This window comes from Coturnix japonica, chromosome 13 (assembly GCF_001577835.2).
Source record: "Coturnix japonica isolate 7356 chromosome 13, Coturnix japonica 2.1, whole genome shotgun sequence".
NCBI classification, from domain to species: Eukaryota; Metazoa; Chordata; class Aves; order Galliformes; family Phasianidae; genus Coturnix; species Coturnix japonica.
The window spans coordinates 5,415,533-5,559,711 of NC_029528.1; the positions used below are offsets into that span (position 1 = coordinate 5,415,533).

General features: G+C 40.7%; 1 long non-coding RNA gene across 2 annotated transcripts; it reads left to right on the top strand.

Moving 5' to 3' along the window:
- The first annotated feature begins 10,332 nt into the window (after nt 1–10,332).
- Nucleotides 10,333–86,974, top strand: LOC107320092. Of its 2 annotated transcripts, none has more exons than XR_001558131.2 (3): nt 10,333–10,400; nt 85,021–85,181; nt 86,833–86,974. It is a non-coding gene; the product is annotated as an uncharacterized LOC107320092 (long non-coding RNA). The 2 variants fall into 2 exon arrangements; XR_001558132.2 differs by lacking the exon at nt 10,333–10,400 and adding an exon at nt 84,276–84,698.
- The last annotated feature ends 57,205 nt before the right edge of the window (nt 86,975–144,179 follow it).

Sequence of the window (144,179 nt, forward strand, 5' to 3'; positions counted from 1 at the left end):
CCACTTTCCTGATCAAGAAAAGAATTGAGAAAGAAAGGAGAAACTGGGGGAGGAAGCACCTCTTTTGATAAGGGACACTGATCTTCCAGACCTCAGGGGATGAGGCTGTGGATTGCAGGAGAGCAGACACAAGATGCCTCCCACCGAGTGCGGTGACCCATAGAAATGTTCTTTACTTTGGCCTCAGAATCCTATTGCTTGCCAATAGATGTGTTGACCCAGCCTCTTGGAAAATCTGTCTTCGTTTTCTTGGCTCAGTGAGCACAGCGATCCCAGGGGTGAAATCTGATGATAATTTACAGTTTTACATTGAATGTTGAGTTCGTTCCATCAGGTCTCACTCCTTTCTGATGCATTTCTTCTGGCTTTAACTGATATTCCAGAGAGGGCTTTTGTCCCTCATTTGTTTATGTCCCACGATGGTAAAAAGGTAAGGGCAAAGAAAACAATTTATTTTCAATATTCCTTTGCTTCCTCAAGGATTTTGTTTTCTCATATCACACCTCACTAAGACTCTGGTTTGTGAGTGAGTAATAGCTTGTTCTCTGTCCTCTCATCATCCACCCCCACGATTGCTCCTGCCTGCATCCCAGTGCCACACCATCCTCACATCCATGGGTGGGTGTGCTAGAGCTCCTATGGATCAGCAGTAATTGGAAAAAACAAAGCTTGGTTTTGTCTGGGTCAGTCCCTGCTTGGGGAGTGCACACTGCAGATGATGTAGAGGGATGAAAAAAGAACTCTTAAATCACAGAGCACCAGCTACAGTCACCAATATCACACAATGTTTTTGCAAATCATTTACTCTTCATCTTATTAACTGATATTCATTTTACTTGTTACCTCCATTTCTAACAAATACTGCAGTGTGTTGCTGCCCTGTGTGTAAACACACAGATGGTTTCCAAGGCTAGTATGTTCTAGGCTTCCAGTGGGGATCCCATGATGACACTTCCAATTAATAATATATTTTTGAGGAAAATAAGTTGCCCAACTGTGTGGAGCCAATTCTCTTGTAAAGCCCCCTCCTTGCTTCTGTCATTCTTTGCCTCTTAGCAACATATCTTTTGCCCTATAACAATTATAGTCTGTAAGACCTGCATCTGAGCTCCCATTCTTTTTCACCCTATCTCCACAGAATACTGGAAACCGAGAGGTGGGCCTGAGTTTTCTTCCTTCAAAGCCTTTCTTTTGCCTCTCCTGATTTCTCTCTTGCCACTTTTATTCTGTTACTACAGCAACCTTGTGTTTCTTGCTTTGGCAAAGCTGACATGTTAGCATGGGGACACACACAAGGCCTCTCTAATCAGCACTTATGTGGTCTAAAACATTTAGCTCATCTGCTCAGAAGACTTATTAAAATGTTCAACCCATCTGCTATGGGAGGCTCAAGTGAAACTGGAGCCAATATTTTCCCACTTGGTTTCCTGTCATGCAGCCTGACCAAAGTCTCTCATCTCAGCAACACACAGCATTGGTGTGTCGCTGCCATAAGGCTGAACCCTTGCTTGTATGTGGTCTTTGGACACCTTTAAAAGGATGTCAAATCAGTCTTCTGCAGTGACTGCTGGATAAAATGCTCTGCTGACATTTGCCTTTCAGAGTGCTAAATGCTAGAAAAATAATTTGAGTGCAACACTAGAAATTCAAGGGAACATCTTTCAGAATCTTTCATATTCAGATGCTTGAAGAGAGGCATTTGCAGCAACAAGTTTCCACAGAGCTGACCTGGCCAGGCCCCAGACCCCAGGACCTCAAAGGAACCATTTAATCTGGTTGACAAGATGGCACTTCCTCATTCTGCTGCTTATCACCTAATGGTCTGTAGATCTGTGTCACTTGCTTGGTTTCATTTTGGTCTACTTTGTTGCTCTTGTAGATCCCAGAGGAAACATCACCATTTCTTTAATTCCCTCTGCATTCTCTGATACCATTCAGCCTGCCGGTAACTGATCTGTTTTATGTTACCTAGGTTTGCATCTTTCCTTAGAGAGCTGGAGGCAGTGGTGATTTTGCAAGATGTGTAGCTCCATCATCTGCCTAATTGTAGCCATATCCATATCTGTGAAAAGCCAAATGTGTAGCTACAATAGTTCATTCACAAAAGCATTCTTCTCCAGCTTTCTATGAGAATTGGACTAATAATAAAATGTGAAGCTTTCTGTTATCTTCATTCAGCAGTTCTCCAGTCCTTCTTGGCCATGACCACAGAATATGTTACGAAGTAGAAGTCAGTTCCACACTTATTTGCCCTACAGCTTCTCTGCAGCACATATGCCCTTGAAACAGGAGCTGGGAGGTGGAGAGGCTGTATGGTGAAATTTGGCACATGGGAGATGGATGAGCACAATTTACAAAGGTAACTGCAGCATGAGGATGAACAGCAAACAAAAATACCTTCAGCGACCTGTCTGGGTAATCACTGGCAATTGACAGAGGCATCTCTGAAAGGTTTAATCACGCAAAGCTTTGCTTGCTCATCTCAGCTAATGTAGCTGATGGGTGTTTGTAGTCAAATCCCCTTTACGATGATCCTGTTTAGAAACTGAGTTTCATGGAGGGAAACCTGCTAAATAGTCAGTTTCCCCCCCACCCATTACTGGTGCCGTTTATTTCTGTAAGTAGCTCTGAGGATTATTGAGGTATTAAGGAAAGTGCTGTGACATTGAATTGTATTTCTTCTGCAAGAGGCTGTCAGTGCACAGTTGTCCTCTGTGGAGACTGTGACAAGGAATATGTGATTTTTATGAAGGATTTTTTTGTGTTTGTTTATGTGATGCTGTTTTACCTTAGTTTTATAACGAGTAAAGAAAAAAACTCTAGTGTCACTGTCTATGTCAGGGACATTAAAGGTGTTTTAAAGCACTACAAACACCTTTAAAATGCAGACCTCATAGTAGAGATAAAACTTCAACTTAGAGATGAGACGCTTTGATGCCTCAGATGTATTTGTTTATTTGTTTTAGAGGAGAGAAAAGAATGGTGTGTTTTACTGATACAGCTATTAACCATCAAGATTGCCCAAAGGCATCAGCAGGTTCATTTAAAATGTAAATGAGTCTTGCCAACATTCAGTCGTTCAGATTCTACAGGCTGCTATTATGTGAAATTGGATGGAGCCCTCACATGGCACAGCTGAACAGTTACATTGGCCTCCCTCTTCCTCCCATTTATGGCCAGTGTGAATGGCCACTCCTGTGGACCTGGGAGCTTCTCTCCGGATTAGAAGAGTTGCTTTATTATAGGAGACAGGGACAATTAACTGAGACCCTGTGCTGTTACCAAATCGTCTCCTTGGGAAATACCATTTAGCATGGCAAACAGAGAGTGTGCATTTATTCATGTCCTTCCTACACTCTTTTGGGAAGGACCATTCTCTTGAATTAACACTTGGAGACTAGTAGCTAAAAACAAGCATAAGCCACAAAATGCAGTTGGACTAAGGAAGACTTTTTCTTTTTAATTCTTAAGCACAGCATGTCGTGAGCTTAAATGGAGTTGAATTCACCAGTGAGAACCCTCCCCAGCAGCACCCTGGCAAAACACTTGGAATAACAGCTGAAGGAATACTTTTGCCTCAGAGTGATTTTGCATTAGGGGTGCATTAAAGATGTACATTATCACTTCTTAGAGTTCTCTGATGCTCTTGATCAATAAAGGAAGGCTTGGGAGACATGTAGCCCACTTAATGGGTGAGTTGTGCAGGAATGGATCATCCAGATTTCCCAGAGGAGGGTGGTGGAAAATGAACAGTTCTGCTGAGGAATGGATATCGGGGTGGTGCCACTGGGATTTATTTTGATGTGGAATAAAACACAGTATCATCACTGCTGCTTTGGAGATTTGTGATGGCAGGGCTACCAACAAATGAGCAAGGGATGTGTGAACAGCAGCAGCAGAACACTCAGAGTGGGAAAGTTTGTGGAAAGGAGACTAAAGGAAGCAGAAAGAATTGCTGAGGAGAGCTTGTTTCACAAACCAATATGTGAAAATGTATTTTTGTGAGTTGGAAACAGCAACTTGCTCTTCATGATGATGATGATGATGATTAGCCCCATGCAGTTTTGCAAATGTATCTAGACTGGAGAATGCTCAGAGTTTCACAGAGCTTAATTGTGCGTGACTGTGCACACACACAAGGGATCTGCAAGCTCAACTTGTAGATGTGCTTAGCAGAGAATCTTTAACTGCACAGTTGTAGCAAAAATGCTAAGTCACAGCCTGAGGCGGTGATTGGGCACCTGGAGGGAAGGCAGGGCCAGCCCAGGGGAGCTCAGGTGCATGCAATACACCTGAGTGGAAGGGCTGAAGTCAGGATCCACCTTTTTCCAGACCTCATTTAAGAGTTGGCAGTGGAGATAAGGATGTTTTGTTGGAGATCCCTGCTGACCTGAGGCCTTCCAAAGGTAGGACTTTTTTTTCTTCCTTTGCTTCTTTGTCTGTGGATGCTGCATTTGAGCATGTTCTTGTTTGTTGTAGCCTAGGATTGTGCTACCCCACTATTATTGCTGTACTTTCCATCATGTTATAGCATTACAACAGTGGTAACTTGTGTTGAAACATTTACGTTGCTCTGTTCAGGTGAAAAGAGGTTTCTTATCTAGCAACAACTTTTTGCACTGTGTATGTAGAACTAAATGAGCGGTAACAAAAATGAACCAGAACGCAAACAATAAGGAAATCTTAATTTCTGTTTCTTTATCAGTCCTTCAGTTGGTTCCATATATTATGGCGTGCATTCCAGCCATTTGATAGGATGTGTGTCTCTGTTAAACATAATCAATCAGTTGGGGAATGTATTTCTGTGTATCTAGAATGGAGCTATTAACCACGTATACTTAAATTAAAGGATACAAAGGACTAATAAGGGGAAATGGATTTAAGTTGAAATAGGGAAGATTTAGGTTGGATGTTAGGGGGAAGCTCTTTACTTGGAGAGTGGTGAGGTCCTGGAACAGGCTGCCCAGGGAGATTGTGGATGCCCCGTCCTTGGAGGTGTTCGAGGCCAGGTTGGATGGGGCCCTGTGCAACCTGATCTAGTAAATGTGGGAGTTTGGTGTCCTGCCAGGCAGGGGGGGTTGGAACTTCATGATCCTTGAGGTCCCTTCCAGCCCGGGTCATTCTGTGATTCTGTAATATAATTTTTTTCTTCCAATTTTGAACCTCTAAAAGGAGTTCACCATTCTCTTTTAAAAACAATGCCAGTTATCTTAATGAAGCTATTAACGTTACATAATATAGAGATTTGTATTTAAATTAAGAGGGGAAAAAAAGCCCTACTCTTGGGATACATTCAAAGCTTGACAACATAAGAAAGCGGAATAATGGGTAGGAAAAATTAATTTCACTTTTAATGAGAGATTTCAAGGGAGGGAGAGAAGGGCTTAAGTGGATCTAAGCTAGGTGTTTGCAAGCTCTGCTTCTTACAGTGTGGGAAGCTGGCTGGGATGAGGTCATCTTGACAACCAGTAGCACGCTGTGAATTGTTGCTGGAACTCCATCATCAACCATATAATGATTTATTGTTACTGAAGTCTTCCAGGCAAGGGTCAGAATAATCTATGCATACAATGCAGACACATTAGGTTTGTTTAAGGAATAAATAAATGTATGTGATGTTGGCAGTGTCTGAAACTAAGCTGATCTTATCTCACAACATCAGATTTGGAACTGAGAAACCATCCTTGGCAATGCTTTATGTCTCTGCTTTGCTGAATAGTGGAACAAAAAAGAAGAAAATTGGTAGGATTGAAGCTTATGGCAAAAGAATGGAGAGGATGCATTACACACTTGCAAGAAATGTGTCTGCCACAGCAGGGCAAAATATGCTGAATTGCACTTGAAATCCACGCAGAACTTCTGTTACTCCACGTTTCTATTATAAGCCCAGTTCTTGTTGAATTTCTTATCCTGAGTTTTGTACTGATCCTAGGTAGGCGTCTAGACAGTTCAGCTCTTCACGCTGATGGGCTTGTTGAAGCTGTCTTCCTATAGCTTGCTTTTCTGTAGTTAAGTTAGGGTGTGCAGAAAGGGCACCAAACAGCACCGAGCCTTGAGTCCCTTAGTCCTTCAAAGGTTATCAGCCTTGCCCTGGTGTGGAGATGTCAAATGAGGATTTTCTCCAAGTGGGGAAATGAAAGGGAAACTTCCAATGTAGAAATGGTGTCTTCCATATATTTCAGTATGGGCTGCTATGTTGATACAGAAGGATTTTACTTATTTCAAGAAGCAATTAAGCTATTGCTTGAGGTACCTTTCCCTGACTGTGGGCAAGTCCATCTTTTTCAGTGATGTTCGTGGCTGAAGTCTTCATGTATAATGCATTGTATGCATGCAGTTTCTAGAGGCAAGCTCTGCACACCCTGTTGCATAACCTCCCTCATTTCTGCGAGATTGCAGGGCATGCCTGGCAGCTTCCTATCTCCTGTCACTGCAGTTTCTGCCTCTCTGTCTCCCTACATGCCCTGAGAGGTGCCATGGGGAATGATCTGCACAGAACAGAGGGAAGAATCCAGGTGTTGCAGCCTTGCCTCCATGAAATAAAACCAACAGCGTGGATGGCCGCTGTATAGCAGGATATCTCTTAGAACACTCTTAGTGTGGCTGACATTTGATTTTTATTAACAAAACAGGGAAACTAGTGCAAAATTAACACAGGAGAAAGATTAGGTTACTGAGCAGAAGTGCCCTGGTGACAAGAGGTCTGGAAAACTGGGAACTGGGCTCTGTATGGATGGGAATGGATTATTCCTCTCCATGTCTGCTTTCTAGTTTATATTGCCAAGAATTTTAACAGCCTCTCTGTAGAGGATGTGCTGATATTTCTACGCTAGGAAAAGGCACTGAGATCTCGAGATGAGCAAGGCAGAGAGAGCACTAATGACATACAGAATCAAACTGCTTGTATTTCTCTGCGGTAAGTGGATTCCTTTAAAGCTTGAATTATCACCCCGTGTTTTATACTTGGAGAAAGTTCTGGGGCAGCAAGCACAGGAACACGCTGTAGATACACGGTTGGCTTTGCCATTGGCTTGGGGAATCACCAGATGGCGCTAATAGAAACCGTGCTCAAACGTTCCTTTTTTTAGGCAATTCAAGCTTGAAAAAGGTTTATTTGTGAAATTGTGACTCGGTTCCTTCCGTAAAAAGTATTTGCATCAGCCAGAACTTGTTCAGTGGTTGAATAGAATAATTCCTCTAATTCAGGGCTAGCGTTCAGAGTCTGCATGCACACCATGCAGAGGAAAAACAGAGTTGTGTAATGAATTGCTCGCAATAGCTTTTACTGTTCCTGTTAGCTTCGTTTCAGCTTTAATGAATATTTGTCTGGATTTGTTAGGCTGTGTGGAAAAATTCTGCAGTCCGTTCTTGATTCATATCAAAGCACAATTGTTATTAAAGTGAATAAAATGTTTGCCCGAGTGGGAACCATGAAACACACTGAAGATTTAGAGATCTGAATTTATCACGCTTCTTTGCTGCTCTACAAACAGATTGACTTCCCCTTGAAGCCCTTCCTGCAGAGAAGTTTGCTCATTTTGGAAGCTGGAGAAGTTCATTTTCAAGTAGGTTAAGCCAAAAGGTGCCAAAAATGCATTTTTTCCCCCAGTCTATTATTGTATCTTACACTGTAAGTGAGAAGTAGCTACACCAAGGAATTGATTTCTTGCAAAAGAAGCTGAAGCCATGGCTGGAAGATGATTTTTATAACAGATGCAGCCCTTCAGCAGGGATTCTCAGCTTCTTTCGCTGCTGGATAGAAGCAGGTCTCGAGTTCAATCCTTCTATTTAAATATTTCATTAAGGGCAGGCATGTTTCCCACTTGCCTCTTAGGGCTCTGGCTTTCAATTTCTAACTTATCGAAAATCCATCTTCTTTTTATTTTTAAAAGAGCTTTTCTATTGTTTTCCATTTCACCTATCAACTCCCAGAGACAATACTGTAAACCCCAATAACTGATCTGTAGGAGGTTATTTCAGAAATGAGCACTCAAGCCTCCATTATAACTCTCTGTGAAAAGGAAAAATTAAAACCTGTTCCAGATTGAAGTTCAGTTACAGCAGGGATCCTCTTCATCCCTAAGGTTTGAAAACATCCATACAGGGTGCTTTGTGGTATGAGACACCTACAGATACCTAATTTCCATTCAGCTGCTGTACTTTTGTGTATTGCCTCAGAGTCATGGCACTGTTTGAGTTAGAAGGGCCCATTAAAGGCTATCTGATCCAACCCCCACTCCGCGATGAACAGGGACACCCACAGCTCCATCAGTTGTATATATCGTATATACACACGGACAGAAACCTCAGCTCAGGAGGCCTCACCTGAACTCGGATTTTTATGTCCCACCTGGTAGTTCATGAGGAAAAAATATTTTGGTTCAAGACGAGGCCAAGTGTGGTGGTTTTTTTTTCCTATACAACCAAGTGAAAAGTTTTTTCATCTCTTCAAGTCACACTACATTGAAAGGGAAGCCAAAACAAAACACCGGCCAAAAAGAATACCCCAGCAATCTGCTGCATTGTGCTCCTCTTACTTATTTTTTCACAGGCTCTTTTAAAGGTCTAGATTTCATTTTGTTCTGGAATGGAGACAAATACTGAAATCTCATTCCCCACCCTCCACTCCCCCTTCAGCTCCTAAATGATTGTTTCACCTACCTCTATTTCCAACATACTCAGATAGTTTTTACAGAAAAAAGTCAAAGGAAACTATTTCCCTCCCACATGCACTCCCCTTTTTCCACGCTTAGTTGACGTTTTGCTCCAGGACTGAGGTAAGTTTCAGGTATGGACCAAAGGACATCTGTTACTACTACCTTGACCTCCCTCTCTTTAATTCATATCCGAAGAGAGCAGAAAAGTGCATTTCATGCTCTAGTCATTGCAATTCCATTTTGCCGGCAAAATACTACTGGGCCATCCTTTTTCCCAAGAGAGCTTTTCCTTTGGCATCTGTCATGCCTCATTACGCTGAGCAGAGCACCTTCTGCTAGATAAATAACAAGCAGAAGAAACTGCAACAAAATGGACAGTGTCACTGCAACGATGCTGTCTATTGGAAAAACAGTCATAAAAATGGCATGAGCATGTGTTTTTAATAATGGGTTTTGGTTTTAGCTAGCTCTGCTCATTGTTATTCATATTTGCTTGGGAATTTTAATGTTATTATCTGTTATCTGATTGTTTAAAAGGAAGTAATGATGGAGGAAACTCCAGATAATGACCAGTGTGTACAGTTGTACAGAGCCTAAAAACAGTCTTTGCTAGACAGTCGACCATATAAGACAGACCATACAGCTACAGGGACTTCTGCATCAATGTAATACAGTATTGAGAAAGCTCTACTCAGTAAAACATGGAGGTGTAACACTGCAGTCAGGCATGAGGACTTTGTTCCTTCCTCCTGGAAGAAAGGGATAAGCTCTTCCCATGGACGGGAAGAGTAAAGCACTATACAAGCTGGCATAGAAACTCAGAGGAAGGACAGGTTTATTTGGTTCCAATAAAATAAATAAATAAAGGTAAATTGAAAGCCACCTGGAAATCCAAATATGTCTGTATAAACCTGCAAGCTCTCAGTAACCTAGAAACTGGAAGTCATCCTTGCTCAGTTATGGTCATGTTTCTTTGCTCAACACATAGACATCCATGTGAATGTTAAAAGACAGGTGGCACAAAAATAACAATAAAACCTCACAGAATTATTTTTCTTTTTGTTATTTGATGTTTTTGCAACTTAGCATAGAACTAGTGAAATAAGTGCCTTTGTCAGCATGGTAAGAGTGATTAGCCAAGAAAGCTGGTACTCACAGAGTGCATGCAAGGCCCTGGGAGCTGCTGTTCACTCTGTGGTTTGATTGTCAGCATTTCCAGAGCTACAGGCTCTATTCCAGCACAGTTTTTCCGTGAGATGTGACTGAGTGCTGGGGTCAGCCATGTGCAGCAGCCTGTGTCCAGGCCATCTGCAGGAGTTCAGGAGGAACTCAGTAGAATGTTGTAGGTTAAAGCCCATTGAACAGGTCTTTTCATTAGTTTTTTTTTGGACAAAATTGGTTTTTTTTTTCTGAAAAAATACCTGGGCTCATTTATCTTGCCCCATGATGTACCCAGTAGATACCTGCTTTTACCCTTCCCCCTTCAATCCCTTTGGGTTCTCTACCCTTCTCTCTTAAAAACTGGTTGCCTGGGAATTTTCGAGTCTCTGGAATCTGACCTATCCCCTCCACCCCCAGTCAATAATCACATTAGTACATCTGTGTGACAGAAATAATAGCTTTTGTCTACCAAAGCTGCAGAGTCCTGTTGCCAGGCAACTCAGTCCTGAGGCAACAAAACAGAGAGGAACGGGTGTGTGGGAGGACCAAGCCTGAGTGCAAGAGCTGCTGCTTGTGCTGCTGGTAGCTATAATTGGGGGAAGCTTGGAATATACTGTTTTCACCAGAGATTTGGGATAACAGAGCTTGCCTGGCTCAGAAACTTTCAATTAGGTGGCTACAGGCAGTGGTTGGTTCATCTTGTTTTGTTCTGATATTACAGAAAGGCTTTGGGGATGCTGTAGATGACGGAAGTGCAGATTGGGGTGTTTTGTACCAGTAATGCTATGCCAGCTCCTGCAGAAAGACAAATGCAGTTGCTTTTTCCAGCTGCATGGCAGAGCATGGCTTTAGTGTGCTTTGGTGGTCCATGCTCCTCAGATGCCAGGTTCTGTTCATTCCTCGTTGTTGGCGACTGCAACAGCTTTGCTGTTCTGCCATTATTTGTGTGCCATTTTGGTACCATGCATGCCAGTCATTGTGTGGTTACACGTTCACCTGGTACCCCAACACTGTTTTGTCAAATATGACCTCATTCATCCAGAGGGAGAGTTGTCCTTAAAATGATAAAGGCTGCTGAAATAAATGGGATGTGAATTTCAATAGTCTTTTCCCAGTTAAAAGAGGGAAAGGCTGCAGCATGAAAAACCTTGGAGGGGATGTTCATTTGGATGAAAACGAACCCCGAGGGACATCAAGGAAGACCCAGAAATCCAAATTCATAGAAAAATGAAGTGAGAAATAGATTTCAAGGTCTAATCCAATGTATTCTATCACCATAAATGTTCTAGTTCACCTCTGGTCCAGTGACCTAAATGACCTGAAACTAATAGCAATCATGTTTCTAAATAAATGCCTTAGTAGGTTGTTTACTGCAACACAACAGCCAGGCACAAAGGAGTCCCTATGCTTTCACAGATATTCATCAAACAAGGGCTACGGGAAAGAAGTTGAGTGTTTCCTTGAATAAATTATTCAGTGGTTGTTATTCAACCTTCTTCACTTACATGTAAGTCGCTGTATCCAACTGGGTAAAGAACCATCTTCATAATGTCTTGTACTATAAAGTGTCTTTGATACTTTCCCAAAGACGTTTGTAGCATATGTAGGATGGCATAAGTATGTAACCCCACCTCAGAAAGCTTTTACTTCCATGTGAATGCTTTTCTCGCTGATGCTCTATGGTTGAATGGCTGAATGTACTGTGTTCTGGCTCCTGGATTTCTTACCAGCTATCCCCTGTGCTATGGCAGTATTTAAGGCTGTTTCCTGTTCTGTGTGCCATGTACCGATAGAGGGGTAACTGTGCTGGGCTCAGCTGTATCTGGAGAAACTAAACCTTGGATATTAAAAATGTATGAAGATTATAACATTAGATTTGTGTCTTGGACAGCAAAGTTACATCTGGCCATAAATCTGTGCCTGTTTTCCTTTTGGTTTTCCAGTAGATTTTGGTTTATGTTCTAATACATTGGCAAGAAATGAGGCCTTACTCTTTTAAGGATAGTGACGCTTCAAAGGGTTTAGGGCACAGGTGTCCAACCTTATGGCTTGCCTGGGCCTCATGGTGTGAAGAGGAGTTGTCTTGAGCAATTGGCTGGGATTTCAATCACTGTGTAACCACCCATATTCTGAGAAGGACAAGGAAAGATCTTTGCCAGTGGCTCTGTTTGGAACTCTAATCTGTAAAGGATACCAAGACACCAATAACTGTCCAGACTTAGTCAACCTCTTAGTGCTTGAAAAGGAGATAAAAAGCAAGTCAAAATTAGAGGTCAAGGAAACCTCTGGGCAGGGAATCTTCGAAACAGTACAGAATCTTTCAAAAATATTCAACAGAACAGCTCTGTTCCATATGAACCTCTATTTCCTTTCATATGTCTGGGGAAAAAAAATATACACACACAGATAGAAATGTGCACTCAGTTGAAATCACATGCCTCTAGGTCTCATTATAATAGTGCTGTAGTTATTTGTTAGCTTGAAAAGCTTCTCCACGGCAATGGGGGGGCTTTACTGCAGTATCTAATTTAATCTTTCAATGAATATGTTCCCTCGAATGCAGTGTATTTTGTTTGACAGTCCTTAAACGCTTGGATGAATCTAAACATTGAAGAACAGGAGTACACATTGTTTTTCTGCAGATTCATTTAGCAATTCAAGCTAACAGCCAGATTATTAATAATGAGCTAAATAAGATACTTTTCTAAGGGTCGATGGGCATTCAAAGTCTGAAAAAGAAAAATACAATATTTGCGACTCAGCTTCCCTCTGGGACAGCACTTTAAAATTACTTGGATCTCCCTCTAGGAAAGGCTATATATTTTGTGGTGGTTATACTTACATTGAACAAAGGGGAGAAAGGATCTGCAAGGGAGAAATGTGAAAGTGATGCTGCTAACTTTCTTTCTGTGTGTTTTGCAAAGGCACAGGGCTATTGTTATGCCTCAGTTTTGGCAGACAAAACAGCAAAGCTTCCCAACCTCTTGGCTGCATTCCTTTAAAAACAACAGCAACTGAGTGGTATCTTGCAGGTAGAACAATTGGTGGCTCAACCAGATGTACCTAAACTAGCTTCGTGGATTAGCTTTATAGATCTACTACCAGTGACAGCCAGGCTGTAGAAGCAAATCCCTCTTATTAAAAAAAAAAATAAATAAAAAAAAATATATATATATATATATATATATTTTTTTTTTTGGTCTTATAGCTCAACTTTTCCTATTGGCAGAAGTTGGTACCAATCTCTTTCCCCTCCCCGCAGGTCATAGGAGCTCTGCAATGAGTAGAAGCCTATAGCACTATGCCCCAGATGTCAAAGGGTCTTTTTTAATCTTTGCCTGCTAGTTCAGATATGGAAAAGTGACACTGGAAACTCCCACTGAAAATGCTGTGGGAGATGGGCAGCAAGTTTAGAATCTCCTGGTCTGGATGGGTAGAGGGAAGAGAGGTTTTCCCACACATGTCAATACGCGCAGACAGAACTCTCATTGCTTCTGTCTCTCCCACACTAATACTCTTTCACACCCACATTCATGTCAACAAGGGGAGGGATAGTTTGCATGCACAGTCTTCTTGAAAGAGCATCATCCTTTGTTAAATAGCAAGGCTTCTCTTACCCCCACATTTATTAGGTGGCCTTGTCAGGAGAGTTTGCACCTGTCCTCTCACGATCAACTGCTATTTATTTTTGCTGAAGACTTCTCCTTCTCAGTATGGGATAAGACAAGCAAAGGGTTTCATTCAGTATTGGCTAGGCAAAAATATACCTCTTTAAAACAAAGCTGCTAGCAAAGCAGAGAGAGAGAGAGAGCAAAACAGAGCAAGAGAAAGGGAAATAGTGTGCCTGTAGAGAAAGTAGCTTAAGAAGAAGTGTAGGAGGAATACTGATTCCAGACTTGCAGCAGCACTGTTTTTCATAAAGATAATAATAAAGAATAATAAGGTGTAATTAGGGCGCAAAATCACGCAAATTTGCTGAGTGCTTGTCTGCACTAGGAGGGAAAGAATCAAGAGGGAGGAACTGCTCTTCCATGGGTGAGCATGGGGATACTATTCCCCAAACTCACCTAAAGGATGCTGTCAGTTTGACATGGATATTGAAATTTTAGGACCTTTGGTTTGTTTGTTCTATTTATAAAGGTCCAGTTGGAGAAGGTTGGTGTATGTGCCAACCAGCTCAAAGATATGCCCAGTTGTGCGCTGTAAATCAAGGATGTGCAGTCTGTGCTGCTTCCAGAATCTCTGTGCTATGAAGTCATGGTGAAGCGTTTTCTTGTTCTCCGCCTTCATGCTAAAGATGGAGAGCCCTTCTGTCCTTCCATGGCTATGGGTTCTGCTCCTTGCTTTCTTCCAAAAGCACAAGCCCAATGCTGTAAGTGCCTTCAACAGCCAGTGGGTCACAAGAGCAAACTTCCGTGTTTATAGAGAAGGTTCATTTGCTCTTCTTAGGGGAAGGGAACTATTGCTGATTAACAGAGGTTAATACTGCACTGAGCTTCCCTGAGAATCATACAGTGCAGACCAGCTCTGATCTCATTCAGGTACTGAACAACCAATTGTCAGCAAATTGGATTTATTCCTCACTGTTTCCTATCCCCTGTTGAAAATTACTTTCACTTTAATTTTCTACACAGTTTTCTTAAATAAGGACATCAGTCTCCCTGAAAGAAAATCTTTGGTTCCAAGTTCACAGTTTTGTTTTGTAGCAGGTGAATATCCATAGTTCTGCTCAGAAGAGCGAGATCGTTTTCAGATTTCTTTAGGAATTTCTGCATCCAAAAAGGACATTTTTTTCCCTATATATCAAGAAACTGTCTAGCTGAAGATACCACCAGGTAATCCCTTCCCTTGGGATGTGGTTGGAAATCCCACTGAATTAGAAGTGATAGTGTTCTAGAGATTTCAGTAGTTCTGAGCTTTGCACTACAAAATCATTGCAAAGCCCATACAATTAAGAGTATCAGCTTCAGACAGTGTGCACACCAAAGCACACCATCTGAAGGTGTGAACCACTCCTCAGCATAATCCCTTTTCCTATCCTTGGACTGAAGGGTACTGGTGGCTGCTACACTTGGATGTGTGCCTCTCCACATGGGGAGCTCTGCATTGCTTAGAAGTGATAATCAGCACCCTGGGAGGTTCTGGCATTCCTGTATGTTGTCCCACTGTACATCAAAAGACATGATATAAATCAGGATTTTGCATCCAAATGCTGATATTTGCTACTTGTCCTGAAATCACCTCACTGACAGGCCAGTGTAAGTAAGGCAGTTTACAAGGTTCAGGATAAAAGCCACGTGGGTGATATGAGTCTAAGAGCTTTTCCTCATTCAGTGTCATTGAGACTAACCATCTCCCAAGAAGCTTATGCTGCCTTGGGGCTGGGATCTAGTTCACAAGGCAAAGCTTCACTATGAATACAGCTTTCACTGGGGAGGATGCTAATTTGTTCCAACGCCATTGTTATACACCCAAACTCTCTCTGGTGATTGTATCACCTTCAGGCACTCTCCCCAGAGGTTTCTTGCGAGTTACCATTTGATCAGGGGTCACATTTTAATACTTTCCCCATAGAATTGCTGCTGCATTTGTCTGCCTAATAGCAGTGATTCTCTTTGAACACGATTAAGCTATCCACAACATACTAATGACTGTTTAAGTAGTTAGCTGTAAGCACGCATTAACCCCTTGTGAACTAAATACGTGTTTGCAGCTGAGGAAGCAACATTTAAACTTTACTACTTTGCTTTAGTGGAAAACTATAACATTGCAAGGTAGCATTTATTCCTTTAGCAAGTTCAGAAAGATGGATAATGTGTTTCTGTACATTACTGGTTTTTGGTTATGGTGAAGGAACTGTGGTGGGATAGGTGCACTTGTGATAAAAGATGCTCTCTCTATTGCTTTGGGAGATACTGTGATGGAAGCTCGTATTTTCTATGGTATAAAAAGCTGAAAAGTTGCTAGAACTTCATCTGGTTATTAGTAACAATCTCACAGAAGTAAACAAATATTCTGTGATTACATTTATATAGAGAAGCAAATAAAAAACGATGGAATATTTGTTCTCAATGATTGTCTAACTTAGCTTGCATTTGTGTTTCCCGGAATCCATATAAAAGCACCAGGAGAGAAAGTAGTATGAAAAGTTTCTGATTTAAATAAACTGTTTAGCAATTACATCTTTCTTACCAGCCAGTTGTTGCCAAGGTTAAACTGTGGTCTATGTTTTGAGGCTGTTTCACACTTCATTGTATGCTCAGATCTTAAAATCTATAAATCAAAACATACACAGTTTTAAGTACATAACTTCATGTACTTAACAGCAGCTGCACTATTACTGACTGCTAAATGTGAGAGTCTCAGAAGTCCTTGTGAGCTTCAATCTCTTATGTGTGTGGGTATGTGCAGCAAAGTACCCTACCAAGGGGCATTTGCAGAAAACAGTCTTTCATTGTCACTTTACTGATGATGAAGGAAGGAAGAGAGGGATTAAGTGCTTTCCAGAGAGAGCAATTACTTTTCAGAACCAACACCGGACTCCCATTGTTTGATTCCTCTTCAGCAGCTCAGATCACTCTGCTCCAGTACTGACATGAATGAAACACCCATAAATGAGACCATGACAAAGCTGCAAAGTTCTCATGCTTTGAAGATCACCTGGAGGTGAATGCAATGGCCTCACTTTGGTATCCCCCTCTTTCTTGTCCATTCTGCAACTGCATAAGAATTAGAGAATTAATCATTTTTGAAGTTTAATCAAGAGCTGAAGTTGTAATCAACTGGCAACCAATGCAACACAAGTATGTTTGCCTGGCTGCCTGCCTCCCCTCTGAGCTTAATTAGCAATTATCTCTGCTGGGTGACCTCTTGATCCCATACAGTTTAGCTGAAGGATAAATATATCCAAGTGGTAATTTCACCTTTTGCCTCCATCATTTGGTATTATTTAATCTGTTTATTAGATTCCCAGTCTCTTTAGAGCTTGCAGGATGGAAAAATTTTTAGTTAAATCTGCAATTGGTATGATGAGGAGATATAATGGAGTTATCACTGAGATTATCATTGAGAAAGAGGTGATCTTTCCTTATTTTCCCCTTTCCCATTGTGTATAACAATCTTTTTCCTCTCAGACTGAAAAGTATTGGTTTTCTTTGTAGAAGACACCAATAGGAATCTGTGATGACTTCAGCAATCTAATTCATCACGTCTTTGCAAAGGCATATCTCAAGTTGTGAGATGTTGTGTTACCAGATGATCCCATTCACAGTGGAAGGCAGGGCGCATAGATGCAAAATGTGTTGTTTTAGTTTATCTAAGCACTGCATATTTATTTCATTCAAAATCTTGTTTTTCCATCTCTCTCTGAAGTACCTCTGTATGGGAAAAAGAGCCTATTAGAAGCTAAAAGTGTATGACTGAAAGATCAGCCTTAGTTTGAGATGAGTAAGCTAGAAACCTTACATAATACAACATCCCTGGGAGAAGATCTCTAGATGATTCCTTGGGGTATCTTTCTGTCATGAATGCGTGATGGATGTCCACACACAGTGCCACCTCAAGCCCAGCAGAAGTGCTGACACAGATGAGACACTTATGATGATTCAGTTCAGTTTTACATATTAAAAACTATATTGGGTGGAAAAACAGAGGTTCTCACTGGAACTGTCAACTTTAGTCCATCTCAGTTTGCATTCTTGAAATGTAACAAAAATAGAATAAAACAACAGGTAAGACTAATTTCAATGCTCTCAGTCTCAGTGAAGGTGAGGCCTTCTTTTGGTGGCTGTAGGTCCATTTGCTTCTAGGTGTTTGCATCAATTTAAGTAAACCTCTTCTGATGTACTTTAGAGGTCTCGGTACTCTACCCATAATAGGCTGTGTTTATGCAGGACCTGCCTCAGCAGCAAGTCCATGTGTAGGTCTTCTAAGATAATAGATACCTATGTGAGGTTGCTAAAGAACAGGTGAAGATGATTCCTCTTATTTATTTTTTTCCCTGTACACATATGACATCTTCGGAGAAAGATGTTCAAGTCTGTTAATTAGGAGTGACTGTTGGTGATTCTTCATTTGCTTCAGAAATTACTGAAGCTCTAATGAAGAGCTTGTGAGGGACTGTTGATTTTGCATGGTTTGGGGAACTGAACCATGGAAAATTACACAGGTCAGAGATGGGTATTTGCAAATATCTGCTATCTTTGACAGGATTGTTGTGCCAGGTTTAAAGAGGGTATCTGCTACTAATTGTGATTTAACAAGAGCAGATAAAATACCCCAGCACAGCACAAATTAATATCTAGGGCAACGTTTGTAATGAGGCAAGAAAGATAAATTCAGCATCATCAAGAAGGGCAGTATCTTCTGACTTTCTGGGACCTGGTTTTACTCTGTTCTGGTAGCACTGGAATTGGGGGAAAGGATGGAAGAACAAGACTACTGGAATTTTGCCACTGGATATTCTATGTGGTCATTACCTGGATAAGGATGGGGATGATATAAATATATGGAGATTGCTATGTAGCAATTTTATCCATTTAAAATTAAAATAAAAACAACTATTAAATGCAGAAGAAATCAAAAGATATTGGAGCAATTAAACATAAAAGAAAGATTAAAGTCTGTTTTGGTAAAATAAATAAGCCTTTGGCTCCGCTCTACGGTTATAAAATATATGGTGAAGACAAATCTCAATTTCAGTGTGCGTATGAATGTTCCTTGATCGTAGTTCAGAAAGAAATGCTGAGCAATTTGGTCTTTTATCATCCAATAGACTAGATGTTGCATTGATATTCAGTATTTGAGTTCTACTGACATAAGAGCTAGCTGGCTGATTCATTCTGTAAGCTAGGGGAGGAAAGCCTGACTCCAAATACCAATCCGCAATGGTTATCAACAGGAATAGAGAATGACTGGAAAAGTGTGTTTTCCTTGTAGAATAAGGGAAGTTTTTAATGGTTTGTGGATGCTTTGGAGCTCATGGAACAAGAAATGGGAAAAGTAAAACCAAGTAGAAAGTTCAGGTGTCTTTTAGCTGTTTTGGGGGCTGGTGAACCCATGTTCTTGGACCATCTGTTGCTGCTATTGCTTCTCACTCCTGATCATCTCTGTGTGGCCTTTCCTCACATTTAGAGGATGCAAGTTGCATTGTCAGCTATTCAGTGAGCTGCTCATTCTCTGGGGCTCCTGTCTGCACTATTTCACTCCAGCGCTATCTCAGGTGAAAGCAGATATTACTTCTCTCCTTTGAATTATGCCTTTGCAATGGTTATCTCAAAGTGAAAGCACTAATAATAACAGAACAAACTTCCTCACCATCTGTATCTCTAATGAAATGGCTTGTGTGTCCCTAGAGGCAGGAAGGATAGCTGGAACTTCCTCACAATTACTTTTCCAGTCTATTACATTGTCTAAACTTAGATTTCTCAAAAATATATAAATAAAAGAAAATCCAGAGAGAATAAATGAATACTGAGGCCTCTGCTCATTTCATCCAGCATCACAGTTTATCAGTCCCAGGAGATGTCCTCAGTAGTGTGGCTTTATGACCACGAGAGAAAATAATGGTGCACTGAGAAAACTTATAAATGCACAGCCCCATTGCACACAAAATGGACCCCCAAGTGATTTATCATTATCATTTGCAAAGTAAATAGGGACAGGAGAAAAAGAAGGAATGGTTCTGTTTAATTTGGTTTCTTGACACAGCAAGGAGAATCTACCATTGAGGGTAAAGAAAAAGAATGAAGGCAGAGGCAAGAGAAAAGAAACAACTTACTCTCCTCACAGATTATATATCACATCTGAGGGCTGCACTTGTTCTACTAACCAATTGAAAGAAAGTGTGTTTTCGATGTATAATGATGCAAACATATATCAAGCAGAAATTTAGATATCCCTGCCTGAATTCTCTTTAGCTTGCTGCCACAGCTTTGAAAAATGTCCCTGTGTTTGAGGCTCTGAAAGCAGACAGGATAGCACCCTGTTATACACAGTCCATTTCAAATGCTGCAGTTCATATCCATTATTTATGTAGCTGCCTTTTGGAATATAGATATGTACTTGTCCATTGTAAGTGAGATGTAGTTTCCAAGTTCTGATTCTCAGCTATTTTTAAGGAAAAGAAGGCAAAGGGACAAGGTACAGTCCTCCTCTATTCATTCAGTAGTGTATCCCCATATGTGAACAGGACACCTCTGCTCCCTTTTAATGAGTGGGCACAGGAAATAAGTTTTAATGTGGCTCAGATAAGATTCCTGCTGATCTCTTCTACCTCCGCTTTCTACTGTGCGCTTGGCTGGGTAGCTGACTCATTAAATAAGGAGCAGAAAGCAGCAATTTACTGTTCTGAGCTTGTCCCCACCTTCTGACAAACACCTGTGCAAGTTGCATCTTGCACCATCTCCCACAGATGGCTTCCAGGCCAGCTCCCTCATTTGCACAGCACCAGGTTGACAACTCTATCACATACTGAAATGAGATGATTGGAAAACCATATCTTTAGTTACTCTTTCCCATGGGTTCGAGAATCAAATTATACTTTTGAAGCTTTGAAATAAAATACTACATGCAACTTGCAAAGCAAATAATGCTGAAATAATCTGGCACTTTCTAATCAATCATTTCACTGTGGAGGGCTGTAGCTTAGCCTAAAAATGTTGACAAGGGGTATGGCATGAATAAATACATACAGAGAAACAGTTAATTTATTCTGGTTTTCCATTCTCCTCACCATTTTTTTTCGCTTTTTATAGTCTACACAAATCAATTTAAGAGGAGCTTGGGGAATTGGGAAGGGTCATAGCCCATCTGACTTTCATAGTATTCATTGAATGGGTTGGATCTTGAGTTATAGCTCTGTTCATTGGGAGGGATGAAGAAGCTTTTTCCATTCTGGTTGACTAAAGGAGCTCTCAGTTTTTTTCTACAGACCTCAGCTCTGCCCCAATAGTATACACAGTAAACAGAATACTCTTATCCCATCTTTGGTCAGCAATAAGTGCTTAAGGGAAGGTACGTGTTCAGAGTTAGGTAGGGAGAGAAGAGCTGATACAACCCTGGAGCCTTGCATGGCAAATGGGAACAAGCCTTGCTTGTTTGAGCAGCCTGAATTTTTTGTCTCAGCATTTCCCATTTGGTCTCCTGAGAGAAATCTCAGCAGGTGACTCACCAGTCATCAGCACTGCACTCATCCCATCAGCCTGGCTGGAACCAGTGCTAAATTCAAATGCCTGTATGTTCAGCTGAATCTCATGGAGTCTGCTGAAGGACAAGCAATGCAGAGATCTGTGAAGTACACTATGAATCCAGAAGGATGAGGTTTAAACACCACATCTTTTTTCAATTGCAGCCTCAGGAGATGTGGTCTTCCTCCAAAGTGATCGAAGTGGGGGAAAAAAAGAGCATGGGAATAGATTTCTGTCCTAGAACTGTTGCTACCTATAGATTTAGAACTAGTTGCTACCCATACCCTGAAGTTTTGGTATAGTCTCCTTTCTCTTCCATAAGAGAGAAACCTAAGAGGGAAGTGTAGGGACTTATTAAAAGGAGAGTTCTGTCTCTGCTTAGTACTAAAAATGATGCAGTTTTGAATGATGAATCCCTTTAAGTGTAATCAAGTATATGGTAAGAAATCAGCATCTTGGAATGCCATGCAACATTGCAGTTCAGCAAATGTATTTTCAGGCTTTTCTTTTCCTACAGCATTAATATTGAGAATGTGAAGATGAGGATAGAACCTTCTTAGGACTCAGTGAGTGAATCCTTAGTTTGTGGTGGTCGGAGAGCTGATCCAAATCCAGAGAAGGCACTGGGGAGGGGAGAAAGGAAATACTGTCAAGAGATTGTTGGAATGGTGACACTAATCCTGCTAATCTGTCTGGAGAGTCACACAGTCTATTTATGGTCTGGGCTTCTTGGCAGCTTCAGAGACAAGTGAGAACTACTTGTAAAAGCGTTTCTCTTTTCTAGCAGTCCCAGACACTATCTCAGAAAGGAACAAGTAGCACATAGCTCTTTACAAGTTCTGGGTTTAAAATCCCATGCCTTACTAAGTCATGAACGAAGGCTGTAACCAACATTGTTTGGTTCAGAATCCAAGAGCTGCTTCACCCGGGCTTCCTGGTTTGGGAGGTAGAAGGTGAGAAAATAGTTTCACTCTCCATGAGAATTCATGTAGGGATGTTTCTGTGATCTGGCAGAGCAGAACTACAGCAGAGCATTGCTGTGCCTAACAAGGGAGTAGTAATGATAGTTATACCTGCACAGGGGCTGAGGGATCCTGGGGATTTTCTGCCCATGGAAATACACCAGATGTGGATGAAAAAGGCCCTGAGTTGCCCTTTCCCCCCCCCTCTCTTTCTTTTCTTTTCTTCTGGCCCCAAAAGACCTAGCAGCTTTGATGTGTGGTACAACCTTGAATTTGGCCCTGCTTTGAGTGAGGGCTTGACCCAAAGACCTGTAGACACCCTGTGTCAGCTTAATTGTTCTGTGATCCTATGAATCCAGGCAAGGTCAGCAGGAAAGCTACCTTCTATTCCTGTGCTTCTTTTTTCCCTCTCTGGCATTAGCTGATCTATTTTGCTACACAGAGGATGTTTCTCACTGTCCATCTCTGTGATGAGCGTCTGACACCTTGACCAGACTTAAGGTACTGCAGCAGCACTTACATTCCTATGAAAGCCAAAGGAATTCCTCAGTTCATGCACAGATCTGAACTGATCTCTTCAAAATGATTCTATGATGAAAATAATGAAACCCAATGCTTTAAGCATGCACTCATTTTTTTTCCCCTTCTTTTGTTGTAAGAACAATATCCAGTAATCTGCTCTCATGCAAAAGGATAAGGAATTGTCTATGAGAACAGTGTGGTGGTACCTACAGGAGCATGTTAGATATGAGAAGGCCTCTGAGCACCTGATAGAGCTGTCCCTGTTTGTTGTAAGGGAGTTGAACCAGATAGCTTTAGTGTCCCTTCCAACTCAAACGATTCTATGATGCACAGTGTGGAGAGACGACTCACTTTCAGAGGAGGTAACAGGAGGAGCTCGGCTGAGCTTTCTTGGAGCAGATTTGGCACATTTCACTAAGTCGGTCACGGCTCCAGCACTCTCCCAAGTGTGCATCTGTCACAGTCCTCCCATGCCAGTAACATCTTACCCTGCATGTTTTCCTGCAACGAGGAAAAAAAAGAGTGCCTGTTAAGTGGCTTTTTACTTTCTCGGTGTTTCAAAGAACACGGGGATAAATTAATAATAATAATAAAAAAGCAGAGATCCAGAGCCAGGTTGGCAAACATAATCACAAGGTATATTAAAAAGTTAAACATAGCCCAGTGCTTTGAAAACCAAGCACCATGGGAAGCCGAGGATGTGTTGTCCCTTGGCTTTATGTCGCTTTTTAAAAGGAACGCTGTAATTGAGTAATCAGCTTGCTGGTTGTCATGGCAATTGCTGCCGGCTGCTGCAGGGAATCGGCCTCCGCGCTTTGTCTGCACTGTGCCAAGGGCTGCCACCCACTGCTGCTGCCCAGGGCTTCACATCCAGGGATATATATATAGCGTGGGGAACCTGTGGCCTGGAGAAGGACTTGAGTCAAAAAGTCTGTGGTCAGCTGGAAGTTTGAGGTGTGCTGTTCAGTATGGAGCAGGTGGCGGCTGTAGGGTGGTTTGGATCTCATGCTGGTGGGGTGTATGTGGGGTTAATTTCAGATTTGAATGCAGTGTGGAAAGGGGAAAATATGTGCAGGATCCGTACTGGAAGAGCTGTTTGTCAGTGGCCTTTACCTGGTGATTAGTGTCAGCTCCTGAGGATCAGCATTTAAACTTTAAAGGGAGGGCGGACCTGGAGCAGCAGGACATGTGCGTGTAGATGAAAGAAGGGAAACAGCTGCAATGTCTAAAATGCACAACGGGAAACAACTTCATTCTCTGCAGAACTTTACCTGCTGTTTCTCCTGGGAAATCCTCTCAATGGGAGTCTGGGAGAAGTTTTTTGTAAAGCGAAACATCTCTTTTCTAGAAAGTAAGAGGTTGAATCATGTGGTAAATGACAGATCTGTTCAACAAGACCAACCTTCCATTTTGAGAATAAGCTAAGAGTAGTCTTCCATTTTGCTGGCTCCCCTCATTCCTACCTGCTGCATTTCTGTCTCCCCAGCCTTGAGCTGTCTCATCCCTGGTGCACTGTAAGCTCTCTGTACGAAACTCCACTGTACTGGGTGGAAGCACGCTGACTTCTCACACACTGGATGGGTGAACGTCATTAGGACAACCTTCCAGCTTCATTTCTCTGTGCAAGTGTCTGTTAAGGTTTTGGCCTGCAAACTGAACATCTCCTTGATAGGAAAATGGATGATTTGTCTTGATAGGAAAAGAGATAATGCATTTATCCTGCTTGAGGCACTGTGATGTTATGGCTAGGATGTGCACAGAGAATCAAGGCAACAACCGTAGTCATTTAAGCACAGATTAGCTAATCCATAGTGGTAATTACAGAGCTACATCTCCACAAAAGCTTTCAAAACATCAGCCCAATGTTTGCGTTAAAAGAACCAAACACTCGCTGCCTTTCATCCCAAGCAAATGCTCTACGAGAGACCCACATGTACTTCAGGTTGGCTCCAAGATTTTATTCTTTCCAGTGGTGTAACATCTTACAGTTTTATAAATAAGGTCTAAAGAAAGTGATATAATAAATTATTGTCATCTCTTCAAAGCTCTAAGAGATTTTTACTAAAAAATATCTGATGGCACCTCAAATTAATAGTGTTTTATTCACATGTTGTCTTCTGTGTAGCCGAAGCATACCAGCAGCGTTCTGTAAATTAGCTCTCATTACTTAGCTGCGTTTACAACAGCTAGCAGAGACTGCATACAGCACTGTTACTTTGAAGAGTTTAAGTAAATGTTATTTTTGTTCCTCCTCCATTTTAAAGGTAAAGTGATGTGTATTTAAAAGCTATCTGAAACTCAGACACCTGCCCGCACAGCATAAGAGAGTGAATGTTGAGGCTGATCAGATTTACATACATGATACTTGACATTGTCCTTTAAAAGCTGGTCTCTGCATACTGCAACAGATGTTCTGCCATTTGTGATAAACATTTCTCTCTTCTCTGCATTTAACTCACTTTGTTTTGCATTCTGTCATGTTCTTAGCAGAATATGCCACGCTTGCATCTATCTTGCAAGTTGGAACAGTGATAGCAATTTTAATTAATCACTGCAAGGTTCTATTTTGCATGAAGAAGGCTCAACCTCTTTGACCCATTAATTAAATTGTGGAATTTTACAGTTCCTTGAAAATGTTGAAGAAGGAAAGGATTAGACAGATCTGAGCTTTATTTGAAATGGAAATTGAGACACATTGGACTGCAGATAGCAAAGAGAGGAGTGACATGTTAAAAAAGGCTTCTAGTTCAACAGCAATCTACTAAGCCAAAGCCAACTAGAAGCACGAATTTTCCATGACAAATATAATCCAGCAGCAAGAGTCAATGGGTTAGATCTTTGGGTCTAAATCAGCCAAGAGCTTTAAAACTCTGCAGAAACTCCAACTTCCACAGCAAGAATTTTGTTATCACTTTTTCTCTTGGTTAGTGAAACAATCTGAATTATTGCTCTTCGGTAAGGAATTAAATCTTAACGTGCTTGGGCAATGCCCTGGGGAAAGATGAGTGATCAAAAAGATATAGAGCAAAGGATTCAGGTCCCTCACACTCCTGCTGAGCTCCAGGCTCAGTGTGTCTGCAGGCAAGTCACTCACATCCCCTGTGCTGCAAACCAAACTGCAGAAGTGGGTGGAAGTACCAGCCAGACTCTTATTGTAATTCAAAATCTTTCTCTGTGTTTTGGAAGGAAAAGTAAATATTTTATTGAAAAAGTAGTTGCTTATAATGTTAAATTCATTGATAAGGAAGCTCAGATTCCTCTAAATTCTTTCTGATTCTTGCTAGCATAAGAATCAGTTTAGTAAAATCAGCAGGTATTTCTTCTGGGAGACCCTCACTGAACATAGTAGAGAACTGTATATACTTCTCTGTTCTGACTTCTAAAGAGGAATTCATTAGAGCATGGATGTTCTGCAGATCCCTCTCCAACAAACAACTGGAACTCTGAGTTTGGTAATGCACAGAGCAACAGATGTACATATTTAGAACTGTTGTTACTTGTTTACATTCACAAAGCTTTAGATATCCCTTGAATAAACACACCAAAGACGCAGAGTAAAAGATGCTTCCTGTCCCAGAGACCGCAGCCTTTGCTGCAGGAAAATGTCTGAGGTCTGAATTAAGTTAATGCGACTGGGTTCAACTGGATTTGGGTTTATGGCTTGTGCATGGCGGGGGGAGAGGGTTTGAAAAGGAGGAACAGATGAGATTTTGGGTATCATGGAGAGCGGTGTACGCACAAGGTTTGTTGTGTGATTTTGGCTTTCTATTGGTTTCCTGAATCCTCAGGGCTACTATAATGAGAAATATGCTTGATTAAGTATGGCTATTTCTCACCAAGAGAAATGGGCATTCAAATTGCAGGTGAGAGACTTCCAATCTACAAAAGTAATTCACAAATCGTTAGCAGTTATTAACGATCATTTAATCATTACCGGTATTTAATATTCACCTACTTGTTTTTTTTACCTCCCTTGCTTCTCGAAAGTATTTTTGATCCATCCGTAGATACGTTCTCTCCTAATCTGATTCCTGGTATCCCCTATTCCCAACCTGTATGCTTAACAGCTATTCCAGGGCATGCGTATTTCTCATTCGAGCCAGTGTCCAGGCAGCTGAGACATAGAAATGTTCAGCTTTGTGCCAGTTGGAGATTCGAGCTGTGTATGCCTTGAGAAATTTGCTCGAGAAACCTGATTTGGTATTTGGATTAAAAATGATTAGAGTGAAATTCTCTTCTGCATGATTAGATATTTGTTTTCCTAAAATCTCCCATAAACAAGATTATATTCCTATTCCCAGACAGTGATGTTCCTGGTTTTGTTTCAGGCAGTCATTATGCCTAGGACACATCTTTGGCTTCCTTACCCTCGGCATGACAGTATTAACAATCCTTACAAAAACATTTATCCCTATCTTAAGCCTTTTTGGTGGTATTAAATCTTCTACCATCCCACGTTTCCAAGCTGGCTGATGGATGTATGCAAATGCATGGTGCTAGGGAAAGGCTTTTTAATATACAGCACCAGTAAATTACTGAGATTATTACAAGATGAGAGAAGGCATGATGAACTGTTCTGTTGTTGACTATATATTCCCAGGATACAATGGTGATAGACAAGCAGACAGGCAAATAGATAGGTGTTTGGGATAGCTATCTATCTGAGAACCTCAAATATAAATAATATTCTATGTTATCTATTTGCTTTGTCACCTCTCAAGCTGTGTGAGCAGTTCCCTCTTTAAGCTTGCAAGATTTTTAATGTATGTATATGAAGAAGTAAACCTTTCCATTTCTATTTGCTTCCCACGAATAGCTCCCAGCAGGGAGTGTGGTGCGGTGGGGCAGGTATTTAATACCTGTGCACATCTCTCTGCTGCCTGGGCTGTGGCTGTGGCATTTTGCACTGCGACTGGGAAAAACGAAGTGCCGGCTCCGTGCTGCTGCTGCACACAGGGCTTTGCTCCCGTGCCCCTGGAATCGCTCTTTGCTGACCCGCAGCCCCGTTGTAACGTGAAAAGAGGCAGCAGATGGCGCTCGGGAATGCACGGGACATCTCCGGGCTCCTCGCGGAGAACGGAGCGATGCCCGGGGTGCAGGCGCAGCTGGACGGGGCGGTGGGAAGCGCAGCACCTACGGAAGGAGGGAAAGGCAGAAGTAACGCAGGAGAAGCCCCAAATCCCATTTTGAGGTGTTGTTTCAACTTTCGCTTTGGCATGGCAGGAAATCTGCACGACTAAAAGTAAATGCTAATCCTCCAGAAGGGATATAACTTGGCTGCAAATTCTAGTAGCATTTAGAAAATGCCACTTGATTTCTATAGAACCTTATTGACTCTTCCATAGGGGAAATACACATGGCTGAGCATTCCCAGTGTTGCAGCAGAGAGGGACAAGAGAATTACTTTTCAGTATCTATGTTTTGGCTCAGTTTATTTTTCTTGTCATTATAATTTTGCAATTTTTTTTTTCCCCTTCAAACCACTCAAGATGTTTTTCTGCTGTTATTCTTTACTTTTTTTTTTTTATCACTGCTTGCTTTCCGAACCTCAAAACTTGTGGGAAATGATTTATGGCTCTGAAGGCAGAAGCTTTGCTGTCAGTGGGGCTTGCTTTGCCAGCCCCTGTACCTGAGCAGGTCAGCAGAATGGATTGCATTAAAGAAAGTAAAATGCATTCATTTTGAAAATAAGAAGGACAGTGACATGGGAGAAAGTGCATGCATCTGTTGTTTATTTCTACAATGGGAAGCAGGTTGTGCTCTGCATTTGAACCAGATGAAATTCTTCCTTGTTTTTAAGAGCCACAACAAAATCTGCTTAGTAGCAGTATTAGGTATTATACTAAGAATCTGGATTTTTATTACCTTGAAATCTCTGAATGAAAATCTCTGAAGTGACTATCAGAACTTGGCTTCATAAGCACAAAACCAGAAATGCTTGGTACTTAAGCAGCTTTTGACACGTCGAAGCTTTCTGCAAATCTTAAGCACACAGATGTTGGAGAGCTTTCTGTGCTACATACATAAAGGAAATTGCTGCCCTCATTTTGGAGATGGGCAGCATTGTCTTCCCAGCGTGGTGTTACCAGTGCCAGGCTACAGGCAGGGTGGGTGCTGTGAGAAGCGCTTCTTAGCAGAGCATGGATACAAGTGCTGGCCATGTACCATCCCAGTGCAGATGGCAGGGCTGGCTGGCATCCTGAGCTTTGTTTGTGTAAACCTGAGCTGCTGGTTTCCCAGAATTGCCTAAAACCTCCTTGGTTTGTAGTTTGACAAAACTTGTTTACCTCTGTGACATGTGATATGAGGCCAATCTTGAACAGGCCTGTGGGCTTGGCATCAGTCTGGGCCTCCTGACAAGGGGTAAGACTTCAATAGAAATGAAGTCTGCATCCTGAGCCCTGGCCATCTGTAAGGCTTTCTGCCCATGGTGTACCAGCTGCTGCCCATACCTGTGGTCCCAGCTGCAATTAGGATGTGCAGAGGTGGTGCATTTAGCCTCAAATATGCTGGTGAAATGCACAGCACTGTGGTCAGGATTCATTGTCTACTTGAGATCTGTCTGGGGGAGAAAAGGAGTTAAGCTGAGTAAGGCAATGGGGGAAAGGCTTAGATCAATACTTCAGGAAGCCATCAGTGCTGGGGCAGCTATGCCCGAGACCAGGCAGTTGAGCAGAAGAGTGAAAGACAAAGTAGCATTATGATGCTACTGCTAAAAAGCCCTCACTTTGGGTGACGCTTCTTGAAAATTCAAATATGATCATTCCAAAATAAAAGGTCTGCAATGCCGATTTCCTAAGTCATATTCTTCCAAAGGGTCAAACTCAAGACAGCAATTTTCAGCTTCTACTTGTGTTGATGTCAAGGAGGATTTGGAGAGTTAGTTGCAAGCCCTGTGGTTCACAATCAGCAGAGCCTTAGCAAAGGTTTTCCCAGACCACCTCCAAAGCAGTGGTCTAGAGTTGGAATGTTCTGTGGTCACTGTCAGAAAACCTTGCTTTTCTCTCATGGAGCAAGTTTCGTGTTGCATGACATCTGCCTTACCCTGTGAGATTTATTACTACTCTGTAAAATCAGTTAGGAGCTGAGCACTCAGTACCAAGAAAAGAAGAAAAAAGCTGTTTATGTACTTACCATAATGTACTAAACAATGCTTTCAACAAAGGCTTTATTGCTGGGGTGACCTGCCACCCTTGTAGGGAAAAGGGCATCCAAGACAGGAAACATATGTGTAGGATTTCTACTGTCAGTATTAATAAGATCAGGCACCCAACAGTATCTGTGTGAGAGCAAGAAACAACAAAATAGCTGCAAAGCTGCTCATTCTTGAATGAAGGTAAAAGATTTTTCCTTTCTGTCTGGAAGACTTCATGCTTCTTATTCACTGCCAATATTTTCCATGGTTTTCTGGCTCTTGGGAAGGCTCTCTTACATATCCAGTGTGCTATCATCATCTCCAGCGATATTATTTATTTTATTTTATTGGGAGAATTTGGTGTTCAAGAAAAACTCAAGTGACAGTGAATGACACTAATTTTGATCCCTTAAGATGACAATGTAGTAAGGTCTGTTTTAAGCCTAATTCTTCAGCTGTGATAAAATATCTCTATACTTTGCATGTGCTTGTGTGTGTACACACATACACTTCTGTTAGGGGTTCTGTGGTGTGTGAGTTCTCAGGAGGTGAGAGAGAACCTCTTATTTATTTCTGCTTGCTTGGTAACCTTTTAAATCAGAAGAGATCGCTTAATGATGGCATCATGCTTGAAAGCACTACTTATTCTGCACCCACTAGTTTGACTCATGGCCAGACTGACTCAAACCTTTCAGGAGTTCCCTGGGGTGTGCTGCTATTCAGCTTATTCAATGAAGCTTCGCAAAGAAACAGAATAAGATCTCTTGATGTTTTCAGTTTGTCCTGACCTGAGCTTTGGTGAGTAGCGCCGTATCCTTGTGTTGTCTGAGCATGGTTTCTTGTAGATGAGGCTGAGAGCAACATTTTCAGAAGTATTTACATGACTTAAAAACATAACAATGAAGGTCAAGGTGTTCTGAAGAATGGCTTCTGCATATCTCAGGCAAATCTGAAACCAGCAGGTTTGGGTGTGAAGCAATGAAGATGCAGCAGGAGTGATTAGAACAGCCTGCCAAGCCCACTGACGAGGCAGGATAAATTAGCTGCCTGCTGGGTTTCATGCTGCTAGAGCTTGACTGACTCCACTCCCTGAGCTAGGCATCACATTTTCAACACATATCATCAGTGCCTCAGATAACCTGCCTCCCTGAGAACTACATTTACTTGCACAAGCTGCCCTGGGAGCTGTGGTTACCCCCATCATTGGAGTTGCCCAAAGCCAGACTGCCAGGGCCCTGGACAGCCTGATGGTGGGCACAGGGGTGGATCTGGATGATCTTTAAAGCTTCCTTCTATACCCAAACCGTTCTATGATTCCATAATCCCTCGTTTTCATTTCCTGTGAATTTAACTACAAGGTTAACCTGTCTTGGAAATTACCTTGTAGTCTGAGACTTTATATTCCCCTCTAGGTGTTCTATTATCTAAATAAAAATGATTAGTAGGTGTAAATCAAATCTTCTTTGATACTGAAACCTCAATTTCAACCAAACATTTGACAAGTACATATGCTGTTATAAATTATTCAATTCTCATAACTTTCCATTGGTACTAATAGAAGAAAGCTGTATCTCTTACTTCATGTTAGAAATCCTCTTTTCTCATTCTCAGGGAGATTTCTCCTGTGAATAATATTACCAACGTACAGAAGGATCACTTCACCTTTTTCCCCATCATTTTCCATCTAAATTGTTAGACATACAACAGAAAATCCACATGGCAACTGGGTGCTATTAATGTTTAGAATCTGATTGTATTCCTTTTGAACCTAAATCCTCCCATCAGGTTTCACTGCAGAAATTCTTCAGGAATGTTCTGGTTTGTCATCTTTGCGTCTCATCCCTTAGCTGAGGGTTTGGTGTTTTGTTTGTTTGGGTTTTCTTCTTCTTTTCTTTCAGTTGTGCTTTGAGCCTCATGCTGCATTTTTCTGAATAAATGGAGTAGAACAGGTTAAGAAATATACCTTCCAGGACACTGATTTTATTTCCATCCACATTTCAGAAGAGCAAGTTCCTTTTCAGACAGATGAGATCTAGGATGCAATTTTTTATTAAACTATGAGTAATGTGGTTAAAGCTTTGTTGGAACTGTTGCAAAGATAAAGCTATCTGCAAACATTAATCTTTATACTTGATGCAAAAAAAAGTCTTCTGGATTCATAAATATATAGACTTTTGGCTGGTCATCTTTGCCTTCAAGGAACCCACCAGAGCAGTGACCACTGTGCTGGGCCTACAGCAAGGAGGTGGGAAGGGGCTATCATAGCACAGCACTGAGGTACATCTGTAGTCCCTTCTCTTGTAGAGTTTTCCAGAAGGCTGCTGCAATATGAAGGGCATCTCAACAAAACAATAACATAAATATTTAGTTATCTTAAAGGTAGATGTTGGTTCCTTCTCGGCTGTTATTTTTCACCTCTCTGGAAAAAAAAATAATCATTATTATTGTATTTCATTTTTATATGCACTTTCTGAAGAGTAATACATTTTTTGAGAAAAGGATTAAATCTCTCAAAGTGGGGTAATAAAAGTGAAGCTGTAATGAAACTCACTGGATATACAAGGGGATATTTCACTTAGGCAGTGGAATAAAAATCTCGTTACATTCCTGATCAGAATAATTCACCACCAAAATGGCCCATCCTATTTTTAATTGTCCCTGTTTTTCAAATAAAAGTTACAGATGGTTTGGATAAATCACTGTCTGTCTAACTTAGGTTGTGAATGGCTCAGGGAATCTCAGGGGACACTTTCAGTTTTTAAGGCTATTCATTTATTTATTGGACTATGCCAATAAAGCATAAGTCCAGAGATTTGCTTTTTTATTCTATTACTTAAAATGTATAAACCAAATAGAAATGACAGCAAGAAATGCCAAGAGTGAGCTTGCACAGAAGTTCTGAATGAATATTTCCTATCTCTTTCTGTCAAAACTTGGGAAAAAAGAGAAAAAGGGAAGTTTTTACCTTAAAATTTTAGGGTAGAATACAGTAGTTACACAATTGAGATCCATTGATGCTCACTGAAAAGTAACTGAAGTGCTTGGTTGAACCAGGAGTTGAGATCTCAGGGCAAGTTTAACCTGATCTGCTGCTGGTTGCTCTAAATACATTGTATTCAGTAGGTATGAAAGTAAGCCCCAATTGTGACTATTCTGTTTTATCTGATTTCTCTCAATCTGCATGTTCTCATCTCCATTGTCCCTTTAATAGTCCTTTTATAAACTGGAAAGATTCTGCTCCTTAGTTTACTAACTCATCCATCACACTTTTAAATGCCCCATCACTTCAGCTGCGTAATTAGCATAATGAGAATCGCCATTCTTCAAGCCTGCATGGCATTGATTTAGCTACAGACGAAATCAATGTATTTTTTCGCTGGCCTTAAATCTTACAAACATGTAAGCGATACTTATAATAAATTACAGAGCTGCCCAAGCATCCAAGACCTCCCACTAAAGATGGAAAATCTTACTCTATATCTGAAGTGTCTTCGGACCAGAAAACTTTGTTCGTTCTGCACATATAAATTGCTGAAATGTTACGTATATCTACTATAGAGATACAAGAAAAAATCTTTGTGCTTGGTGTGACAGAGACTGATGCTCACCTGCGCAAACATAATGATTCTAGCTTAGCTACTACAGGGGAAAAGTGTACTATTGACCTCGGCTTGTGGACTATACTCATTTATCTGGCTAAATCTGGAAAATAAATGGAAAAGAGCTATCAAAGAGACACTGATGATGAATGAAATCTTTCTATTTCTGCTCTTCCACAAGATATTTCCTTAGCAGCTGGACTGTTGCAAAAGATTTGTCATAAAATTTGAGAGCAGCTTCCATGCAGTTGTGATGATGAGAGTACATTTGCTCTTCATTACTCAATACATCTTAAATTGTTTCCTGCTCTTGGTAACTCTGATGGACCATTGTTCGAAACCATATTGTTATGTACAGACTGTCAGCTTGAATAATGAGAAACTAACAATGGGAGACTGAAGTTATGCTCTTTATAACCATAAAATATAAACAACAACAACAATAACAAAAACAAACAAACAAACAAAACAAAACTAAAAACATGCAGCATGAAGTAGCAGCAAGGATCCAAGAAGACTGATCGTTTCAGATGCTAAACATCTTGCCAGACATCTGTTAATCTCAGACTATGAAGGAAAGCAGGGGGAGGTTTGCTCAAGAAATGGCTTTGCCGCTGAGCAAGGAAAGCCAACACACCGCTGCAAAGTAAATGCGAATCTGTTCCCACCTGCCAAATTAATCAAGTTCACATAATCTTATTTGTCAGTTTTTCCAAAGATAAGTTTGTCAGATGGACAAGTTAGTGATGACATAGATGAACAGTATCTGGTGAATGCAAGAATGTATCCAAAATTAATACGGATAGGGATAAGAGTTCAGGAGAGGTGAAGAAATTAGATCTGTGAGAAGAATACCATGCTCACATAAAGCCATATATAAAAATAAGAAGCAGAGAAAATCACACAACAGCTAACTCTGAATACCTCGTGATTTCAAATGATTGTCTTCTGAGCAAGGAATGCAAAGACAAACAGAAAATTAAACATAGGAGTGCAGTTGATTTTGATTGCAGTTTCACACACAGTCAACAAAGATATCTGCAGCTTTCCGCCCTTGCAAATCATATGAATGACAAGGTAAAAGAAAACGCTTTTGTTTATCAATTTTTCTTTTGCTAGAGGGCTGAGCTGAGGAAAGGGGAAAATAATAACCCCTCAAAGGTGGCAATGTTAAACCCCATCAAAATAGTAAAAAATGTACAATATGAATTCTGAGAAAAAGGCAGTGAGAATAAGACTAAAGGAAAATGAAAATTCATTATGAAGAGATTCAGTGAGCTTCCTCCAGATCTGTTATTAGTAGAGAACCATCAGCTAGGGCTACTCTGTGGTACCCATAGTAAATGGGTTCCATACATAAACTGCAGCCTTCCTGTGTAACCAGCCAGTGCCTTGGCTGACTTCAGCCTGGTTATACTGCTAGGAATGTAATGTGAAATTAAACTCCGGAGGTTTAGTTTGAAGCTAACCAGTGCAGCCCTTCCTGACCTTGCAGATGGATGAGTTGTTTTATTATTTAAGTTTGGGATGTGGCCAAGCAGCAGAATTGGCTTTTTTATTGCTATTTGTACAAAAGATTTTTGTTATGTTCAGCAGTTCAGCTTGCAGGGCACATAGACTGCAACAGGCCAGAAAATCTGCTCTCCTTCTAGGGACTGTTTGACTTTTCAGTTAGGGCACACAAAGTCACAAGTGCAGCTGCCCTGGCCCAAAATTGCTTTGATTATCCCCTTGGCAGAATTTGCTTTCTGGTGATTAAATTTCCAACAAAATGTCAAAACTCCAAACAGAAGCTTTGTTGGCATCGTTGTTGATGTATGAGGAGTGACTGAGGTTTGTTCGGACCAGAGCAGAGGAGGTGGAGGGGAGACCTCATGGCAGCCTGCAGCTCCTCATGACCATGCAGCTCTGCACACTGAGCAGAGTAGCAGCTCCTACTGTATTCAGAACAATGGCTTTTTACCTGTGTTCTGACAACTCTGGAATACCTGTACTAATTCTGAGGGTATCCAAGCAGAATAGCAACAGGAACGTACCTATTGTCTTCTTGATGTGGCCTGTTTATTGTGGGCTAAAGTCACAGAACAGTAGGTCATGCCTTTCTATGAAGCTATCTGTAAATTAAATCAGAATAAGTTTAGGATTGTTAATTTCAAAGACCTGACAGCTTTATGACAGACAAGCTCACTGAGCAAAGCTGAATGTCAAGACAAGGCATAACCCTTGTTCCAGAACTGGGCAGGTTACTACAACACTCAATACTGGCAAAGCCAAACCATCTTAGCTAGCTGTCCCACCCTGCCACTCCGTTTCCAGGCCCCTTCTGCTAACCATACATCCAGCTGCTTTCTCTTACAATAGATTCTGGATGTTAAGCTTTGTTCAAACAGTACAAATAATCACAATTTGTGTTTCTCTCGCTGCATAATGTACATGAGTCGAGCTTTTTAGCTGGCGGAACAGAGAGAGGAAAAGGGTGGAAAGAAAGAAAATCCGCACAATAAATATTTTATTTTCTATGCCATTCATCCAGGTTTCAATGTGCAGCAGAGAAAGGTGACTTTCAGATTAATGGAAAAAAACTTGAATGACTTTAAGAGACTCAATTTCTCTTTCTCCCACTGTAAGTCTAAGCTGGAGCTTATGATAACTTAGAATTAAGCTAATCTCTAAGTAGGTGTTGACAGGAGACACCCAGTTATATATTTCCCTAAGAAATTTATAGAAAGTGAATTGGATTGTGCTAACCCAGGGCACTGTGCTGCACAGACAGGATGTTTTGTTCTGCCCACCTGCAATATTTTAACAAACTAGGAGGAAGACAGATGGAAGGACAACGTGCCCGTGTTATTGTTTATCTCACAGAAAGACAATACTGCAGTTTGTCATCCTCACTTACTACAAGCTGTGCGTTCCGAGCTCTGTCTCCTGAATTTTATCCTGTTCTTACAATAACTGGAATGGTGAGTAGCAGCTTCCCACCCCCAATCCAAACTTGCTTTTTTCCCCTTTGTTTCCCAAGTAAGGTTTCCTTTACCCACCAATTTCTGCACGAACACTTGGCTTGAAACATCATAAGCTAAAGAGATGAGCAAAGCATCACCAAACACAGAAAGAAAAAATAAGAAATGAGAAGCAACTTGCCATTCTCTGAAGACCCCAGCTCCAGGGAAAATAAATGCTATCTCCAGGGATATCACCAGGGAGGCACTGATGTAGGAAGGAGGAATGTGGGGAGAACTGGTGCAAACCTCCCCTTCCAGCAGAGCCACTGGCATTGCTAAACAGCCTGAGTGATACCTGGATACTATAGCTCCATTTGTGCTGCTTGGACTCTCAGCACCAAGAAATTAAAAACCAATCAGCTTTATTGGACTGTCGCTGCCAGGGCAATTAGCACTCATTTCTGATAGCATATGCCCATGCTCTGCACTGGCTTGCGGGACTGCATCTCACAGCCTTTGCTGCTCTGCTTGCTCTGGGCATGGAGCGGAGGTGGCTTCTGCTCCTTCAAGCCCCTCTCTGGTTCCCTATTTCTTCAAAACTATGAGGGAAACGAGCTGAGAAGCAGTGGCATCCTCCTTCCTTGTGGAGGAAGAATAAAACATTCTGGTCATTAATTCCCCTTAGATCTGTAAAAGCAGCAGGACTAAGCTGCTTCCATTTTTTTGGCTGAGAAGCTGATTTCAAAGGCAGAAATGCATATTCTGGGGAGAAACATGGGAGATCCCTATATGCAGGCTACAGGAAGCTTCCCTGATGCTTTAATTAAGTGTGTATATTTGGGAATGCTAAATAAGTAAATTAAAGCCTAGATATTAGTTCTTTAGGAGGAGCTGTGTTTTTATATCTCAGTTCTGCATTTATAATTGCACAGAGCACATAAAAACAACATGTATTTAAATCAGAGCATCCTTCTAAACATACCTAACCTCTGCACATAAAAACTCTCAGCAGGTGCCTTGTTAAACAATAAGGAACATAGGAGGCAGATTGCTGTTATGAAGCCTTTGGTGAAAACTAACTCTAATTGTGTGCTTGTGCTTCTTTATCAGTTGTAATAGTAAATCTCTACGGTACAAAAAGAGACTTTCACACTTCCAGCTAGAAAGCTAAGCAGTGCAAATTCAAGATACCATCTGCCTAAAAGCTGGAGATATTAATATGTGATTCTCTGAGTGCCAGGGTATCTTTGAGAACATAAATCGAGCCCCAAAGACTTCATGTAGAATTTGTTTTCCTAATTCAAATGAAATCAGTCATTGTTCAGACCGCAGTCTCCCAAAACAAACAAAAGTACAAAACACGATAGATATATGGCATACAATCTAAATATTATTTTAACATTAAAAATAAACAAGTTATTTCCACATACCTTATGGAAAAGATAATACTTTTAAGTCTTTCTCTTTAGCCTCAGCTTTCTTTCCCCTTTCACTATAACATTTAATGAAACTGCTAGGGATTTTCTAATGCAGATGCTAACTCCATTTACAAGTAGAGTCTGACAAATATATGAGCTGCTGAATCCTTAGCTAGCACATCCCATAATTCCATAGCAGCCTGAAGCAAGAGAGGTACTCGCACTAGTTTGAATACCAAGAGAAGCCACAAGCTATGAACAGATTCTGCTTTTTCACTTCTCCATACCTGAACAGATCCATGAATTGCAGTACAGTTAAATTCCTATGCTACTAAAGAGAACAACAGATTTTAGTCCTGCCAAAATAAAGACTTCTGAGTAATAATAACTTTTTAAAAACTAATTCATCAACCCCTGGGGCAAATAAGATCTCAGGGTCCATACAAACATAATGCAACATCTTAAAAGTTGCCTTTTTTTAGTTTAGTGGAGACTAAACAGTTACGACAGCCTACGAAAGGCCATTGCTACCTTCTAAAATCACCTAAAACTTCCTTTTAGCACAAAGCCTTTCAGGGAAGGAAATGAGGCCAGACATTTGATCTGAGACGAGTGGCCACTTGGGATCTGTAGTTTAGAAGCTGGTTACCCCCTTGTTGCATGCTTTGTTCTCATCACTGAGGAAGTTAAAGAAGGTGTTTAATTTTATTTACTTTTGATCCTGCTGGACAGCTCTTCAAGCAGTCTCTTTTTAGATATGACATGATTGAGCTTTTTTTTCTAATGGAAAAGAAGAGTTTGAATTCTTTGGGAGGGGATTATGGGTAATCTGCTGCTTCTAAAAGGCACGAGTGAGCACTTTTCTGGTTTAATTGTACAGAGATTGGACAGTAAGCTCTTGGGAGAAAAAATGCTGGTGGTGTTTAGGTTAGAAAAATGGATATTCATTTTCATCAGATCAGAGTGCATAGATGAAATCTTTTGTTAGAGTCTTTTGTTTAAGCTGAGCAGTCTGTAGAAATAAGAAATCCAGATAATAACAGCTTTTGGCCAAAGCAGAGGGGTAGCACAAACTCTAGCAAAGACTGGACAGGCACTGCTCTGATGAGCTAGTGGAATATTTCACTATTGACATTTTATTTAAGGTTTCCAAGATTTTTGAAACATTTTCTGCCTCTCTTCTGAACAGCTCCTAAGCATCTGACATACAAATACTTTCTCTGGAGCTACAGAAGTCCTTATAGATAAGGTAAGCTGTTGCTATGGCTGGTCTTCCTCAGGTGTCTTTGCTCTGATCATCACCTTCCCGTTGCAAAAGCCCATTCCCTAACCCTTGCTGCTGAAGCACAAAGGGTCTCTGTGCTCATCTGAAAATGCACAGGCTGTCTTTGGTGTTAATATGGTCTCATTAATTTCTCAGCTAACTTGAGTTATCTGTCAAGGCAGAAGATTAGCACCTTTGGAAACAGTGTGGGGGTGTTTCCTTTGCTCAGGAGTTTGACTGTATTGACTATGCAGAACAACAATTAAGTATGAGAAATCTTGCCTCATCAATGTCTCTTCCATTTTGAGAGGTGCAAACAGGTTTGAATTCTACATTAACTGACAGACAGCTTAATTGGTTCCCCTTCATCTCATTTTAAATGCAGTGATGGTCTATGCACAACCTTGAGTAGGTGTAATGGAAAAAGGCCTCCCAGTTGCTTTCCTCCTCCATGAGAGCATTTTGGCCCATGGCACTAAAGAATTGAAAGTAAAAAACAGCCTCAACAAGGTGTGAGTGTGCTTGGGATACAAATACAGTGGGGGGTCAATGCTGACCACTGTTATGTCCGTGTTTCAGTTTAGTTTTTAAGCAGAAAAGCCCCAAATCTCTAATCAGCTCGCTTCTTTTTTTTCTATTTCAGCTTTTAATTGTTGCTGAACAGAGGAAAGTAGCATAGGGCATACAAATCAAATGCTCGTCCCAATTTCATCCTCCTCCTTGCAGCACCTTCTGGGAGGCTGAATGAACAGAATGGTAATCTCATTTATTAGGAAACACTAATGAGTGTGTTCAGTCTAAAGTGAAGACCCTATTGTGCGTAGGTCAGCTGCATTTGAATCCTAAGGAGACCCAGGGAACTGTTTTACTGCAAGATGTTAATTAGCTTTATTGAAATCAGCAGCAGCTTAAAAACATAACAAAAATGCTTTTCCTATGGATGTTCTGTTAAGAAGACAAACTTCCAACTATTGACTGGGAGGAGAGGAAGAGAGCACAAAGATAACCACTTGATTGTAAGCAATGGAAAAGCATTACCATGGTTTTTAACAACTGACTATAATAGCCAGTGATATCATCTTGATTTCACAGTGAAACTCAATTTTGTGTGTCAGCAAAGCAATCTTAAACAGCTGAGCAGATGTCAGCTGCATATCTGCCATGTCAGTGATCAGGAAAGATGTTTTTCATGAGCAGCAGCAGCAGCAGAGTTATTGCATGGAATGTTGTTTTATTTTCTTTTTGGTATACTTTGCAATGAGTTTGGAGGGCTGCAAAGCTTAGAAAAAGTAATTCCTAATTTCTGCTGGTCACGGATTTTGTTTATGTGGTTTATCCAGAATGTTTTCTGCTATTAGAGGAGAAGTGAAAAGCCCAGAAGACTTTTAAAGAACACTTCAGGCAGGGCTGACATTTAAGTTCATTATTTTCAGACTCACTTCTGCTACAAATCAGTAAAGCCTTTGTAGCATTTGGGTAACTTCCTAAAACTATTTCCTAATATTCTTGCTCAGTCCTTTTTTAGGTGAATACAGTTCTTCACCTGAGCATCCCATCGCAGCTTACTCCTAGCTGTATTTCTGTGGCTGGAGTTTTTACTGACACATCCTGTTATTGAAAGCACCGTTCAGGTTCTTATGCATGAGTAATAATACTAGAAAGGAGTTTCATCCTCTTCTCATTATTACTAGTGGCATGTTGTTACTGGAAGCTGGGTAAGGCTTTGAAACACCCAAAATATGTTGAGTGCTGCACTGTGAAAGAGATCTTTGCTATTGCAAACTGAGGAGGGGAAAAGAGTGAGTGTTGAAATTGGGAGTATTGAGTGCTAATCAGACAAGCTGCCCACTACCACACGACAAAACGAATAGGGAGAACACAGTTATGGATCATATACAACCTCATGTTTTGAATTTGGCTTTCCAGTCGTTGACCAGACATATCTTCATCTCCTCCCTGAAGGGACTTGCTCAGTAACCTCACATCTTACTTGCAGTTATTTTTCCAGGATCCAGGGTTGAACTTTAAATTCTACTTCTCCACTGAGGTTAGATATTTGAAGAACTGAAAAACTAAAACTGTTGGTCCTCAAGGGAGTGAAGCTGGGGCTGATGACTGGCCATGAGTTCTGTTGTGTTGCACCTTGTTTCAGCTCTTGCTTCTGCCTTAAACTTTGAAATCTGTGAACCTCGCTAGAAATCTGTTCTCAGAGGACCAAATTAGAAACTGCTTTCCTATGTTAAAAATGAAATAAAATAATAATGCCTGAGATTTAAATGAATAATGCAGGTTCTTAAGTGGTCAATGAGATCCTGGTGAATGTGGATAAATGCAGGCTGGATTTTCAAAGGAACTCAGAATTCCACATATACACTGCAATACTCCAGTATCTCAAATATCTCTGATCTTTTTGCATATGTGAGATTCTACCCTTGTTCAGAAAATGTTTGTGTATGGGAATTGCTAAGTCACAGCCTGAACCAATGATTGAACACCTGGTGAAGGGACACAGTTAGCCCTGGGAGCACAGGTGAAAGCAATTCACCTGTGTGATGAGAAGGGGTGGAACCTCGTTCCACACTCCCTAAGACTCATTTAAGTACTGGCTCACTGGCAAAGGGTTTCTATATGGAGATCTCTCTTTTTGGAGTTTTTAACGATTCCTGATTCTTGAAGAGGTAAGTAATTTTTATATATTTATATGTATATACGTATTTGCTTATTTTTAACTGAATTGTGTTTTTTGTGCTTTTTTTTGGTTTTTTTTGGGGGGAGGTGTTACTTTAGAACTTGTTATCTACTATTGCCTTTACCTATGGTTTGTGGCTTTGCTTTGCTTTGTGGTTTTCAGAGCATGGGATTTCTAACTGGCTTGTCCAAGAGTTTGTAACGTGAACCAGAGGTTGCAACCCCAGGCCCCAGAAGAAGCATTTTTAGCTCTACTCTGCTGATATTTCGTTAGAGTCAGTAATTTAACTGTGGACAACTTCTCTGTGTTTTAAAAGTAGACCAAATTATTTCAGTTTAAATGCTAAGAGCAATTTCAGGGAGCTTATCTTTAGAGGAGTTGTTTAGTGTAGAATGGTGGAATTTCTGTTGGTCTTTCTAGTTGTTTTTGTTTTTTTCTACAATCAGTAGGAAGCAACTTGGTATTTCTGAACAGAATAGTGATATGAGTTGCCTGAGTTAAGAAACAAGCATTGATCTTACTCCAACTACCCAAATTTAGTAGGTTTTGAGGTAAGTAGAAATACAGCTCTTACCTTCTGCATATTGTTGGTCATTGCTGTTGCTGAGAATCCTATGGCTTTCTCTACTGACTCCCTCACATAAAAGAAGGGCTGGAAGGGATGTTGGGAAGGTAATACAAACACACCTTCCTGTTCTGAAGCAGAAATGGTTCCTCCTGAGCATTGTTGCTGGGTGTTATTCCAGTCAGTACTTAAATCTATAATGAAGTGATTTTTGCAAACATCTTAGCTAGACTATGCCAGCAGTTTTACTTCTAGTCATTAAATAATTAGTACCTTGGCATTAATTTGATTGAGTCAGGCATTCTTACATCCAGTAGTTTTTCTGTGTTTGTGCTATGCTGGGTATTCATTTGCCACTTGATATCTTTTTCTGAATATACTAGTGTGTTGTAGCCAAGCCACTTCTGGGTAACCTAAATAGATTTTGATAAGCATTTTTGCTGATGCTGAGACTACAGATCAGATTGGATGTGTAATGGTATCACTTGGATCAACCTGTGAGGAAAAAAAATACAACTTTTATCAAAGATGGAGTCGGATGTGGACTTGTGTGTTCAGTGCTTGCTCTATCAGCAGGCGTTCCAGGGATGTGGCATCTTTTAGGCCTTTAGAACTGCCTTTAAAGACAAAACATGACAGGTTATTTCATGGCATGTAACCAGTTTTGATTCCTGAAAGTGTGGTTTAAGGCTCTTTGTTTTCTGTGTGTATGTATGGCATAGGCCCTGTGTTCCAGGCACACTAGAAAAGGTGATTTGTCCACAGCATCGTTTCTGAACCTCTACATAAATCAAATGGTCTCTCAAGGTTTTTCATCTGAGATGCCTGAAATCTGATTTAGCGAATTTGTTGCACTGCGTTTCTGTCTGCTGAGGTAATCTCTTGTGAAGCATATGTAATAGCTCGTGAAAGCTGTGTATATGGTACAAATACTTTGTGCTTTCCTTAGCAGAAAAATATGTTCTAAGAAATATTATTTCAGGATCTTTTAGTGTTTGCATTTGAGTTTGGGGAGAGGAGAGGGAGAATTATAGTTCTTATTTCAAACTTAAATTTTCACGTTTTGCGTAACTGTTGGATTACACTTATGAGTAATTGAACTAATTTCAGATGTTTGCAATGCAGAAACCCACCCTGTATATTTTCACTTTAAGATGAAGGAAATGAAAGGAAATCACTTTTGTGGAGTAATGCATTTCAATAGTTTTGATAATTGTGGTTGGTAATGACACCGTGGCTGGTTGCTGTGTTTGGTGGTCAGCTTTCACCTTGAGATAACACTGAGAAAGTGAGCTTCAATTATAACTCCAATCTGCAGCCCTCTTCAAATAATTGAGATATTTCCCTTAACTTGAGTGGATTTCACTTTGCAGACAAGCTCTGTGTTAATCGTCTTGGATCTATCAGTGCTGAGCTCTGCAGAGGGAGGCTGAGGAGTTTAGTTTTCTCTTTTCCTTGCAGCTCCTGTTGAAAACATTGCCTTGACAGGTCACAGCATGGGGTGTAGTCCCGAAACACAAGTCACAACGGAGTCTGAAGCACTGACAAGTTGGGAGAGAGATGTCTCATTACTCCCAGTCATATAGTATCTTGTTCATTCTTCAGTTGGCTATTTGTGTAGAATGCTATCTCATCACATTCTAGTGGTGATGAGAATATTATTGCAAGAGAGTTGAGTTAGAAGAAATAGCTCTAGAGGTTGTTAAAATTTCCATGCAAGAGGAAAGAAAGATGGCTTATTTGGCAGTGTTAGAATTGCTCAGCACTTCAGGGGAATGGCAACAGAATGTATAAAAAGAAATATGTCAGGGTGAGTTCCTAAGTAGATCACCAGGTAGACTCCTTGGCTGGGAGCATAAGATATGCATTGAACTGCCTCATTCCAGTTCTTTTTGCCACTCTTAATACATAGACTTATCATAGGCTCTAATACTGTGCATCGTTTTTTGGGTTTCCAGTAATGGAAAAAATCTGTTTCATATATTTGGTGGGGTGTGTGTAACTTCAGCTAAACACCAGGAAAGTGCAGGAAATCAATAGGGTTCTGTTTTGCATAAAATTAACAGGGTGGTATTGAAGTGACTGCTTTCCGTACACAATTTAATTACTGGAAGCATGACCCCCTTTGAAACTGAGCCCAGGAAATGCGATTCTCTGTAAATGAATGTGCATTCTATTACAGGGTAATGCTCCGAAAAGGACTCCAATAAAATCAACTCTCACCCTAATTTCTGGTTTCTTAGAGCAGTTCCTGTAAGTGAGGAGCGCTGGAAATCCTCTTCCAGTAAACTCTGGATTGAATATTGGATGTACTACCCTCAGGATATTCTTCTTCACCATTCTGTACCCTTCCGTCCCATTCATTCAAAGGAACTGATGGTTTTGCTTTAATTTGCAGAGAAATAAGGAAATGTACCTGTGTGGTCAGAAGGAAATTAACTGTAAAACAGTATCAGTTTATTTCCATTCATCCGTTAGAGAAAGGAATGCTCAATTTCAAGTAAATTTCCAGATTCAAACATAGAATTGTCAGTTAACGTAATCCATTCTTTGTATCTTCTGTACTTCCTCTTAAGAATTAGTAACATTGTGTTCTCATTTTTCCCAATCTATTTTTGAATACTGAACTTGTCATTATATACAAGTGATGTGCATGCATTTGAGTTGTCAAATCAAAGTCATTGAAGAAAAGAAATGGAAAATTCCATTGTTGATCTTTATTGCAGTGAAGTCGTGTACTTCTTGGGTTGCTTTTAAAGATTCCCATTAGCAGTGATGGAGGCTCTGCCTCTCCTCAGCCTTTAAATCTATTAATGCATCTCTCAGTACTACAGCTCTTATTAATCTTCCTGGCATCATGTGGGAAGTAAAATAATATTTAGTAATAACTGATATCCTAACTTGAAATTGCAGTAACTGTAGTGTGTTGTGCTCACTTGAGAACCTAACAGCACTGAAGTAGTGTATTTTAGGTAATGAAGTTAGAGGCTTTTGCCACTAGAATCCTTTATTCAAGTGAAGGATGTAGATTGTGCCTGTATGATCCAGCAAAATCACAAGATGTCTCCTTTTAGTGATATGATCAAAGCTCAAGACGTTCCAGAGATTTGCAAATGAAGAACAACCAAAACAATGACTACTCATTTTAGCCGAATTGTTGAATTCCCTTGGGTTTGCAGAAGCAGAATGCAAACTTCTGGAATACTCTGTTCCTTTTCAGTTAGTTGTTATTTTCCCCTCTAAATAGAAGAGGCATATGGCAGCTTTTAGAATACATCTTTTGGAGCCTTTTAGCTCAAGCCTGGACAAAACTACATTTTCTCCGAAGGAGTGAAATTATGAGTTAGGTGAAAGACTTTGGATCAATACGAGATGAATGCTTAGTTTGGGCTTTCTTTTGCTGTGTGTTTTTTCAAACAGGAATAAATCAGAGCTCAGGATGACTGACTGGTGCATGAGAATAAATAAGCCTAGAATTCAAGGGACTGTCTTTGGTTTCTTGCTGTGATTTTTTTTTTTTTTAATCCTTTTAAAAACCCTAACCCTCAGCCTCTGTGTCCTTTGGGTTTCTTATTTGCTGACTGTCAATAGCAATTTCTGTGTGTGTGTTGAGGATATATATGTAGTGGATTGCAGCACGTTTAGCTGCTATAGAAGCTAGAGGTAAGGAAGGTTACCAGCATCCTATCGCTTCAGTTATATGCTCTTACACACTTTCTCCTTAGTACATCCTTTACTAACTGCCTTGCACTCTTCTGTGCTTTATTACCCCTCTAATTTTACTTCCTGTCTGTGTGAGAAGCTGGTGTACTGTGATGAAAAGTTGTTTTTCACATGAGCCTGTAGCTAATACAGCCATTCCTGAAACTTTCTCTACCCAGCAGAGGCAGGAGCGCTTTCCAGTGAGACTTCAAACAGCATCATAAACTGTTTGTTTCTCACAACAAGAAACCCTCTGCCTTTTGAAAGTTTTGCTATGGATTTTCTGTTAGTATTTCCAGATCCCCTACTTGAAGGGAGAGAATGGTTTGTTGTGGCAAACTTTCCAATTTTCCTGCAGTTGCTGGAGATTCCTCCAAGGTAATAAGAAATCATTTTTATCCTTCATCCTCTCTTCTTCTTCCCCAGTAAAGAATAGGGAGAGGAAAACAATAGTATAAACCCCTGATTTTTCTTCCAGAGATTTACTGGACTCATTAAGGTTACCTGCACTCTTTGAATGTCTGATCTTTTAATTTTTTTTTCTTTTTCAAAAGCCTTCAGCCCAAGTCATTAAAACACATGAAGAAGTTGAGGGTTGGTTTTTTTTTGACATTAACAAAAAACAGATATTAAACTATTTAAAACAGTAAGTGTATAAGCAGTATTAGGAACTGTCAAGCTTCAGACAGACACCTTTGTAACTCTGGGCGCTCATTGGAAGACTGCAGGATGGAGCTCTGCTTGTTGCTGAGACTTTGCATCCTCTTCTGTTTCTTGTTGCTAACTGAAGTGTGATTCTGGATTAGAGCCCAGCACTGTGATGATGTGGTAATTCCTTCATGCTTTTGGTTCAGGAGTGAAAATGAGAATCAAAGGTAATATACAGAGAAAATAGGGGCTAAAGCTTTTATGGTTTAGTGTAAGAGCACTTAATGTCAGAAAGTAACTCTTCCTTATTGTGAATTATGAGCAAACCTGTACTGCTCATCTGCATTTCATGGTATATCAATGATAATGTTTATTTAGGTAGAACACATAAAACCGTGTGATCTTGGACTTGGTTCCAGAGAAAATAAACTGTTTTCTTTTGCAAAGCCTCCAGCTGCTGCAAGAAGGCTTTTAACAAAAGGGCTCGATCCTGTAGTTCAGATCAGATCCAGCCGAGCAATCATGCAAAGTCTGCTACTGTCACTCCTTGCTTTTCTGCTTGGAAGCTGGGAGTGTACTCTGTTTCTTTTTCTCTAGTTCTTATGTATTTATTTACTGAGGATGAAAAGCAATTGTGTTTACTTGCATTTCCCTCATATGACAGCCATGTTTCCTGTGGCTTGCCAAGAGGGTAGGGCTGTTCATTACCTGCTCTGCAGTCAGCTTACATCAGAATTTCAGTCTCTGTTGGTTTGACACTTTTAAATTGCACTACATATGAATTTTGGAGATTTACTCCTTATGGGAAGCTATGATTAGGGAGAGCATTTTGGCATGTAAGATACATCAGAAAAATATTGTTGTTCTGGAGGCGCAAGAGAAATGTTCTGTTTCCAAACCTGGTGTGATATAGGATGACAGTATAATAAGAGCCCTTCTTTGTATGGTTTCATTGCAAGCTCACAGAAAATGCATTTTATTTCCCCAACCTCTCAAAAGCTTTGCAAACAACTGTCACTGGAGAATAGACCTGTTCAGCCCTGCTGCTGTTATCCCAGCCTCAAAGGGTTCATAGCAGATGAGTAGAAGGCATCGCTATCTATATCCCCTCCACTGGAGAGCAGCTTTGCTCAGTTAACTGTTCTTTCGTACAGCTACCTCAGAGGATGCTTAAACTGTGAGGTCTGTATCCACTTGTGGCAGGATAACAAACAAAGAAATAAAGATTAAAAAAACAATGAATCTGGAGGAAATGACTTGTGGAAGGACTCTTCTGGCTTTGCATTCACTGACAGTAATGTTTCATAACATTCCCCACATCCGTGAATGTGTCTTGTAACTGTAGAAAGGCTTGAATCCTTTCTTTCTGAAAGGTCTCTTACAGTGACTATTGCACCTCATCATCGCTTGGCTGTAGAGCATTGGAGATGGCAGCTTCCACAACAAATGCTCTGGGTTTTTAGGAATGTCTCATTCAGCAAATACTTGCCAAAGAACACGTGCTATGCAGTTACTTGCTGTGTACAGCTAAAGCCAGTGGATTAGCGACTTTATCCCTCTTCAGCAAATATCTCCTTAGGGATGAAATCAGGTTAAATTCACTAGGCTCCAAGTTGTATCCCTGAATTGCATAGCCCATAAGGATGACATGTAACCATTAAATTATCTTCTGTGACAATTATAGGTCTTGATATTTGCAGTAGCTCTGCTTGTGTTACAGGTGTCATATTAGAAATGTGCACTGGGAAATGGGTGTATTTCTGGCTGTAGAATGAGTGGTCTGCAGGTTTAAATATCATTTTGCTGAGTAATTTAAAACAAAGTAGTGTTTGGAAGTAAGCTGTTGGTAGCTGCTAAATGTTTAGCATCATATTACTGCTAAAGAAGAGAGATGGAAAATGGACTGTTCTGAATGTGAAGTGGGAAGCCTTTGCTTGTTTTCTGATCTCAGTAAAATGAGAGGAAAAAGATCTACCATGAATTACCACAGAGTGACAGACTCCTTTTATTCCCCTCCCTCAAAATGTGAAGTGTGCATTCATCTTCTGTTTATTGCAGTTTTAGACTGTATATTCAGCAGCCTATGATTAACATGTAGCTGCTGTGTCTCTGGTTAACAAAGAGGCAAGGAGAGGTGTTTATTTGTTTGTTTTGTTACATCAAATGCTTGCTTAGATACTGAGGACCAGCCTCAAATTCATCAAGGTCTGTAAACTAGGAAGGCTTTCTTTGCTGAAGGGTGACAAATGTGAGTCCCTGACTATGTCCCACATCACCCTGGCCTGTGAGACAAGGATTCTAGATTTGTTCTGGCAGTCAGAGGCTGTATGGAGATTACATATGGATCTCCTGCTGTATGGAGAGGCAGGAGATTAAGGGAAACAGTAGGAGTAAATGCAGAAGGTAGCTGTGAGGCCCCATGGATAACTTGCTTGAGCTAATTGATTTCTTAAGATACATTTAAGCTCGTGGAAGGATGCACTTCAAATGGTGATTTGAGATATGACCTTGAAGCAGATGAAGTAGTATAGAGAATGAGAAGTAGAAGGAGGTGGTACATATAACACTGTCGTTAGTTCAGACCATCTCTCCAGGAGGGAGGATGTACAAATGTAATCCATGTGTCTAGGTTGTACATCTCCATGGACATACATAAAAATATTCTGATATAGCCTTCAGTTTGAGAGCTGAGTTCTCAATCCCTGTGTAGAGGTTGAAATGCTCAGTCTTGGGGACCAATCGTTCGGTCACCATTCTCAAGCAAAATGCCAGCTTCATGTTGCTGTCATCACACAGAAGACGGACACGCAGAGCTGGGGGACTTTCTTTTTAGTCTCCTTTTCTCAATATTCCTCCAAGAGATTTTGTTTTTTAAAAAAAATCAGAATGAAAATATTGCTTAAAATGTTTAATGCTGTCTTTGTCACATTGATGCCTTTCTTTTAAAGCATGTGTCAAAAGATGCTTCTGTGAGGCGTTTGTAACTCTATCATCAAAATGAAATTTTGCTGACGAATTGATTGCTGCATGTCTGTGAAGTCTAATAGTTGAATTTTTGCTTCTTTCCCTGGGATATTCCTTTCTCTCTAGAACGCTGCCAGTAGCTGCTCTCAGCAGGACCACGCATTTGTGTCTTTGCTTCAATATATGCCCCCTCCATTTCTGCTCAGTCCTTCTGCAGTTGGAGTTAATAAGAGGGGAAAAGGCTTTCCCCCCCCCCCCCCCCCCTCTGAAAGTGTTCCAGGCTATCAGACTGCTATTGATTAAAGCAACTCTTTCAGTTTCTTATCCCAGGTGTGCAGTAATTCCCTGTGGGCTTAACCCCACTTCCAAATTGCCATATAGCAACAGAAATCAGCAGCACTTTCTTAGACTTGCTCCTAATCCACTCCCCCCACCTTGATCATTATTGATTTGAGAGTGTGATATTTCACTGTCATCTCAAATGGAGATGATTAAGTCTCTCAATCTTCAGTGCAAAGGAACTGATATGAACTGCTCTGACAGGACAGTCTTTCCTCTTCATCTTTCCTGAATTTCAAAAGATGTCTGAATTGAGCTGATAAATGGGATTTTAGATGCTGGGAGAAGCCAGTCAGCAAAGTCTGTTATGCCAGATTCCTTGAATCTCAGAGGTTGCAAAGATGCTGACTCCTGGCAAAGTTTTACAGACCTTGGGTGACTAATCAAGCTTCATTAACTCAGACTTGACTAATTGCTTAAGAAAAACAAACAAAAATTCAGAGCCAATAAGCTAGATGTTGTGAATAAGATACAGTGAAAAATACTTGAAAACCTGTTTTTAAGGCACATGTGACCCTTTGCTGTTCTCATCTTTCTTACTGCTGTGTTTCTGTCAGTACTGAAGGCTGCTGTATAGGCCATGATTCTTCCAGCTATTCCTTTGTTATCCACTGACTGCATCCTGTTTTGCCTCTCTCTTGTAGTATTCTGCTTCAGTGAAAACCAGTGCAACAGGAGGCTCTCATACGCCTTGTGAGCAGCATCTTAGTGGAGTATGCAATTAATGTGGAGGTTTAAAGTCAGGCAGTCAGTATAATATAGCTACAGTTCTGATTTTTCCATTCACTGCTGATTCTCAAACATCAGTATAAGTTGTCCATATTTTTTGTTTGCTTCCCCCCCCCCCCCCTCACCCTCCCCTTCTCATGTTTACCATCCCTACTTTGCATTCTGGACTGTACTGTCAGCCCTGAAGATGTGACTCTAGTTTTGATTCAGTCACTGACTCAACCAAATGCATCGCTCATCTTGCCGTTCCATTCTCAGCATGTTGTTTTTGTCTTGGAAATTTAGTTTATAGGCTTAGTGAGTCTGGGGATTTTTTTACCATTCATAGTTTTCAACCGGTTCTTTGCTGAGTCCCTCAGTCTGCCTTTAAACTACTGCAATATTACACCTCAGAAAAAACACATGGGTTACTTAGAACCATACAATATCCCAAGTTGGAAGGGAACCATAAGGACCGAGTCCAACTCCTGGCTCCTCACAGGACTAGGAGGGATGCTCTGTAAATGAGAACCAACAGATTCCCCCGAGTTACATTTTAACACATAAGCAAATGTTGCAAAACAGGAGAACGCTGAAAAAGAAAGACTCCTGTTTTTCTATATTCATCTGGTAATTTATTCACAATGAGTGATTTGACATTGTCTCACACACCAGCTTGACTGTCAGGAGTGCTCAGATGGTTTCGTAATAAACTTGTTTGAAAGGTGCTTTATTTAAAGAAAGGCAATTCTTCATGGGCAAGCTTCGTTTCACAATGGGAAGATAAACATGGCACTTAACGTTATTACTGTGCTATTATTCTTGTTCCCTGGGGTAGCAGAAGGCATCCTTTTTGGTCTTCAGCTGTGTGACCAATTGCCTACTTCCTTTTTTCTCCTCATAGGAAATGATTCCAGCTGGGGAACTGCTGACTGTAGGCTTATAGTATCCTAATAACCTTAGAGGATCGCTGTGGTTTTGTACTCACCTTAATAGGCTGCAAGTAGGACCATTTCTGTCAATATTTGCCCGGTTCTCTTAGTCGCACAGGTTTAGATGTGAAAACCAAACCTTTGATGCAGGAATAAAGGTGAAGTTTTTGGAGTGATGTGCGTGGCTTCGGGCCCTGGTAGAGGCAGTCTGATTGTCTCTGAGCCGAAAAAGGAGAATAAAGGGGAAAAAATGATGTCATTGCTGGTGTGTCAGGATGTAGCTGTTTGTTTTGCCCTTACCTCAGTTTTCTGTTACATTTCTTACAGCAGCAAGAAGCTGTTACTTTGAAATGAAGGTAGTAAACGTGTTCCTTTTTTGTACCTTTATTCATCATGACTAAGTTGGCTGTGCAAGCTGACCTGCAGAAGAAAATTCTGATTTCTATAATATCCTGGTATGTGACTTAGGCATATGTAACAGTTATTGGAGATAAGCTTTTCTAGTTTCTGCTTTTAACAGTTTCTAGGCTCATCGTGGAGGCCTCAGGTATGTGATGGCTATAACTAGTGGATATTTCGATTCCTCCTGGTGTGGAGGAGACCTTGTACCTACCTCTGTGTTCCCAGTGTATGGCTCTGTCCTATGGAATATCAGGCTGCGTCGGTGCGGTGCTGGGCTTAATTACCAATGCCCACCCTAAATGCATCCGTGCCCCTTCTTGCTCAGTCCTTAAATTGCAGTAGCAGTAAGCCTTCTGAAGTTCATTTAGAAGAACAAACTAAATTCCCATAAAGACAAAGCTTCTTTTCCTAAGCAGTTTCTTTCTGAGTGTCGTAGCTGTCTGTAAATCTATTTCCAGAGTAGTTCTTTTTGCTCTTCCAAAACTGTAAATTATCCTCTGAGATGAAGTTTAGTAGTTTGATTTCAGTGGGAATTAAACTTCAAAGTATGTATTTAAGAACAGCAAATTGATCTTTAAGCAGTTGGTATCAATAGACAAATTCTTAACTTTTGTTTTAAGCTGGGAAATGGGGTTGTTGATTTGCTAGTTTGAGACATAATTTCCTTTGAGACATCCCTACAGGCTTATGTGAGACAACAGACACAAATCACTTGGTATATGTTGGCAATTCCCTTATTTTTGGAGGCAGTGCTTATGCTGTGGGTTGCTCATGTTTTCATTAAATATATTATTTTTAATGCTCACCCCAAATCATTTTCATGGCTCTGAATGGTCTTTTTCAGTCTTTGTGTTGTCAACATCCAAAAACTGAGCTGTTGCTCTGCCTTGTTGTGGGGTTGTTAATGCTGTTGTGCACCTGTCTGTCTGCATGCTTTTATGTTTTGCTTCTCATAATGAAGCACAAGGCTGCCAAGGCGGTGGAGGAGGGAGAAGAGTTCCATTTGACACCAACATGTAGAACCATTTGTTCAAAGCTACGACTCCTTTAATTGTGCATGCTGCATCTTAATAGAGAGCCTTGTTGAAGTTAATTATTTCTGTTGGCGTACCCCAGCACTCAAGATGTTCAAGAGTGAATCATGTTGGTCCCTCTCCTAGACTTCACATAATTTATTAAAAGCTACGCTCATCTGAAGGTGAAATGTTGGCAATAACCCTTGATTTAAATCATGTAAGGATTTTGTTAGTTCTGTATGCTGCATAGCAGTAAAAATTATACTTGGTGGGGGGAAGGGAGAGAAGGAGGTTACTTATCATTGCCATAGGAAGCCCATTGCATGGGAACAGGGGGAAATTACTGTGCTGGGGTGAGAATCCATGCTGTTTCTTGTGGCTATTTTGGTTGCTTCAAAAAGCTAGAAAACATGAATTACCTAAATGTGCCTAAAATTCACAAAGAGCTTTGGTAACTCCACCAGACCCAGGATTCTGAGCAGCACAGCAGCAAGTGAAAATTGTTAGGGGTATCTAAGGCAGTTCATATTGGAAAGAAGAATTTATTAAGCAGGGTAAGCAGCATGCAGTTCTACAGGTTAGTGGTGTAGTTAAGATGTAGATTTTCATTTCTTTCAGGTTTCTGTGAATTACAGGAAATGGTCTGGAGGAGAATGGGTGGGAAAAGTGAGGAAAAATGGTTCTAAAGTTTATTTTACCTTGGCTGCAGCAATGCATTCTGCCTGTTTCTAACTTCAGAAAGTGAGCAGCCTGATCTGAAACTACATGTAAAAGATAAACTGTAGCAGAGAATTTTTCCCCATGGTTGTCTGACAACAGAAAATGAAGTTTTATCAGGAGAAATGTCAGTCAGCCTTATCTTTACATGACATTGCAACTTCCTCCATTGTAAATGCACTTGTTGAATTTAATGCCACAATAATGATAATAAGTAAAAAGTGCAAAGTGTCATTTGAAAAGTTATGCCACAACTACCAAAAAGAACAATGCAATGCTGTACTATACTAAAATTATTTGCCATTTCTTCTTTAGCTGGGTCCCAGATGGCTGGAAGAAAGTTGTGCTCCTCTTGACAAGATAGTCTAAAATGACAGTGTTACAGTGGATGCTGCCTTCCAAATAAAAACTATCAATTATTGGTGAAAAGAAAAGCTGAAAAGTGCCAGAAAGGGAAGAGACTTGATTCCGTTTTACTTTCTTGTTCCCGTAAGGCACATCAAGTGACATTCATAACATAACATACGCTCCTAATAAGAGCAATAATAGCAGCAATACATCTTATTGCGTGCAGCACCTATAAACAGATGGTGTTCTCAAAGCTTCACAGTGACATAAAGCAGCATTAAAGGCTGTAGTTCCTGCAAGATTAAAACAAGGGACAATTAAAACTAATCCAATACAGAAATAAAATCAGTGTGCCACGGAGATAATCTTTTTGATAAAAAGAAAATTAAAAACTCAATAACAATGAGATATGAATCTATTTATTTTTGTTGCTCTTTGCAGATTTACCTCTAGAATCAGAGGTAATCGTATAAAAATATGTATGTCAGCTCTAATCCTGTTTTCTACTTAAACATATAAACAAATGAAAGGGAGCTCCGATTGCAGTGATGTGTGTGTCGGGGAGGTGAATGCTAATTTCAGCACAATGCAGTTTAAAACTCAGGCTCCCTTAATTTCTGTAGCAGTAGTTTTGTAACTGGTGCTGTGAGGGAAGGAGAGGAGTGGAGCACATTTCCCCTTCCAGATATCCGGCTTTCTCCAGTTAGTTGAAGATGAGCAATTTCTGCCAGTTGCTGCCAGGTCAGGACCTTGGTCTGCCCAAAAGCCAACAACACCCAGTGGTTCCCAATAAGCAAAATGGCCTCCAAATCATGCAAGTCTCCAGGTAACGAGCAGCTTCCCCACTTGTGAGGTTTCTTTCAAGGAGAAGCCACCCGCCCGGCCCCTTGCTGACTTCAGGTGGTGTGTTTAGATGTGCTGGTCTAGAAAACAAGAAAACTGAAGCTTTTACTTTTTTTTACACCCAAAGTGGGGCAGGGTAATCACTGTTGGAGCATTGTGAGGCTCAACAATTAGTCTGATGGTATTAATAAGAAGTACAAAGCTCTCAGCTCTTTTAGCTTTCAGGCAAATAATTATCTTCCTTGTGCTGGAAGTTGATGATAACTGCAGGCATGCTTTAGAATTACTTTCTGTTTTTAAAGAAAAGACTTTTTCTAAAGGATTTTCTTCATGGAGGCAATAGAAATGAGCTCTCAGATTAACTATTTTAAGATGATTTGTTTGCAATGAGTGCAAATACTCATTGTTCATGTTTAATTGTATTTTAAGAGTATCACATTAGTAATGAACTCTGACATCTTGTCTAGATCTACTAATTCTCAGACTTTCATTAAAAAAATAAGACAAGTTTGGCTTTCAAATCTGAGCTCGTATTATGCTTGTAAATTAGCAGTACAGGAACACTGACTTGAGAAATCAAAATCTGCAGAGTATTTATTTGTGCAAGTCTGCCTACTTTTAAAAATGAAACAACAGAAAAAGTTCCAACCCTCTGGGCATCTTTTTTATTCCTGTGGGTTAGTATCTGTGTGTTTCCTCCAGCTTTCTCAGCTGAATTTATGTGGGCTCCCACATAAGGAGCAGAGAATGTGCTCTGGATGCAGGTGCTGTGTGCCCTCCGTAAAGCCTGTTGATTAGGCATGGCTGATGTGTGGGCTTGAAGAGCATCAGTTCTTGGGACACAGAGCTGGACTCTAGTCTGCTTGATCAGCTGTAAGATCAAATTCTGATGTTGTGTGCAGGCAAATCTCCCTCACAGCTCAGCAGGTTTTTCTCTCCTCCAAGAGTACAGACCCGACTCCTGGAGAGCACTAGAGGGAGGCTGGCTGACATTTCTTTTTTTCCCTTATTTTTTTTAGCATATCCCCAGAGGAGAATTGCTTTGACTTTTTGATGTTTCCAGCCATCAAAACAAAATCCAGTAGAGAGGTGATACCAAGTGCAGTTCCTGAGAAGTGTTATGGCATAGGAAGATTGAAAACAAAATAATCATTACAACAGCCTGTTTTCTCTTTTTCTAACCCCTTAATTACTGGGAACATTTGCAGTTACTCTCCATCCTCTTGTGTCCCAAAAGTTCTGATGCAGAATTGATTTATTCCTGATTGAAAGCCAGGATTTAAGATCCTCCCGGGCCACTCCCCCTTTGTTTTCCCCATGATGTAATTACACAGTGTCTACCTGTCCAATCACACTGTCAAAATATATTTCCAGGTAGTACATCTAAATTTGGGAAGTATCATGAGTTGTTCTTTTGCTTTTTTACACAGTGGAAATTGCAAGTTCTTAACTGTTATGTGGCAATAGTAATATGCAGGTTAACAGTGTACATTGTAGGTCTCTAAAACCATCTGATCTCATGTCCTAGTAAATGAGTGACCTGTCAGTGAATGTCAGTAGTGCACCTGGGAAGCTGTGAGGTTTAGTAGGTTGAGGATACACTCAAGTAGGTGAAAACCAAATTGAGTTTGTTATTACCAACAATGCGGTAGTAGCAGAACACAGCACGGGCAGAATAGGAGTGCTAATCCTGATTTTTGGGACCCACTTTCCATACTCTGTTTGCTCTCAGTAGTTTTCTGGGTTTTCCACTCTAAGAGCTGCATGTACTGTCCACATAACAGAACAAATTTACTTTTCTGCTCTGGCTGCTGTGCTGTATTTGAAATGCCTTAGCTATTGCATTTAAACTTAATGAGATGGGTATTGTTGCATCTACTCGATGTCAATTGATTGCAGAAAGAGCGTTCAGTCGAAGTTTAATTAGCATGTAACTGATAAGTCCAATTACTTTACAATGATTTGGAAATTACATGAGCTATGTATTTTGTGGATGTGGCCTTATGTAAAACACAAAAGTTGTGAAGAAATTTTAGCTATTTAATGAACACAGAACAGCTTTTTTTCTGGATTGAATCAGATAGCAATTAGTTGGAAAAAGGAAATCTTAAATTAACATGTATTAAGTGTTAATTGGCAGCAGCCTTCCCATTGAGTGAACTGTAGCGTGGATGCCAATTTCCACCACGGTGTGTAATGTGGCACGGAATGAGCAATCTATACAATGCTCCTATTGTTCTGAAATTTTGTAAGAAATTCAATTATTCCTTTACGTTGGGGGTGGATCTGATACCTAATTAATACTGGCTTGTTTTAAGGGAGGCCTACGTAATTAGCTATGCATGGAATATATTATCTCCGTTGTATTTTTAAAACTTTTACTTACTATTTGAAACTAGCCCTTGCTCTGTAATTAACAGATAACATATTGCAATATTAAATTTGAGATGTTGCCATCTTGGCAGTGCTTAAAGTGATGTTATTCAATATGGTTACCATGGAACATGCTTCTTTAATTTATGATTGTTTCCTTATTAATGGAAGGATGTCCTGGGGACATTACCTACAGTGTTGCTCCAGAAATGCTGCTTTATAGGATCATAGCGGTGGGGGGGGGAAATACATACACACAAAGGATGGGTGCTTTTGCTGAATTGACATCTGAAGGAATATGTCTTTTCCATTGATCTTTGTAGGAATCCATGCTAGACTGGGCATTCAGGTTAGCTGTTAAATTGTCTAAAGTTAGAGGTTAGACCATCTCCCACATGGTCTTCCAGCTGCTCTGCCCCAAACCTATAGAGTTGCCTGAGGTTGCTGTGTCATCCCTTGCCAAAGTAAGGGATGTTTGCACTTGGTCATGTTGAACTTCATTCTATTGGCCCCAGACCAGTAATTCAGCCTGTTCAGATCCCTCTGAAGGGCAATCCTACCCTCAGGCAGATTGGCACCTTTTCCCAATGGGGGAGTCATCTGTGAACTTACTGAGAGGGTGCACTCAATTGCCTTGTCCCGGCTGTCAATAAAGATTTTGGACAGGACAGAATATCAACAGGATGCCAATACCACAGGGTCCCATTCTGAGCCAGGTCCTCAAGCATGGAGGGAATGAGAGTAATAGATCATGGAAGAAGGGGAAAAATGAGATCATTTTTATGGTCAGAATGTGGAAGTACAAATGACAAACTGCTTCCACATGTTATTTTCACTGCAGTCAGCACTGCTGATCTTGTCCAAAATTCTTGTTAACTGTGTGATCACAGCAGCTGAAAGACAGTGAATTCCTGAAGTAGCCCAAGGTATTGGGCATGGATGATATCAGTGTGGTTATTAGAAGTGGCTAGAATGTTAGGTAGTTCCAGTTGGCTTTTTGACTACCTTTAGCACTGCTGAATCATATAATGAAGTCAGCTGGTGATGGTGCTGTGGTTCAGACACATTGCTGTCCTGCTGTCTAACCCTGGCCTTAATGGAGCAAGGCTACATGACTGAAAAGTGTTGCCTAATGACTGTTGTAATGCCCGCTTCTACTGATAATATTTTATAGCTGTGCTCAGAGCTGGTGTGAAAATTTCATGGTGGATGTTAGGTCTAGACAGCAAGGGACTGTTTCATTGTTTTGTGTTTATCTGATAATCCAGGAAAAAAACCAACACCATTATTTGGTGGGGTTAGTTACTTTTGATTATTTTTGTTTCTTTCTCCAGTAAAATTTTTCAGGATGGTGAAATGGGATTTAAAAAAAAAAAAAAAAAAACTGAAAAAAATTAATCCAAATCAATTCTGTCAAAATAAGTACAGATATGCACTAAAGAACACTTACTCCATTGGACCTGGAACTGGTGAGCTGTAGTTCTAAACCTCACAGTTCTGGTTGATATTCAGGAGGCGAGACTGGGACTAATCAATCTATTTGTGCCATTTGCACTGCCCGAGCTCCTTTCCCCAATGCTAACCTCAATGTGACAGTCCTTCAGGCTGAGTAAGAGACTTTGCTTTGCCTGTTGTGGTGAAGTCTGAGATGTTTTGTTCGAAGCTCAACTTGCAGGGCTGCCTTCACTCTGATTAAGTCCTGCTGCCTCAAGGCAACTCAGAAGGTTATGGCAAAGACTGAAGAAAGCATCATTACTACCCCTTTTCATTACCAAAAACCAGAAGTAGTGAGAGATTTGTATGCCTGGCTTTAGTGAGCTGCAAACATGGTACAATGTTTCAATATCAGCCCAAAATTAGTCAGGCGGAGTAACAAGATGACACTTTCTTTTAAAGAACATCACAAAAGCATGCTGTAATTTTGTATAATTAGTGATCAATTGCTATTGATTTATGTCCCTCATTTACCATCGAAGGACCAACTGGAATTTAACATAGGCACCAGATGCTGAATTAATGTACTAAATAATTACGTAAGATAAACCTGGTTTTCAGGATTATTGAGACTTCAGTCATGGGAAATTGTAATAGCATGAGGTTTTTCTAAAATTATGGAGTCATATGCTCTTGTGTATGACTGATGGTTGATTCAGTGCTAATTAGCTTATGGTTTGTGTAACAGTTGGGATCCTGCTGCTTGGACTGGAATGCATTCTTGTATGCCCCACAGCTTGTACCCAGAGCTGTGGAAGGACTGGGGGGTCTGCACAAGGAAAACAACCCTCTGCCGGCCTGAATGAAACCTGTGTGGCACCGTTGTGTCCAAATTTGTCTGCTGATGAGGAATGAGTAATATGTTCAGAGCCTGCCCTTTTAGTAGTTAAGTGGAATAATGTAAATCAATACTACTCTATGACAAATTATAATTTCTGTCATCTGACACAATGTTCCCAGGGAAAAATTGCTTCTCTGAGGAGCGTAAAATGCAATATGGAAACAGCAAAAAGCTTTATTTTCCTTTCTTTCTCCCTTGGTAGTGAAAGAAGACTGAAGCCTCAAAAGAGATGACAGAGTGAGTCTTATCACACCCCCTGTATTTTGAAGTGCTATCAGGGTGTATATGTGTGTGGGTGTGGTAGATCTAAGAGTATTACTGCCCTTGAACTCTATGAGAAGGAAATGCTTGTGCTCATTTATTCTCCCTTTCAGCTGAGCTTACAGAGTTTTTAATTGATTGGTATGAGGGCAGAATTTAAATAAAATGAAAAGCCAGCACTACCACAGTACATGCTATTGATTAATGGTTTTCTTTCTGAGCAGCAAGTGGCAAGCTACAGAGCAGATAAATACCATGGGAGGTGGAACAATAAAAAAGAGGGTGAAGGAAGGTTAAAAAGAGCACCTAAAGAATAGGCAGAGATACTACAGAGAATGGAGCTTGCAAGAAAAGGGCATCTTCAAGAAAACTTGGAAAATATGAGGGTAGGGTAGCACTAGGAAATGTCAATATGGGAAGAGGGCAAGCAAGGTAGTTAAAGCAACAGGATGAACAATAGGTAGAGAAGCTGAATCACTTCTCAGAAGTGAAATCTACTCTCTACTTTCCCAGGCCACTTGTTGTATTGGGCTGCAGCATTATGGTGGAGGCTGCTCTTGCTGTGGCACTGGCTGTGTGTGCTGGGCTGCTTAGACTGGCCAGCCCTGTGTCCTACCAGAAGTCCTGATGTGTGGTCCTGGGAACCATGTTTTCTGGGGCTTGTTGATGTAAATGCCTGAGGGTGATGAAAGAGACAAATGAGTAACCTGAAATACACAGCATACGGTTACATTCTGATTCAAATAAAAGTCTATCTTGAAAGCTGAAAACAACAGCCTATGATATTCATTAGAGCTGTAGTCCAGTGCATTGCCTTTAGAGAAACAGTGTTTGTGAGATAAATATTGAAAGATGATGGAGGGTCATGGTTAAAGGAAATGAACTTTCTTTCAAGGCACATTGGAAGTTAAAGAGGCTGGGAGGGGTGATTCATCATCCCGGCTTCTCAGAATAGATTTGCTAAATTTACAAATTCCATGTTAATTTTGATTCTCTTCTCCAGACTCGACTGGCAACAGCTGTTTACTTTGCTTAGTTTTACTCTTGGGTTTCAATTTTTTCCCATCTGATTACCTGCTCGTGGAATTGAGGAGTCCTAAATTAGTTTGGAAGATGAAGGCAGAGATGGGATCAGTCAATACAGGAGCAAGGGGAAAGGAAGAAAATGTGCTTTTTTTCCTTTGTTTAATTTTCACTGTGCTTTTTCTGTAATTACTTGAGCAAAGTCTGTCAGCGTATTTCTGTAGGGAAGGAAGTTTGGTAACTGGAATGTTTGGGTGGTGTGGTCTTGTATTCCTTTGAGAAGCCGGTTCTTTGCCCTCTCACAAAGCACAATGTTCTGTGACCTTGTTGGGCAATCAAGCAAGACAAATCAAATTTGAAGTAATTAATACTTGCCACAATATGCTTGGGAATATGCTTACAGCTAAGAACTATTTGCGGAAAATTAGTTCAGTTAACTGAACTGATAAAATGAAACTAATCAGAAAAAAAATTATTCTTTCTGTTCAGATCTTAAAAGAAATACAGTAACAGTTGGCTTTTTTGGCTGTTATACTGCTGGCACCTTCACTGGTGAGTCTTTCCTTATGTACCAGCACCAAGTCTAGATGTGATGCCTTGTGCCTTGACACTTGCTATGTGTTACAAGCTGCTTCATCAGTGAAACATTTTGAAATGTTTCTTGTCCGTCGTGCCATGGATCATTTCCATTCATGGGGTGCTTCTGATGTGCCACATCAGTCTCAAATGAATTTTCCCTTCTGGATCATCCTTGAGATGATCCAGAGATCCAGAGATGATGATGATGATGATCCTCAGATGATCCTGAGATCCCCATGTCCAACCCCAGCCCACCCCCACCACACTCACTGACCGTGTCCCTCAGTTCTTGTTGCACACTTCTTGCATACCTCCCATATCACTTGCATAGTGATGGTGACTACCTCCCTCCTCCTCCCCCCCTCCAAACCTCCCTGGGCAGCTGTGCCAATGCCCAATCACTTTTTTTGAGAAATGTGTGTTTGCATGAATATATATATATATCTCTCTATATGTATTTGTACACATATGTGACTTTTGAGGATGTCTCAGGAACTGTTCTTGCTTAGGCTGCTGGATAGTGGCACAAAGCAGAATGGTACCATAAAGTACCCAAGACAAGTTTTGAGACTCCATGTTATCTCAACCCGAGCTAACTCCAGAGACCATTATATGCATTTATTATAGAGTACTTAAGTATGAAAGACTCAATTAAAGTTTATTTGATATAAAATTAACACTCCTTTCTTCCTCTTTACTGTGCTGATTACATTAGAACAATGAGGCAGCTGCAGTGGAACAGTATTGGAGAGATTTCTGTCAGCGTTTATGATAGGCGAAATTATAAGGGTAGTTTTTCTCAGCCAGTTCAATGAGCCAACTGGCTGCACATGTTGCAAATGCTTCTTTATATTACCACGAACTGCTAAAAGAATACATTGAATTTTTTCTTCCTTTTTGAAAAGTAAGAGAATGGTGCAAATGCAGGAAACAATTACCATATTCAGCTCTTGCATTGTGCTTCTCCTCTAGAGCTTTCCTAGGGCTCTGATCCAGCAAAGCCCTTCCGTGCTGGTACAACTTGAAGCACCTACGCAGTCCTTTTGAAGTCACTGTGACTCTTTTAAAGTGCAGTTAAACACATACCTCATTTGAACTTCAGTTTGATTTGGATGTCAGAGATTTCTGAAAGAGAACATTTTGTTGTACAATTAATGCAGTTTGTGCACCTTAGGTATGCAGGGAAAACAGAGTAGGAGTGATGGCCTTTGAAAATCAGCCAATGGCAATCAGTAACAGGAGCCACATTTCTTATACTTACTTTATAGTAGAATAAAAGTTCTGCAGACTACATTACTTTTTTGGGTTCTGTAGTGCAATTTCTCTAGAAGCTTTATGGATCTACTCCTATTAAATTTTACAGTCCTCTATTCCAAGTGGGCAAAAAAAAATAATATTTCAAACAAGTCTATTGAAACCCTCATTTTTATTATAAGGATATATTTAAGAAAAACACAACATCCCTCAATCTATTTTTTCCCCTCTGTGATGGAGCTGGAATAATGATAGTAATTTGGCAGTGTAAATTTGCATAGCAATGTGCTGCTTAAGAACTTGCTTATTCCACCAGTTATAACTCAAGCAGATATGAAATGGCCCAAAGGTAAAGCAGAGTTGATGGCAGAATAAAAAATGTGCATGCAACTTTCTATAGGCTTAAGTTTGTTAACTTTGTGATTATTTTTATTTAATATGTCCCCAGATAAATATTAACTTTTTTTCCTGGATGCTTACTTTTGGCTCACCTGTATTGAAATAGAAGAAGCGGGTGCTCTGATTAACATTTGGTTTAATTTAACTGTAGCCCTCCTATTCCTTGCTGAAATGGAGCTGTATAAGTTTTGAGGGTGTTTTTGGCAGTGAATGTGTTTTTTCTATTTTCCAATGACTCAGGAGGGAGATTCCTACACCAAAAGCAATCACATACTGTAGGTAGCTACTGTAATTTTTCTTCCTTTGAAGTAGTGGTTGTGTACTACTTCCTTTGCAGTTGGGTTCATTGAATGTTATGTCAAAAGTATGGAGTTCTGCTCCCAGTTCTCATATGTTTTTATTTCTTGCTTTTCTTCCTTTTTTATTTTTCCTGCACATATTGCTTTCTGGTTTGCAATTGACAAACCTAATTCACTGTGAATTTTGTTCAAGGTGTGAAAGAATGAAGTAAGAGAGAGCAGCAAAAGCATTTGTGCCTTGAAAAGCGTTTGTGCTCTAAGTGGGCTTGCTGAGCTTGGGCTTTATAGATATTCTACAGGGCTGGAGACAGGAGGGTTCTTTACTTCAAAGAAAGAAAGAAAAAAATAGTCTTTTTTTTTTTTTTTTTCCTCTGATCTGATTGAACTCTGAGAAATGCTCCTAAATGCTGAAGCCACTTTAATGTTGATTATGTGCATATTGTCAGAGATTGCGCCCCTTCAACAAAATTGTCTCATTCTAATTTCTCAAGGAGTTATCAGGGTATAAAATCCTAGTTTTAAGCTGGAAGTGAAGATGAAATGTTATGACATCACCGGGCTTCACTGAGCAATCGCACTTTAATGGTTTCTTAGTCTCTGTTAATGACAAATGAAAGCAAAAATAGATTGTTTCTGTACTAGAGACGATAACAGCCATCACATGGGCTGTTACAATCATTGCAGACTTGTGGTATTTTTCAGCTAAAATAGCTGAATGGCTGAATGTTATTCTTTTATTACTAATGTGGTTTGCTGCTTCAGAAATTAGCTCTGTAATTTTAAAAATCTCTTTCTCCCATGTATTATGGCCATATAAATAAGGGTAATACTTTTCTCCCATTGCTTCTGTTTAGTTTTCTGACTCCTACCATATTGATTTGTCTTGCTGCTCTGTGAAATTGATTACATTTGTTTCTTTAGAACTGAGGCTTCTGGAATTCTGCATTATATTTACCACTCAGGAAAAAAAAAATGACAGCAGAGAAATGGGTTTCTTTTAGGAATGAAACAAAAAGCCTCATTTAGATGAGAGTTAATTTAATGAAAGTATTTAATCTTCCTCTCCTCCCTATCCTGAAGCAAGAAGAGATGGCAAGGAAATCTTAAAATGAAGTGCCATGTTTATTCTGAGTCATTCTGGGTTTACTGGCAGAAATGAATTCTGATTCTGTTTGGGCTGCTGAGACTACTGTGCTCTGTGATGAAGAGCTGCAGTCAGTCTCCTGCTTTTGAGTATCTTTGACAGACTGGACTAAAAGACTCATTGTAGCAGATTCGCTTAAATTCAGCACTGCTTGTCACGTGTGTCACTGATCACACTCCTTTTTAGAGGATCAGAAGGAATGGAGGGGAAGATGACAGTGGCTTTCGTGGCAAGTTCATGTTTTGTCAGATTTAATGCAAAGAATTTCACTCATCCTCTGGACCCAACCAACAGAGGAGGGGCTTGCCAATCCCCAGCACTCAACCTGCATCATAGTCAGCAAGCAAACCCCTTCCTACCAGCTCAGTAACAAGAAATAGCTCCACAGATAGTACTCAGCAATGTTACAGCTGGGTAGCTCTCTGTTTACATGGCAGTCCATGATGGAAAAGCTGAGCTCCAAGGCAGGTTAGGGCTGGCATCCTGCCTGAGCTTGCACTGAGCAATGTATGCTCACACTGAGGTGGAAAACAGCAAATGAATTTGGTTCAGTGCCCTGCACTGTTGTGAGGGGAGCTCTATGGACTTGGAACAGTCTGTGCTGTTTGCAGTGGAGGGCAACAAAACTCATCTATTGTCCTATGTCAGATTAGTGCCAACTTTTGGAGGCACGGACCATCCCAAATACATCTGAGACCTGTAAGTTATTGCAGATGAGCAGGTACCTAATCCTCATGACAGAAGCTGAAGCCCAAATGTGTGCAAACCTCTCCTTGCTACAAGGATGGGATGTGGGTATTTTCTGTCCTCCATTGTACCTCTGTTGCAGTACCTCATCCTCCTTATGGCTTTTCTGATTTTGAGGAGTTTTTAATTGAGCAGTGGTTTTGTATCAGTCTGGTACGGTTCAATTTAGTTTCCAAATTGCAACTGTGGGGAAAAAATCAGATAAAATTTTGGTTTCATGGAAGGGATCTGAATCTTCACATCCTTTTCCAGTGCAGCAGAATTAGGTCTTTTAAATTCCATGACATAAGGGTGAGAAGAGGTAGAAGCAAGTGAAAGGGGGAATGCTTGCTCTCTGTAAGCTGTTTTCAGTCCTGAAGGTGAAAGTGGAAGCTAAATCATCCCTTGATGTAAAACATACCCTTTGGTGGAATTTCTTAATTTCACTAAAAAATAATGACTACAAGTCAGGCTATTATTTCTCTTTCTTCCACTTCCTGCTAAGCTTTTATGGTGGTTATTGAACAAAGTCTGTGTCACAACAGATTAATCTCTTGAGTGATGCTCCCTAGAGAAGACAGACGCCTGTGGTTGTATGTGAGAGAGATCAGCAAGGTGTTAGGACAGCCTGCTTGTGGGTGGTTGCTAGGATCAGAATTGAGGGCATCTCTGAAAGCACTTTGTCCCTGAGGAAAGCTTTTTGTGGGACCACTAAGAGAAGTGAGAGGCTTGAGATGAGAGAGCACTTCTGTGTGGCATGGTCAGTGCTGGGAGGCTTAGCTGCCCATTTCTATGAGGATGGAGGTCAGGTGGCCAGAGGAGAGAAGACGCATTGAGTACTGTCATGGTGACAAGATGCTGAATGGCACAGTTTGAGTCCTTGGTTCAAAGAGCTGAGAACACAATATCTACTATGCAGGCTGGCATAGCAGGGAAGGCAAGAGCTGAGTGAGAACAAATGGGATATGTCTTCTGTAGTGATCTGTCAGAGACTGATAATGTCAAGCAAGGGTTATCAATCAAATTCTTGTTGTCTTTCCATCTTCTGGGCTGCATCTGAACTAGAGGTGGTTAGTTTTGAACGCCTCAACATAACTTAAGTCATTCTGCTCCATCACCTACAGTCAGGCTCCAGTTACAGGCCAAGGATGTAGGGGGAAATATTGCAGACCTTATCAACTGATCACAGTCAGAAAATGTTGCGTGTTGTTAAGGGTTGGCTTGCGTTCACTTTGTGGTACTTGTCACTTTCACTACGATCATTTATTAGATGATAAATAAAGGCCCCAAAGTAATGGGTTAAATGAAATAATCTTTTTGCAGGGGGATTTTATTTTCCCCAAAGAGCAATTGATCCCACTTGGAGTATTCCAGAAAGGGATATGAAAGAGGAAATGCCTTGATGTCATGCAGTGACTTTGGCTAGTGCTTCAAGATCTTTAAAATTTTCATTAATGAATATAAACAAATCATCATGTAACTTTTGTCAGTGCGATGTTATTGACAGGAGAATCCAGAAAGCGTGTCCTCTCAAGTCATTACTATCTCAAGATGTAAATCGTTAATGATACCGTATATGTCAAACCCGTACATTATTTAGACAGCTATAATAGTTCTGATGTTCCAATGAAAGCACTCTCTGAACAGAAGTCACGACACTCTTCACTGCATGCTTAATCAGATTTTCTAGTCAGTGTATTGTGAGTGAGATTTTAAAGCCCCCAAACCCATAGTTTGTGGCAAATTATAATGTTTGACAGGGTGAAAACACACTCCTCTTCAAATCGGTCTTAGGATGAACTACACCTTCAGTATATCCTTGAGACTTAGGGGAAAAAAATAAAATAAAATGAATAAATGCTGTTTTGTAGATGAAGAATGTGGATGCAGACAGTAAATGACTTTATCAAGGTTGTGGCAGATTTTCTCCTATTTGCTCCTCTCCCACTATCTAGGTCATTGTAACACAGTCATGTTACACTATTTCTGTCCCTGCTGCATCTTGATGATAACGGGAGAGTTGCTGCTGAGACCTCTTCTTTCATCTTCAAATGGGTGCCAGAGCTAGGCTCAGCCTTCTGTACATATACTGTAAGAGGGGCATCATTGGAATAACCTCAGAATAAATCAGTCTAGTGTGGCATTCATGAGATGGAAGTCTATTTGGGGAAGCAGAAATTACAGACATGACAGACTGAATTCATGTTCCCCATCCAGAATCATAGGTCTTTCTGTCTTATTAGCCAGAGATGTTATCTGCTGCATCCCTCCATCTGATTTCCTGCTGGAAATCAGCCAGACTCTAATTAATCTTCTGGATAGATAGCTGACCCTTCCTGACTGGTTTGATGGGTGACTCATGTCTTCTCTTCTGTCTCCACCCTGAGCATGGCAGCCTGAGTCACCATCCTTTAGTACATCCCTTGTTCAGGGAGCTGGAAATTCTCAGCCAATGTGTGCATGGGATGCAGAAGCTGCCAGGATGTCCTGATGCACTGATGTAACCCAGAGCTCCCCGCCATCTCTCTTGTTCTGCAGTCAGGGACAAGAGCTCTCTTTCCACATCTTCCTGTAAAGGACTAATGTGATGATGGGAGTAACTCCTGTCTCATGGTTGGATTCTTGGATCAATTTCAGATGTTAGAATTGAAGTTTATCACCTAGCTAATTAAACTATCTGAAATATACACCAGTATTGGGCTTTGGCACATACCTTTTACTTGATGCTTCTGACCAAAACCACTTCACTTGGCAATACACCAGGATGTGCAGATGGATCAAAATAGCTTATCATTTCTCAGTCAAATATGATTCTTTGCTAATAGTAACCCAGACTGTCACAGCTGGTATTCACAGGGCTTGGATTATATATTCACAAACTGGGAGCACCTCAAAGACTCAGCCAGTCAAAACAGATACCATGCCATGCCACACACAATGCTTTTTGCTCTCATCCTGTCTGCTAGTTCAAAAAAAATCCCTTATGGAAGTGGATGGGAATACTCTCATACAGAGCTCAGCCAACAAAGCCTATTACTGTCAGACAGCTGCTACCAGCATCTCTTAGGTAGTGTACACTTGGTAGAACGTCTGACGTTCAAATGTATGTATTATAGACTTTGGTCTTCAGTGAGCAGAAAGAATTTAATTTAGATAAGCTATTAATTGTAAATAATTTGCACAGGTACAAAACCAAGTGAGAAAAGTGTTTGTTTTTCCTTTTTTCCCCCGCATTTAGGATTCCGTCACCAGCAGTGGTAGGGGATGCGTAGAACAATGGCACAATTTTCTTTTTCTTTTGCTTACCTACATGCTCTTTAGAAATAATGTCCAAGTCATATTGCTGTTAGATTCCAGCTCAGGAAACTGAGAAAGAATCTCTTGGCATACGCAGCAGCACACATTCCAACAGGAATACATTTTGCAGTCCAGTAAGTATTAGGAATGACAATTTTTAGTTATAGCATTTTCATGTGACAGTTTTTAGCTTTATTATGATCTTTCTTTGCTGTTTTACCTAGTTGAGGAAATAACTAAATAGTGTAAGAGCTATAGGCTGGAAGTCCAGCTGGTTGCATAACTGGCTATCAGCAAGGCAATCTGCTAGGAAAAGAAGGAAAGAGCAGGACAAACGTCAAGCGGTGCTCTCTCAGCTTCCAGAATTTTATTACTTAGAGTTATTATGAACCAGGAGGGTGTCTTCTGTACTCTATAGATGTTTCTTTTGTTACCTGCTTTAATTTTTTGTGTGTTAGTTCATCTTTACTGTTGTTACAGGTATCAAACTAACAGTCGCTGTGTGTCCGCTTTAACATGTTGCCAGTCTGACTTTCCATTTCAATTTCTGATGTGCTTGCAAAATTTCTGGGGTAAGAGATGTGGAGTTCCATACTGTCCAGTCTCCATCGTGGCATTTGAAAAAGTTCTTGTGATTTATAGGTGATTATGTAGCAAGTTCTGAGGCCACATTGGTTTAATCCCTATTAGTATCTGCTTATCATGGTGGCCATTCTGTGTGTCAAGGTAGCTAAGTATTTTGCCTTGTAAATCATTAATAGTACCTTTGGTTGAGAATTTAGTATTCTGTATTCCCCTGCTATCATTACTGTCTCACTTTTCCACTTCTCCCTCTTATTCTGTCATGGGTTACTGTTTTACTGGTAGTCCAGTCCCAAAGGTAGGGGTGACTTCAGAAGAGGAACTGATGAACAGTATCAGATTTAGTCTGTGTAAACAGTGCTGATCTTCAGTCTTTTCTTTCCTTTGTGCAGTAGAGAAGAAAAGACTGCGTTCAGCCACCTCAGGCAATCCCTTCCTCACTCAAAGCTTTGCTGCAAAGGTTACTCAGAAGGGGAGAGAAGTAAATCTATATTTGTAAATAAACAGCAGGGAGACAAAAAAGAGAAGTGTTGGAAGATGTTCATCAGGTGAATAGCAGAACAGTTATTGAGAGGTAAATAACTTCTTCTGCACTAGAAAAGTAAATAAGTCCCATGGTACCTATAAATAATTTTTCAACAGCAAGAAAAAAATAATGAACAAATGTTAGTGAAAGAGGCTCCCGTGCTGAATTACTTTTGAAAGGCTTCACTTCTCCTCTTAACCAGATATGTTCCAAAGAGTAAAGAGTCATGTTTTACAGGTTTTAGTGTGGCCAAATATTCAACCATTGATTTTCCCACTATAAATAAATAAATAAAAAATTTACTTTCCCAAATGGTTCAAGAGTTGAAAATAAAGATGTAAATGGAGGCCGAGTAGTTCTTTTGGTGATGTGGGTAAGGATCATATACATAATTCATGAATTTAGGACCAGTTATTCCATTACTGGCTCAAAAGGTTCAGTTAGTGGCCTATATTTGAACCAGGTGGATTCATAGAAGAAATTCAAGAATGAATTGCAGTATTTTGTATTTTATTGTGCCATAGTTGCACAGGCTTCTTTACAACCAAAAGTTGCCCCAGCTCAGCTGGGATGTGGGTCCTCAGAGCTTTGGACTGGTAATCTGGTTTTTAACTGATATCCAAAATGATCAATTTCCTATTCGTTTATCCTCTTCTCTCTATCCCTATTGCTGGGAGTTGAGCTAAATCTTTCAGAACACTTAAACTACAGGAAAGAATAATATATACTAGAATCATCATTCCTGTAAGGAATTTTGCATTCTATATTCACTCAGTGACATCACACCCTGTGATAACTGCCTTGTCTGATTCAGTTTTGATTTATTTTCAATAAGGCAATTGAGACTTATGGTTCCTGTCACTCCTTTGTATGAGTTTGTTTTATTACGTTACCAATCTTACTGCAAGCAGATCTTTTGCTCATATTTTCAGGGTTTGTTTTTTCTTTTCATTCTGTATTCAAGGAAAATACCAGTTTGGAAGCTGTACATTATTTAAAGCTGATAATATAAATACCTTTAAGCCTTGAGGTATAGAATTCCCAAAAATGACACTATTGCAGCCAGTTCTTCATAACATAACAACACAAGTGTGCTCAGACACTTGCTCAGCTGTAATTTCCCTTGGTGCCTGTGCTGAAGTGATGTCCAAGCATTTACTTTCTCAAACAAGTAGAAATCATGCCAAAAGAATAAAAACAAAATTTGTTCTCAGAGCTATTTAGCCACTTCTGCAGGAAGAAGTGCAGTCCAAGAAGCCAGGTTGCAAACTGCTTTCTCCATGAGGTTGGCAAACACAACAAATGATGCTTTTGAAAGGGGAAAGAATAACAGAATGAGAGAGGCAACTTTGATTGCAGAAACACTTTGTGTTCTCAGCTTAGTCTGCTGTGTGTGTAATGGTTGTGTCTGGGGCTTCAAGATCTGGGAAATTTGTGTCAATGTTCAACCTTTTTTACTGAAGCATCAAAAAAAACTAAATAGCAAAATCTATACGACTCCACCTTCCAGAAGAGAGGATAACTACTGTTGTTTTCACTTAAGCCACATTTTTATGGCAATGGCAGCTATTAGTTCAGTTTAATGCTGTAGAACACACAAAAAGAGGAGATCTTTGCCCTTAAGAGTTGAAAAGAAAATGGATATGAGAAAAGAAGTCAGAAGGGCAGGCAGCATGAACTTCATTTCATGGAAAGGAGATGGAGAATAAAGGATGATTGTTTTTGTCGAAGCTTTCTAGAGGAAAAAATACCAACTGTGCATCAATGTAAGTGTATCACTGGAGACAGCAATAGAAATATGAGGGTATTAGACTCAGGGAATGTGCAGCCAATGCAACACTGGAATGGGAAGGAACCTTTGTATCAGCTCAGAAGAAGTTGGTTTGCTTTCTAGGGATTTAGTGAGTGGGGCTGAGGATTTTATCTGTCATGAACCTGTGTCTGTTTGATGTGCTGATATTCCTTTTATGGAATATGTAGTCTTAGATGTTGCGGCATCCATCTAAAATGATAATAAAGAGGAGCTCAAACTTGTACTGTTCTTCTGAACAGTATCTTGAAGCTGAATTTGTGCCAGTCTGGTGGCTCGTTCCTTTTCAATTCAGATTTTTCCCAACTGGTTACTTGTTGCATTCTGCTACAGAAATATCTCTGGAGCTGTCACTGCCTTTTATCTTACAAGTTGTTCTTTGTCTGTGACAATAACAGGGGTCCAACATACCTAAATTTCCTTTTCTCATGTAGCTTTTGCAAGCCTTAGTTCAAGCTCTGCCCAGATGGCTCCTTCATCAGAATCTATCAGATGTTCTCTCTTCCATCAGTTACATGGTACTATCAGAAGAGAAGCAAATGTTATGCGACTAAATCTTTTTTGGCTTTTTCTTGGACTGCAGGTATTGGTCTCATGGGGTGATCATGTGGGTGGCTCAGAAGCAATCAAACATTTAAAACTTTTCTTTAAAATAGCTGGAATCCATTAAAAGCCTGGATTTGTATTCCGGGCATTTCAGCACTGAGCAGTATGAAAGGAAGCGATCAATAACTGCATTGAAGACCCAACTGCTGCAGTGCCAGGCTAACGTAAACTAGTACAGTTCCAATACTAAACCTAGTTTTGCTGAATTTGTCCTTCAAATTGAGTATCCCACCTTCTTCCTTTTTACCTTGCTGGCTTCTAGGGCTGTTTTCCAGTTCAGCTATGATGAAGTTCTTTGACCTGTTTGTAATTCATTCCTATGTTTATTTTTCTCTACTATTACTGAAGGATGGAACAGATGAGAGAGCAGTGGGTTGTTTAACCACCAATGTATGTAATAGAATGTATTGATTTGGAAGGGAACTTTAAGATTATCCAGTTCCAACCCCCCTGCTGTATGTGGGGGGAAGCAATAGGCAATGATACCTTGTATCTGTTAATGCTTCAAGACAGGAGAACTGGAGGAGACACAGGCTCATAGCCAAAACCCAGAGTTGCCTGAGCACAAAGGGAGTGCGCTGTGGGAGGGTGGATGGAGAGAGAAAAATCTGAGTGGTGGAATCAATGCCAAAAGTGATGAGTGCAGGAAAAGATCTAGGCAACCAAAGTGAGGTGCCTTTCTGCAAGCCTGTATGCCAAGTCAGGGAGAAGGAGCACAAAGATGTATTGATGTTTGGTTCAGTGCTACTTTGTGTCATGCTGACTCTGGCAGCTGTAAAGATTCTATTGTGTGTCACAAATCTCCCATTTTGACAAACCATGTGAAAAAGATACATACATATGTGTGTGTATATATGAAGAGGAAGGGTGCTGGCACAAGGATTTCAGGATGTCAGTCTTGAAAGGGAAGCTTGCTTAGGTACAAGCCCCTCTGGTCTACCTTTGTTTTCACCTTAGCTATGACTGGGTCTCATTTTTGACTGATTCCAACTTCACATGTATAAAATAATTTTTGAATGTTACTGTATGAAAAGTTCTGGTTTTGTGGCATACAGACTGAAGTGGCTGTTGCTTTATCCAGTGTGGATTATCAGTAAAGTTTAGGACAAAGATGCAGTGAAGTATTTATTAAGTCCAGAAGGGTTGTCTTTGTGGAACCAGGATTGTCAGACTGAGTCTCAAGGTATGAAACCATTAGATGTTACTGTCTGCCTGAGTTTGGAGTCTGAAACAACAGTTTGGAGTTTGAAACTGCCTTGTTCATTTGAGTGGATTCAGACCAGGGTGAAACAGTGAATGACAGTATTAGAAACAGTTACACTGCATTCTTAGAAATAACTACCAAGTTGTGCAGGTTTTTCAGTCCTTTCCTAATTGCACTATAGCAAAGAGATGCAGGTATAAGGCACACAGGGAGAAGCTGTCACCCCTTTCTATCTGAAATGAACCAAACCCTAGATAAATTAGTGTAGAAAATAATTTCTTTTTCCTTCTGCTCTTTGTTTTCTCTCTCTCCTTTGTGCAGTTTTGGGCTGGCTGAAAGTGAAGGAACCAAAATATTGGTATGGGAGCAGAGCTGTTGTAATACAATTTGAAGGCTGAACATCAAGATATCTTTGAAACAAGAGAAGGAGGGAAAGGGGAGGTTCTATTTTTCTGAGGTTTCCGAATTCTGTTTAACCTTCCAGCATGAAAGTAAGTGGTATTTCACATCCAGGCTTCCCTTGGCCTGCTCTCCAACTGAGCACCCATCTTTTCAAGTTTTAGTCACGTCTTGTTTTTCAGCAATCTTCAGATTCGAAGTTGAATATTAATGCACAAAGGGCAGAAAAACTGGATGCTTCAGGAATTTTCAAGATTGATGGTAATAGGAAGTAGATGGAGTTCCACACTCTTCTTCTCACTGCCCTCTTGAACATCGCTGGGTTCTTTTACAGTCTCACAGAGTATTGTTCAGGGACCTGGGAAGAAGGTCCAGGCCGTTCATATTCCTCTTAGAATTAGAATAAGAATTAAGCTGCAGCGTGCTTATACTTAAAAATTGGCTTAAACCCTCCCCCATTTATTTTTTGCTTCTATCTCTTTATTTAATGTCTCATGATGAGACAAGGAAAATCTTCTGTTGGATTCTGTAGCAGCGATCTGGCCAACACTGTTAATCGTTTTCTTTGCTTTTAATGAAACAAACTGCCTTGGGCTGAAGCAAAAATCTCTCATAAGCCACACAAGTGAAGATTAAGTTCTTCTTCCTCTTTTGTAAAGCTGTCAGAAAAATGTCACTTCACTTTTTTATCACCTCCGTTAAAATGTTGTACGCATCCCTGTTCAGCATCCTTCAGTCCAGTTCTGGAGAGGCATGCAGCAGATTCACAGCTTCATTTGCCTGTACAGACATGAAGGGACGGTATGTTCCCATGGCATTCAGTGCTGGATGGATTGCTCTCAAGGTTTACACTTCAACAAGAAAATTCTTTGTTATTTCCAGACAGGAGACAGCAGCAGAACATTTGTTGAGTTGATATTAGGAACTGGTAGCAAACCCACAGGCTGGTGCTGCTGCAGTACAGCCTGTGAAGTCTTCTAACACTCTAACATTTGCTTTTTTAATGCTTCATCCTACACGTCCTTCAGAATTTCACTCAGTAGTTCATTGTAAGCTAGCTGGAAAAAATAAAAATAAGAAAAGAGGAGTATTGGGAAGCTCTACAGCAGAAGTGCTAAGAGTCTCAGAGGCAGGGCTACATTGAGGCAGATGCCAAGTAAGTTGAAAATAGGATTGTTCACTAAGAAAATTTCATAAAGGGATCAGATTGTGATCATCAAACAACCTGTGATGACCCAGAGAGTGCTGGTATTATCCTATTATTCTTGTTATGCCTAATACTTGGCTGGTGATAAGCCAATGCTGATGGGTTGTTGTTGTTGCTTTTCTTTTCTTGATGCAATAGATGCACTAAGAAAATGGAGGCTGTTTTCTGCATGTTTCCAGTGCTGAGTTCCCTTGATTTAACCACAAATATTTCTCATGGTGAGAGCAGTAGATTTCACATCAAGGAGGGGAGAGCATTTCTAACCCTGGTGAATTTGAAAGACTCAAAACTCAAGAATACAACCTAAAAATCTAAGAATTATAGGGTAGTAAGTTCTGTGAGAAAGATGGAGGGTGATTTTCTTACAAGAAAAACTAATAAATGGAATGAAGATCTGGGAGAAAATGAAAATAGGCATATAAACCAACAACAACAGATCAAACCATAGAAAACTAACCACTTTTCTCCAGGGCTCAGGAAGAATAGTTGTTTTGAAAATTGATTGCATTTTGAAGTGTGTTGTGCATTTTATTCCATGTGACTCAGCAGGAAGGAGGGGATGTTTTGAATCCCCCCCCCACCCCTTTCAAGTTACTTATTTCTACCTCCAAAGTATGGCTATTTCTTTTAGTGAGGCATATTCTAAGGGAAGAGCAATCCCTCTCCAGCTGATAGTTTGCATTGTTCCTACCTGTTAACTGTGTGCAGGGATCTTCAGAGAGCCTGATAGACACACAGTACCTGGTGTGATCTCAGCAGAACTTTGTCCTCTTGTCATCACGTGCCCAGATGCAGTGACTCCATGGGGTACTGACAGCCATGTGTCTGAGATGCCTGTTAAGGAGGTGAACGTTCCAGGCTTCCATGCTGCAACCCTCCTGATGAGTAATTCCCGGCAGTATGGAGCTTTCCCTGATCTTCTCTGGCACCCCCACCCCTCTGTTCCCAGCAGCACATTCTGTCTCCAGGAGTCACGCCAGCCTCTCAAACCTAAATGGTACATTATGTTAGATTAATTGGCGATGAAAACATCCACAGAATGAGGGGAGGTGGGGAAGAGGAAGGTTTGCTTGTCAGAAATGTCATTTTGTCATAATGAAAATCATAGAAATGGGGGAAAGGCAGGATCCATCTTGTAAGTGAAAACAAAATGCTTGCTCAGATGTGACTGGCAGTAATTTGGAGCGAAGGGGGAAGAGGTGAGCTGGGAAGGGAAAGTCCTGGTGGGTGCATGGTGGCTGTCACCAGTGTAAGGAGGGCTCTGAGGAGACTTGTCTGTCTCTGATCTGCACTATTGGAGCTGGTGGCAATCCTCTGCCACAGCTGGGGTCAAAACAGGGACAGAATGGAGCCTTGAGAGTGCATAGGAAAGCAGGCATGAAGATCTACAGCAGCCTAGCAGCAGATCCTGAGCTCCATCACCATTGCAAGCTAAGTCCTTGTGTTTCTTACTGCACTGATTTCCATGTCCTGGTAGTATCTCCTGCTGCTTCTCACAGCTGTAGAAGAATCCATTCAAAAATATTCCCCTGGCTTGGCTCTATTCCTAATAATAGCGATAGAAGCTCTTCTTTTCCTGAAGCTGAGCTGGAGGTGTTGAATCCTCACAACATCTGACTGCACTCGCAGTAATTACTTGATGGCCTTCTTGCTAACTTGGCCCAAACTGTACAGCAAAGTTGAAATTCAATTGCAGCTTCTCAATACAGGTTTGGCAGCCCAATGTATTCCTGCAATTTTTGAGATTTTGAGTTTTTTCCTTCCTTTTTTTCACCCTCATCTGTTAAATTCTACCCACCATTGTATTCTCCAGATGCTGAGACACCCTTGAGGCCCCTCCTTTGCTCTGTCACCTTGCTGGTTCCTTGTTCCTCCTTGGCTTTTCATCCATACTGTTTTCTCTTTAGCATCCACAAGCAATCTATAGCACTACTGCTTCTTTTTTTTAGTATTTACTTTTATTTTATTTTCAATTTGAGTTTTAATTTCTTCTGTACTTTGTATACAAAGAATGAATTTGGTGTAACCCACTGCCAGGTCTATTTTAATAACACATTTTTGAGAGGAAATCAAATGCATGTGTTAACATAAGCCCAAGATTCCCCAGATGGGAACTCTGGGCTCTTTTGATTATGTCCAATGCCAGAACTATAGAAAGATGTTGCATTATTCTGACTGACCTTGGCAGAAGTGACATTGCTATGCAATAATTAAGTATCTTTACATGAAAACCAATTTTTCAGTAGCCTACATACCATATATTCAGTGTGCAAGAAAAGAAATGTCTTAATTTCATTCCAAATATTGCATGCTGAAATTAAGCAGATGAAGCAAAATGATTTCTTGCACACAGTTTTGCTGCTGATTCTGTGTCCTACTTAAGGACCAAGTGCTGACTTCATGGGCAATAATATCTATATGTGTCCAGTAATAGGAATTCAGTATTTGAGAGGAAAATAATAAGAACATTTAAACAGGAAGGACAGTGAAGGTAGGCTGAGAGCTTGGAGAGTGTGTTGTGTTCACACCTCTGGAAGTACTCAAGATCTGCTGTAGCAAACGTTGATTTTCATTTTCACTACAATTTGTGTTTCAGACAGGAAAAATTACTGTTCTCATGGCACCCCTGATGTTATCTTTTTTTACACTTCTAAGGTAAACGTGTAGAACAATGCCAGGAGGAGAAACTGACTTCCAGCCTGGATGTGAGACCAACGTGAAGTTCCTAGATATGTCTGTCCTAGGTAGAGCTATAGGCATAGGAGGTTTCCTTCAGCCCCCTATAGGATAGGGTATGACTCTTCCTTGCTCTCATTTGCAGTGCTGGTGCTCTGGCATGGGGATGCACTGGGTATCTGCACCTCTGGTTACACAACTCGCAGCAGCATGTTCAGAACTACCCCCTTCACTGACCTCTGTCATCAGAACCACTTGCTAAGTTGCGGGATGCTCTTTGTTCTGTCACACTGTAGCAACTCGTGAGGAGAACTGTTGCTTCAGAAGAAAAGAATGAGGCCAGTACTGTTTGCTAACTGAGATGGCACGTTAAAGCATCTTCAGGATAGACTTTTCCCTGTGCTTTTTGTTGACTGTTAGTTTCCTTCAGTTGGAGCTTGAAAGGACCAAGCGTATCCAGTGCAATTCCCTTTGCTAAGTACCACCTGCCAGACAAATAAAGACAATCTATCAGTCGCTTTTCCTCTGGGATCATAAGCTTGCAGGAAGAAATGCTGGCACACACCCACACTACACCCCTCTCTGAATTCCCTTCCCATCCAGACTGCAGTGTGACTAGGAGCAGGAACAACACAAAATCCATCTATCTCAATAGCGTTTCAAATCTAAAACTTAACCTACAAATAAGTAACTTACCCCTGGCACCTCCATAGTAATTGTACTCAATTTTAGATAACTTTCAGTAGTAATACCTGAACAAAAGGGCAGTAGCTGCAAATAAATGAGGATTGAAGATATTATTAGAAGATGTTATTAGAAAGACCAAGGTAGATTAAATGGAAGGAAGTAAAAAATACCAGCCCAGCCACTCTAGCATAAACAAAACAGAGTAAAATTAGAGCTGGCTGTAGGCAGAGCTTTGAATGACTGAAGAGTGCATTTGCAGCCTGCTGAGCAAAGGCAATTCTGCCCCCACACTGACGTGCAGGAGATTTGGATTAATTTCAGTCCAAACAGGTAGTATGGCTGCATCTTGGGGCTCATAGCTTGATAGGAAAGCAGAACGAAGGACTGTGCAGACCTGAGTACAATACACCTGCTGTGTAATAGAGATATAAATGCTAGAATAGGGGCAGCCAAAATGCATCTCTTAAGCAACACGCAGTTTCTGAACAGTTTTAGCACAGCTTCCTCAAACGAGAGGTGTGATGTGAAGCTGCTGTGAAGACAAGGCAGTAATCAGCTTTTCCTGTCAGTGATGTTCAAAGGGAAGTAAGTGGTAGGAATGTTTGTGGAGGCTCTAAGAACAGTTGCATGAGCACCTTGTGGTGACTTAGAGCAGGTTTGTCCTCCCATAGTCATGGTAAGGGCAACCCTTTTAAGGTGTCCTTATGTTTCTATGCCAAGACTGTGCTACTGGAAACCCCGTGTCCCTCTCTGCCAAAGGAAGGTAGGCACCAGGGACTATAAGGGCTGCTATTGGTTTATGGGACCCTGGAGAATGTACGGGTGAGCACTGCTCTACCACCAAACCTCTGGGAGGTGTTTGTCATCTCCTGTGTATGTACCATCACTTTGGCTCGCTGGGGTGTGTGGCACTGGCCCTCTGGTTTGTGTCCAAGCAGTAGCAGGATCATGTTTACCATGACCAGCATGCCTTTCCCTGTTGTTATTGCTTTATTTATGGTTACAGTACAAACCCAAATCTCTTCAGAGCCTGACTGTCTTTTCTGTATGCTTCTGCATAAGGAAAGTCAGTTTTTGGTAGTTTGATTCCATTTTCCTATTTGTGGAAGTGGAAACCTTTTGGTCAGTGTCATTTGTCTGATGTTTTCTGATACAATAACCTCTTCAGAATGCATGTGTTTGAGATGCCAGAAGATTTCCACAGTGATGAATAGAGAAATAGGGATCAGTGTCGAAATACAGAGAAAATGCATATGGTGATCAGGGAGGAGGAAAAAGGCATGTCTCTGATTAACCTTAAGGTTTTCTTCTGCTGGGAGGTAAGAAGAATGGTGTTGCCCAGTACTTAAAAAATATTGCCTAGCATTTCAAGTGGAAAATTTTTAACAAAGAAAAACTTTTCTTAAAGCCCTTATATGTAACAAAAATGTATTTTGGACAGCAGTTTGCACCATATGGGTCAGTTCTAAAAATATATATCTTAAAGGTGATCTTTCCTTTTGGTTTCATACAGTGGCTTAACCAATCACAGCAAACGTTACTCATTACTCAGTCCCACATGATCCAGACAGCTCAGTGCTCTGTGAAGAAAAGAGGAAGAAAATTCCTCAAGTTCATTGGGAAGAAAAGTTTTTAACCTTCCTTTCTAATTCTTCTTTGTATGTGGGCATTGTTCCACATCCTCCTGACCTTTAAGAGGGGAGGAGGACTGACACTGTGACTGGTGTTTCCTACTCTATCACCTCTTTGCTTTGCTTACTTATGTCCCTTTCAGAAAGAGTGCTTCAAGACACTATTGAAAAGCTGTGCATGGAACTGCAGGACTGGTTTTAGCCATGTGCTCTCATGTATGTTTGCATGAGGCTGCTGCATTCAGCTTTTGTTAATCTGGCACAAGACATAGCTCTTGTAGAGGTCTGTTGCAGGCTTATACCAAAAGAAAAGTAGACAGGATAGGGCTCCAAATGAGCTTTGGTTACAGGCTCTTAATGTGGTATTTATACTGCTGTTAATATTCCGTTAAACATAGTTATCCAGAAAAGCGGGTTCACTGTTACTTGGAGTTAAATGTATTTGCTGCCTCTATAAGGAATCTTTCTCTATGTGGGCTGACAAACAGTCATAGAACTGTTGGACATGGGAGAAAACAACTCTTTCTCATCTGATCTCCTTTTTTAGCCACTTCTATTCATCTTCTGTTTATTCTCACAGCTCCTACCCTCTTTCATATACAGTCAAGATAGACAGAGAAGTGTAAATGGGTTCACACCACATTCATATTTAGAGTAATATTCACATTAACCTATATATGAACTTCTTTATCTAAGATAAATATCTAACTATTTAGATATCTATAGATATTTATATTTAATATATTTAGATAAGTTATTTATCTAAGTTAGATATATTTTTCTGACAGAAAAAGAGAGAACATCAAGACATCTGGACAACTGTGTTCAGGAGCTACCCAAGGTCATTTATAAAATAATAGGGAGAAAACACCTGCAAATAAGAGATTGCTATCTTTTGATTGTAAAGGTACCCTAGCAATGGAAGGATGTAATCAAAGATAATAAATCCAGCTGCACTTAGCAAACAGTTTGGAACTTGTGCAGAGCTGCTTAATTGTGACATTTAGAACTAAAATAGTCATATGAACATCTTGACTTTGAAAGCGTGGTCATACAGATTTGGGCATCAGATATTCATCCTCAGAGAATTCTGCCTATTCTCTTATTGTAATTGGCTTTAATTGAAGTTGTAAGGTGAAATGTTCACATATTGTCATGTTGTTTGAACACTGGAGATGCCTGCAGTGCTTATGAGAGTAAGTGAGAAGAGGTGGATAAAACAGCTGTGGTCTGTGTAGGTTGATGACCAGCTGAAGACCTGTTCTTCCAGGTGTTCTCCCTAACGCCTCATTTGCAACAACTGTGCCAGCAGACTCAGCTGATGACTCAGTGTCTCCAGTAAAGCACATTTCCTGCTATAACAGTGCAGGGGTGGATCAAGCTAAGAGTGGAGTTCACTTTCTTACTTTCAGCATCAAGAGCTGTTCTCTTTGTGACCTGAAAATTACCTGAACTTTACAGAAGGATGAATGATTATCTGATTTCCATATGTGAACACTGAGGAGAACAATGTCCTTCAGAACCTTTGTATATGTTGAACTCTAGTGAACCCAGAGGAGATGGTTTTGCAAGTCTATAAGCTTTAATGTTTGTATGGGACTCCCATTGCCTTGCTGGTAGTTGTCAGTATTAGAACTTCAGTGACTTCCAGAATCAGTGCTTGGGATAGGATAAAAGATTGAAAAGGTTGTAGATTTTTTTTTCAGGAAGGCTTAAACATAAAAAGCATTTTGGGCTCCTCTGAGCCTTTGGTTGGCTGTAAAATAGTGTTGAAGTGTCCTTTTGTTTCATGTAGTTCCTATTATGTAGGGAAAGGGATGCTAGTTGTGCTTGGAAATGGCTCTGCAAGGAGCACTGGCAGAAGTGCCAGAGGGAAAAGCACAGCTCATCTGGTGAAGGGCACTAAGCACAGTTCCTGGGAAAAGTGCAGTTTGCTGAACTCACTTTAACGCTATTCCAGACATTTATATTAATGGAAATAGACACGAGGATCACATGCACTTCACTTCCTACCAAGTTTCGCTTTCTTGTGTCATGCTTCTTTTGAATTTTTGCAAGATCTTGACCTCTACACATACCAACACACAGACACAAGCACACGCTCATCTAAACAACATCACGCTGCTCTATGTTGTATAAGCTTGTTAGGCAGCCTCTTTGTTTCAGAGCAGATGATCTCATAATAAATTCCCATGACACTATGACAGCAGTCTTCTGATCTCATTTGAATTACAGAATAATTTCCTGTTTTGAAAGAACAGTGATTGCTCTGAAGGTGCACTGGTCCAATTCAGCTTGTTAAAAACACAGCTTTGAGAGTGGGATGCTCAAACTCATTTCCAGGAAGCTCTATTTGAGCAAAGTGCTGTTGGTCCAGGTTGTGATTTCATGGGAAGCTCATTTTCCCTAGCCCAAGTCTGTCATTGAAAATAGTAATGATGCCAGTGACTGCCCCAGACTTCAGTTCTACTTTGTGTTACAGTGGGTGTATCTACACCATGCAGTAAAGCAATTGAATGAAGAATTGAACTAGGGGTGGAAAGACTGTCCAGTCTCTCAATGTTAGTCACAGAATGAGTATGCAAGATGCTGAATTCAGTTCAGGAGAAAACAGGATGCTGAATGACTAGACAAAAATGTTACACCTACTCTCTTTCAAGACAAGTAAATCTAGTTCTAAAAGTGGGCATGAAAATCTACCAGTCCACTCAAAATCCACTCAACTGTTTTTCCAATGAAGTAATGAATAAGTTTTGTGTGATACAATGATTTAAGAAATATGGCTTGTACTGTTAAGTGTACTGTACTGAAAGCTGGGACAAGAATTTAGATCCTACCTGAGCTTTGATAGAGGATTTGGGCCAATGGACAAGTTGCTGTGTATTTATCAAAGGATAAGAACATACAAGACCTATTTCTACGTCATAGCTACCTTGTAGCAAATTGTTCACTGACAAAATACATGGGATCTGTAGGGCTTTCTTCACCATTGCCAGGATGTAGTGAAATCCATCTTCTCTTTAATGGAAACAGAAGGGCAGAACTCCTGGGTTTCAGTTTGTCCCTGCCAGGCCCCTACACCATAGCTAAAACTGATGCTGTTCCAAATATTTAGCTGTATTTCAGGGCCATGGAACATAATGTCAGTAGGATGGTTCCTTTCACAGTCTTTTTTCTTACTCTCTCCAGTTTGTTTTTGTTGTTTGTTTGTATGTTTGTTTTTAAATAGGTTCCATGTGTAATTCTACAAATGCAAACTTTCCCTGTGAATTCAGCAAGGAGGTTTTATTGATGCTTTTCTCCCTCTGTTGCCATCTAGGGAAATAAAAGACAAGTATCATGCCATGACAAGACAGGACAGGGCATGTTCTGCACAGCCATCTTACAATCATCTTACGTGATGAAAACAATGCAGTAGCAAAGAATGGTGGGAGATGAGAGCTAAAGAGTTTCAGACTGTCCTACAGAGAACAAATGCATTTGCACATACTATTCACACTGCCTCATATGAAAGTTTTTATGGGTGCCAGCTCTGTACAACCCTGTGACTCACTCTAATCAAGCCACAAGCAATGGCTGTGTGAAAGATCTTGGAAAAGTTTCTTGGCATCTCCTGTGGACGTGTTGCAAAGCGATGACCCACTTTTCAGTCTCTGGTTCATATCCAATAACCATGCAGCTCTAAAGAGTGGGGAGGGAAAAGAAATGATGTTGCCTGAACAGAAAAAAATGGCTCTGTGATCCAAACCATTGTGAGCATTTATGTCTTGATTGCTTCTCTCTGGAAAACTCTGCCAAGTCTAAAATAATTTCCATAATAGCTTGCATCACTGATATATAACAGATAGGAAAATAAAGCATCTCCATTCAGCTTTCCCCTACAACACACAGAATTCCTTTCAGTTTAAAACTAGGATCTGCTTACCACTGAAGTGCCCACCTGAGGCAGACACAAGATTTCTAATGAACCGTTCAGTACAAGCACTTTGAAACTACCTATTAGCCAACAGGCTTCACCTGCAATAGACTCAGGTAAATTCTCAGGTAGATGCTTTCTTAATTATTTCCCTCCATTCTAAATGGATTTTAGTGGCATCTCTTGGCTCTTGTTGGCAGGAACTGAGATATTTACCATCTGTTCGAATACATGTTGGCCATGGCAAACAATTCACACTATTCCCCAAACACTGAGCACAGGAAGGCAACCAGTAATAGATATAATCTCTTCACATAGCTCAGGTACAGGTAGTGGGCAATTCATTCAAGTTGCTGGCACAAAACTAACTCGTGTATAGGACATCTCTCCTGGATACATCCAGCAGGAATTAAGTTATGGCAGTGTTAATGGTCATTTCAGAAGATACTTGGCTTTGGTTTAAACAACAGTGTTTTATTTGTTCTACTATATATGGTGCCCAAGCACACCTTTCTGGGGTAGTGCCACACAGAATAAAAAGTAAAGAGAAAAGCTGTAGGCAAGTAAGCTTCCATTCAGAACTGTAAGTTCACATTAGAGCATATTTTTATACTGTGTATAATACATTTTGCTCAGAGAAAGCTGAAAAAAAAGCATCAACTCTTACATGTGTTTAGCTAAACTTGCTCCTGGGCGACAACCGAAGTCTTGTAGCCATAGACATTGTCTGCGAGTGGAGGCTGTGGTTTGGTTATGCTGCCAGCAACCAATTTCTAGACAAACCTGTCACAGTTGGTGGACCTCAATCAGGATTTTCTTGTAAGGATGCCCATGCTGTTAGGAATTGTATTTGCAAGTAAGTGCGGGTGGAGAATTTTGAAGGTTGCTGCTGGGAGAAGTGAGTGTCTCTCAGTGGTGTCACTCTTTCAGAAATAGCAACTGCAGCCTGAATCTTTTGTGTAGCAGTTTCTCAGATTAAATCTCTGCCACTCATTGTGTTTTTGCTTTTTATTTTGCAGAACTTTCCAGCTGGAGATGCATGGTATGTTTGTTCCCCATGGCATGAAAGCATGACATCTTACTGCTTTTCCCTGGAGTGAAGTAGCACATTCATTTTTAATTATTGACCACTATATCAGAAATCCTATTTCCCAGAGTTTAATTGTTTTGCGTGATGTTTAATTCATGGCTTCCCTACAGAAATCAGCTGTTAACCTTTTTAAAAAAATAATGTATTATTTAGTATTTATTTATTATTTAGCAATAATGTTTTTTAATTTCACAGGACAATATAATTTATTTATATTTTCTTTATAAAGAAGTGTCTCAGTGTTCCCTACCTCCTCCTGTTCTTTTCTTTGCAGTTATGAAGAGCAATAAGAGCTGTAGAATGGGTACTGTAACGTCTTTACAAACAAGTTTTTGAAGTAAGATGCTTCTAGCTCAGGAGAACATTGAAGGCACATTGAAATCCTCCTGAAAACTCTAAGCCAGTTCTTAACTGCTCTTTGAAATCAAGGCTGAGGTGAGTCTAATTTTCATGCATCCTTTCTGAAATCCCTCTCTTCCTTATTCTTGCAAATGAGCTGTCCTGCAGTAAAGTTGGTGGAATGATAATTTTCAAGCCAAAGTTGGAGAGAATTTGTTAGAAACAGGAATTTGGAGTTCAGAATCTCTGCCAGAGATCTGATGCAACGAGCGATATTCATCCAACAGGGAAACTGTGCTATGCAGAATGTGTCTAGCTGAATTTTACTCACAGCAAAGTGCTCTTGGATCAGTTCCAAGGCAATAATTATTGGATACTGGGGAGCTGCAAATAAGTGCTGAGGGATTAGGAAGCACAGCACTCACACAGATAACATCCCCCCTTTTGGCTGCTCAGAATCCCGTCTCTGCTCTGGCTACCATGACAAAATCTCCATCTACACTAATCTCCAGCTAGTAACCGATGCAGAGCGAGATGAAAGGTTTGGGTGCTGGGAGACATTTCATAGTATTCACCAAGTGCTCATGCACAAACCCAGCAACCAGACAGAGGCTTTGGGAGGACCCAGTCATGTCTCATCAGAAAAATGTTTTCCCGGGAGGCCCATGGCTGCAACTCAAACTCAGCTGCCCCATGACATTGCTGCACACAAAAGGAACAGTCCAGCCACACAGCTTGTAATCCAAAGACGGATACCAGCACAGTGGGTATGTTTACAAGTTCTTCATTATCAATGTATTTATTACTATCTGTGGACTGGGAGACGTTTGTATGCATGGAAGCATTAAACCATCCTTGCCATTCTAGTTGGAAAGCATGACAAAGTAAATGGTGAAATAAGTGCTGAGAGACAAAGAGGTAAGATATGCTGTGCTGGACTGGTATTAATGTCTGGCCAAATGTCAGTCTGGAAGACACTAAAGCAGAGACTTACGTTTCATTTGTGTGGGGGAAAACCGATTGAAGTCAGTACTGAAAAATACTGCTGCACCTGGGCTTGCTGTTCTGATTTACTTCCTTTGATAGGAACCAGACCCCTAAAGCAAACCTCCCTATTTTTCTCTTTTCCCAAGGCAGGTGGTAGGCCCAGGAAAGAAATCCAGGATGAATCTTGTATTTACCAAGAACTTCATTTATGACAGATTACTTGCTCTTCATTTAAAAATTACCCTCATGCTATCATTGCCTACGCAGGAACACATCATTTCTGAACTGCTTTGATAAAGTGCTGTAATGTCAGTGCATCAGCAGAGGAGGAAGTGCTACTTTTGGGTAAAATTCAGCTTACGATGGAAGAGTCACAATGCTAATGATGGAACCAAAAAACAATCTGAAGCTTTTTGCCAAATGTGTTTGATTCAAAAACAAAATCCCCATCAAATCCTAAGGGAGTCAAGCAACACTTCCTCCCCTGGATTTTAATATAAATCTTGGCAGGGTTAAAGTCTAGATGGCTAAAGCAAGTACAGGAAAATTCTAATTCAGTAGGAGATAGAGAATAAACAACAACAACAACAAACTGACGTCATTGCTGAGAGAGCGGATATCTGATACAGCTGCTGCTCTTTCCAAAACTACTTAAAAACATGTTGACTTCTTTTCTATGGAAAATATTTCAATGAGAGTGTATTAAAAACCCTTTTTTTCCCTCTTGCACTTCCTTCCTTCCTTCTTCCTTCTGCCACAGCGTAACCTGCTGTAGAAGAATGAAAAAGCACAGATGAATCTCACGTCAACCAAATTCTGCTGTAAGTGATCGTGCTTCTCGCTGTTCCTGTTTCAGACGTACTGATGTTATGAATGAATAAACCAAGGAGTATAATACTTTATTGCCAGCTGAGAGCAAATCCTTGAAGTTCAGTGCTGTTATACTCAAGATATTTCAGTTGGATCTCAAACCAAGATATGCGGAAGGATTGTTACCATTGAAGGAGGTGGATTTTTTGTCAAGGAGCTCCTTTGCTGAATTTGAATTTCCTGAAATTTAAATGAAGTAACGTTCAGTTTGGAGGTTTGCCTATTCTAATTGGAAAATGTTAAAAAATGGGTTGAAGAATACAAGGAGAGCCAGGAAAGAGAGCAAAGAAAAATTGCCATGTTTTCAGTCGAGTTTTTAAATCTTTCCATGGGATTCTTTGACAAATGACTACCTGCCTCTTTCTTTTTCATGGGAGGAGTCTGTGTGTCTCAAGGAGTGTTGCTGCCTTTTCCATCTCATCTCTCTTGGTGATTATTTGTTTTTCTTTTTCTTTTTTTCCCTAAGTACGGACTTGCTTACATTCACATTAATTTTGAGCAAAGTCAGGAGTAGTGAAATCGCCATAAGCATAACTCAGTTGCTGCTGTTTTCACAGGCCATCTCTTAGATCAGCTGAAGTTGCACGTTTTTCTGGCTCTGTTGAGGAGTAATTTGGAATAGAGCTCCTTTGACTCAAGCACTGGAGCCAAACCTAAATGCCTGAGTGGGATTTCCACACTAGCGTAAACTGAAGCACATCCAAACATCTGCTGCTCTACATGTCTGAGAGTTATCTTCCCCTCTGCTACCAGGTTCCTTGGTGCCACATACAGATTTGTAGTTCACTCTGTGGGTCTCTTTTCCTTTTCCCTCTGCCATGTTCTTCTGATCATTCTCTAATGAACCTGAACTTCTGTCAAATGCATTTCCTTGCCACTGTGGTCAAGATATATGTCTTGAATGGTGTAGATCTGCTTGCTTTTTCACAGAGGAGTCCTTTGTTGGCTACTAATATGTGGTTTCTGGTACTGAAGCATGTGCAGGACAGTGATGTTCTTGTAGAGTAGAGCTCAATAAGGATCTTGTTTTGGGGTGAACTATGGTAACTGTATTTATCTGCTGCTCCCAAATCCCTATGTCTATACCACTTTGTTCTAAGGAATTGCTGAAACATGCAAGGAAAGAGTGTAACTGTTCTAGGCTACCTTTTGTAGTCAGTGAGGTGAGCAGAACATCACCATACAATGGTTTGGGGGTGTCCTGTAGTGCTCTTAGCTGTTTTTGTTGACTTGCCTCCTGATGTGGATGCCTTTAGTAGTTACAGAGGTGTTACTGGGAGGGGTGCAGACAGACGAGGCAACAGGCAGAGCTGAGAGCTTCAATGAGTTATTTGCATCCAGACAAGGAACAGTGAAAATAAAAGGACCATGTGTCACAGTTCAGGGGCTCTTGAGGTTGCACTGTATTGTCACTGTGGAGTTCTGTGGGTGACAGTTGTTTTGCTGTGAAAAAGGGAGAGGGATCAGTTTTATTTAACTAAGAGCTACAGAGAAGTCCTGTATCCATCTGACAACAATCGTGGCAAGGGAAAAGACTGGGTTTTTTTTGCTGCATGAGCTGTATGTGATTGTAGTTCTCTTCTTCCTTTACCTAGTGTGGGTAGCATACGTGTCAGCACATAGCTTGAAAGCCTACCATCTTCATGAGTTGTGCTTATAGTTATAAGCTTATTAAATGATTGTGTGCACTCGTACTCAGACTATTATAAATCCATTACTTTCCTGAGGCCATAGGAAATGGTTTTAAAATGTGAAGCTTTTCTGCAGGGAATTGAGAGAGAGCAATACTAGAGCAATGTACTTGGTTCACACAGATCAATGTAGTGCAATAACCAGGATGAGAAACCAAGCTTAAAACATTACCAATATGATTGGATGAAAGCTTAACATGACATTGAGTAATGGCTCATTATAAGTAAAATCTCTTAAACCACCTTTGGGGGGTGGAAAAAAAAAAACACAAAACACAAAGCAAACAGTTTAGCAGCAAATCAAAAAAGAGAAATGACGGTGCTTGCACTTAAAACTGAACTCTGTGTAGTAGAAATACAGTAACAGTGAAACTTCAAGTTGGCTGTCTTATTTTCAATAAGATGGTAGTGATGTTAGCCCAAGTCTTGGGATGGGAGATATCAGGAGGTTTTGGATATTTCTGATCCTTCTATGAGAACTTTCATGAAGACATCCTCTTTGTCAGTAACTTCATTTTGCTGTCAGGGAAAAAAGTGTTCCAAAAGTGGAATCAAGAGAAAACAATAACAAAAAACAGCCGTAGAGAAATCAGTATTTCAACAGAAATGGTGGCCGTTCAATGGATAGGAAATTTCTGAAAAGATCCTGTCTGAGGAAGTGGTTTACATCTCCTCCATCCCAGGAAAGACATTGAAGAATGCTGTTTCTTTGAAAAGCATAAAACTGTATTAAAATAATAATAATAACAATAATTCAAAGAAATAAAATATCATCCACTCATCAGATCTTCAGTCAGCTTTTCAGCACTCCATTTCTTTGTTATTTGCCATCTGGTGCAGCCTTTTTTCTCCCAAAGCGACAAGGAGGATTCTTCTGGAGCAAGCACACAGCAGCAGCAGTCATATGCTAACTGCTTCTGACTGGCGATCCTAGGGAGCCTGATTGTTTGAGGCAAATCATCTCCCTAAGGGCTGCATGATTTATTCCCTGCATTTGAGCTGCAAGGTTTTTTGTAGAGGGAACAAAAAATCTCCCATGTCATTTACAATGGACCTCACTCCGATGAATGAACATCTTCTTGTATAATAGGAGTGCAGCTTATCAAATAATAAAGCCCTGCCACTCTATATTGCTGGGAACGGGAACAATCCAGCCAGTGTTGGTTCCTATGTCCACTTTATCATGCCACGAATACTCCAGTAGTTCGTGAGCGTGTAGGACCATGACTGTCAGCAGGGAAGAAGAGCTTTGGTGTGCTACAGGAAAGCTGCAGAGACAAGTGGGTGTGATTTCTCAGTTTCTACTCCTTAATATGTTATCCAGTTTTAAGCGCTACCTAATGTTCATTAGGGATGAACAGAAAGCCATATGGCCTAACAAATGTAATACGTAGTTGAGCATATTGGCAGAATGACTCCCTTACTTCTGTCTCCTATTCCACTCTCTGCCTGGTGGAGAGGATAGTGAGGAGGCTGGTTTCACAATGTTGAAGAGATGACAGACTTGATAACTTTAGCATGGAGTGTTTCCAGAGCTTAACAATGAATGGCACAAGCTTTTTAAGGGGAGAAAAAAATATGCACAGATTTTCAAACACGTCAGCAGGTTGCAAAGAATGTGCTGATTAGCCATTTGTATATTTGACTAGGGATAGTTGGAACCTGGGAAATCTCAGCTTAATTTCTATCCCTGCAACATTTTCCCCTTCTGACCTTGGTACACATTTTATCTCTCTGTGTTTACAGTTCCATACTTACTCCTAAGTAAGTCTTGGTATACATATGCTTAAAAAGAGGATAATGTTTCAAATGAATGTTTTCTTGGCTATCTAGAGACACTGACTGCAGATTATGTAGTGTGAGGGGAGCATCACTTCCATCCTGTGGTGCTGGACATGTCTGTCCTGCAGGCTGGCCTCCTCTCACGGTAGTGCTTGCCCAGCAGCCCCCCTGCCCTCACATCTTGCCTCCCATCACAAGCTGTGGCCTTGAACGACGTGTTTCTTTATGTGATGCAAAGTGTTGGCGTACCCACTGTTCATCTTTTGGAAAATCTGACTTTAAGATGCACTGGTAGATTTGAGGTATTATTTTCTTCAATACCTTATATGTCTTGCTTTTATTTTCTCTGTGGCCAAAACAAAGCTGCAGAGAATTTGGGGTGGCTCTTACTCTGTTGAATCAACTGTGCTCATCTGTATTTTGAAGCCCAGGGTTTGAATGTGTGCCCTCCACAGCCACCAAATGCCAGCAGGAGTGCCATTCTTACACTGTTGCATTCCCACAGCAGTAGCACAGATCAGTAAGTTCGACCAAAAGGCCTATTTGAAACAGAGCCACAAAAAAGAAAGGAATAAAAATGACATCAGCAACAGTAAACTACTGTTGCAAATAACAGCAACGAAGTCTTAACGCAAAGGTTGTCTGTGTCTATATAGAGGCAATACTTAGTGTCTGTGTGATATACAAGGCAGCTTATCTCTTTGAGAGCAGGAGACTATAAAAATACAATTGCCAGAACGAAAGAAAATTGAAGCTGATTGCCATAGCAACAAAAGAATTACATTGATGAAACAGAAGCACATAAAATCCTTGTATGCTACATTAAAGACAAAGCAATCTAAAGTAAACAAGAGTGGATTGGAATATGTTTGGCTGGAGCTGGAAATGACAAATGTATCCAGACGATGGAGGAAGAAATGAGCCCACATGCAGGGAAGGGGCAGCCCTGAGAAGCCAGGGGTTCATCCCTTAATTTCCTCCAGGAGCAAGAACTGAGGAACGTAAGTCTGTGGGTGCAGGGGACTTCCCAAGCTCTGAAGGCAGACAGCAGAAGGAAATTCCCAATCACATGGTCAACCAACATCTCTCACCTGTCCTTTTGCATGGATCTCCTGACTTTCTCTCTGAGTTTGTCTAATTCCTCTCCCCTGATGAACTTCTCTCAGCTGGATGAAACAAGCTGCTAATGTAAAAGGAGTTTTCTCTTTACAACTGCTTCTCTTCATAGGATCATAGAATCGTTAAGGTTGGAAAGATCACTAAGGTCATCCAGTCCAGCCATCAACCCATCAGCAATACAACACTAAAGGATGTCACTCAGTGAAAAGCTCCAGGGGTGGTGACTCCACCACCTCATTCGACAGCCTGTTCCAGGGCATCACCTCTTGAAGCATCTTGGTCTGACAGGCAGTAAAAACACACAGACCATCATCTGCAGCACTGCACTTTTTGTCCTTTCAATCGAAGTGACACGGTGAGATTGCAGGCACTGCAGCAGAACCAGCATATTTCCAAAATGCACCGGTAAAACAACAGCTTCAAGCATATACAGCCATTCAGCAGTTTTCTGATGTGAGAAGCTGGGGGAGCTGAAGGTCCAGAACTCAGCAACTCACATGGCATAAAAATGGCATTGGCAGATGTAGCACAGTTCTGTGCTTCCTTGTTGGGCTCCATCCTTCTGTTCAGGGTTGGATCATTGTGCACCTGCTGGGGCCTCTTACTTGCTGGGTCATACCCACAGGTGTTCTGTTAGATCAAGTTATCTATGATACAGGCAGCAGAAAACTGATTTATTGCTGTAGTGTTATGTCAGAAAAGAAGGGGTCTCCTATGTGAGCCTCCACGTACAAGAGATCAAGAATGGCTATCCTTGTTATCTGGAGGAAGGACATGTAATCCAGGTCAAATCCATCTGAAGTAATGCCCCACGGATGGGTCTGGAAGAGGTAAAAAAAAAAAAAAAAAAAAAAAAGAGTATTAAATGAAAGTTCTTTCCTGAATGCAGTTTTTATTAAAACCTTAATATTTCTTATCATAACAAAGCCTTGAAGTCAGTCCAAATGTTGTAGCTAAGCACAATGCAAGTAATCCAAGTGGTAGACTGACATGTCCTTAAGGTACAGGAACGTTTAATCTACTAGATCTTAGACAGCAAGAGAGCCCAGACCTTTCAAAGTTAAGAGAAAAAACCCTAAGACTAAAATAAAGTTGACAGTTTCTTTAATTAAACTCGTCTTCCTTTCAAAGGAAGTGACAAAAAGAGTTAGGGAAGATTAATTAAGGCTTAAATGCACTAAAATGACTCAAGGCATATTTAAGTAAGACTTAAATTAGTCTTTCATTTGGACATGGGAGATTCCATTAACAATAATGAATTGGAGATAGTCAGATTCGAAACCCTTTGCTCTAAGCTCTGCTCAGAGATTGTTTCCCAAATCCTACCAATCTCCCAGATCTTATTCCAGTCCTGATGGTTGTTTCTTTAATGTTTCTGTCATTCCTTTTTTTCATGTTCTATTTTATTTGTTTCTATATTGCTGAACATCACCAAATTACTTAGCCATATTTGAGTTTATGCATTCCCTTACATGTCAACTTATTTTCCTTTGCAGGACCCTAAATACTAGGATATAATCAGCTCCTGGGACTGATACTGTTTTGACATTTAGGAAACATTAATTCGAACTGAAATCTTGCTCTCCATCTGGTAAACAAAAGATGTCCATGCAGATCCAAGCTCTCTGGTGCTCTCTTAACACCTGTTGCTTAACAGATAACTGCATTGTGCAGCAGTTCCAGCTACTGCATTGAGATGGCCCTGAGTTACGAAGAGAAAAATGCAGATAACAGTTCTCCTGGTTTGCATTGAAGTAGAGGCTTGTAGCATCTTGCCATGCGCACATGGGCAGAAAAGTCATCCCGGTCACCATGGTAATAAGATAATCAAACCAACCCTTGAATTTTTAGCTCTGGATGATGAACAGCAGAGACAGAAAGTGTCAGTGGAAAGGGAGAGGAAAAAAGGGGGTTACATGCAAGATATCTGTGAAAGAGGGTGAAGCAGCACCCACCAAGCATGCACAGGCTCTCAGCTGCTACCCAAGACAAAAATCAGACAAATTTGGTAAGAAATGCCTACCAAAGCAAGAGGGTAATGTTAGAAGCTTCCCCCAGTGCAAAACTGGATCACTCCTCTGCTTGGCAGATGTGTGAATTCCTGCTCAAGGTGGCTGCTGTGGGGCTCGTTGCTTTCCCCAGTGTCTCTGCTCTCCAGGTAGAGCCCAGTTTTCTGCCACTATTATCCTCACCACTGCAGTTCCTTTTCTCCTCATCTCTGCCCTAAATCTGTCCTGCAGCAGTGTAAACCCATCACTTCCTGCTTAGTGTGGGTTTGGCAAAAGAGACCATTATTCCCCGCTTCTTTGAAAGAAAACCAGTGTTATGACATACTGCTTTATCCTTTCTTTAGGCTAAAACCAGTTCATCTGGTCTTTCCTCAGGGTCACCTTGCTTAAACCTTTCACTGCTCTTGTCATTCTCATTTATTTAACTCGACTCACCAGAAATGCATCCTTTTTTTTCCCAGGATTACAATAAAGGGAGGCCTCTGGTATTTGTCTCCTGTATGTTGCACCTTCTGGCTCTCATAGATTTTCTTTTTATCTCCATCAAACCAGGCTGTAAAATCAGGGGGGTGAGGAGCAGAGGAGAATTAACTGCTATTCAGCTTTGTTGGGGTTGCAAATTGGATCCATCCATTTCTCTAAGCAGGAAAACAAATAAAATGCCAATACTCCAGGGAGGACACATAGCAAAACTATGCAACGAGAAAATTTGTAAACCCAGTTTCTCTCTGTGGGTGGCTAAATGGCTGTTTAAAGCCATTTAGCATCACAGACACAGTTGAAGAAACAGAATAATAAAAGAAAGAAAGCTGCATCTTGCTATTAAGTAAACCCTTTGTTTTTCCAGATTTACTGGGTTGTTGATTTAGGATTGCAAGGCTGAACTTATTTAGGGGAAAAGAGCTTCATTTGAGCTTGTAATTGTATTAACATGCACTCGTGAGTGCACACTCAAGCCAGTGCTACATGCCCACTGAATTGCTACTCATGTTGGCTAGAGTCCGAGCAGACTCTGGGCACTGTAAAGGCAAATGGGTGCTGTTTTCACAGTTAGTGATTATAGGCATTAGCAGACACAGCAGTAGGGCCGTGCAGGGACAGATGATGGAAAGCTCAGGAAATACAGTCTGTTGCTGTCCTTTGTGCACAGCAAGCTGGAGGGATGGTGCATGTGTTCCTGCTGCTTCTGTTCAGGAGCTGAAATTCTTTTTTATTGTAAGCGTTCCTAAATTTAAGTAACAGATATACTGCAAGAATCTGCAAAGCCTGGAGGAATCCTGAGGGGTTTCTGGTTTTTAATACCTTGGGTAGGGGTAACACTAGGTCACAGCAAGAAGGAGGGATAATTTACTCTACCGAACTCATCCTGCCTTAATTACTCTTTTCTACTAAATCCCAGATCAGTTGAAAACTGCAGCAAACTGCAGTGACAGCAGCGTGAGGAGACCTGCATGCTCCTTATCCTGCAGCACCCAGACAAGAAATCTCACCACATGCTTTGGTACAAGCCACAGGTCCTGCAGGAAGATGTTAACAGAGTTACAGCTGGGATTTGTGTTTCAGGCAGCTTAGAGGTGACATACCATGCAACTTTCCTTGCACAAAAGTCACAGTCTGCCTGGCAGATGGATAAAGTACAAGAAGAAACTATTTTTGCTTTATTGATGTCCTGATAGGATGGAGATCTGTACTTTCTACAGTTCTTGTAACTCAACCCTTGCTGAAGTCTAGGTAAATAAGTGCAGGACAGAGAACATAAGGCGTGGAACTGTTTTTCCTAATGCACAATACAGTCTTCTTCAAGTCTTTATGCTGATTTCTACTCAAAGGAGAGAAAAGAGGAGAAGGAAAAAAAAGAAAGAACCTCCAAATAGCATAAGAGAGAGACATAACTGCACTTACTTTTTAAGCCTGGCACATGTTAGCCCTCAGCTGTAGATGATTTCCCTGGAGCCACAGATGATGATGGCTTGCAATTAACACCTTCCCTAAAAGAGAAGAGGTTGATTTCAAAGGACTTGTCTCAGAAGATTGTGGGATTTCTCTTCTGTAGACCAGTGTGCATAGAAAAAGAAAAGGAGGAGTTTTCAGTCAGGCAGATGTGTGGTTCAGGCTCAGGTCTGGGATTACAGAAGTTGCAGTTTCTGGGTTAGAATTATCTGGGTTGACACATCCTTTTTCCAGATGTGCTTGAGTCCTCATGTTCAAAAGTAGCACTATTGTCAGTTTTCTCTTTGGCTGTTACATTCCAAATCTCTGCAGTATTTACAATTACACAAAACCTCCAGATTTGTCATGAAATACAATCAGTGTCCTTCCACTAACTTGATATACTCCATCCTACATCTCTGTTCTTTGAATTTATCCTCTTCTCTACCATCTCAGGAGTTCCCTTTTGGAATCTGAAATAGAAATCAAATCCCCACACAATATTGGCTGCCTGCCATTTGCAGAAAAAAAGTAACATATGAAGCTTTTTGTTTGAATTGATTAAGGGGAGGGAGTCAGAAGGAATGCTGTGTTTGGATTGGAAGTAAAAGTAACGTGACTGCTTGTTGACAGTCCTGTGTGCCCACCAGCACCACTACAGAATCCTACGGGCTGTTTAAATTTAAATGCTGGAAATCAAATTTTACACCTGCACACAAGGTGTAAAGGCAATAGCCGACCAACCTAAAATTAATCTGTGTGGGACTGTGAGATATTTTAGGCGTGCCCGGTAATGGGTTCCAGCTCGTCAGTGCAGCAGACTGGAAAAGGCAGAGGATGCCCTCAATTTCTTTCTAACCTCTCACTCTCATCTCCCTTATCACGTTGCAGAGAAGCAACAATTTTGTTCTACATAAATTAAGGGGACAAACACACCTTTGCTGCTCCTGACTTTCCAGTGATCTTGGGATTGTGGAATGGACTTGAAATACTGCGGAAGCTAAGCTGACAGAGGCGCTAATTAGAGGGAGGAAATAAGTGATGGAGCCCTGAGAGTCTTCTACTGCCTTAAAAATGTCAGAATTTCTGAACGCTTCTCAAACCCTCAGACTTTTGAAATGAGCCACTCGGAGTTATACTGTGATGTTACAGCGGAGCTGAACAGAAGGTGTTTGAAGCTCTGATGATTGAGATGCAATGATCTTTACGCATAACCTAAGAACACTGGTGGTCACTGGAGTCCATGAAGGTCACCCATCCCAGGCAGGGATGCACTTAAGACATGGACAAGTGGTTTGGAACAGGTCTGCAGGGGACATGCATGTAAAGGTGCAACCAAAAGTCTCTAGGCTTAAGATTTTCTCCTTTATTTAGATTTTTTTGTCTCAAAAAGGATATAAAAGCCTCCAGTCTAATAGCATGTTCTCTGCAACTTCATTCTGTTCAGGGAGAAAGCCTCATGGAGTATGGCTTTTCTGCATTCTTGGCAGTGTTGTGCTTTAACCATATGTCACTAAGTTAGCTGATCACCCTTGGAGAAGCTGAGGGGGTAATTCCCTCAGAGTGGAGGAAGAACAGGAAGCATGTACAAATGTCTGATCTTGTAGCAAGAGAGGAAGGACAACCCACAGATGGCTTGTTCCTGTAGGAAAGCCTGCAATCATCCCTTTCCAGAAAAGAGAACTTACACTCTGCATGAAGCAAATCATCATGGTGTAGATGGCAATGTGTAGCAAGGCCCTGCACACTGCGGAAGCAAGGTCTGAGCAGCAGGCCCCACTAAGTACAGTCCTTACTCCCTTCTATCTGCCTTTCATTTTCACCAGAGATTTGACAAGCAATTTATTAACTCCACAAGCCTCCATACAGTCAAGACTAAATTTAGAATTATTATTCATGGAGATGAAAGCTAACAGAATGTCTCTATTACCTCTTGAAATAAGGGGTCTATTAAGGACCTGGGAGGAAACCGCTTCTGCGGATGGTGCCTGCCCATCAGGCACACGTAATCTTTCAGTTCCAATTATCCTCAGAGATCTCATTTGTTTCTCATAACGATGAGTTGATTCCAATTTGAAAACTTGAGACGCTCTCTCACCAGCTACCTCTAGTAACTCCTTGGATCATATTCATTTTGGAAAGTGCAGTTTCTTTATTGAGTGCATCTGTCTTCTGTGGCTTGAACTTCTATCCCGAGAGATCCTGGGCCTGGAAGGTAGCTGGTGGAAAACTAGGCTAATCTATTCCTTAATGTCTAAATAGCATGAGCTATTGCTAAACTAAATCATAACCACAGTATTTTTATATGGAGTTGCTATGCCACTGCTTACCTTTTCCTAACATATTACTTTGCAAGGCTCTTTGGGATACCTGGAATTGGAAAGGTTGTATATTAAACCAAATTCTATTATAGTCTCTATTGCTGTTAGCAACTTCTCTTTTTAGCCCATTTTAAGGCACCTATGTGTTTCATGAAAAGCATTCCTTCTCCTATGCTCCAGGCCCTTGGATGTCCATTTTAGGTAGTAAAACTGAATATTAGGTACTACAACTAACATCTTTTCAGAGTACCTATCTCTATACCTGTCAAAAGCACTATATAAGGAGTTTGAAATGAAAAGGCAGAGACTGGAGAGATGCATTCCTCATTCATCACTCCAATGCTTGGATAAAATAATATTAAACTCTGTAAAATATCAATCTTCTTACCCTGAAGAAAAACTAAGATTTTATTTTCCAGTTTCTCAGCAGACATTTTTTTACTGTGAGCTACAAATTCTAATATTGTCTTCTTCCAAGAAATTCACAGAACAGGGTCTTTCATTTTTAACATCAGCATTATAATTTGGAATGATTACTGTTACACTGCCCATGAAAAATGATAACTGTGGTTGCTGACAGGATAACATGATAAACAAACAGCTTATGTGTATTCTACTCTATGAAATAAGGATGTGTTGGGGGCCCCTCACATTAGTCATTCAGATGAAAAATGTGTACAGATTAATCCCTACGAGGTATGGCACATCGATATGCAGAACATGAGCTTTTAGAAATAGATGTATGGTTTGCTCCAAATGAGCAAAACTCTGCACAAGTATCAGTGCTGCACTGAAAAATCAGAACTTACCCAAATCATGACATTTTTGTAGTAAACATAGATTAAAACTCAAGTTTGCTGTGATGTACGCTAGCTATTAATCAAGCTTTCTGTACACACATTGTGATACAAATAGTTACAGAAGCCCTAGAATAATTAGTGTTATCTTAGAAGTTTGGACGTCCTTGCTAGAAGCTGAAAGATCAGCCTTGCCTTCCTTTGTCAGTTTTGGAAAGCAAACATTTCATTTCATAAATGTTTCTTTTGTGCCTTTAGTTCCACAGGATCATCTTCTTAACAGTCTAAGCACTCAGATCAAAGTGTCTGATTTCTGAGGGATTTGAAGGTTATTGTTGCCATTTTGTGTTTTTTGAGTAATTCTTGTTGCATCTTTCAGCAAGAAAAAAGAAATTCTCTAAGGGTGGGTAAACTGAACCTGAACTTCCCATCTTGGACAGAAGATGCTGCAGTCAGGCGCATCCCATCAGTTCCAACACAGTGATAAATCCAGCTGGGCTACTTGGATTAGTCTAAGAAAACAGATGAGCAGCTGAATCCAAATGTTCAAAATAATAAGTTTCCATCGGGTGGAGGTGGGCTGCCTAACTCCTTTTAAAGATGAACAGCCTTGGAGATTTGAGTGCATTTGATTATTATTCGAAGAGGAAAAATAGGAAGAGAATATAATAATGTTCAAGATTTTGCATTTCCCCAAATACACTGATCTTAGAATTATTGCTCTGGGGCTAAATGTTGGTGCATTTTTGTTTTGTTTTAAATGAAGATTTAAAATGCTTATGAATGTGTTTTTTCTTTTTTTTTCAGTGTGTTGTTTTTTCTTTTTTTAATAATTAGGATTATGCATTCCCTATTCCTCTCTTTTCAGCTTCCATTCTTCTTAAGTCACTGGGATTCAAGAGGGACACTGGGGCTAGAGAGGAACAAGGAAATGGGTGGATGGAGCTGCTGTTATTAAGTCAGAGATATTTAATATCAAAGGCAGCCAAGACATAGATTTATCCAACTCAATCCTGGACTGTAAAGCCCATGCTCTGACAGAAGGCACTGAGGCTGCCACTTTCAAAAAGCTATTAAGATCAAAGATGAATGAAATGTTTCCAATTAGACATGGCTAATACTAGAGACTGCTGAATCTGGTGAATTTCGTAAGTTCTGTCATTTGCTTACATGCGCACACATACATACACGTGCTCCCACAGTTTGAACTCCAGAGTTTCTTTGAAAAATATCATTGATTATTCTGAAATTCTGACTTTGGAAATAGGCATCAGGTATTTAAAGGCAGATAAGACAGTTAGAGAGAACTGAAAAGGATCCATTTGGTTCTTCCTTAATTTATCTTTGCTTCCTGTGGCCAGCCTATTCCCAAGCACACTTTTGAGGATCCCCATTCACATTTGGATGTTACCATGCTGTAGTGGAAATGCTAAGTCATGGCTTGAGCCAGTGATGAAGCACCTGGTGGGAAGGCAGGGCCAGCCCAGGGGAGCTCAGGTGCATACAGTGCACCTAAGTGACCAGAATGGGTAGAGCCAGGATCCGCCCCTTCCCAGACCTCATTTAACAGTTGGCAGTGAAGAGAAGAGGATTTTGTTGGAGATCTCAGCACACCCAAGACCTCCCAAAGGTAAGTGGCTTTTTTTTCTTTTGTTTCTGTGGCTGCTGCATTGAGTGTATCCTCACCTGCTGTAGGCTAGGACTTTGCTACTGTACTGCCCTTACTGCAATTCCCATTGTATTACCACATTACACGTGGCTTTCTAGAATGTTTAAGAGCTTTAGATGGTTGTTGTATTGTTGTTTTTCCACTTACCTATCTGAAGTACACAAATAAGTACCCTTTGCTTATTTGCATCTGTCTAGTAGTGAATTAGTGAACACCCTGAATTATTTGCAAAGTTCATTTGAATTTATGAAGTAAGTTTGTTTTGGCTTAATTTCCTTTTGGGTATTGTTTTTATTTTCAAATGATAAAATGATGTATGCAATTGTCTGGTGTACTTGACTCTGCTGCAACATGAATCATTACGGATGAATGGAGGCAGGAAAAAGTCTTGAGCCCTGACTCTCCTTTTTTGTGTAGTAAAATGCTTAAAGCAGTGATCCTATGGCAAATAACCCAGCCATGTGTTTAATGGCCTCATGTTATGTGCTAACTGCTTCTTTCTTAAAGTAATCTCTTTACTTAGAGCAGGAAACTATCCAATATCAGAGATGCATTTAGTCTAAAGAGTTTGAGTTTCAGACACAGTGTGTTGCAGTAAACTCACTGCTGTGAAGCCAGCATGGTCTGTGGAGATCCACAAGATGCTCCTCTCTGGTGATGCATTAGTGGAAAAATCTTAAGGGCAGCAAGGAGAATGATGGGAAGTAAAGTCTCATGGCACCACAGTGAATTGCAGTCTTTTCTTTTGTATTTGGATACTCGTAGTTACACCTCTGTAGGTCTGAAGTTCAGTTTTGGTGTCCTTCTAGGACTTACTATAGTATCTGTAGCCTTTTAAAGCCTAAGGCCTCTTGCAGGACCTGGTGCTGTTGATCTTTGTCACAGATGCTCCGTGCTTATAGCTGACTACTGTGTTATCCTGCCTTGTATTGCACCTGAGCTGCAGGATGTAAATGTGATAAGCTGGATCTTTTTGAAGCGCATTGTGCCATCACAGAAGAGCATTGGCATGAATAAGGCTGTTTCCTCAGAAAGATTTTTATGGTGTGCCTGGGAAGAGTGATTCTATGCTCAACATTTGTAGAAAGGACTGTCACCCAAACACAGGAAAGGGTTGAAGCCTTATCTAGGAAAGATAATGTGATGCTGTGTGTAATCAGTAAATGGCCATGTGAGCCATGTGCTGGGTGAATTGAAGAGAAAAGACAACTTTAGACAGTTCCTTGAAACTGAGGAAAGAAACATTGCCCTATGGCAGCTATTAAAGCACTCTATTATAATAGAAGTCAAACGTGTTTTATTTTATGATACAGTTACCTCCTTATTGGTAATATACTACATATTTGCAAAATAAAATGCCCTTCTGAACAATCTCAAAATTCAAGCTTGAATATTTTGAAGCCGTCAGAATGTTTAAATTCTACATTTCATTCTCTGGAAAATATTATTAACATAACTGCATGCAAACTTTTAACAGAAATATGTTCTTCCAAGCAGAAAGCAGCAGCATTCAATTAGCTTTGATATTGATTGTCTGGGTGAAATGTGACCTTTAATTATTGATTTGTTGACTAAACATTGTTGTTAGTTGAATGCTGCTATTATTTTAGTCTAACAACAGTGTTTAAATACAGAGGAGGGCATACAGGAGTTTTTTCCAGCTTTGTGGTTTGTTTTTAGAAGGCAAGCAGGGAATACCAACAAGAAGGATGTAAGAAAAGGGAGTATAGGGATCTTTTGCTTTGCATGTCCTTCTGTTTCTGACAGTGAGAACATCGGCAGTTTCCTCAATCTGGTACCCAGCCTGTACTGTTTAACAGATATTCTTATATTCAATTTCTGTGAACTCGTGTAATCCTTTTCAGCCTATTGAAATCTTATTAAGCTCCCTTCTATTTTTTTTTCTTGCCCTGTAATTTATTAAGGAGCATTTTCTTTTTTCTCCCCCCCGTATTTCTCTCCTGCTTTCATTTGAGTTCCTTGATCATTTCACAAAATTAAGTAATAAGATAAAACTGCACAGTTGAAGCTGATTGGGTCCCAAGGCCTGGGCTTGATTCTAAGAGGCTTCTCGGTGGAAGAGGAGTTCAGCCTCTGACTTTACTCTTTTCTTCATTGCAATTAATCAGATAACAGATACGTTATGCTCGTTAGGTATCGAGCTTTATGGGTAGCTCTGTTTTGCAGTGCTATGGTGTCAGTGATGTTTCAGTTAGAAACTTGCACAAATATCCTTCCTCAATGTCTCATGCAAATAAGTATTCACAATCTATTTTGTTCACTTTGTCAGTCACTTCTCCCCTACCTTCTCCTCTTTAGGTCTGTTAAGGGTGTTCATTTTTAAGAAGTGTTAGGGAGAATGATTTGCATTCAACAGTTTGTCCAGTGTTCAACCTCACTGCTTGCAGTACAAGACACCAAATGTTCTCAGTACTCCAGATGTTTGCCTGTAGGGAACAGGGAGTTTCCAAACATCGAGTGACTCTTACCTGCAAACTCCAGCACAACAGTACACTTAACACACTTCAGTCCAACTACGTGCAACCTCATTCATCTCAGGATTCTATTATTTTAAAATCCTTTGCTAACACTGGGCCTCTGGTTCATTAGTTTTGTCTGGACAGGCAATTTGCATAGTATTTTCCCACCTCTTTATTTGGATGAATATGCAAATATTTCTGTGACAGATACATGCATAAGTAAACCTAAAACTGAGTATTTGCAAATATGTCTGGTACTTTGAAATTAGCTCTCCACAAACATTCCTGCTAGTAAAACTTGATTGCTGGAGTGTTTGCAGAGAGCTAACAGATGAGAGGATGGGTATAGCTGGACTGTATTTGTTTAAATGTTCAAGAAAATAGTGTCTGAAATTTTCTGTTCTTCATCCTGTTTGACTTTAAAAACTTTATGGAAGGTATGTGTTTGGCACCTTCTGAAACTTCTGAGGACAAACAAGGAGGATGATAGGAATGTCTAAGGGCCCGTCTCATATTTGGAATTGCAATGTAGCCTTATGACATAGGGAGGAAAAGAAAGCTGGGTTGTCTGCCAGGATGACACCAAATGGAGCTTAGGAGGCAGATGGTGGAGAGCCTGTCTGTGTGTGCTGGACCTCAGGAACTTTAAGTTCAGGATCCAGAAATGAATCTCTCTAGTTTGAGCAATTAATAACTTTCTCTTTGAAAAGGCATTTTTCTTGCTGTATTGTGTTCTCCTAATGTTCTAAGTAGATAAATTAAAAAAGAGTTTGAAACTCCTGAAACTGCTTCATTGGGTTTGTGCTTAGGCTAAGATGAATTAAAAAGAATTCAGAACAAGGGGGGAAAGAACCACACAAAACAACCCAAACAGCCTCTACTCTATTTCTGTCCTCCAAAAGCTGTTTGTAGAAATGATCATATGTTGTATTTTTCCTGATAGTGATGACAAACAGCTTCTATGCTCTGCTCAGAGGAAAGGGTAAATTCCTTTTGGATAACTGCAGTCCTATCCAAGCATCATTGAGTGCAAGTTTGCCTGTACAGAGTTTGCATTTTGGTTGTAAAAGAAGGGGAATTGGAAATAGGACGGAAGAAAAGGAAGAAATTAAATAGAGGGAGTGGAAAAACCGAAGGAGAATGCATCAGCAGGAAGGCATTACACAGAATAATATATTTTATGGGGCAAGCACCTTCAACTGTCAGCCTACACCTCTTGTTTTATCTAGGATAACATTTCTTCAGTGATAAAAGGAAATATTGGATCTTCTTTAGGAAAATAAAATAATAATCCTGGTTTAAAGAGCAGGGGAAAGGTCGATGAATTCAACCTCATTTTATTATTATTTTACTGTTATTTCAAACAAAATAATGTGAGTAGATATAGAATGTGTCAGCATTCCTCTGTGTTTGCCCAGTCCTAGTTTTCCTCTGGCTACTTCTGTTTGTTTTTAAAATACATCAAAGATACATCTGAGATAAAACACATCAAACAGCGGCAACCTCTGGAACCAGGGAAAATGTAAAGTGAGGAATGCAGAGAACAGTGCGATAATCATGTTGAGTACAGAAGCATGAGAATTCTAAGGAGCTGTGCCCAGTGGACCACTTGGTCTACCAGAATAATGGTGCTATGCATTTGCTTGGTATTTTCTCCCTGGAAAATGACTATAATTTATTTTTGTGAATTTCATCTGAGGCTGGTGGAAGTCACTGATGCCCCATCTCTTTCTCTGAGGAAATCTCCTTTCCCCAGGCAGAGCACATTAGGCGTGCAGTCAGGAGGATAATGGAGCAGTTATGTTACTCCGGTGGTTTTTGTTGTGAGAGGTTGTTTGGAAGCAGCAAATGTTTTGCTTGTTTCTCCTGGTGCATGTAACTAGCCTGTGGCTTCTGTCTGCAGTGATGGAAGGGAGAGCGGGGATGGAACTTCAACCTGCAGACTATTACATTTTTTTTGGCATCCCATTTAATTCTAGTTTCCCACAGTAAAAACAAAAAATAGAGAGTGGAAGGAGGGAGAGCAGCCATTTATTACCCCATGCAGAAGATAGAAACCAAGGATGGTAGACATGCTGGTACAGCCTAAATGAAGTCACGATGTGGTCAAGAATTCACTCTGACATACCCAGACTGTAAAGCCCTCAAGACTCTGTGTGTTGATTCTTTTTCCTTTGTAATTCACCTATTGCTGTGCTGTCTGGTGGCAGGACAAATAAGGCAGAAACAGTAAGATAAACTGTAAAATATGTCATTTTAAAGCCACCTTATTTAAACTACCTTCTTGGGATACTGGTGAGACGTTACGTATTTATATGGCTGTTATAGAGAGAGTTAGTAGCACAAAGTAGAACTCCTAATGTTTGTGACCTATAAGCTACCTGTGTAATGGGATCTGTTCCAGTCAACTTGCAGGCTAATATGTGAAAAACAGTTTCATCCAGAAACCTCGGTATTTTCCAGTATTTCTGCTTCTTTACTGGTAGACCATGTTGGACTTCTTTGATGATTCACACTTGCTGGGGTGAAGAGGTGTAAAGCTAAATAAGAGCAGCAATAGCTATAAAATAGTTTAAGACATAGAGCATGTGCCTTCCTATGGAGATGTAGTCACAGAATAAATAGAGTTAGGTGTCAGGGGAGGGACTGTGTAAGGAGCTGTTACCTCGTGTCCCTCTTTCCCTCTGAATCAAAGGCTGGTACAACTGTGATATGTTCACTGTGTTTGTAGTCACAAAACAAGCATTCCCAAAGCCCCTGATGCTTTTATTTTCCTGGGTGTGGGAAAGATAAGGTGTTGTCTTTTGTTCGTTCACTGACTCCAAGATATGAGTTAGATAATTACCTTAAGTAGACATTCGGGTTCTTTCAAAATGAATTAAAAGTTTTCAGTTTATGAGGACAGCATACATTTGCAAAAAATATCATCTTATCTTGTTTCATTATCACAATTTTAACGTAAAATGTGCTGCAATCATTCAGGGAAAAGGTTTCTGGTCTTTCCACACTGAATTCCTTGCAGTTTTTATGCCAATAGCTTTTTTTCTCAGAGCTGTTCTGTCCCGAGCTAGAAGTAAATTAAATGCCATCTGCAAGATTTCTTCCTCTTGCTGAGGCAGAAATGCCTTTTTTCCCCCCAGTAACATCCATCGCTAAGTGGTATCAGGGTAGTGCAGCTGTTTCACAGCTGCCAGCTCATGCAAAGCAGCCATCTTCTCCCAGAGAACTGAAGAAGCTGAAGGGGGAGGGAGGGATTGCTCCTTAGGTGTTTCGCTCCCAGTTCTCCCTTCCTCATATTAGCTAGTATATTTTTGGCAACGTAGTAACTTACAGCATGTGGATTCAAAGGTAGGTCAGTCAGGCAGGAGTGTTTTAGATGCAGCAGATGGAGTAAAATAAGGCATTTAGCAAAAAGAAAGGATTAATAACCAACTGCTGAGATCTCTTGAAAATGTGTATTTGTCAGTTCTACGGATCTTGTATCTCTCCCTTAGGCTCCAGCAAGAGACAGAGAATGGTATTTTGGTAACAAGTGTAGAAACAATGTTGAAGAAATATTGACTGGCTAAAAGAGCTATATGTTGTTCTGCTTTCTTAGAGATAAAATATTACAGAAACCTTTTGCCCCTACTTTTAATAAACTTTTATTTAATCTATTTTGTCTACAAAATATGGGAGATGATACAGTGGATCTTGTGTAGTATGTAGCTCACATTCTCCTTTACAAATCAGTACTTTTCCCTATCTTTGAGCAAGTTTACTGCAAGAGCAGTGCAAAAAATTCCCAACAAAATAGCATCTATACATCAGTTGGTTTAGGAGATCTGACCCCATAGCAGTCACCTGTGCAGGGATCATTGTCTGGATCTTGGAGTGCAGAGACACCTCCAAATTCTGGCTCCAAGGATTACATATTTGCCTTTTATGCACCTTTTTGCAGCTGCCTTGCATGCATCTTAATGCAGCTAATTAACACATATGGTTAAGGAGCAAGCAATCACAAGCAGGACCCTTCCTGCACATGAAAGTTCCTTTCTGTTGTTTGGTGAAGAAGTTGTACAGGGTGAAGTTCATTATAGGAAAGATTTTCTCCTCACCAAAGAGAGCAGTAGCAGCTAGACCATACTATTAAATTAATCTTCCATGCCCACGTATAAGCTTCCAGCTTTTATATGAATCCATTTGTCCCTTAGGCTGTAATGGCTCTGCACACTTTAGGAATGTTTTGCCTGAAGAGTTATGATAAATAGAGGCAGGTAATAGCGGTGTGGATAGGCTGTGTTATAGGAAGTCTGCTCTCTGTTAGCTGCAGGGTAACTCCTAGTAAGCCTTAAGTTTAATGGCAAAAAAACCTTTTTCTTTTTTTTTGAGCAGCTGTTTCCCCAGACAACTCAAGTACATGCACCCTGAGCTGAATTGCTGGTTTTGTCCTGCTTGTGAATGAGCCTCTGAATTACTTTTCAACAAGAATTAACTATCATGGGCTTTGACTGCTGCTGCTGAACTCTGGGAAGGTTGAACGTTGGCCTCATTTCTGATACTAGCAAAAAAAAAAAAAAAAGTGGGAGCTGGAGCCAAAGGCTTCAGACAACTTTCAATATTTGTAAACAGCTCCCAGGCTGAATAAGGAAAGCCTTAAGATGCAGAGAAGCTTTGCAATGTGCAGAGGAACCTGAATTTTAATTCAGTAATTATCACTGGAGCCAGTATCCCAACTTAGAGTGAGTTCTGAGCTGCTCTTAGAAAATCTGCTTTCGGCTATTTACAACTTGAAGAAATGTTGAGAATTTGAATAGGAGGCTTTTTAAGTGCTGGGATTTGGTGTTTCTGGAAAAGTGTCTGTTAAACTGGTGTAAAGCTCAGTCTGAGGATGAGGTAAGAAAAGAATACAATGTTAGAAAAACTCCATTTGCTTTTGAGTTTGAAGGTCAGGACCTGCCATGTCCCAGGGAGGAGAACAGAGGAGGGATCATTTCCCTGCTATTATTCCTAAAACAAATAAACAAGCCACAGAATAAAATGTGAACCTCAGGTTAAAAACAATCAATTAACAGGACTTCTAGAGCTTGGTTACTGAGTTTGCTGAAGGCTTCTCTTCTGTTCCCATCTCTCACATTCTTTGCAGCTGAAGAAGACTTGAGATGGTTCCCTTTACCCAGGGTGTTGTGGGCAAAACAGCCTGAGTTTGTTTTTTTTTTTTTTTTTTATTTTTACTTTATTTTATTCCTAGCTAATATTAATTTCTAATCAGTGATCTGTGGATTAAGAAAAAGAATCCTTGAAAAATTACAGAAAATACTTAAGTACATTTCTTCTCAGGCTCAAACTAAGGCAAATGTCTATTGTTGCTCTTTCCCAGCCTGAATTTTCTTGCTTTCACCCCTGCTTACACTCAGTCTGTCCCAAACCTTTGATGATCAATGGGTGGTGAATGGAAGTTGTGTTTAACAGTCAGCCACAGCCTTGGCATGGTGAAGAGGGTCCCATCTCTGCTGCAGCAGGAGGGACTAAGCAGCATTATTCTTTCAGTTGTGTTGTATCCTGAATGCAGACAGCAGAAGCAAATGACTGATTCCCCAGTGCCAACATAACAACTGCATTCTCCATATTTATGTGCTGTCAGCAAAAGAACTAAACTAAAAAGGCGAGATATGCATCATTACCATACAGCACTGGCTGCCACAGTGGATGTCAACCTATTGCCATTGGTTATTCTGCTAATAGAGCTGAAGAGAAAGGGCTTGCAGGAATCACCTACCTGCTGAATGATGCATTTTCAGGAGGTAGAAAAGATGACACAGGGTTAGTCTTTTTTTCCACTCTTTTTCATAGCTCTTACAGTGAAGTTGTGTTAGATGCAGGTGTCCCTGTTCAGTGTGGGGGAGTTGGACCAGATGACTTTTAAAGGTTCCTTCAAACTCAAATGGTTCTATGATTCTATGACTCCGATCTTTACGTGACTTTCAAGTTGAGATCCACTTCCACCTTTGCTTTAAACAGACTGCTGTCAGCTTTGATTCTTGTCTCTAAACAGTCATAATCCCTCATGCAGTGCAAACTCAGAGGCAGTCACACATTTTCATTGCTACCTGTATGGTTTCAAAGCAGAAGTGAAGATGGAGAGACAAAGGATAAAGAAACAGAGAATTTGCTTCCTGGAATTGGGAAAGAGGAAGCATCAGGACTCCATGCTGCAATAAGACATAATAATTTTGGAAATGAGCTACCACCACACACCCTATTTCAAGACTGACAGTTCTTACTGAAAGGTTCTATCGGTTCTGATTTGCATCTCAGCTCAAATCTTGACAGCTCCTCCTATTTGGGAGAACCCTACCAAACACAGTGCATGTGCAATGGGACATGACAGGCTGTATGTCTGTGGGCGAGTCCCTCAGGGGTTGTTATAAGACTCAGCACCATGTTCTTTTAACTGCCTGAGTGAGACAATAATCATTTTGCAGTGCCTGCTGCAAAGTGTCTTTCTGTTACTATAAAATGCAATTTACAAACAAAAGTACAGGGAAAGAGATATTAGATGCTCTGGGCACTGTCCAGGGCTAATTAGAAAGTAGCATTCTCTTTAGCCTACAGCTGCAAGTACAGTTTATAATAACTCATACCATGTTGTCAGAAAGGAACAATTCTTTGCACATCTGCTTTTCATAGGCATTTACTGGCCTGTAGAAAATGTAATTAAGCAGAATTCCTGCCAGTTGCTTTCTAACACAAGATCTTTCCATTCTGTTGCTATCGCTGCTTCTCTAACAGGCAGGCACAAAACGCAGTAATAATACCAGAATCTGTTTCAAAGTCCATGCAGTCTGCAAAGCCTCTTGCTTTTCTGTTGCTCCAGTCACTCCATGTACCTGCTCCTTCTGTCTCCCTCCCCAATTTCTGGGTGCAGTGAATCAGTGAGCCAGGATTTAATGAAATTTCACTATAATAAAAAGAGAGTGGTGGAGGGTGGGTCTGGGGAGTTGATAATGGTATGCAAAGCCTTTCATCTCTGGGTTTCTGGGCCAAATCAGCTGTAGTGACCTGAACTTCTTTGAAATAAAGCAAATCTCTCCATCTTTTTTTTTTTTTTTTTAATTATTTTAATTATTATTTTCATTTGTAAAAAGCAATTTGACCTGATTTATTTATTTTCTAAAGGAGTCAGTGTGTGTATATCTGCTGTTGAGAGTTCCTCTTAAAATCAATAGCTTGTTTATGAGTTAAAGAGAGGCGGCTCTCTTTTTGGCTGCCTTTGAAGCTTCCCAAGAAGGGAAGGCAGCCAGGGCATCCCCTCCTTCAAAAGCACCCAGAGTGGTCTCATCCTTCCTCCCCCCCATCCCCCACTCTCTCCCCATCCCATCTCCTTCCTGCACAATTTCTTAAAAGGAGAGATCTCTAAATATTGACTGACTTCAAGAGTGTGTTTACAGGAGAGTTATTTGCAATATCTTGTCATCTAAGCAGGTTAGTTGGGTGTCACACAGTGAATCTGAGCAGAAAGCTTTCTCCCTTCTAGAATGAGTCTAGCAGTCACTTTGAAGTATATCATTTAAATAGCTATTCACTGGCAGCAACACCCTGACTTTATTCAGCTGTAAAAAAAAAAAAGCATCATTCAGTTATGTCTGTCTATAACAGTGGAAGATGGTCATGACTGATGAAATGCCATGTGGTATTTTCAACTATTTACTTCCATGCTGTTTTTCGGTGTCAACATCTTTCTATCTGCAGATTGTTGTCTTGGGATACCTTCTCCTGGTGAATAGGGAAAAACTTCATTTGGTATCTGGGTTGGGTTAAATCTCTAGAATTCGGGAGTTTATGGACAAAGTATTGAGAAAAAAAAAAACCAAAAACCCAAAACAACAAAGTTATGTATTTTTTTTTCCCTGGTGGCAGATTGGCAGGATTTCCTTTCCACCTGTCCTACAGCAAGGAAGACTCCTCATCTAGGCAGTTTTGCTGTTCATAATCAACAGGAAATATCCCCACAGTTTCACTGGAGCCTGACAATAGTAGGACATCTGGTATTAGCAGAAGCTGCTAACCATATGCAGTAACTAACTATAGCATGACAGCAAGGAACTTATGTAAGATTACTTGTCAGTTTGAGTTGCCAGTATAATATAGTGTACGTTTACACAGTCCTTGCACACATGCATACATGTGTGGATTCTAAGGCTGATGCTTGCTCTGCACCAGTCTTCTGCCAGTTTCAACATCACACTGTCTGACCTCTAACTCTTCCCTCCTTCAAGCTCTTGTGGCTGGAGTAATCAGAGGTATCTGTGTTACCAGGAGCTTGTGATGTAGTAACAGCACAGGACAGCTTGGTGAATAAAGTATGGGGTAAACTGGGTTCAGCTGTGGGAATGTGTATGAACAGTACAAGGCAGTTCTTTAAATAAGTTGTGAGTATTTATAAAGCCAGAATAATTATTTTGTATTTTTTACTATTTATGCTTTTGTACCAAAATTGGGATGTGCATTGAATGCTTTGGAGGTATATGCTAACAGTATTAAGGGGACCTACAGGGCCAAATTCTCTTCTTGGTGCAAATATAACCATGTTAATGATTTCTATAATTAAAGGCATAGTTTGAGCCTGTGTCTCTCAAGTGGAGGTACAAATTTTCTTCTCACCCACGCAATTAGCACTACTTAGGGCTGTAAGGACAGAATCAAATGGGCAATCTTGGAAATGAAGAGAACTCCACTAGAAATAAAGAGGCACAGGGAAGGAGATCTCACATCCCATTATCTGAACTCGTTTTATTAAGGGCGTATTTGTACTGTATTTGTAATTCCCTTTGAATCTCTTACCCACTGCCAAGGAATGCCTGCACAGCAATTACGTTATCACAGATGCTAATGTGACCTTGGGGAGGGAGGGAACTAGAAACTGTGCAGTTGTGAAGAGAAAATCTCTGATTTTAATGATAGTTAGGAAACACAGAAGCTTAGCATGTCACCTTTGTGCTTCTGCCATTCTTATGGCAGCTTGTTGCATGTGGAGCTGGAAATCAGTGGGGCTATAGCTTGCTTGCTGGAGTGTTATAATGTTGCAGCTGTTAACAAATGGATTGTTCTCTACCTATTTAAATTAGCTTTAATCCTCCTTTGCGCTATCTGTGCCAGGCCTTTTTTTCCTGGATTTCAGCTGAGGCTGAGACAAAGGAGACTTGAGGTATTCATGCATTTTTTGCCCTCCCAAGGTTCTGGAAATTAAAAATGAGTTGTCACTGGCCCAAGCCCCATGAAAGCTGAGAATTTCAATCGATATTTCTGCCCCATTTCACTGCAGAGAGTGGGATGTAATTATTACAAATGTCATGGTAACAAACTTGGTAGTTTTCACAGTGACAGTTGCCACTGCAGAAATAGCGCAACACAGAACAAAAATTACCTGTCAAGCATCTCATTATGTTCATCCAAATCCCACTTGTTCAATTCACTATTGGGCTGCACCTGACATAACACTTCCAAACGCTCTTACAGATTACCCATCTATCTGTCTCAGGCCTCAGACAGCCTCCCACCCCACACCTGAACAGCTGGCACTCAAGTCCTCAAAGCCTAGAAGGGATTTCAGTGCCTCCATGGAAAATGTCTCACTGCTCAGGCAAACCCATGTTCTGCATATGGGGTCTGGAAGGTTCTTAGAGAAGCTGAGTGGAGTATTGTGTGGAGTTAAGGGGAGACATACTGCATCCTGATCTTCTCTGGAGCTGAAATGTCCTGGGTTATGACCTGTTCTTTGCTGCATAGTAGATTAGACTGCTCTGCTAAAATTCATTCAGAAAGTAGGAAGTTTTAGTTAAACTGCCTCCTGCTTCTGATCAAGTGCTTCCTAACACCCTTGGAAGACTTTTTTCCAGGTTGGGGAAAGAGGAAAGCAGATGACTTTGTAGGCACTCAGTATCACTCGTTAGTGAGGTTTTGATTTTGTGCAGAGTTCTGGTTTCACTGGGCCAGAGATACTAATGATAATTTAACACACCTGATTATTTTAAAACCACAGTGAGGTGACCTTGAGATACAGAGTCTCATTGGGATAGTTAGTGTGTGCTGTTCTGAAGTGGCACTTGACCTCAAACCAATGGAGGGACTGCGGCAGCAAAAATGTTGGTGGCAGTGAATGATTTGTACATTGGTCCCCATATAAGTGTTCAGCCCATAGTTATCTCTGCATGCGTCTGGTACAGAATTGGACAGTAGAACCAGCCTGGGAGGAAGAAATGTCCATCAGGGCTAACCTCATTTTCTCTTCTTTCTGGTTTTGGTCCTAAGGCAGAAGTGATGTTTATCCACCTTTCAGACTTAAAGCTCATGGGATGATGCATTCTGTTCCTTTTACTTCAAAATAACCCAATAAATACGTTACTGAATAGGCTTTTTATCTGATAATGGATAGGATTCTGATTAGATCACAAAATACGGGGAAAACACAGCATCCTTTAGTGCTTCTTCTGAAGTGAAAGGTTTATGTATGCTTTTGATGGACTGTTAAACAATCTCTTTTTCCAGACCATAACTCACAAGGGGGAGTCATGTGTCTACTCTTTGGTTCTTACACAGTTGTCTAATGCTCTGAGCTTCAGCACCTAAAGCGAAGCATTGCTGAGTAATATTTGCTATCGTTTTCAACCCACCAAATCAGGAGGATGGAGGAAGCAACAAAATTAGCTAAAGTAACAGTTACAAATGCAGGAATTCACAAGAAAATTTTCACTGGAGAGGGGAGGAAGCCACAAAATATGATGCCTTTCATTGGTTATTTCAGGAAAATACCCCTGGTCAAGTGTTTTCATTTGAGCCAGGTTATTGCTGATTTCAAACATTATTGTTGTTGTTCTCCTCACTTGGAAAAGAAAACCCATACAAAGAAAATAAGGAAAGTTCTTTCCCCATGGCAAAGATTTCAATTCTTCCCCTCTTCTACTTTAAAGAAGGCAGATGAGGCAAAACCAGCCAGGAAGATGCTGTTGCTCTGTAAGATCCACTATCGAGAAGGTCCCTGCCATTTTCCAGAGTAGCATGCAGGCTTGATGTCAATATCTCCTATATTTAACAATTCAGTCTGCATAGAGATACTCCAGAGTAGATGTACAGCATACGAGAACTTCATCAGTATATGTTTCAAGCACCTAGGAGTGAACCAAGTAACCTATGGAATAGCTATTGATTTCCCAAAGGGGTGCTCACAACAGGAAATCAGTTGGTGGCATGCAGAATTAAGGCTTTAATTACTTCTATACCAAAGCAAGCTGGGTCTGTCCTCTTGTACTACACTTAATTAGGGTGAGTACCTCCAAATTGATGCAGCAGATCCTTTTGGCCTGATATGCTGGAAGACTGTCCATGCCTCAAGGAAGGACATACTAAAAAACTAGATTGCATCTTCTGTCTTTTATATGCTGATTAAGTACTTCGCTCAGGCTGAACCTGGAAAGAGCAAAATTCTACCCAGTCTCCAAAAGGAGCAGCTCTGAGTTTTGGTTCACAGTTCAAAGAAAAACAAAAAGGGATGTGCTTTCATTTGCTTAACACTTTTGCTTATGTTTTTATGGGCGTTTTGAGGTATGATATTCTCCCTATTTTCCCCTTTCTCCTCTTTCTTTTTTGTGACTAAGCAAAAGAGACTGAAAGGAAGAAATTCTAACAAGGAGTTTCTTGCTTTTTTCTGATTTGTTTGAATTAGATTTGCTGTTTTTATCCTCTCCTCTTTCCAGAATTTTTATATGAACAGACAAATGTTGTTTGGAAAAAAAAAAACAAAAACCCCTATACTTTCCCTAAATTACAATGAGGCTTTTTCATTCTGTTTTGCTTGCTGAGCCCAGGAATGCACATTGGTTTTAGGTAGGATACTGGGCAGATGAAAAATAATATTAATACATAGAAGGAACTTCTGCAAAACAATTTTCAGCCTTTGACCTTTCAGATCAGAAAGCTCTGAGAAGTGGTCAAAATGAGTTTGTTTTCAGCTTTCTCCATCATTTACACCCAATCTCATATCCACCCACAAACTCACCCACTCTACTGCTAATAAAAACAGAGCTCAGTATCTCTGTGTCTTTGCCATGTCTTTTTGCTGCTGACAGGCTCCTTGTCCTCTTGTAGCCAGAATGCTAAGTTGTATTCACAGAAGTGGGAAAAGGGGATTAATTAATGCATGTGGAATTGCTAAAGCAAGGAAGGAGAACTTGTTTTCTGAAGTCAGGTTGAAAGAGAAGGTGGAGAATGAGTTTGAGGGGGCTGTAGTCGTCTGGAGTACTACCGGAATGAGGCATGTGCTCCTGAAATGAGGTGTGGTAGCAACTATCAGGCTATGTGCTCCTGGTGGTATGGCCCTTTAGAATCTGAGTTTTCTACAAATAAAAGATTCAAGTTGTGATAGGTTGTGTGTCCTTGGGCTTGGTTAATAAGAGAAGAATGATAGGGCATGAAAGTTGGATGAGTTTCTGGGTGGTTTTTTTTTTTTTTTTTTTAAGCTGGAGAAGGCGGATTCACTTTATTTAATGGTTCATTTAAGGTCTTGTCTCCAATCTGTCATTGGAGTGCAGTGTTACCTGAAATCACCCTTGGTTTCCAGAGCTTTGTCCTCTGAACTCATTATGGAGTTTCAATGGCATAATAGGAATAAAAGGTTATGAACAAAACAGGGGAGCCAACATTTTTTTTTTCAGGTGCTCATGGCTTTAACTTCAAAGGGATGAATATCCAGAGACACAATTCTGCCAGAGATCTGCACTCCTCCTCCTGTCCTGAAACCTTTTCTGGGACATTCAGGCCAGGCTCCTGCCGTGATGAGATTCAGAAGTTGCTTTACAAAGCTCAAAAGCCTCCCAGGAGGAAACTGCTTTCTCTTTCATTCTTATGAAAGATTTGTGGTGTCCCCTGATTACTTTCCTGCAGCACCAGTTTCCAAAGGTTTCCCTCTGAGCAGAGGGTCGTCTCTTTCACCTGACTGTCATCTTACGTTTAGAGAAAGTACTGAAAAGAAACTACTTGTAGAGCATGCTTGGTAATAGGATATGTCTCTCCTTCTTTGTGATACGTGCTCTATAAATGGCTTTGCTATGGCATTTAATCAATTGTTTCAGCTCTTTATTACCTTGTATATCACAGTGCAATGGAGATAGCTGCTTAAGTTACCTTTATCGAATCCGAAGTAAATACAGAGGATCCACTTAGAGGCCCCTTGGAAGGATATGCTTTAAATGCAGTGAACCAAAACAGAGGTGGTGAAGCTCTTTACCCAATGGAACGAATCTGTGTATAAAATTCAGCCACTACCTCTGTGCTCCTGATTAGTCTGTACAGCTGCCTTCAAGTACAATGTGCGTGAGCACTTCTCAGTAGTATTTACTGTTCATTCTAAGATGGCTCCTTTAAACCGGGGTTGCTGAAGATGATGTTGGGGACTCTGACTTCATCTCTTACCAGTGTGACTGCTAGGAGTAAACACAAACAAATGCCCCTGAGATCCTGGAAAGTAGGTAAAGAAGATGCAGTAGCAAGGCCCAGTGGGACCCAGCATCAGCAACCTCACAGGATGCAGAGAGTACAAGAATGCAGAAGGGTAAATATTTCCTTGGCTCCATTGGTTTGTTATCAGTTTGTCTTGATCACTTTTGATGAATGATCCAATTAATAATGAAGTGTAGATGTCATCATGCATCTCAAAAAGGGAAGAGACTAGAAGAAGCAGAAGGCACAGGGCATAGTTGGCTGTAAAAATTGCTCAGAGCTCAGTTTGCCTCCTGCTTAGCCTTGACTTGCTGTTTTCCCTCCTGGGACAGAAGCATCTATGTGGAGAAGATACAGTTATTGAAGATGACTCTAGCAGGGTGCTCTTGTAAAGCAATTCCCTCCTGCTCATTTAAAGATCTGGTAATGTTACAAAGGTAAATCATCCTCCTGCAGTCTCTAGGGTAGCAAGTGACCAGGTACACTGGCAGCTTAATTCCCTGGGTAAAAACAAGTCTAGAAAGAGGAACTGGGGATACACCTGCTCTGTCTCAGGGAACCAGATGTAAGCTCCTTCCATAGGGACTGATCACTGGGGTTCCCTGTGTCCTGCAAAGAGCACTATTACATGCTGAATGCTATCCTGTGGGTTGAGGTTCACAGCAGCCGCTATGCAGGTGAAGTGCAAGCCAGGGGGAAGTTTTGTGAATTAATCTGTTCCAGGAAGTGAGCAGAAGATATGGGCTGCTCTCCCCTGCTGTTTGCAAAGCCTCTGAAGTGGGCTGAGTGGTTCTGCTGTCAGCCATGCAGCCTCTCCCCAGCAGCTCTGCGGAGAACACTTGTCATACTTAGCAGAGCATCTAACGTTTCCTGGCCAGCCAGTACAATGTTGGAGACGGAGATTCTGAGACTCCTCAAACTCTGGGGAGCACCAGTCAGCAAGCTGCAGTAATCTGAAATAAATCACAAAAGCCCAGCTTTTTCCAGCAGAGATTTATTATTCTGAAGGAAGAATATATCCAGGCAATGAGGCATGGTGTTTCTAAATGGTTGGCTCAACATGGGTGTGAGTAAATACAGTAAAACAAGTCCTGCCTCCCCCAGGAGCAAGGACTGAGCCAAGTTCTTATGTGGTGAGAGTGCAAGCTCTGTGGGTATAGAGAAAGAGAAACCGATTTTCTTTTCTCTGCTTAAATTAGAGAAGATGGTCTCCCTCTGACCCACTCACATGCTGTCTGAAAGCTGGTTTTGTATGACAACCAGGAATTTTTCAATTTCAAAACCCCACTAGTTCCCATTTACTTCCTTGGTAAAAGAGCTGCTTCTTCAGTGCTACTTTTTATTCAAAAGTCAGGTCATGGAAGCTACAGCTCTGCAAGGAATGCAGGAGCCAGGGGATATTCAGCCAGGTGGCAGACCTCCTTTTCTAGATATTCTGAAGGACTCCTAGCAGAAGGCATTCCCTGATGAAAAAGGGTTTGTTGAACCCTATAAGGCTCCCCTGGGCCCACTGCCCAAACCTGTCTAGGTCCCCCTGGATGGTGTCCTGTCTCCCAGGTGCATCACCTACATCACACATTCTGAAAACCTGATGAAGTTCCACTTAGTCTGACTGCTTATGTCATTGATAAAGATAATTAAGTGCATTAGTCCCAGTACAGACCCTGGAAGGACATTATTTGTCACTGGTCTATATCTGGACATTAAGCCATTGACCACCATGTTCTGAGTATAATCTTGCAGCCAGTTCCTCACCCAACAAACACACCACCCATCAAATGGATATCTTTCCAATTTGGAGAAAAAGATGTTGTGGAGGACTGTGTTAAAGGTCTTCCTGAAGTCCAGTTAGATGGCTTCAGTAGCTCTTCCCTTGTCCATTGTTGCAGTTATGCCATAGGAGGCCAGTATGTTGGTCAGAGAGGATTTGCTCTTGGTGAAGCCATGCTGTCTGTGCCACATCACATTCCTTTCTTCTGCATACCTTAGCATAGCTTCCAGGAGGATCTGTTCTGTGATTCTCTCTGCCACACATTCATAGTTCTCCATGGCAGCAGGATGATTTCTTTCTGTTCTTAAAAGACAGTTGGGAAAATTAGTTGGTTTCAGTTTAACAAGGTAATGATCCAATTTAGCAGAGATCAAAGCAAGCTGTGTGGCAAATGCAGAATGGTGAAATTATGTTACGTTATTAATGTACAATGTACTTTTCCATCTTGCAGCAGAATGATTGATTATCCATTAGGTTTACTGAGCTGTAATTAGCAATTTTTAGTAATAGCCTTCTATCTGTAGGCAAGTAAAGGTCTAGGTCTTGTTCTTACTTTCAGATAGCAACTGCTTCTGCCTTGTGAAATCATATTCAATGAAGGAGTACAGTATAGTGACCAATTATAGAAAGGTCCCCTTCATTATATGTCTTCTTTCTGTTTGATGCATCCTAATGCAATGAAAGAAATATGTACATGCTAATGATCTTGAGCGTTATGTTGATGGATAGTTTGATGTGTGGCTGTATTCTTAAATTTAGAGAAAATCAGAAAGAAAAAAAAAAATAGGTCTCTTGTCCATTTTAATGGTTTGTCTGTCAGCCAATAAGTTGTCTTCATAAGATGTTACTAACAAAATCAACAGCAGCCGTTCTGTAAACAAAATGATTAATGGAGGAGGTGGAGTCTTCTACAAGCTTTAAATGATTTCTGACACTGTGGGAAGGGTTTAGATTTAGACTAGTGCCTTATCTGTGTACATTTTTTTGTTTGTGAGACAGCACTATGATCATTAAGTTCTTTGACAACTATGTTACTGTACTCATTTTTTGATTCTTTGATCTTCATAAACATAGGGAATTGGATCTTTATTTATGTAGTATTTATCTGTTCGTATTCCTTACTCCTCATTCAGACTGGCAAACATACAGTCATCTGAAACACGTCAAAGTGTTTTTGTTCCGACAGAGGCTTCATGGATTTTATCCTGCACAGTGGTTTGTGTATGTATGCATGTGCCTATTTACATCTATGCCTCCCCTCCCTTGATGACTTTTGATCTTGCTGTCCAGCTTAAACCAATTTTGACAGCTGGGAAAATTCTTAAATAAACCAAGTTTTTTACAAGTCTTTTGAAAGTATCTTGTCAGCAGCAGTGAAGAGATGCTATTAGCAGAGTGAAACTGCTGTTTCAACTCCTACCAGACATCAAACAGTCTACAAGAGACAGCGATGTAAGAAAAGGTTTAATTTGGCATTTACATCTTCTTAGACATTAGAGAATCTAGAGGATGCATATCCATAATAGTCCAGGCTTCCTACATTCCTTCATGAAGGTTATCCAGTTCTTATAATCTAGCCTGGAAGAAAGAAGCATTGCCTTTGCTGACAGAACGATTTGGCAGAGAAGTGTGAACAACAACAAAAAAGCTAGCATAAAATGGAAGGTCACAAGGAGCACAAAGAAAGGAAACGCATCAATTCTATGGGCTTTGTTCAAACATTGATGTGTCCTGCACAGGCAGTGAGCAGGGGCAGTGGAAACTGATTCCTCCTGTGCATTTGGAATTGTGGTTGTTGCTTTCACCATCACTGATACTGCCTTGTTCAAAAGGAACGCTATTTCCTACCCTGGAGTTGCTTTTTCACCATATTCTGTAACTCCATATAATAGCTCCACTGAATTCCTCATTAGGAAGCAGGGAGCATACACAGATTGCTTATGTCTGTTATCCTAAACGCCTCTAGGCAAGCTGTCCTGAGATATTCCTAAATTAATTGCTTTAAGATTCAGTCTCTTTGCTACCTGTTCACTTGCAAGTGGCAGAGTCCCTCTAAGATGTCATTATTTATTCTCTGTTTTTCCTGTGTTTGCAAGACTTCCACTAACAGCAGTTTGACTCATTGAGGATATGTTTGTTTCAGTTTGATTTTGCCGTTTTTCTGTTGCCGGGATTCTGCTCCACACAAGACAGCCTGAGGTAGTTCTGCAGAAGTGCATTGTAAATTGTAGTTTGCATATGTGCTATTCATATGAATTCATATAAGTCTTTCTAGATATGAGGCACTCCCTCCAAATGAAATTAGGAACATGCATTTATATGTGTATGATCTGCCAGTGCATTATTTTTGGAATTAGCATCAAGGAGAAAAAAAAAAAGCAAACTATGAAAGACTACAGTTTTGCTACTGAATGTTGAGCTACAAGCAAAAGCTTGCCAAGTAGACAGTCACACCATTTGTTTAACATGATTTTTCCATGCCTGATGACCGTATTGATTAGTATTTAGTGAGCTGCATTTGACATCAAGAATGCTATTTGCATTTAATCAAACAGCTTGAAAGATACTAAATTGGCCCTGTGTCTCAAAAATGTGCATGTCTTTTCCTTGCACTCACCCTTCCATCTTAGTGATCCTGCTATCAGGGCTATTATTGGTTACATCTGCACTGAGTGGCTGTCAGAAGTAGAGTGCGGGTATAGAACCTATTTTCTCTGCCAAGATAAAGTGACTGATGTCCCTATGCATGGGATTTTGTCTTTCCATATATAATCTTCTTTCTTTTGTGCTGGAGATACTTCTCCAGTCACGCTTCATTGCTTTCTTGCCAGTGTCACTGGAGTATGCCACCATCTTTGAGTAGTCTGTCCATCCTGATCATCGTGACATGAGTCATATGTAGGACACTGATGACAGCAGTGAAACTAAAATAAATATGCATACGAGCAGTGGGATTTGACTCAGACCAAAGAAGTATGCATCACAGACAGTGGAGAATATTCTAGGATTTCCATTTGCAAAGATATGCATGCAATATCCTAACACCGCTTCATGTGTAATGGGGTTTCATAGGGTGTTTGGATGGTGGAAGTGTCTTTCCTCCCTCTCTCACAGCAGGTAGGAACGCAGATTGTCTGTAACGATACACAGTTTATTCTCTGATGCCAGACTTAGTGAGACAGGTGGTAATTTAGGCAAGTTCCAGGAGAACAGGACATAGCTTTTTGTCATGATAATGAGAAGCATTTGTAGTCGGTTCTCAACTTACTTCTCAGACACCTTTTTAAACTTTTTTTAAGGCCAGTCACAATGGGCCACTTATCAGCCTGAAAATTTGCTAATGTGCCTTGCAAGAAAACTGAAGACCTTCTTGAACCATATGTTAGCAACGACATTAGCATCTACTGAAAAAGTAGCAGTCTTCCTCCTCTCTGGAGAGATGACATTTCAGCTCCAGGTGAAGCAATTACAAACTTGATTGCAGGGGATGGAAAATGCTGTATCAACTCCCTGATTAAGAATTTGATTTGTATTTATTTATATTTGTTCCGTGTTTTGTTTAGCTTTCCCATAACTAAATGCAATTGGTACTCCATTGGGAGACTTCACATGAACAATTTTTCTCTCATTTTTTTCTTGGGTAGATGTTATTAATGGGAAATATTTGAACCTTTTCAGTTGGGAATAGGAGTGCGATTTTTCTAGTGCTGCTTCCTATAAGAAAGACTGTATTTGTTCCCAGGCACAAAAAGATTTGGAACCAGGCAATACATATGTCTAAAGAAACACGCAGGAAACATTCCAGCACTTCTGAAATCTTTGGTATTTTTCCACTGTCAGTGTTGTACCACTGTTACATCCATCTATTACTCATTCCTTGCACTGTTATTGCAGTCACTTTGCTAGCTACGCTTCCCTGTTCACTGCAGAGATCATGGGGCTGATTTAAAAGGTCTGTTCATTACTGCCAACCCTTTCTATCAGCAATAAGGAACTGAGTAAATGGTTAACTGGGCAACAGTGTCTGCATCACAAATGCTCCCAAAGTGCTGTTTGAACATATCTGTGTTGGGTTCCCATTAAAACAGTCTGCCTGTTTTAAGGTTTCCTCATCCTCAGGTGAACACAGTGAGGACCCTACACATTCTCTTCATGGTGTTCTGTGGGATGGGCATTCAGTGTTGACACCTTTTTTCTTCCATTGTGTCATATCTGTGCACTGAACAAGTCAGAAACACAAGGAGAGAAGTAGCCGAGAAGAGAGCACATGCGCTGGGGAGAATATATGTGACTTACTCTGACAAACAGACTGATACGACTAGAAAAATGATAGGTGCAGAGATAGTCAGGATGTCCATCAGATACTCCCATGGCTGTAGCTGCAAGGGCTGAGAGAATTAATTAGCATTCCCTTCAGCTGTGGAGATTTAAATCTCTGCTCATGAAGAATGGGTATTGGAGGGTGCTTTATTTACCCACCAGCATCTCTGGTGAGCTGTGCACTTGCTGAGGTGCAAGGACAGATGTGCTCTATATGGGTATGCCCAGGAATCTGAATTCTTGCTTTTACCAAGCAGGGGTAGAGGTGGAAGTGTGCTGATAATTAGTGCTGGCAGTGGGGGTGCAGACTGGCATGACTGACTGTTTAGGCAGCAAATGCAACAGATTAACTCTTCATCTTCATCTTCTTAACTCTTCATCTAGGATTGAGAGAAATACAAAATATGCATACAAGGTAGTGATGACAATGAAATTTTGTAGGAAAAATGTACATAGCAGAGTATATTACTTACATTTTTCATGATCACAGATGCCTCAACATCATTAGCTTGGGAAAGCTGTACTGTTTTGAAGCCTTTTCTTCTTGCTGTTGCTACTCCTTCTCCATCAGCGTGTCCATTATGCTGTCAGTGCTCTGGCATATTTTTCCCTCGGTACTTTAATCTCCATTAATTCAAAATGTTTCTGTTTTTGTTCTTCATCTCTCTTTTTTTTTCCTGACTTCTACAGATCTTTTGCAATATTTCTGTCATCTCCAAAGTTTGATTGACTTCCAAAGCAGCACCATCTGCCTATTTAACTAATATGCTTCTCATGCCTTCTTCCTGATCACTAAAGGTGATGTTAAATAAGAACAGGCTTAAGACAGATTCTTCTGCTATCTTTTTTAGCTACAACTGACAATTTGATGCCTCAACAACTTATCGTTACCCATTGTTTACCATCAGTCAGACAATGTTCTGGCCAGATATGGTGCACATATCCAGTTCTGTTGAAATTATTATTTTTTTCAGGGCAATTTATATTCAGTGTGGAAAAAAATTAATCCTGTGGTAAGATAGGTGTGATGAATTGTTCTCCTCTGGTGCTTATCCTCTCTGCAGCTAATGGAACAAGTTCTGCATTCCACCTTAGCTCCATAAAGATTTGTTAGATTAATACAAATGTCTGTTACTCTCTTAGTTGTCTAAGATACTCCACAGCCATTTTCTTTCTGATTTACTTGAAACATTCCATAGTGCAAAACAATATTACCAGTATCAAGTACCTTCAATTGAAAGAAATATCAGCACATTTTATTTTAGCAGTAATTTATCAGCAAATGGTTTATAGATAGTTAATAAACAGTAACGTATATCAAAAGCATATACAATATTGGTTGCAGGTTTGTTACATCACCCGCAATCATTAACAAAGGTTGAAAGCGATTTATTGACCTAGATAACAATCTGCGCGTTTAATTGAAACATTTATTGTTCATTTAGTAATCTCCCATGAACTGTTATGAAAATAAATGGAACGTAAAATGTGACAGCAACTTTTGCTAGAAGATTTACAGTAAGAGGACAAAGGCACCCTGCTCTGATCTCTGCCTCAGGTTGTACATAAAGTCTGTTGAAATAGCACCACTTTATTATCTGTGCTGTCAGCAGACCATGGGAACTGAGCACGTGAATGGTTTACATGCATAGCTAGACAACAAAGCAATGTTACCTTAGTAAGCCCTAGGGCTCTAAGGCTCTGAAGGCCCTTGTGCTCAACATGCTGTGAAATAGAAACAGAGAGCAAAACAAACAAACAAAACCCTAACATAAGACAAGAAACCCAAAACAGCATAGAAACCTGTTTTCCTTCTGATTTTACTTTTCAGTACAGCCTATTTGAACTAGAATCACACTAACGGTCGCATCTAAGGTAAGAAGACCTAAGAATCTGTTTAGTGGAAGTGTCATTTCAAATAGACTTTGTCTTCTTCATGGCAGCTGGTAGAAAGCAATAGAGCCCTTCATACCAACAAAATGTAAAATAAAATTAAAATGCACTGTAGATTTTCTTTTGAATATATTATGGTCTCTGCATTGCCACCGCTCTTCTTCCAAGCGTGCTTTTCTATGGAGTAACTTATAATCAGAGCTCTCAATAGTTTTTGTCATTATACTAGCATCTTCTTCTTTTGCAAAATGCCACATGGAAAAGCAAGAAATCTGTCAGTGCAAGTGAAGGAGCTCTGCCTTAAAAATAAATAAATAAAATATAAATAGAAAATAGTGGGACTAAACAGCAGTGATTTTGTTCTCTATTATAGTAAGTCTTCAAAGAAATATAACAGTTGTGGGATGAAGAGTTAGAGGAATATATATGTTTTCAAAACAAAATAGTTGACTTTTGTTCCTGACTGTCACGTGTCCAGAAGATAAAACCCTTTGTTTTGTGATTGGCATAAACTGGCTGCTGTTGTGGGAAGACATAGCTCAGAAATGAGGTCTAAAAATGTGTACAGAGCTTGAAATGGCACCATACTCTAAGCTTCAAGACCTTCTAAAAGCCAGTAAGGATAGCTATTCCTGTTTACTGCGCAGGCTTGGAGGACCACAGCACTCAGTACTGCTGGTTAAGTCTACATCTGGTATACAGTAATGTTAATGAGCAATAGCTTCTTGAAAGTCATCCTGGCTTAATTAGTTGCCAGCTGCTGACATCGCAGCCAAGAGCTTCATAGCATCATTGCTAGTGCTTCCTCGAGAGCAGGGTGCATCCTCTGCTGCACACTGGAGTCAGTAGAGCTTGTAGCAGTAAGAAGACACCTTTGAATCATCTTCCTGTAGTGCCTGGTAAGGAGATGAAACACTGCTGGCATGATGTTTAAAGAAGTGGAATCCATCCCTGCTGTGACAGTGGCTTCCTAGCCAGCAAAGCCAGCCTACTGCTGTAGAGTATAATCATGTAATGTAACTCCTTCGCAGAGACCTCAAGTTACATTTTAAAATTGCTTCTCACCCATTTGATAGTTACAAAGCTTCAATTAATTTCCAGTTAAAATCTATTCATGATCAGTTTGTGCTGCTTTGTTCCTGTGCCGGTGGCTTACAGAATTCTTTTCCTCAGTTCATTCACGAAGGGAAATCACTTTTCCTCTTTGAATTACTTCTTGTAGACAAATTTCCCAGTCCACAAGTTATCTGACCTGCACATCTCCAACTTGAATGAATCTTCATTGAATGTGAGTGAGCAGAGGTAGGAATCCAGCACCTCATCCAATAATACCGACACTTCTTTATCTCTGCCGGATACACATGTTCTGCTATCTCCAAAGATTAGGTCTGGATTTTTTATAGCTGCATAACATCAGTGGCTCAGAGTCCACATTTCAGGTCATTTTTTACCTCTGCTGAACTCACACATGACAACAGGAACTCTCATTATATACTCTTAAATGCACATAAAGCATTCATATGTTGCAACAGATAAGAGTTGCTTTACAGTTCTTAATTTGCTGAGCATCTTCCTCTACCAAGAAAGTTTCTGAACTTTGTGCTATTAGCAAATTAAATTTGCAAACTGAAACTTTGTTTGCGGATATTAATGAAAATATTAAATAATATTAGCCCTAAGGAGGATCTTGAGTTTTGCTGATGATATAAAATTATTCAGGGTAGTAAAAAGTAAAACTGATCTTAGGATTCTGAGGGAGCAATAAACTAGCAGATTAAATTCAGTGTTGATAGATGCAAAGTAATGCACATGGGGAAAACAACTCTAAATACACATATACAGTGATAAGCTCTAAATTAGCCATTATCATTCTGCAAAGAGATCATAGAGTTGCTGCAGATTGCTTAACAAAAACATCTGTTCGTTGCCCTGCGGCGTTCTGAAAAGGTAAATAGAATGTAAGGTATTAAAGCAACCAAGAGCAGCAGGGAAAGCCGTGCTGTGTCACTGAAAGAGACTAAAATTTGTCCCCCTCTTCCATACTGCATGAATTGCAGGTCACCGTCTGTCAAAGTGAAATAGAAAAACTAGTGAAGATACAGAGAAGGGCAGCAAAGGCAGTTGAAGACAGGAGATGTTTCTTTACTACGAGAGATTAAATAGACTAGACGTCCTCTGCTCTGAGAAGAGTTGACTGGAGGAAGATGCGATGCTGGCTGGCAGAAAAAGGTGAATAGGGAATGGTTATTCTTTCTTCCCTTTTAGAGAAGCTTGGGAGCATCAAATGAAATCATGAGGCAGAATTTCTTTAACAGGCAAGTACAGACTATGTGCTGAAGCAGGGCTGATAGATGAATTGCCAATATGCATGCACACATAAAGTAGGCACCACAGCAGACTTTACCAGTTTTCTTCAGATAAATAAGATGGATAAATGCTTTGTTTTGTGAATATAACCTTCTTGAACACTACTAGCATTAGCATTATTTAAAATAATTAGGCAGCATCTCACTTTTTCTTTTTGAAGGGAGATGATTTCATAAAGGTTGTGCAAGCACCAATTTGAATGTAAATAGAATGCATTCTTCCATTCTCATTCTATCCTTTATATTTGAAATATTTCCAGCAAACTCCCAGTGAGCAGTTGCCAATCTGGTCTATGACTTTGGTACAGTATCCACAGACACAAGACACAAATTACCATTAGCAGAACTTTTCCTGATCATCAGGAGATCAATTGTCACTTTCAATGACTGCTACTGCCACCCTGATCCTTTTAATTTCCCTACAGAGAGGAAAAAAGAAAAAATATAAAGCCTGGCAAGGTCAGCCCAAGAAGAGTGTTAGTCTGGGATATTTGGCTTTGGGTATCTTCTTTCATTTGTCAGAAGAAGCTGATCCTTCTAGAGTCCCTGGGGAGGTATTAAATCCCATTAAGGCACCACATACACCAGCAGTATGTGGACACTGTGGACCAGACCACCTGGTGTGAGTCCCACTGTGCAGATGAAGAACTTTTAATCTGCCTCTCTGCCAAGAGGCCTCTGGTGAGCCTAGATAAACATAACAGGTGCATTTCTATGTCTATGTCCCAGACCCCAAGAGAAGGAAGATCATAGGAAGGAAAGTGGAATTGTTACCTAAATGCTGCTTTGTTTTGGTGGAGGCAAGTACACAGTGGGAATAAAGAACACTTGCATTTCATTTCAAACCCACTTGAAGCCAAAGAGGGTTTAGTTTGGAGATTCATCAAAGTTTTGCTAAAACTTGATCAGTTTGTTGGAAATTCTGGCATGGTAGCTGTGTAGCTTCCTGGAAAGGTCAGTGAGAATCTCATGAATAAAACCTAACAGTATAATGAAAACACAGTATTTAAAACTTCCCTGGCTCTCCTTGCTCGAAGCTGATTAAGAACAGAACTGCTGCTATCCTCTAAGATGCTTGTAAATGAGTCATTTTTTTCATCAGCAAAGCCCCAAAAGTTCACATCAAATTGCCTAAGAGAACATTTCCAAACCCATAGCATAGCAGTTGGAAGATGCTGATAACTCCCAATCAGCAGGAGGGCCCTGCTAAAAAAAGCCCCAATGAATTCTCGTTTAAGGTTACCCCAGCTGATTGATTCAGTAATCACAACAGAAAATTAAAAGGTCACATTTTCTCAAGTGTGGCTGAAAACTCGATATCTGAGCAATTACATGAGATAAGGATGCAAAACACTGAAGCGCTGTGAGATCAGATCTGGTCTTCCAATCTTTTTCCTTTTTTTTTTCTTTTTTTTTTTTTTTTTGGATGCCTTTTAAAAGAATAAACATTGTTAAGGAGTGTATGGGAGGAGGATCTCATTTTTTTAGATGACATTTGCATTTTAGGAAAACCTTATGCCACTCTCAGAAAAAGGGATATACTTTTGTTATTTCGCTTGAGAAGATGGTCTAATTTCTATCAGCTAAATGCACTTTTTAAGATTAATTGATAGCGGGGGGGGGTGTTTACCTGAGTTTATACTTGCACAAATCTTTCTCAGATATCTCTGAAGGACAACATTGAAAGTCAAGTTTTGCTGCCTGTAGAGCTTACCAGAAAAACACTTTAAAATGAGGTGATCAGCTCCAGATGATTACTAAGAAAGGATTTTGATCCACAATCAGCAACATCTTGCTCTCTTACTATTACAAGGTAATGTGTTTAGTTTTTCCTGGACATCGCATTTGAGAATTGGATTAGTGCCTTATTACAGCAAATAGTAGATCTGAGGAAAAAGAGGAAGCTCCAAAAGGAAAGCAATTTGAAATAGAACAGATGCGAGGAGGTGCATGTGCTCTCTCTTCTTGGCTTGCTCCTCCTCTGCTATTCTGGGTTGTTTTACAAGGTTTTATATTCCCTTTAGTGGATGCTGACAAAGGAGTATACGTGTCACTGGGGACAGCAAGGAGTGGTCGTAGGCTCATTATGGATGTGAAAAATTTGGACTCTTGCAAAGCCAAGTCCAGGATCTAAAGCTCACCATGATTTGTGGTCCTCCTGAAAATAGGGCTCTTGCTGCGTTGTGCTGGTGTATTCAAGCAGGTGGCAATCTGGAGTGACAGATTTACTGGGAGAGCCCCCGGGGAGAAGTTCATTTGTTACACAGTGACAGCGAACTTGTGGGACCAAACAGAGCATCACTCTGAGGAAAAGGCAGGCTCATGAGGAAGCAATGAACTTCCCACATTCAGAGACTTGTACACCTGGTGCTGGAACAGGTACCTGGACTTTGTATCACTTCCATGTATAGACCAGCACATTTTAGGAAAAATGTGAAAAGAAGTATAAGCTGATGAGCATAGAAAGAACAAATCACAAGGAGCAAAGAGAAAAATAATTCTCTGCAAATAAATAAGAACATTAAGAAAAGCATAAGGAGAAATAAAGAGGAATTTCCAGTGGTCATGGTGGAGCGTGGCCCAGTGCTCCACCAACAGACATATGATGGTGCAAAGGGTTGTGGTTATCATCATGTCTGGATGAGGGAAGAAAACTGCTGAGTCAAAATATGTTGTAATAAGATGAGAGAGGTGTACCTGACATGCAGTGGTATTGAGCAGACTTGGAATAGAGGCAGCCTGCTTAAAACTTGCATTGCTCAGATGGGGATATGAAATGCAGAGTCCACAGTGCCAAACACTGTGCAGAGTGAAAAACATTCTGTAATTCTTCCAATTGATCATATAAATATTAATTTTTTAGATTATTAACACAAGAAAGTTGTCAGGAGGGTGAGGATAAAAGAATTTGGAATTGCCCCATCTTGCAAATTGAAAGACTTTCAGGGGAGTAAAAAATATGCATTCTTTTCATTTTTACAGGTTTCAAGTTTCACCATGAAATTTCATTTTAAAAAGCAGGCGAGCAAGCAAACAAAATCACCCCCAAATCCCACCTGGATGCTCTGCCTTCATCGGAGTACTGAGATAGTACTTGCTGAATCAGAATATAAATCTAAGAACTTTCTCTAAGCAGCATCAGAGTTGCCCGTAACTGTTTTATGTCCCTGGAGCTCATTCCTCCTTCTTTGGGAAGTGCTATCTCCAGCCTGCAGCATGCATTTCACGGCAGGAGAATATCTCATGAGAAATTCACCCTGGGATACTCGATACTCTGCTCTCTATCAGAACTGAGAGAAATCAGTTCCATAAACAGCTCTTTTTCTGAGGTGGTTTTTTTTTTAAAGTCTTCTTTATTGAGCTTCGAAATGCTGATCAACCAGTTTAAATTAAGGAAGTTAAACTGCAGGTAGACAATAAGTTATTTAGAAACAGATGTTCACTTCCTGAGGAGGCATGGATACTTTCTGCTTGTGCAGAGATGGCAGGAGAGTGAGAAATAATAGGAGCCTTCTCAAGAAATGAATGGAGCAGAAAAGAGGGAGGGGGTGATGGTGGTGAAGCAGGAGATGGGGGGAGCCTTTGGAGGAGGATTGGAGCCCTGGAGTATTTGCCAGCACTGAGAGCATAATTATACCTATGAGCAGGGAGTTCTATCAAGTGACAGAGTGAGTTTGCTCTTCAAGGTTCATTCTTGTCATGGATATTTTGATGTCTTTGTTCTCTTTTATTTTTCATTGGAGGACAACCTGAAATCTTCTTAAACACTAAGAGGACTGAAAGACAACAGTATGAAGCTTTTGTAAATGTCTGTTGAACCCCGGGGCATGAGCAGTGTTGGTTTCTTTTGTCTTCACGGAGGCTGAGCTCAGGTTCTAAGCAGTGCATTGGCAGCAGTGAAACAAGGACAAAAGCAGGAAAGAAATACACCTAAAAATAAAAATAAATTAAAGTAGGCCAAGAGTTATGGATACCAAATGAAATCAGAGTTAAGAAACAAACCAAAGAGAAAACAGATTAAGGTGATTAAGAGCAAGCTAAAATGCGTTAAGTCAGAAAGAGGTTAAAACTTCACTTTGAAATCATTTTTCCTCGTTATAGTCCCATCACAACAGACCCTGCTGAAGACTCAGTCCCCTATTTTATTGCAGCTCTTTTTTAGATATATAGCCCTGTCTTCCACACTGTAAGACTTGATTTGCTTTTTAGTTTCTTTCCACTCCATTGGTCTGTATGGTACTCGGTTCATTTCAGGAGATATTTGTTTTTGATTTAGGGACAACCAAAAGGGGAGCTTGGCAAAGAGCGGAGCCAACAGGTCTCCTGACAACCTGCTTCCAACCAATGCCTCCTCTGCACACTGGACTCGTGCATCTCTCAGCCCAGCAGATCACCTCTAACAGCCCACCTCAACAACAGGCGATTACTGGGAAGGCAAGTAGTGAATGACATCCTCCACTGTATACTTCATCTGCAGGTTAGTTGCTTCACCTCTATCACATTTAGTAGCCCTCGGTGGAATGTGATCACTTTTCTTCTTACCTATTTTAGTAATGATAATAATGTTAATAATAATTATGCTAGGATATTCAAAAGAACAGAAAATGAAAAAGCCATTCAAATTTCTTATTCAAGCAGGTATAAGGAAGTGTCCACTAGAAAGTAAAATGTTTCTTTCCCATGTGAGATAGAACAGGAATAATAGCAGCTGGCACAGGTGGGCTCACACAGCTCCTGGATCAATGCTGGTGGTGAGAGGTGACCAGCTGCCTTTGTTCCCCAGTATTAAACTGACGGAAAGGATCCACAGAAGTTGTATGCTGATAGTATGCACATTTCAGTATAGCCACATGCATATTCATGAGTGTAAACCACTCTATCTCTTAATAGCAGCTTATAGCCAAATGCCAACATTCGTATCCAGAAAATTCTCCCATTTAGTTGTGTGGGAGATCTGCCCAAATGGAGGCATTCAAGGAACTGATTTTACATGCATGCCACAGAAACCAGTTTCCTGTCCCTCTTTGCCTTCAGCACTAGATTAGCTCTTGGAAATACCAAAATCCCACAGTGGCAACTGTATTTTTAATACCTCAGAGAGCTGCAAATATTCTGGCCCAAAACAATAAGAGCTCTTCTCCCAGAAAAAAATAACACATTGCTACCCCACACAGCCTCCCCAACAGCTTGGTGTCTGATCACATACAGTGCACAGGGCTTGCTGTCTGCAAACGCAGGACAGAGCATTGAGAGGGTGACAGGCAGAAAAAATACAGAAGAGCAGAGGATGTAAGTTCCCTGATTCTTAGCTTGATAGTTTGCAAAGTAGTTGGTGATACTACTGTGTGGAAAAGGGAGTTGGAAATTCAAGTCATTGGAAATGCAGGATTTTGCAGTGGTTCCAAAGCAGCATTTCCAAAGCAAGCAGCCCTTCTCGGCTCACTGCTTTTCTTTGTCAGGCAGGGAGAAAGCAAGCCCTTCTTAATCACCCCGAAGTCAATGAGGGGCACTGCCACCCTGTCACACAGTGATTAATTACTGCATCTGCAGGCAGGGCTGCCAGCAAACAAATGGGCATCGTCCATGATGCATCCGCTGCCATGTATTTAAAGGGAAATCTGTGCAGCCACACAGCCCCAGCTTGCATGGATGGAGAGGGGAAGGGGAGCTTTGCCCCAATAAATCCAGCAGCTGCAACACCAACAAAGCTCCTACAGAAGCAAACAAGGAATGCCACTGGAGAAAACTGTGGTATTATGCACTTTCTCCTCAGTGCAAGTATCATTCCACCTCTTCCCACCCAAATGTTCCCATATCATGAAACTGGGTGCTTCAGGGCCCTGGAATAGACTTTGCAAATGGAAAATCCTTAGATGGAAAAAACACATCTGAGCTTCCTTCATATTGGTTCCTGAGGACAACTCTTACTTCCCTGTGGATGTCTAAAGTCATAGTGCTGGAAATTCATGAAAGAAAGGCAGTGAGAATCTTATTGCTCCACCGGTGTCTGAGAGCTGGGGCTTTGGAAAACACTTAAATATCACAGCAGCTGGGAATTCTGGTGTTATGCAGCTGAGCTTAACTTACCTGAGGTGTCAGCTTTGGCAGAACTGGAAGGGAAAGGGACATTAATCATGAAGGTATGGCACTTTTGTGTCCTCACAACCACACACCCCTGCTGCACACAAAGAGGTGCACAGGGGACTCACCATAGATAGTAAGGGGCCAGTTAGAATTTCTTTCTTTTTAGCTACTGCAGATCTGCTTGTGCTTAAAAGCAAAAAGAGAGGGAGACATAAAACAACAACAAAAAAGAAGGTTTAGAATTAAAGAGAGGAGGTTGTAAAGCAAAACTTTCTCTTGAGTGTATCCTCTCCCAGATTGGCACATACCGGAGGGTATCATTTCTGTTGCATCCACTCCCCTGGGCCTGTCCCTTGTCTTAGAGCAAATATGACACAAGTGGGTGACGTTCAGCTTTCGTTGCTCCTTTGTCCCAGAGCTGGAGGCATCTTTTTGTTTTAACAGCACATTGTGTTCCTTGACAAGACAGAGCTAATGCCCTGAGAGGGATTCTATTCACACAGTGACAGTGGATTAGATATTTGATTTTCTTTTTTTTTTAACAGATCAGTGTAGCAGATGGGAAAAGAAAATGCATTCACTACAGAGATGTAGCAGAGCTTCCCAGATCCCTGCTGCACGGGGCAATGTACTAAAGGCCAGGTATCTGCAGACAAAGAAGTGATGAATGCTGCCTCCCATCCAGTATTTTCCCTTTCAGAGTAATGAGACTCAATGCCCCATCCCAATACTAGTGCTCTCTACATTATTAGATGCAAATACACTGACATTTTTCCTTACTGCCTGATGTATTCCTATCGCTGTTGCTGCCTGCTACATGCAAAAATAAATGTTAGCATATTTGCTAGGGTATAAGGGCTGCATTGTTCCTGCATTTCTGACACAGCTGTGTGACAACCCACACCTATACCTGAGCTGCCCATACAACCACATGAACCTTCTTCTGTTACTCAACTTGGTCACTAAGTCCTGCTAGACATCTAGCATGTGTTCAGCCTCAGCTCAGACTGCTTGACCAAAGGCACTGCTTGTCATGTTTAACAGCAGGAATGTGCTGCTCACAGATGGAGATCTGTTTGGACAACAAATGAAGGAAATTTGTGATGGCATTGACACCTTCCAGTAAGAGTAGTCATAAGCAGCATGAAAGTGAATCAACTTAGGGAAATACTCCATGTCTCTGGTGCACAGCTTGACAAGAGACAGTGTTTTGAAACAGGCCCCCTTTCTTCATCAGGCCACAGATCTCCTCCCCACCCCCACAACTGGGAGCTAAAGGAAACTACCAACTGTCTCCAGATGAAATAACATCACAAACTGAATATTTTCACTCCTTGGCGATTGGCATCCATTCATCATTATGAATTATGTAATAACTGAAGGGAAGGAATGATGCTGCAGCTTTCCATACAGTAACTGCGTATTCAGTCTGTCCTGCCCAGGCTTAAATTGGTTCCCACAACTCTGTAGCATCAGGTGGGCTACAGCTGCAGCTGGCTGCATTAGATAAAGCCATAGACCCATCCAAACTCACTGTGTAGGTTGACTTTGTATGTCTCACTGTAGTTCATTTTTATTAATGCATTCTTAGGCCCTTCTATGCAGTGTGCTTGACACTCAGTCAAGTGTCCCTTGTGCTGACTGCTGCCGGAATTTTTTCTTTGGAACAAAATTTGTCTCTTCTGGAGAAATAATGGAAATGTAGAGACTGAAGGTAAGCTTAACACTGCACACTGCTCTTTGTTTTGTGCAACAGGATGGGGGATGTCCCTCCGAAGGTTTGTACAGGAGGCAAGGTCACCTTCTTCCTTTCTGGCAGCATCTAAGGGAAAATGGAGAATTAACTTAAATTTTATCTGTGAACTTTTGCAAGGTAGAATAAAGAGATTCTCTTCCCTCAGAAAAGTGAGCTTGGGGTGCTGCAGCAGGGCTGCATGGTACCATCACTCCTTCAGGATGAGTCCACCCTGCAGGTCTCTGCTTTGAGTCGTTTTCCCATTCTTGCCTTGAAGACAGCAGCTGATAGCCTTCTTACTGTGGTACATACACCTGTTTTCCCTAAGCACTGGCATGCTGCAGTGGTGGACATACAGGTCAGAGCTTCTCCTTACCCACTTCATAGTCTTGCTTTCTCTTTGCCTGTGCAGCCTGATGGCAGGGGAAGCAGCAGTTCAGCAGCAAGTGTCCTTTCACATGATCAAGTGAAATAATTGACCATACAATTGAATGCGTAAAGGAAGATAAACTACTCTATAGTTTCTTATTCCACTGCCAGACCAGTCAGGAGGACATGCTACAGCCTGAGCTTTGTGCAGGCAGGAGAAGAAAGATTCATAGCAGCATTCAGTGTCTTTGTCTCTCATTCCTGCTTCCTTTTTCTACTACTTTTGTGCTGGAGACTAAGTTTTGCTCCAGACAAGTAATGTATGGCAGGATAATAGGCCAAGAGGGCACTCAGCTGAAGTGCATTGCACAGACTGTGAGAGGTTGGAGCAGGGGTCGGTGTGTGCGTAGGAGAGGGAAACGTGCAGAAAATTACAGCAACAAGAAGAGAGCACCAGAAATACAACCCAAATATTTCAGCTGTGTTTCAGCAGCTGTCTCAGAAGACTCTGTTAAGCGAGAATTTTTGCAGCGAGGTCATACACACCTTGTTACCTGAAGAATAAATAGGGAACAAGAGGAGAAAGCAAAGCACTCAGATTGGTTTATCTGAATAAGACAGCAACTTTTTTTACAGATACAGACACTCAGATTTACAAGGACCTGCTTCTGACATGTTTTAAGTGTGGCTCCAGGGACTCTCTGGACATGCAGAGCTTTGTGTTTCCAAGACACATCAGGCAGCACACAGAAAGAGACATTGCACATCTGTAAGAAGGAGAAATCTGAGAGGCCATTTCTGCACTTGTTTTGTGCATGAGGATCTCGTTGTTGTTTTCTGTAGCTTGCCAAAGCTGGGTTGAAATTGTTTGTTGAAAACAGTATAATTGGTGCAATGGATGGCCTCATCCAGTGCTAACACAAGTGCCTTCTTGACTCATTAGGAAGCGCTGAAGGAAGTAACCATAGTAAGTATTAATACAAGAAGCATTTAAGAACACATGGAAATGATTTGTTGATGTGTGCAGAGAAACAAGCATCTCTGGGGACTGCAACTTTTCCTCTGAGTAGTGGGGGGGGGGGGAAGGTTCTTTGAGATTCTTTTTTTTAAAATCTCTGGTGGCTTTTTACATGGTCAAAAATAACTGATGGGACAGACACCTTAACTTCAGACTAGAAGTAAATGAGTTTGTTGTAATATCTTGTCACTACAGATCATTTCTAAACAGCTCTCCTTCCCTTCATTTCTGATTGTTAAAGGGAAAAAAAAGAGAATCCTTTTTAACTAAGAAAATACATATATTGGTTGCACTGCAGCACAAAATAGACTTACAGGAAAATGTCATTTTTTCCCCTGTCAGCTGTGTTCCAGTGGTAAGCAATGAAGTACATACCAGAGACAAGAAGACTATAGAACTCCTTCTCATCCTTTTGCTGTAAACTGTGTCCAATTATTATTATTATCTCAGACCTTCAGCTCAGTTCTCTAACGAAAGGTTTTGCTTTGGCAAATTCAGAGTGGCCTCGGAAAAATGTTTATTATGAAAATCTTCAGAAGCAGAGGATTCAGCAAAGGATTTGCTTGAGTGGGAACTGATTTATGTAATTTCCGTGCCAGTAGAAGAGAGTGTGGGGTAAAAACTTATTGTCTCATGGACTCAGTGACTCTGCTTGGTGAGGAGTAGAGTTACTGGCAAGGGTTGAATAATCACTGAATCACAGAAGTGTAGGATCACTCAGGTTGGAAAAGATCACTAAGATCATCTGGTCCAGCTGTTAACCCACCCCCACCATGCCCATTAACCAAGTCAAGTGCCACACCTCCACATTCCTTGAACATCTCTGAGGATAATGACCCCGGCACTGAGCAGCCTATTCCAATGTGCATTCCTTCAGAGAAGAAATTCAGGTCCTGCCCCAGAAAGCTGCTCAAAGAAACAAAGTCAGAGGCTGCTGCATTCATACAGAAAAGCATCTGCTAAATGGAGATGGGAAGGCAGCTCAGAGGAAGTGGTCATTGCAGCCCCATCACTAATGCAGATAACAACCTTTCTCAGTAACCTTTCATACACATCAGTGTATCTTTTTCTACCTCACTGTAGTAGTCCAGGCTGGGGAATCAAGGTTGTTATTCCTATACCCAACCTATGTGTTTTTGTTTTAATATAAAAACAGGATTCCAGTTGGCCAACAGTTTTGATTCAGGTGAGCAGCTCGTTTAGCCATATTGGGTTGACAACTCAGAGACTTCAAGAGCAAACAGCAACTCAGAAGTAAAAAGGAAAAAAAGGGAAAAAAAAAAGCATAGGGAGGGAAGCAATAAAATATTGAAATAATGATGGATGTGAACCTGAGTCCTACCTCAGAAAAAAGCTCATGAATTTTAAGGGTCCTCGTACCTACCTAGAGGGAACCTTCACTCAGCGTACTGCTGCAAGTACCTATGAATTCAGAAGGAACTGGAACGGGCTTTCAAGAATATTCTAATACAACGAAATGTATTTTTCATAATACATCCTTCATGCAAAATGTCAAATACAGTTTGCAGAGAAGATCAAGCAGGAAGCCAAAGAGGAAAAGAAGGTCTGAAGGTGAAGGAGCAAGTACCAGTGAGAACTGACAGAATGTCAGAGAGTTGAGCTCCTCCGTGCCCCTGTGTGTTTTATTTATTTTTATAGCTGGTAACTGTATATAGCAGCAGAGATTTACTTAAATATTTATTTATTTAAATGCTTAGATTATGGAGAAAGAAATGACCCTGAAGTTGTTTATTGGAAACTTTCCTCCCCCTCAAGCTGGATATTTCATTACCTGCACTGTGAGCTTGGTGGAGCAGAGAGAGGCGTATAAATGTCACTTGAGCTCAGGGAACTTTTTCTTTTTGGAAATTGTTCATTTATTATATAAACTTCTGTAGATTTAAGGTCTTTGTTTATTTACCGGTGTTCAAGGCACACATCTTATCAGTTAGTTTCGTTATACAGAAAAAACAGGCAATTTTTGGCAGTAGGAGCTGAGGATGTTCGTGTCCCACCCCAGCAGGTCAGAAGGAAGAAACCCACTTCTGTGGAGCTCCTATAAGAGCTCTCCTGGTTTCCACAACTGTATATTTAACCACTGAATACTCTCACTAGGGATCAGAATCTTCCCCCAAGATAGATTTACACCAGTAAATATGTTGATTTCCCCCCCTATTGCTTTTACTCTTAATTAATATCTACATGGGTACAGAAAGTAACCCAGTATGATCGTTTCAAGGAAGGGCAAATATTAGCTAAGCTCCTAACTCTTGGATGAACTCTTCTTTTTGCATCATTGTGTTATGAAATGGGTTCTCTGAAAAGGTTTATTAGCCTAAATTTAGACCCGGCTGGTTTCATAGTAATGGGTCCCTCTTCGCATCAGCTGTCTTCTCAGAGGGCAAAGGCAATTAGAAAGCAGTGGAAAAGAAACACTACTGTATTTACATTCTTAATAGTGTTGGCTCGATGCCCTGACTTCCCATGAAAACTGCTTTGAGGATGGCTATTAAGAATGCAGGGGTGAATGAGAAAAGAGCGAAGAGTCTTTCAGGTCACAGGTTTGCCCTCAGGGTGGCCTGGCAGTGGTCAGAACCCATTCATCACCTGCAGCTGTGCTGATCTCTGCTCACATCTCCACTCTGGATAAGATTTTGCTCCGGGTCTCTGCATAAGATGCTGCAGAGGATGAGTGCAGGGAAGCCTCAGCTGTCCCAGAAATGGGAGGACTAACAATTCTGCAACAATCCCAGAGGTAGTGTCAAATAGAGGACTATAATTCCTTCACCCAAAAGTGGGCATTTTTAAATGTACTGCAATGCCATCCCTGTATTGGCTATGAGAAAGAGGAAAGAAAATGTCGGTCTGTGTGTTTTCATGGATTAGTTGAGGATCTCGGTTTTACAGTCTCACATAATTCAGTATGACTTGTCACTGATTTCAATATGGTTTTCTGTGATTTCCTACAAGTCTTCCAGCACAAATAATGCTCTGATTATGGGAGTGGCACTTATCTGGTGCAGCAAGAATCAGTTCAATCTGTCATTTTTATAGAAGGAACATAGAACACAACTGAAAATAAAAAGAAAGATAGCAATGTCCCAGTACAGAATAGTGATGCCATACACAGAGCCAATTAACCCTGAGGACAAATAAACATTCAAGGATCACTCTATTGTTATTTGTACCTGGAAATTTTCCTCTCTTCTGTTAAAAATAAAAGGGATGCCATCTTGAAAATATCAATTATTTTTGGAAGGAAAAAAAAAAGAGAATCTGAAGTTTTTTCCACTTTTCTTCATTTCATCATTATTTTTGTTTTGACACAGATGTAAAATATAAAGCATCAAAATGTACCACAAATGCAGGCAAGTGAGAGATCAACAAACAGTTCAGTGGATCTGAGGCAGAACAGACTTGCACCTCCCCAAATGGCATCCTAATGTTCTATATTAATTAAATAAAAGTTCTCAAAAGACAATCAGCATAACAAATACAAGCCAGGCAAGTTGGAAAAGTTGATTTCTCTTCCTTAATTGTGTTGTGAAGCCACCTCCACAGATAATAGAATAACAAATTAGTGTGGAGGACAAAAGAACATGGCAGTGACATGAATAAATAACAAAAACAGAACAAGAAACTGAGCTATCCTCACTTCTCCACTCCCTTATCCACACATGCAGACCCAGCCCAGAAGGCCAACTTGGGCTGGCAGACACAACCAGTAGCCCTCCAGGGTCCCAGTGACATCCAGCAGCTGCTCACCCTGTGCCACTGCATTGTCTCAGAGCTCACAGACATCCTCACTGAGCTGTCGGTTCTCTCAAAGCAATACACCTGCTCCATGTCCTCCCACCATTTGCTGCTTTCTCCCAGCTAAGACACGGAGCACACGTTCTCAGAGATATCTGGCTTAAATCTAATTTTCGAGGCAATCAACTTCAACAGAGCTGCTGATTGCAGCAAGGTGGGAATTAGCTGCTATGAGACCACCTAAAATAACAATTCTCCACCTTCACAATACTGCTCTGCACTTATTGCACTCGCTGTGGCTGTTGTTGGTTTCTGGGGGAAGAATGGATTGCTATATTATTTCAAAGAACATCACGACATACAGCCACTTTCAGTGTATTTCTCTCCATAAACATTGAGTTTTCTCTAAAAGTTTCTTCAAAAATCAACATTCAAAAACTGTCACACGGCTTTGATGCTTCTTTTAATCATCAATCAAACAGGAAGATGGCAACAGTATGCACTGTGTCATGTTTATGTCATTGTAATGGAAGGCTTCAGGAGCATGTTAAGACTACCTACAATTTTCCAGATTCAATTTGGATAAGCACTTTAAAGTAGTCGCGTTGTTCAATCAACTAAAATGGAATCACAGACTCATTAAGGTTGGAAAAGACCTCTAAGATCATCTAGACCAACCATCAACGTTTCTAGTTGGGCATGTTTAAGGCACAGCCTTTCCCATAAGATTTCCATTTAAGATGAGCTGAAGGCACCTTGAGGAATGATGACTTCATAACTCTTTCCCATGGGGCCTCTTGAAACGAGAAGTGCATAAAATTGAGAAGCTGTGGGAAAAGAAACTTTTCCAGCACTTAACAGAGCTTATATCATTTCAAGGCACGGAATTTCAAGGAGGTTTCTTGTTTTACCAGAACAATTTTAACACTCTCTATCACAGAATAAGCAGTGATTGCTACGAGGTTTGCAAAATAACTAAAAATAAAGTTCTTAAGAAAAAACATACTTTGATTAGGCCTGAAAATTGCAGGCCGCTCTTCACTGTGGTACTCCAGATTAATTCCGATGTAACATCAATTTTTCTTCAGGCTGTGGCTGAGAGTAAAACTGAGCATACATTCAGCTCCTGAGATGTACAAGTTACGCTTGAAATGTAGAAACGTGTGAAGAAAGGAAAATTAGGTGGAACAACATCTGTGTAAGGAGCTCAACGCACTGCTGCCTTTCTGCAGAGCTTGCAATGCATGACCAGTTGGGAGAGCTCGTTGTTGTTGCAGATCTTGCCCTCTGAGATTCAGTCAGAAACTTTATGCATTGCTCTGTCTCGCGCATAGCTTTCTGCATGCTTTCCTCCTGCATGCTCTCAATCACATACTCCTGCCTTGATATTAAAGTTACATCTGCATGATGTTTCATTACCTTGCCCAGAGCTTGCTCGGGATTCTCTGAGCCACCACATCATCCTACATACCTAGGCCCAAAATCCTATAAGGAGTCTCACAGCTGAGGCTTAGTTGTGTGCTGAATATATATGACCACTCTGGAGCACACACACCTCAAACCTCTGTCTGGCTGCAAACCACAATAGCCCCACTGGGGACACAGGAGTGTCACAGTTCTCCTGCCTAGCCACATTCCTTTCTTTTTCCATGTCTTTTCAGCTCCTCACTGCAGCTTGTACATTATGTGAGACTCACTGGCTGCGATGACAGGGGACCAACAAGACAATAACTGAAGGTTGGCTGAGCAGGACATCCACTTTATTACTGCACACTCAGCCCCCCTCAAAAAATACTGCACCCAAGCAACCTGTGAATTTCTATGTAAGCAGTAACTAAAGAAAATAAATGAGTAAAGGGAGGAACATATGCTGTTCTGATTCTTTTAGGAGGGTCCTAGTGCAATGTGGTTCCAGCAGGAGCTGGCAGGTGCTGTCCTCTCTCCTTTCCCTTACACCTCTTGGGCATATAAGTGAAAAGACCTTACAAAATGGTACAAAATGGTTTTACAGAAGCACTGAGCATTCTGAAATGCTCTGCTAAAAATGCATTGAGAATTTTGTTCTAATGCCACAAGCAACGACTGTGTCAGGTTAGGCTGTGCAAGAGGCTGATAAGAACATTGTAGCTGCCATTCCCAGGCAATAAGAGCACCATTCTTGAAATGCTGCCATCTCACAATGCCTAACAAAACTCAGCTAGGATATATTAGACTGTATCAGTGGAGAAAGCAAGACTGATTTTGAAGACCAGCAGGAGGAGCAGGTTAGAACTGACTTTCACTGCTGAGGGTCTGTGAGCTTTTAATTCACATGCTCATCTGCTCTTTGCCCTCCTAGGTCCGTTGTTGGCATCTCTTCTATTCCCAGGATAACGGGAATGTTCTCACATATAGCACATAGCACTGCTGTGTTAGTCTGCATAAGAACAGCATCTCAAATGCTCTGGGGAATTCAGAGATATGTCTTGCTAGACACTTTCCTGACACTTTTCCACATTGACCCCTGTGTAGCAATGAAAAATTGATTAATTTCATAACCGTGGGAAAGAAAAACAAAACCAGCACCCTCAGATGTGAAGTCTGATGACACTTTATGCAAGGAGCCTTAGCACTGAAAGAGAGTGCATGACAAATGCAGTTCCCTTACCTTTCTGTTGTGCCTGTTCCTAAGACAGAAATACTCAGTGGGGAACAGTCATCACCTTGGAGGCTCAGCCTTTCCTTAGCACCCCCAAAATGGATGTATTTGCCCGAGTCTAAGCAGATCTTGGATGCAAAGCCATCATCTTCAGTACACAGTTATGATCAAAGTGCAATGAACCTAAATAGTCCTTCCAAGCTTGGAATCTCCTCGTGACCTAAGGTATGAGGAGCTATTTTGTTTGATCATCTCTCCACAATGCAGATGAGCTGATTGCTGAACTCTCCCTCAGCACACAAGAAACAAAAGGGGATCCTGAGAGACTGTATGTGCAAAATTTCCTGTATGAGTTGAGCAATTTGATAATGAAACTTCCACAAAGCAGAAGTGTCTGTAATTTCCTCCCAAATGCCTTCTCAAGAACCAAGGAATGAAAACTGCTAAACGAACAGAGGTTTCTGTTTTCCCCAAGCGAAGCACAGGAGCTGACCTAGCAAAAGCTTCTCTTTGTTTCTTAGCGGTGGGGCTTTTGTTTTGCTGCATATTTTGTCTTGTTTCTAACGGTACCAATCTAGCCGTCCAAACTGTCTCTGTTCCCACAGAATAATAATCAATTTCCTAGTTCAACAGTTTTGTGTCGTGAATATTAAAAAGAATATCTGAATCACACAGCTCACCAGCATTGTCTTACCCACTCTAAACTCAAGAAAGAACTCAGAAACTCAGCAAAAAATACAGCCTTCCTAAACTGCTTAACAGATGTATCTCACTGATAAGGATCCTACCCACCTTGCACCTGGCTCTAAGCCCTCGTGCTGTTGTTTTAGCTATTGCCAATGAGAAACCATGATCCTGGAAGTGAAGCTGCTGCTCCTTCATCACTGAGAGCATTGTTCAGAGCAGGCTGCATGCTGCAGAGCCTGTCAAGCCTTCATTTAACATGATGGAGAGCCTTGCCAAGGAGAAACACTCCCTTATCCATCACTGTGTTGCTAACACCCCTCACAGAGACCCAAAATGGCTGCTTGGTGTGAGATAAGGTCTTGCTGGCATTTAACCTTCCCTCCTGGGCCGGACAGGAGGGAAGCTTTGATTAACAGCCACCACCTTGCTGCATGAGCTCTGCACTGAAGAGATGTTCACAGAGCTGAGATATGGTGGTTGTTGTGGCTCTTGTACCAAGAAAGAAAAAAAAACAAAGGAGCATTGTGTTTTCTGCATGTATTACATTTTCTGCCTGCAGCATTCTGGACTGAAGATGACTTTGCCCTCTGGGCCTCCAAAAAGACTGAGACCTGTCCTGAGGTGGTATAGCAAAGTACTGCCCTGGACATGCATTGGGCCTGTGTCACAGGGTTAAGCTTAGCATCCCTCCTCCTGCAGCCCAGCACAGGTGGTGGGAGGTTGATTAGAGGTGTGGGAGGGGCTGGGAAGCTTTAAAAGGTCCCAGGAGAGGCTGAGTAGAGTATTTGCCTGAGCTTTGCTAAGTGCTGACCTATAGTAAAGCCCTGCTCCAACAGGTCCTGACCCTGCATGGGATGATGCCAACTCTGCTGAAGGCTGTAAGGTAAGACTCAGTTATTATTAAATCTAAGGGTCTTACTGATGAGAAATGTTGTCCTGAGGTGATAACAAGCTTAAACATGCTCCTGCTCTGTGGTCTGTGCAAAGGGGAGTGAGCAGCTGGGCCCTCCCATGCAGTAGGAAGGTACCAAATGTTGCTTTGGTGTGCAGTGATTTGGCTTCTGTGTTGACCCCAGAATAGCATGGGAGCGCTCTCAGTGATTTGTATTTGCTGCTTTGTTTGTCGTCTGCCCTGGCTGTTTTATTTTGCTTAGCCTCCTGCAGTGATAAGGCAGGAGATCTCCTGTGGTTCTCTGGTACTGCTGCAAACAAATTCCTTCACTGTCTTTTTATCAGACCAGCCTGGAATTTCTGTTGGCTGAAATCTCGGTAGCTACCAGGCAAGCTGTAAGTGATTTGTTCTGGCTCCTCCTCTGCAGGTCCCCGAGGAGAG